Source organism: Felis catus, chromosome E2 (genome assembly GCF_018350175.1).
Source record: "Felis catus isolate Fca126 chromosome E2, F.catus_Fca126_mat1.0, whole genome shotgun sequence".
Taxonomy (NCBI): Eukaryota; Metazoa; Chordata; class Mammalia; order Carnivora; family Felidae; genus Felis; species Felis catus.
The window spans coordinates 61,860,683-61,988,844 of NC_058382.1; the positions used below are offsets into that span (position 1 = coordinate 61,860,683).

The 128,162-nt window shown below is 45.0% G+C and overlaps 1 long non-coding RNA gene across 18 annotated transcripts; it reads right to left on the bottom strand.

Moving 5' to 3' along the window:
* Window positions 1-54,261: 54,261 nt before the first annotated feature.
* On the bottom strand, window positions 54,262-120,207 carry LOC123382239. Of its 18 annotated transcripts, none has more exons than XR_006590306.1 (11): window positions 96,680-97,668; window positions 66,569-66,708; window positions 64,277-64,333; window positions 63,668-63,837; window positions 63,295-63,355; window positions 63,152-63,180; window positions 62,995-63,062; window positions 62,789-62,871; window positions 58,597-60,182; window positions 57,825-57,979; window positions 54,262-56,479 (listed from the first exon to the last, which is right to left on the bottom strand). It is a non-coding gene; the product is annotated as an uncharacterized LOC123382239 (long non-coding RNA). The 18 variants fall into 18 exon arrangements; XR_006590302.1 differs by having other exon boundaries at window positions 58,597-58,703; window positions 59,842-59,962; window positions 60,029-60,182; window positions 62,789-63,180; window positions 96,680-97,641; XR_006590297.1 differs by adding an exon at window positions 119,133-120,207 and having other exon boundaries at window positions 62,789-63,180; window positions 96,680-96,836.
* Window positions 120,208-128,162: the final 7,955 nt, after the last annotated feature.

Sequence of the window (128,162 nt, forward strand, 5' to 3'; positions counted from 1 at the left end):
CCTTGGTCGGTGAGGCCTCAGGTATCCTCTCGGGCAGCTGCAGCCGGTCCTGGGAAACGACATGGTGAGCTTCCAGGTTCCATGCCGAGTGACACAGCACTGCATCTGGACCCCAGGCGCGTGATGTTGTCAGACTTGGTATTGGGATCCCATGGAAACAGCCTTAGCTAGGGTTAGGATTCGGTCCAGGGATGTCGCCAGGGCCGAAGCGACTCCAGTCTCTTGATCTCCCTCGAGGGCTGAAATTAGGGCCCATGTGATGTTCTGTCTGTAGTGGAGGGTTAGGGTTCGAGGCAGGCTTAGGTTTCGGTGGAGGGTCCCGGTTCGGGGTAGGGTTAGGGTTAGGGTTAGGTCCCAGGAGGCTCCAGGCGCTGAACCCACAGCAGGGCAGTGGTCTCCCCGAAGGGGTGAGTTGAGGGCACAAGGGAGGATGCCGCTCAGGGTTAGTCTTTGGCTTCCAAGGCGACACAACTCTATGGGCCCTTGGTCGGGATGCCTTAGGAATCCTCTTGGGCAACTTCAGCCGGGGCTGTGAAACGTCATGTTGAGCTTCCAGGTTCCATGCCGAGTGAGCCTGCACTACTTCTGGATCCCAGGCGCTTGGTGTTGACAGAGTTTGGTATTGGTTCCCCATGGTGAGAGAGCCTTAGCTAGCGTTAGTGTTCAATCCAGGGATGTCTCCACGGCCGATGCGAGTCCAGTCTCATGATCTCCCTCGAGGGCTGAATTGAGGGCCCATGGGGCGGTGCGGCTCAATTGTAGGGTTATGGTTCGAGGCCGGCTTAGGTTTCGGTGGAGGGTTCCGTTTCGGGGTAGGGTTAGGGTTAGGGTTAGGTCCCAGGAGGCTCCAGGAGCTGAATCTACAGCAGTGCAGTGGTCTCCCCAAAGGCTGAGTTGTGGGCACAAGTTAGGAAGCCGGTCAGGGTCTGTCTTTGGCTTCCAAGGCCACTTTACTCTATGGTCCCCTGGTTGGTGTGGCCTATAGAATTTTCTCGGGCAACTACAGCCTGGCCTGGAAATGATATGGTGAGTTTCCAGGTTCCATTCCGAGTGACACTGCACCACTTCTGGACCGCAGGCATGTGGTGTTGTCAGTCTTTGGTTTTGGGTCCCCATGGGGAGAGAGCCTTACCTAAGGTTAGGGTTCAGTCCAGGGATGTCGCCAGCACTGAAGCAAGTCCAGGGTTTGAGGCCAGCTTAGGTTTTAGTGGAGTGTTCCAGTTAGGGGTATGGTTAGGGTTAGGTCCCAGGAGTCTCCAGGTGCCTATCCCACAGCAGTGCAGTTGTGTGCCTGAATGACTGAGTTGAGGGCACAAGGGAGGGTGCCAGTCAGGATCATTCTCTGGCTTCCATGGACACACAACTCTATGGGTCCCTGGTTGGCGAGCCCTCAGGAATTCTCTCTGGCAGCTGCAGCCGGGCCTGGTAAAGGACATGTTGAGTTTGCAGGTTCCATGCCGAGTTATTCTGCACTGCTTGTGGACCCCAGGTGCGTGGTGTTGTCAGACTTTGGTATTGGGTCCCCATGGGCAGAGAGCCTTAGCTGGGGTTAGGATTTGGTCCAAGGATGTTTCCAGGGCCGAAGCGACTCCAGTCTTGTGATCTCCCTTGAGGGCTGATTTCTGGGCCCATGTCACGGGGTGGGGGGGGGTAGCAAATGTAGGGTTAGTGTTCGATATAGGGTTATATTTGGTTTAGGGTTCTGGTTAGGGTTCTGTAGGGTTAGTGTTTGGGTTAATTCCTATGCGGCTCCAGATGCTGAACCCACAGTACGGTAGTTGTCTCCCCGAATGGTGATTTGATTGCAGACGGGAGGGTCTCAGTCAGGACTAGTCTTTGCCTTTCAAGGCCACACAACTCTATGGGCCCCTGGTCGGATAGGCCTCAGGAATCGTTTCGGCACATGTTGCTGGTTGTGTCAAAGGATATGCTGAGGTTCCTGGTTCTATGCCGAGTCATCCTGCACTGCTTCTGGACCCCAGGCGCGTAGTGTTGTCAGACTTTGGTATTAGGTCCCTATGTGGAGAGAGCCTCATTTAGGGTTTGTGTTCAGTCCAGGTACATCACCAGGGCCAAAGTGACACCATTCACATGAGTTCCATGGAGGGCTAAAATGTGGGCACTTGGGCGGTTGTCTGTCTGGTGTAGAGTTAGTGTGAGAGTTTGTATTAGGTTTAGGTTTAGGGTTAAGTTTACAGTTGTTTAGGGGTAAGATTAGTTCCCAAGCATTTCCAAGCCCTTAATGTACAGTAGTGCAGTTGTCTCCCCGAAGGACTGACTGGTGTGCGGAAGGGTCCTGATCAGCATTAGTCTTTGTGTTCCAAGGCCAGACACATATATCTGCACTCAGGATGTAGGCCTCAAGATTCCTCCTGTGCATCAGAAGCCATGCTTTGGAAATGACATGGTGATGTTCCATGTTTCACACAGAATTATCTTGCACCGCTTCTCAACCCAGTGTGTGTGCTCTTGTCATACTGTGGTATTCGGTCCCCATGTGGAGATAGCCTTAGCTCCGTTTGGGTTTTGTGCCAGGGAAATCTCCAGGGCTGAAGTGACACCAGTCCTGTGATCTCCCTCTATCAATGATGTGTGGGCACATGCATGCTGCGAGCCAGGTTTAGGGTGAGTGTTAAAGATGAGGTGAGGTTTAGGTTCACGTATATACTGTGGGTGACTGTTAAGATTAGGGCTTGGGCACAGGAGGCTCGTGGCACTCTACCCCCAGTAGGGCAGTTGTCCCCCCGCAGGGCTGAATAGAGGGGTCTAAGGAAGGTTCCAGTCAGGCTGAGTTTTGGGTCCAGGGTCACTCCTTGGTTAGACCTCAAGAAGTCCCCTGTGGGGCTCCTTCTGGTCTTTGGAAATGACATTGTGATATTCCAGGTTCCATGTTGAGTAATCCTTCTCCGCTTCAGGGGCCCATGTCCGTCATGTCCTCAGACTTAGGAATTGGGTCCCCATTAGGAGAAAGCTTTAGCCAAGGTTAAGTTTTGGTCCAGGGACGTTGCCAGGGCTGGAGCAACACCATTGCCATGATCACCCTGGAAGTCTGAATGAGGACCCATGCGCGGGTGCGGGTCATGTGTAGGGTTAGGTTTGAGTTGGGGTGAGGTTTAGTTTGAATGGTATGTGAGTGTCACAGTTAAGGTTAGGGTTAGGCCCCAGGGAGCTCCAAGCGCTGAAACTCTTGCAGGGTAGTGGTCTTCCCAAAGGATTGAGTGTAGGCCTCATTGGAGCGGGCTGTTCAGGCTTAGTCTTTGTGTGCCAGGGCCAGCTGTGTGTGCCATCTTCAGTTGGGCCTCATCAACCCCCTTGTGCAGCATCATGTGGGCATTGGAAATGTCATGATGATGTTTGATGTTCCATGCCAAGTAAGTCTGCACCTCTTTGGGCCATTTGTTTGTGGTGTTCTCAGAGATAGGAATTGGGTCCCTATCCAGAGAGATCCTTAACTCTCTGGGTTAATGGTCTGTCCAGGGACTTCACCAGTGCCAAGGTGACACCATTCCTGTGTGTCGTATGTGTTGGCTAGGGTTTGGGATTGGGTTTGGTGTTAGGGGTCAGGGTTATGGTTAGGGTTGGTGGTAAGTTAGGGTTATGGTTAGATGGTAGGATTAAGGTTAGGTGTTAGCGTTAGTGTTAGGGTTTGCGTTAGGTTTAGGGATAAGGTGTGATCTAGGTCTAGGACTTTGGTTCGGGTTATGGGTTAGGGGATTGGATTAGGGGTTAGTGTTTGGGTTAGTGTTAGAATTTTATGTTTAGGGTTAGTGTTAGTGTTTGGGGTTATAATTTTAGTGTTAGCAGGTAGAGTTAGAGCATTAGGGTTAGGGTTTTAGGATTAGAGTTTTAGGATTAGGGTAAGAGGGTTAGGGTTAGTAAGGGATATGTTTACTTTTACGGTTCGGTTGGGTTAGGGTTGGGTTTACACGTAGGGATAGGGCCTGGGCTTAGTATTCGGACTATGGTTAGGGTTAGCTGTTAGGTTTAGGTGTTGGGATTTGAGTTAGGGTTAGGGTTAGGGCTACAGCAAGAAGTAGGTCATGTTTGCACTGCCACTTGGAGTGGGAGGATGTTCATGCGTGGACACCGCCCTCCATCCTGGAGGGATTGCATTCATTTTATCGCCCCTGTATTCCTGCACTGCAGGTTGTTTTCACCTCGCTCCTTTCCAGCTTGGGTGTGGAGTGTTTCATGCCATCACCCTGCCCTCTCTCGGTGTGGTAGGATTTCAATTGCTGCCTCATCCATTTTTGGTCCTTGGGGTGCATAGTTTTAATCTTTATGTCATTTATTTCTCCTCTGACTTTAATTATTTTCATCATTCTGCTCTTTGGGGGTTTTGTTTGTTGTCCTCTATCTGGCTTTTATAGTTATAAGGTCATGGAGTTTACTTCAGGGTTTTCTTTTTCTTGAGGCAGACCTGTATTGCTATAAACTTCCCTCTTAGAACCAGTTTTCCTGCTTTACAGAAGTTTGGATTGCTGTGTTTTCCTTTTCTTTTGTTTCCATGTCATTTTGGATTTTGTCTTTGATTTCTTGGTTGAGTCATTGATTGTTTAGTAGCATGTTATTTAACTTCCATGTTTTGTGCCTTTTCCAGATTTTTGTTTCTTGTTGTAGTCTTCTACTTTCATAGCATTATGGTCTGAAAAGACACATGGTATGACGTCGATCAGTTTGATTTTGTTTTGGCTTGTTTTATGAACTAATATTTTATCGAGTGTGGGAATGTTCCATGTGCACTTGAAAAGAATGTGTATTGTGCTGTTTTAGGATGGAATGTCTAAAATATATCGGTTAAGTCCATCTGGTCTACTCTATCATTCAAAGTCACTACTCCCTTGTTGATTTTCTGATGGAATGATGTCTCCATTGATGTCATTGGGGTGTTAAAGTGCCCTACTATGATGGTATGACTATCAATTCTTTAGTTTTGGACTGTTTTGTGTATTTGGATGCTCTCAGGTTGAACTCTTATATGTTACAATTGTTCCATCTTTTTGCTGGATGGTACCTTTTATTAGTATAGTGTCTTCTTTGTCTCTTGTTACCATTTTATTTTTAAATCTATTTTGTTTGATATAGGTATGGCTACTTCAGTTTTCTTTTGATACTTTTGTTCTTTAACTAGTCTTTTGTAGGTAGGAAATATATGGGTCCTATATTGTATTCATTCTATCACCCAGTGCTTTTTATTATGAAGAGAGAGAGCACAGGCATGGTAGGACGGGGTGGGGGGAATGGGAGAAGAGAGAGACAAAGAGAGAAAGAGGGAGAGAGAGAATAAGAATGAGAATGAATCCTCACCAAGTTCCATGCTCAGTGCTGAGCTCAATTGGGGCTCAATCCCATGATCCTGGGATCATAGCCTGAACTGAAATCAAGAGTCAAAATTTCAAGCGATTGAGCCATCCAGTTACCCCTATCTGGCACACAGTACCTTTGATTTGAGCATTTATTTTGTTACCATTCAAAGTAATTGATAGACATGTACTTGTCCTATTACTACTTGATGTTGGTTGTTTCTGAATTTTTCTGATCCTTTCTTCTCTTTCTCTTTTTTTGGTTTGCTGGGTTTCATCACAATTTCACAGTTGAAATTGCTTGTCTTTATACTCTGCATATGTATTAGTGGTGTTTGTTCTGTGGTTATTATGAGGTTTGTACCTAACCACTTCTGCATGTAGAGTCTATATTAAGTTGATAGTTCCTTAAGTTTGAACTGGTTCTTTACTCCTCTCCTCCCCGTGTTGTAGCTATGTAGTGTTCCTATTTCAAAACCTTTCATATCATGAATACCTTGACTGATGTTTTACAGATATACACATTTTTATTGCTTCTGCATTTCGCACTTTAATATGGTCACTTTAGGTGTTTCTTTTCCACTTAAAGAGTCCCCTTTAACATTTCTTGCAGGGGTGGTTTGTTGGTTTTGAGCTCGCTGAGTATTTATTTGGGAACCTCTTGATCTCTCCTCCCATTTAAATGATAGTTTGCTGGATAGACTCTCTTTGGTTGCAGATGTTTTCCATTCAGCACCTTTACCATACCATGCTGGTCACTTACAGTTTCAAAGTTTCTTCTGAAAAACATCCAGTGATAACCTTGTGGGGCTTCCCTTGTAGGTAAATGCTGTGTTTTGTTTTCCTGCTGTGAAAATTTTTCTTTATCAGGATATTTTGGGTTTTAATTACTATATTACTTGGTGTGGATCTGCTTCCGTTGAATATATTGGGGGTTATTTGTGCCTCCTGCTTCTGGACTGTCTCCTTCCCTGCATTAGGGAAGTTTTCATCTATTGTGTCTTCAAATACATTTTCTGATCCTAATTTCTCAGAGTTCTGAAAATGAGAAATAGGACAGAAAAGACCTATTGAAGGTTCTCTGATGATCCACTGGATTTGCATGCGTGGAGGATAGATTTGGGACTCAAATGAACAACCTACCTTTAACTTCAAAGAACTAGAAAAAAACAACAATCTATGTCCAATGTTCTCAAAAGGGAGAAAGTAATCCATACGAGAGTGCAAACCAATGAAACTGAGACCATGAAGTCAATAGAAAATATGAAGAGGACCAACAGGGGTTTTCAGAAGAGTGAAACAAAATTGTCAAGGCTATACATAGGCTATGCTAAGACACAGAGAGTACGCATTTCAAAATAATTAGAAATAAAAGAGAAGACATTATGCCTTCTACCAAAGAACATAAAGGAGACAAAGAGGGGACTATGGCCAAATTAGATGCCAGCAAACCGCCTGCCTAGAAGAAATGGATAGATTCTTAGAAACACACAACCTACCAAGACTGTACCAGGAAGAAATAGAAGGTTTGCACAGACCCATTAAAGGACGACTGTATCAATACAAGAAGATAACCAATGCAAGTAAATTGAATCAGTAATTGAAGTTCTCCCAGGGAAGAAAAGCCCAGGACCAGGTGCATTCACTGGTGAATTTGACCAAATGTTTGTAGAAGAACTAACAGCAGTCGTCTCTCTGATTCAAAAGGAATGAACACCACCAAACTCATTTCATGACACTGGAATTACCCTGGTAGGAAGCCAGAGAAGGATATTACCTGAACAGAAATCTATAGGGCAGTATCCCTGTGATGAATATAGATGAATAATTCCCAATAATGTACAGGCAAACCAAATTCAGCAGCACATTAAAAGGGTCATTGACCGTGATGAAGGATTTTTTTCCCTGCAAAGGAAGGATGTTTCAGAAATGCAAATCAATCAATATGACCCCTCACATAATTGAATGAAAGAAAATCAACCAGAAAGAAGATTCTTAATTATAAATAACAAATGGAGGGTTACTATAAGGGAGGTGGGTAGGGGGATGGGTTAAATGGGTGATGGGCTAAGGAGGGCACTAGTAGTGAGGATCACTGGGTGTTGTATGTAAGTGATGGATGACTACATTCTATACCTGAAGCTAACATTACACTGTATGTTAACCAACTGGAATTTAAATAAAAATTTGAAAAAATAAATACTAAAGAAATACATAAATACATTTAAACTAAACTAAATAAGTACATGTTAAAAAAGAAAAAGAAAACACATGTGATGATGTCAGCAGACACAGAAAAACGTTCTGAGAAAATTTGGTATCCATTTGTGCTAAAAATCTCTTTAAAATTCTGTGTAGAAAGAACATATCTCAACATAAGAAAGGCCGTGTATGTGAAGCCCACAGCTAATATCATACTCAGTAGTGAAATTGTGAAAGATTTTCCTCGAAGATCAGGCACAAGACAAGGATGCCCTAGATATGTGAAGGGGATTGGGTGATCAGGCTTCTGGTTATGCAATGAATGAATCACAGCTAGAAGATATAGCATAGGGAACATAGAGAATGGTACTGGAGTAGTGATGCATGGTGACAGATGATAGCTACACCTGTGTTAGCGTAGCAGAAAGTATACATTTGTCCAATCACTATGTTGTTCATCTGAAACTAATGTAACATAGTGTGTCAGCTATTCCCAAATAACATTTTTGTTTTTAAACAAGGTAAAGGAATGAAATAAAAAGTTTAATGTAAAATAACCTGTTAATATCTAATCAAGAAATGCAGTGAAGTTCCAAACTAGAAAGTCACCATATCAAATTCTGTATCATTCCTATACACTAACCCAATTATCTAACAAGAAGTAAAGAAAACAATCCCATTTACAATAGCATCAAAAACAATAAAAATTATAGGAATAAATTTAGCCAAGGAAATGAAAGATCTCCCTACAGAAAACTGTAAAACCTGTGTGCAGGAATGGAAGAAATTCAATTTGGGTGAAAGAAAGAGGAGAACACACAAGTCAGTGAAAATCCATCCCTTGTCCAACTTTCGGAGGAATTAATATAGATACAATGTCCATATTACTCAAAGCCATCTAGAGATTCAGTGCAATTTCTATCAAGACTCCGATGCAATTTTTATGCAATTAGAAAATCATATCCTAAAATTTATTTGGAACCACAAAAAGACCCCAAATAGCCAACGCAAGAAAGAACAAAACAGGAGGCATCACACTTCTTGATTTCAAGCGTCATTCTAACACAAAGAAATCAATTATGTTACTGGCATAAGCACACACACAAGACAATGGAACAGAAATTGAGAGCCCAAACTAAACCCATGCATCACAGTCACCTAGTATTCGACAAGGGAGTCAATAATACACAGTGGAGAAGAGTAGTCTTTTGAATAACTGGTGCTGGGAAAATTGGATATTCACATGTATAAGAACAAAGTTTGGCACCGTATAATACACCGCTCCCTAGAGAGTGAAAGGAAGAAATAGAGAGAGATGTGGTTAGAGAGAAACAGAGACAAAGAGGAAGTACAAGAAGGAAAGTAGAGACCTGGTCCGGTTATGTGGACAGGGTTAGATGGGCCAGGGGAGAGGGGATGTATGAAGTGGCTCTGAGTGCTGGGGTAGAAAGGGCTTATATCATGGGCATCAGAGTTCCATGGCCCCAAGACTCCAATATCCCTGGGTCCAAGTTCTGCAGAGGCCATTGGAATTGAAAAGATGGGTAGCCCTCATTTCTTCTGGAATTGTGAGGTTCAGCCTCACGTTCTGTCATGGAGAGGGATGTCTTGAGGGAGAGTGTGCTGCTCTTTGGCAGGTAAACTCCATAGCCTGCCCTGTGGGGAGGTGTCCCCGGGCCATCTCCTTCACTGCCCCAGGCTCTGTTGGATTTCCCCCCTCCCCCACCAGCTGGCTTTCCTTAAGTTCTGAACCCAGGCATCAGGCATTTTGTTGCCCCCAGGTCCTGCAGTCTGGACCTGGCAGAGGTGGACTAGTAATATTGATAAAAAAAAATATTTGACAATAAGGTACATATCCTCCCTCTGGGACTAGCGGTGTGCATCCAAATCAAAGGTTGCTATCCTCCTCTCCACAACCAATCTGAGGAATCCAGAAGGTAGGTGGACCCTTTCAAACACCCTAGTCTTCTCTTACATCAAATTCAAAGACATTTTCTTGACCCAGCTTTCTTTTAATTCTGAAGAGATGGCAATTAGTAATTGAAGGCATAATAGTCCTATAGGAAATTGACCTATATGACTGATGGACATTATTCCATCCATCCGTATCCCTAAAGCACACTTCATTGGAAATATTAGCCAAGGATACACACTGTAAATTCACAACAGATGTGTAGCTCCCTGTAAGTTGTATTCTGACCTTGTCACATATGTGTCATCAAAGATATTATTAGTGACTTTTCAGATAAACTTTCAGATAACCTTCAAGAAGGTGATGTTAGAGAATCTGGTATAAATGGAAATTCGCAGATTCTAAATGAGGAATGATTTTTCATTTTTAATGTTTCTTTTTTTGAGAGAACCCAAACTGGGGAGGGGGATAGAGTGGGAGACACCGAATATGAGGCAGGCTCGAGGCTCTGAGCTCTCAGGACGGAGCCTGATGCGGGGCTCAAACTCATGGACTGCCAAATCCTGACTTGACTCAAAGTCGGACGCTTAACCGACTAAGCCACCCAAGCGCCCCAGGAAAGATAGTTTATTGGCAAAGAAGAAGAAATTAAAGATAGTGTAAAGGATGTCTATTTTTAATTGAAATATTGTTCACACATTTGTTGTGTTAGTTTTAGGCATACATTGTAGTCATTCCATATGTCTATACATTATGTTGTACTCAACCACAAGTGTAGCTATCATGTGAAAGCATGCAACAGTATTATTACAGGATTGACTCCATTCCACTGGCTGTCCCTTGTATCCCTAGGACTCATTCACTCCATAGCTGGACGCCGGTATCTCTCTCTCTCTCAATGGTGTCCATTCTTTACCTAACCTAAGTATTTTGGTGGTAAATAAAATTACCTCTTGTTCAGCATGTGTAAATCGGTGGTCTATTTTTCTGTGAATATTGCTTAAAACATTACCAATGATGTCGTTACGTTAATAAATTCGGTTTCATTCTTCACTCACAAGAAAGGAGAAGGAACAGATTTTGTGTTCCAGGCCCTGTCACTAAAACCTTCCCAACGAGGAGGACAGGCTTAGTTGCCCAGAGCACCTTCGGTCTCTCAGCTGAGCAACCAGGGCCTTCAACATTGAAGGAATTCCCATGGTGGCCAGCAGAGAGAGCTCAAGCACCACAGACCCCCGAGGGGCGGGTTCCTCTGCTGGGCAGTGATAGCCAGCAGAGGGCGCACCATCTGCTTTTCTGACCCAGGGCACCTCAGAGCAGGAAGGGCTTCGATTGCTCTCAGAGGACTCAGGCCTCTGCTGGTGCCTCAGTACAGACAGCAGAGCTGCATTTCCAGCAGGTTCTGCCACCCGCCCCACGGGAGACCTTGGGAGCTTAGTAGCAACTTGGCATCTCCTGAGTCGCCAGAGAGAAGCTGCCTTGTTGTACTGAGTGCTGAGGAGGGGGCGCCGGGTGGCGTCCCTGATCAAGCTGGTTGCTGAGCTGCACAGTCCTTTGCATTTTCTGGGCTGTTCCCGTATTTCATTCCACCCCTTCCCAGACAGTGTTTGAACAAGACGTATTTTACTAAAGGACTTGTGGATTGCGGGGTCCCACGACATCACCTCATAGATGCAGTCGATGGTTTGTTCCAGATCCAGGCTTGTTTCCGGGAAGTAACCCTAACAGAAATTCAGAAGCACGGGAGCTGCATTCAATTAGGACGTGGATCCATGAAATGCTCGTCTCACGACCTTCTAGATGAATGAGCTGGGACCCATGTTCCGAGTCCTGCTGGACCCAGAGACCAAGGTAAGGGCACAAACTGTCCCACACATCATACATGCTTTTTAAAAAAATTCATGGTTATTTTTCCAACCTAGTGAAGAGATTGAAAACTACAGAAAACCTGGTAGGTAGGTGTCATTAACCTTTTGTTATCTTTTAATTTAAATTCCAGTGAGTGAAGACACAGTGTAATATTAGTTTCAGGTGTCCTATATAGAGCAACACTTCCACACATCACCCGGTACTCATCCCAGGTGTACTTCTTAATCCCCATCAGCTGTTTCACCCATTCCCTCACCTCGCTGCGGAACTCCTCAGTTTGTTTCCTAGTTAAGAGTCCGTTTGTCTCCTCCCCCCCCCCCCCTTTGTTTTGTTTTCTTGCCATGTGTTAGTGAAATCATTGGGTATTTGTCTTTCTCCGACAGGCTTATTTCACCCAGCATAACATTCTCTCTCTCCATCCGCCTCGTGGCAAATGGCAAGATTTCATGTTTTTACGGCTAAATAATATTACATTCCATAGACCACATCTCAATTTATTCATCAGTTGATGGATGCTTGGATAGTTTCTGTAATTTGGCTGTTGTAGAAAATGCTGCTGTAAACATCATGGTGCATGTATCCCTTTGAAGATTTTGTATTCTTTGTGGAAATACCTTGTAGTGAAATTGCTGGATTGTAAGGTACGTCTATTTCCAGTTTTTTTTTTTTTTTTGACATCTCCATGTGGTTTTCCAGAGTGGCTGCACCAGTTTGCATTCCTACCCACAGTGCAAGAGCGTTATTCTTCCCCACATCCTTGGCAACACCTGCTGTGTCATCCTTCATTGATTTTAGTCATTGTGACAGATGTGATGTGTTACCTCATTGTACTTTTGAATTGTATTTCCCTGAAGATCAGCATTGTTGAGCATTTTTTCATGTGTCTCTTGGCCATGTATATGTCTTCCTTCAGGAAATGTCCATTCGTGTCTTCTGCCCATTTTTAATCAGATTTCTTATTTTTTGGGTGCTGTATAACTGTATATATTTTGGACACTAACTCTTTATCCGATGTCGTTTGCAAATATCATTCTGTTGATGTTTTAGTTTTGTTGATTATTTCCTTGGTGACAGAAGGTTTTAATTTTTATAAAGTCTCATTATTTTTGTTTGTGTTTCCCTTACCTCTAGAGATATATCTACAAAGACATTTGTACAGGCAATGTCAAATAAGATACTACCCGTGTTATCCTCTGGGATTTTTATGGTTTCAGGTTTCACATATAGGTCTTTGTCCATGTTGGATTTATTTTGTGTATGTTGTAAGAAAGTGGTCCGTTGTTTTTGTTTTGCTTTGTAGATTGCTGTCCAGTTTTTCCAAAACCATATGCTGAGGAGCCTTTTTTTAAATTTATGTATTTATTTTTGAGAGAGAGAGAGAGCATGCAGAAGAGGGGCGGAGAGAAATGGAGAGAGAGAATCCCACGCATGCTTTGCACTGCCCTGAGATCATGACCTGAGCTGAATCCACAATCACACGCTTTTGTGACTGGGCCACCCATGTGTCCCAAGACTATCTTTTTTTCCATTGGATGTTCTTTCCTGCTTTGTTGAGAATTAATTGACCATAGAGGTGTGAGTTTATTTCTGGGTTTCCATGCTATTGATCTATGCGTATGAGTTTGTTGTTGTTTTTTTGTCAGTACCATACTGTTCTGATCAGTATAGCTTTGTAATATAACCTAAAGTCTGGAATTGTGATGTCTCCAGCTTTGCTTTTCTTCTTCAAGTTTGTTTTGGCTGTTTGAGGACTTTTGTCATTCCATACAAATTTTGAGATTATTTGTTCTTGTTCTGTGACAAATGTTTTTGTTAGTGTGATAGGGATTTCATTACATGTGTAGATTGTTTTGAGGAGTGTAGACATTTTAACAGTATTTTGTGCTTCCCATCCATGAACATGAAATGTATGTCCATTTCTTTGTGTCCTCTTCCATTTCTTTCATCAGTGTTTCATAGCCTTTAGAGTACAGGTCTTTCACCTCTTTGGTTAGGTGTATTCCTGGTTTCTTGTGGTATTTGTGAGCCTGTCAATGGGATTGATCCCTTACTTTCTCTCTGTGTTAATTCATGATTTGTGTTAGAAATTCAATACATCTATGTTCCTTGATTTCTGTAGATTGTGACCTGTCGAATTCATATATCGATTCTAGCAATTTTTAAGGGAGCCTTTCATGTTTTTTATAGAACCTATCATGTCAGTTCCAAACAGCGAAAGTGCTACTTCTTCCTTGCCGATTTGGATGCCTCTTATTTCTTTTTGTTGTCTGAGTGCTGTGGTTAGGGTTTCCCGTACTATGTGGGATAACAGTGGTGAGAGGGGTCATTCCTATCTTGTCCCTGACCTTGGAAGAAAAACTTTCAATTTTTCCCCATTGAGGATGAGATGAGCTGTGGGTTTTTCCTAGATGACCTTTATTATGTGCAGGTAGGTTGAGTCTCAATGTACTTTGGTGAGGGTTTTTATCATGAATGGATGTGACATTTTATCAAATAGTTTTCCTGCATCTGTTGAAAGCATCATATTGTTCTTATCCTTCTATTACTGTGGTGCATCATGTTGATTGATATGTGAATGTGGAACCACCCTTGCAGGCCAGGAATATATCCCACTTGATTATGGTAAATGATTCTATTAATGTATTGTTGACTTTAACTTGAAGGTATTTTAATGAGAATTTCGGCATACCTAGTCCTCAGGCTATTGCTCTGCAGTTTTATTTAAAAAATTTTTAAACATGTTTTAAATGTTTCTTTCCTTAGAGTACATAAAAGTGAGGGAGGGGCAGAGAGACAGGGAGAGAGAGAATCCTGGCCATGCCCCACCCTGTCATGGCAGGGCCCAACGTGGGACTCGAAACCACGCACCACAAGATAATGTCCTCATCCAAAATTAAGAGTTGGACAGTAAACCGACCGACCCACACAGGCGCCGCTGCAGTTTTCGGTTTTAGTGGAGGCTTCATCTCATTTTGGTATCAGGGTAATGATGGCCTCATACGATGAATTTGTAAGTTTTCCTTCTTTTTTTATTTTTTGTAATAATTCGAGGAGAATATATATTACCTCTTCCTTAAATGGATGGTAGAATTCATCAATGAAGCCATCTGGCCATGAACTCTTGTGTTGGGGAGAGATTTTTTTAAATTACTGATGGGGTATCTTTCTGTTTTCAGATTTTAGATATCTTCCTGTTTCAGTTTTGGTAGTTTGTGTGTTTCTAGGAATTTGTCCATTTTTCTCAGAGTGTCCAATTTGTTGAATATAGTTGTTCATAATATTATCTTCCAATTGTATTTTTGTGGTGTTGACTGTTATTTCTCCTTTCTTATTTGTGATTTTATTTATTTGAGTCCTTTCTGTCTTCTTTGTGAAGAGTCTGCCTAGGAGGTTTTCAAGTTGATTACTGCTTTCAAAGAACCAGCCCCTGGTTTCATTGATTTGGTCTAGTGTCTTTTTGGTTTCTATATTCCTTATTTCTGCCCTAAACTCTATTATTTCCTTCCTTCTGCTGCTCTTTTTCTCATTCCTTTAGGTTTAAGTTAGGATTGTTTGAGATTTTTCTTGTTCTTTAAGGTAGGCTTGTATTGCTATATACTTCCATCATAGACTGCTTTTGCCGCATTCCAAAGGGTTTTACCAGTGTATTTTCATTTTTATTTGTTTCAGTGTATTTTTTCATTGATTTCCTGTTTGACCCATTCATTTCGTAGCATGTTATTTAACCTCCCTTTATTTGTGGCCTTCCCCCCCGCCCTTTTTTTTTGTGGTTGACTTCAAGTTTCCTAGCTTTGTGGTCAGAAAAGATGCTTGGTCTGATCTCTGTCTTTGGGTACCTCTTGAGACCTGATTTGTGACCTAGAATGTGATCAATTCTGGAGAACATCCCATGCATGCTTGAAAAGAATGTGTACTCTGCCATTTTAGTATGGAGTGTTCTGAATGTAGCTGTTAAACCCTTCTGGTCCAGTGTGTCATTCAAAGCCATTGTTTCCTTGTTGACTTTATGTTTATAGGTTCTGTCCATTGATGTGAGTGATGTGTTAAAGTCCTCTACTATCATCATATTATTATAAATGAGTTCGTTTATGGTTGTTCCTAAATGTTTTATATACTTGGTGATCGCATGTTGGATGCATCAAAATTTACAATCATTGGATCTTCTTGTTTGGCTGTTCCCTTTAGTATGAGATCATGTCTGTCTTCATCTCTTGTTATAGTTTTATTTATTTATTTATTTATTTATTTATTTATTTATTTATTTAAATTTAATGGGGCGCCTGGGTGGCTCAGTCGTTTGGGTGGCAGACTTCGGCTCAGGTCATGATCTCGCGGTCCGTGAGTCGAGCCCCGTGTCGGGCTCTGTGTTCACAGCTCAGAGCCTGGAGCCTGTTTCAGATTCTGTGTCTCCCTCTCTCTGACCCTCCCCCGTTCATGCTCTGTCTCTTTCTGTCTCAAAAAATAAATAAACGTTAAATTTAAGTCTTAGTTGACATGCAGTGCATTCTCGGATTTAGGAGTAGAATTCAGTGATTCATCCTTTACATACAACACCCAGTGCTCATCACAACAAGTGCTCTCCTTAATACTCGTCCTCCATCTAGCCCAGTGCTGACCCTTCTCCCTCCATCAACTTTCACTTTTTTTTCTCTAACATTAAGAGACTCATGTGGTTTGTTACCATGCTTCTCTTTTCCTGCCTCCTTCCCTAGTTTTCATGTGTTTTGTTTCTTAACTTCCACATGAGTGAAATCATATATGTGTCTTTCTCTGATTGACATATTGCACGTAGCATAATACATTCGAGCTCCATCCACATCGTTGCAAATGGCAAGATTTCATTCTTCTTGAAGCTGAGTTATATTTCATTGTATATACGTATGTATGTATATATGAACATACACATATGTCCACATGCATATACATATGTATACATACACACACACACACCACAACTTCTTTACACCTTCATCAGTTGATGGATACTTGGGCTTTCTCCATAGTTGGGCTACTGTTGATAACTCTGCTATAAATATTGGGTGCATGCAATGTCACTATTTGGTATTTACCCAAAGGGTACCAAAATAGAGTCTCGGTTTTAAAGTTTATTTTGCCTGATATAAGTATTGTTACTGGCTTTCTTTTGACATTATTGGCATGATAAATATTTCTTCATTCCCTCACTTCAAATCTGCAGGAGACAAGTCCAAATAAGGCTTTGTAGGCAGCATCTAGATAGACATTGTTTTTTGTTTGTTTGTTTTGTCCATTCTGACGCCCTATCCAATGTCTTTTGATTGGAGCATTTAGTCCATTTATATTCAGAGTGATTATTGATAGGTATATATTTAGTCCCATGCTACTAGTTGTTTTGTCATTGTTTCCTGATGTTTTCTTGTCTGTAACATTTTTAGTCTTTCCTTTCCACTCAAGAGCCCATTTAAATATTCTTTTCTTTTGACTGGTGGTACATTTCTTTACTTATTTTTAATATTTCTTCTTTTTAAAATTTAAGCCCAAGTTAGTTACCTTATAGAGGAATACAGTTTCAGCAGTAGAATTTAGTGATCCATCAAGTACAAAATAGACCCAATATTCATCCCAAGGTCCACCCCTAATGCCCATCACCCATTTAGCCCATACCCCTATTCAGTAACCCTCCAGGAACCCTGAGGTTCTTCCCTCTATTTAACAGTCTCTTATCGTTTGACTCCCTCTCTGTGTGTATCTTATTTTTGCTTTCCTTGCACTATGTTCATCAGTTTTATTAAATTCAACAGATGAGAGAAATCATAGGATGTGTGTCGTTCTCTGACATATTTTGCTTAGCTTAAGAAAGTCCGGTTCCATCCCCGTTGTTGCAAATAGCGAGATTTCATTCTTTTTGATCTCCGAGTAATAGTCCATTGTATGAATATACCATATCTTCTTTATCCATTCATCTGTCGGTGGTCATTTGGGCTCTTTGCATAACTTAGCTATTGTTGATAATGCTGCTATAAATATTGGAGTACATGTGTCACTTCGAGTCAGCGTTAGTGTGTCTTTTGGGTAAAAGTACCTAGTAGTGCAATTGCTGGGTCCTAGTGTAGTTCTATTTTTTGTTTTTGTGACGAATCTCCATACTATTGTCCAGAATGGCTACACCACTTTGCATTCGCACCAGCATTGCAAAAGGGTTCCCTTTCCCTGCATCCTTGCCAACATCTGTCGTTTCTGGAGATGTTAATTTTAGCCATTCTGATAGGTGTGAGGGGATATCTCATTGTGGTTTTGATTTGTATTTCAGTGATGACGAGTGAGATTGAGCATCTTTTCATGTGTGACCAATCTGGATGTCATCTTTCTTAAAGTGTCTCTTCATGTCTTTTGCCCATTTCTTCACTGGATTATTTGGTTTCTGGGTGTTGAGTGTGATCAGTTTTTTATAGATTTTGGATACTAACCCTTTATCTGATATGTCACCTGCAAATATCTTCTCCCATTTCATTCAGTTGCCTTTTAGTTTGGCTGATTGTCTCCCCTGCTGTGCAGAAGCTTTTTATCTTGAGGTCCCAATAGTTCATTGTGGTTTTTATTGCCCTTGCTTCTGGAGACATGACAAGCGAGAAGTTGCTGCAGCCAGGATCAAGGAGGTGCATTGCCTGTTATCTCCTCTAGGATTTTGATGGTTCCTGACTTACATTTAGATCATTCATCCATTTTGAGGTGTGTGTGTGTGTGTGTGTGTGTGTGTGTGTGTGTGTGTATGTGTGCCGTTTAAGAACAGTGTCCAGGTTCATCATTCTCACTGTCCAGTATTCCTAGTACCATTTGCTGAAGAGACTCTTATTCCATTGGATATTCTTTCTGTGTTAACAAAGATTACTCACCATATGTTTGAGGGTATATTTCTGGGTTCCATATTCTGTTCCATTGACGTCTGTCTCCATTTCTGTGCCTGTACATACTGTCTTGATGAATGCAGCTTTCTAATACACCACAAATCCAAAATAGTTATGTTTCCACCTTTGTTTTCTTTTTCAACATGATTTTGGCTTTTGGTATCTTTTCTGGATCCTTACACATTTTAGGGTTGTTTGTTCTAGCTCTGTGGAGAAAGCTCGTGTTATTTTGATAGGATTGCATTGAGTGTGTCGACTGCTTTGGTAGTATTGACATCTAAACAATGTTTGTTCTTCTAATACGTGAGCATGGAATGTTTTCCATTTCTTTGGGTTTCTTCAATTTTTCTCATAGACGATTTATGGTTTGTTGCTTACATCCCCATTGGGAGAGAGTCTAAGCTAGGGTTAGGGTTCGGTCCAGGACGTTACCAGGGCCAAAGCAACTCCAGTCTCGTGATGTCCCTAGAGGACTGGAGTAAGGGACCAGGAGACAGCAGGGGTCAAGTGTTTGATTAGGTTTCAAGATCGGGTTAGGATTCGGTTGATGTTTCAGGTTAGGGGTAGAGTTTGGGTTAGGACCCAGGAGACTCCAGGTACTGAACCCACAGCAGGGCAGTGGTCTCCCGAATGGGCTAAGTTGAGGGCACAGGGGAGAGGGCCAGTAAGGTTCAGTCTTTGGCTTCCAAGGCCACGCAACTCTATGGGACCCTGGTCGGGTAGGCCTCAGGAATTCTCTCAGAAAACTGCAGCTGGGCCTGCAAAACGACATTGTGAGGTTCCAGGCACCATGCCGAGTGACACTGCCCCGCTTCTGGAACCCCAGGCGCGTGGTGTTGCCAGACCTTGGGATTGGGTCCCCAAGGGGAGAGAGCCTTAGCTAGGGTTAGTGTTTGGACCAGGGACGTAGCCAGGATCGAAGCGACTCCAGTCTTGAGATCTCTCTCGAGAGGTGAAGTGAGGGCCCATGCGAAGGTGAGGTTAAAATGAAGGGTTAGGGTTGAAGGCAAGCTTAGGATTTGGTGGATGGTCCGGTTAAGGGTAGGGTTGGGGTTAGGTTCCAGGGGGATCCAGGTGCTGAAGCCAGAGCAGTGCAGTGGTCTCCTCGAAGGACTGAGTTCAGGGCACAAGGGAGGGTGCCAGGCAGGATCAGACTGTTCTTCCAAGGCCACACAACTCTAAGAGTGCCTGGTCGGGGAAGCCTCAGGAATCTTCTATGGCAGCTGCAACCGGCATGGGAAATGATATGGTGAGCTTCCAGATTCCATACCGAGTGACCCTTCAACCCTTCTGGACCACAGGCGCGTGGTGTTGACAGACGTTGGGATTGGAACCCCATGGGGAGAGAGCCTTAGCTAGGGTTAGGGTTCGGACCAGGGATGTCACCAGGGCCTAAGCAACACTGATCACATGATCTCTCTCAAAGCCTGAAATGAGGGCCCATGCGACGGGGCAGCCAAGTGGAGGGTTAGGTTTTGAGGACGGCTGCAGTTTCGGTGGAGGGCTACAACACAGGGTATGGTTAGGGTTATGTTTATGTCCCAGGAGGCTCCAGGCACCGAACCCACAGCAAGGCAGTGGTCTCCCCGAAGGGCTAAGTTGAGGGCACAATGGAGGGTGCCGGTCAGGATCAGTCTTTGGCTGCCAAGGCCACACACGTCGATGGGCCCCTGGTCGGGGAGGCCTCAGGAATCCTCTCAGGCAGCTGCAGCTGGGCCTGGTAAACGACATGTTGAGCTTCCAGGTTCCATGCCTTGTGAGCCTGCACCACTTCTGGACTCTAGGCGCGTGGTGTTGTCAGACTTTGGTAGTGCATCCCCATGGGGAAAGAGTCTTAGCTAGGGTTATGGATTGCTCCAGGGATGTCGCCAGGACCTAAGTGACTCTGGTCTCGTGATCTCCCTCGAGCGCTGAAGTGAGGGCCCATGCCACAAGGCGGCTCAAGTGCAGGGTTAGGGTTCAAGGCAGGCTTAGGTTTCGGTGGAGGGTCCCGGTTCTGGGTAGGGTTAGGGTTAGGGTTAGGTCCCAGGAGGTTCCAGGCGCCGAACCCACAGCAGGGCAGTGGTCTCCCCGAAGGGCTGAGTTGAGGGCACAAGGGACGGTGCCGGTCAGCATCAGTCTTTGGCTGCCAAGGCCACACACGTTGATGGGTCCCTGGTTGGGCAGGCCTCAGGAATCCTCTTGGGCAGCTGCAGCCGGGTCTGGGAAATGACATGGTGAGCTTCCAGGTTCCATGCCAAGTGTGCCTGCACCGCTGTGAACCCCAGGCTCGTGGTGTTGTCAGATTTGGTATTGGGTCCCCATGGGGAGAGAGCCTTAGCTAGGGTAAGGGTTCGGTTCAGGGACGTCGCCAGGGCTGAAGCGAATCCAATCTCGTGATTTCCCTCGAGGGCTGAAGTGAGGGCCCATGTGACAGGGAGGCTCAAGTGGAGGGTTAGGTTTCGAGGCCCCCTTAGGTTTTAGTGGAGGGTCCCGTTTTGGGGTAGGGTTAGGTTTAGAGTTAGTTCCCATGAGGCTCCAGGCTACAAACTCTCAGCAGGGCAATGGTTTCTCCAAAGGGCTGATTTGAGGGCAAAAGGGCGGGTGCCAGTCAGGATCAGTCTTTGTCTGCCAAGGCCACACACGTCGATGGGCCCCTGGTCGAGGAGGCCTCAAGAATTCTCTCAGGCAGCAGCAGCCGGCCTGGGAAATGACATGGTGAGCTTCTAGTTTCCATGCCGTGTGAGCCTGTACCGCTTGTGGACCCGAGGCGCGTGGTGTTGTCAGACTTTGGTATTGGCTCCCCATGGGGAAAGTGCCTTAGCTAGGGTTATGGTTCGGTCCAGGGACGTTGCCAGGGCAGAAGCGACTCTGGTCTCACGATCTCCCTTGAGGGCTGAAGTGAGGGCCCATGCGACGTGGCGGCTCAACTGTAGGGTTAGGGTTCGAGGCCGGCTTAGGTTTTGGTGGAGGGTCCTGGTTCGGGGTAGGGTTAGAGTTAGGGTTAGGTCCCAGGAAGCTCCAGGCACGGAACCCACAGCAGAGCAGTGGTTTCCCCAAAGACCTGAGTTGAGGGTACAAGGGAGGGTCCAGTCAGGATCAGTGTTTGACACTCAAGGTCTCACACGTCTATGGGCCCCTGGTCGGGGAGGCCTCAGGAATCCCCCGGGCAGCTGCAGCCGGGCCTGGCAAACGACATGGTGAGCTTCCAGGTTCCATGCCAAGTGAGCCTGCACCGCTTGTGGACCCCAGGCCCGTGGTGTTGTCAGACTTTGGTATTGGGTCTCCATATGGAGAATGCCTTGGCTTGGATTTGGTTTTTGTCCAGGGACGTCGCCAGAGCCAAAGCGACTCTGGTCTCATGATCTCCCTCCAGGGGTGAAATAAGGGTACAGGTGACATGGCGGCTCAAGTGTAGGGTTAGGTTTCGAGGACGGCTTAGGTTTAATTGGAGGGTCCCAGTTTGTCGTATGGTTAGGGTTAGGGGTAAGTCCAAGGAGGCTCCAGGCGCCGAACCCACAGCAGGGCAGTGGTCTCCCTAAAGGGCTAAGTTTAGGGCGAAAGGGAGGGTGCCGGTCAGGATCAGTCTTTGGCTGCCAAGGCCACACACGTTGATGGGCCCCTGGTCCAGGAGGTCAGGAATCTTCTCAGGCCACTGTAGCCGGGCCTGGGAAAGGACATGGTGAGCTTCCAGGTTCCATGCTGAGTGAGCCTGCACCGCTTGTGGACCCCAGTCGTGTTGTGTTGTCAGATTTTGGTATTGGGTCCCCATGGGGAGAGAGCCTTAGCTAGGTTTAGGGTTTGGTCCAGGGACATCACCAGGGCCGAAGCGACTCTGGTCTCGTGATCTCCCTCGAGGGTGGAAGTGAGGGCTCATGCGATGGGGCGGCTTAAGTGTAGGGTTAGGATTCGAGGCCGGCTTAGGTTTCGGTGGAGGGTCCTGGTTTGGGGTAGGGTTAAGGTTAGGGTTTGGTCCCAGGAGGCTCCAGGTGCCGAACCCATGGCAGGGCAGTGGTCTCCCCGAAGGGCTGAGTTGAGGGCACAAGGGAGGTGCCGGTCAGGATCAGTCTTTGGCTGCCAAGGCCACACACGTCAATGGGTCCCTGGTTGGGGAGGCCTCAGGTATCCTCTCGGACAGCTGCAGCTGGGCTTTGGAAATGACATGGTGAGCTTCCACGTTCCATGCCGAGTGAACCTGCACCGCCTGTGGACCCTAGGCCTGTGGTGTTGTCAGAGTTTGGTATAGGGTCCCCATGGTGAGAGTGCCTTAGTTAGGGTTAGGGTTCGGACCAGGGACGTCACCAGGTTCGAAGCGTATCCGTTCTTGTGATCTTCCTCAAGTGGTGAAGTGAGGTCTCATGGGACGGGGCGGCTCAAGTGTACGTTTAGGGTTCGAGGCCGGCTTAGGTTTCGGTGTAGGGTCCCGGTTCTGGGTAGGGTTGTGGGCCCCAGGCACGTGGTGTTGTCAGATTTTGGTATTGGGACACCATGGGTAGAGTGTCTTAGCTAGGGTTAGGGTTCGGTCTAGGGACGTCACCAGGGACGAAGCGACTCCGGTCTCATGATCTCCCCCGAGGGCGGAAGTGAGGGCTCATGCAACAGGTCGGCTCAACTGTAGGGTAGGGTTCGAGGCTGGCTTAGGTTTCAGTGGAGGGTCCCGGTTCGGGTTAAGTTTAGGGTTCCGGTTGAGTCTCAGGAGGCTCCAGGCGCCGAACCCACAGCTGGGCAGTGGTCTCCCTGAAGAGCTTAGTTGAGGGCACAAGGGAGGGTGCCATTCAGGATCTGTCTTTGGCTGCCAAGGCCACACACGACGATGGGCCCCTGGTCGGGCAGGCCTCAGGAATCCTCTCGGGCAGCTGCAGCCAGGCCTGTGAAAAGACATGGTGAGCTTCCAGGTTCCATCCTGAGTGAGCCTGCAAGGCTTGTGGTCCCTAGGCGCGTGGTGTTGTCAGAGTTTTTTATTGGGACCCCTCGGGGATAGAGCCTTAGCTAGGGTTAGGGTTCGGACCAGGGACGTGCCAGGGCCGAAGCAACTCCGGTCTCGTGATCTCCCTCTACGGTGAAGTGAGGGCCCAGGCGACGGTGCTGCTGAAGTGTAAGTTTAGGGTTCGAGGCAGGTTTAGGTTTCGGTGGAGGGTCCTGATCGGTGTAGGGATTAGGGTTAGGGTTAGGTCCCAGGAGGCTCCAGGCGACGAACCCATAGAGGGAAGTGGGCTCCCTGAAGTGCTGAGTTGAGGGCACAAGGGAAGGTGCCGATCAGGATCAGTCTTTGGCTGCCAAGGCCACACACGTCGATGGGCCCTTGGTCGGGGAAGCCTCAGGAATCCTCTCGGGCAGCTGCAGCCAGGCCTGGTAAACGACATGGGGAGCTTCCAGGTTCCATGCTGAGTGAGCCTGCACCGCCTTTGGGCCGCAGGAGTGTGGTGTTGTCAAATTTTGGTATAGGGTCCCCATGGGAAGATTGCCTTAGGTAGCGTTAGGGTTTGGTCCAGGGACATCGCCAGGGACGACACGACTCCGGTCTCGTGATCTCCCTAAAGGGGTGAAGTGAGGGCTCATGCAACGGGGCGGTTCAAGTGTACGTTTAGGGTTCGAGGCTGGCTTAGGTTTCGGTGGAGGGTCCCGGTTTGACATAGGGTTAGGTTAGTGTTAGGTCCCAGGAGGCTTTAGGCGCCAAACCCACAGCAGGGCAGTGATCTCCCTGAAGGACTGATTTGAGGGCACAAGGGAGGGTACCGGTCAGGATTCGTCTTTGGCTGTCAAGGACACACACGTTGATGGGTCCCTGGTCGGGGTGGCCTGAGGAATCCTCTTGCGCAGCTGTAGCCACGCCTAGGAAACGACATGGTGAGCTTCCAGATTCCATGCCGAGTGAGCATGCACTGCTTGTAGACCCCACGTGCGTTGTGTTGTCAGATTTTGGTATTGGGTCCCCATGGGGAGAGTGCCTTAGCTAGGGTTAAGGTTCAGTCCAGGGACATCACCAGGGCCGAAGCGACTTCGGTATCGTGATCTCCCTCCAAGGCGGAAGTGAGGGCTCATGCGATGGGACGGCTCAAGTGTAGGGTTAGGTTTCAAAGTTGGCTTAGTTTTCAGTGGAGGGTCCTGGTTCAGGGTAGGGTTAGGGTTAGGGTTAGGTCTCAGAGGCTCCAGGCTATGACCCCACAGCAGGAGACCCCTCCAAAAGGCTGAGTTGAGGGCACAAGGGAGGGTGCCGGTCAGGATCAGTCTTTGGCTGCCAAGGCCACACACGTTAATGGGTCCCTGGTCGGGGAAGCTGAGGAATCCTCTCAGGCAGCTGCAGCCGGGCCTGGGAAAGGACATGGTGAGCTTCCAGGTTCCATGCCGAGTGAGCCTGCATCGCTTGTGTACCCCAGGCCCGTGGTGTTTTAAGACTTTGGTATTGGGTCCCCATGGGGAGAGAGCCTTAGCTAGGGTTAGGGTTCGGTGCAGGAACGTCGCCAGGGCCGAATGGACTCCAGTCTCGTGATCTTCCTTGAAGGCTGAAGTGAGGAACCATGCGACCAGGTGGTTCAAGTGTATGGTTAGGTTTCGAGGCCGGCTTAGGTTTCGGTGGATGGTCCTGGTTCGATGTAGGGTTAGGGTTAGGGTTAGGTCCCAGGAGGCTCCAGGCACTGAATCCACAGCAGGGCAGTGGTCTCCCCGAAGGGCTGAGTTGAGGGCACAAGGGACGGTGCCGGTCAGGATTAGTCTTTTGCTGCCAAAGCCACACCCGTCGATCGACCCCTGGTCGGGGTGGTCTCAGGAATCGTCTCGGGCAGCTGCAGCCGGACCGGGGAAACAACATGGTGAGCTTCCCCATTCCATGCTGAAGGAGCTGCACTGCTTGTGGACCCCAGGCACGTGGTGTTGTCAGACTTTGGTGTGGGTCCCCTTGGGGAGAGCCTTAGCTAGGGTTAGGGTTCTGTACATGGACGTCGCCAGGGCCGATGTGACTCCGGTCTTGTGATCTCTTTCGAGGGCTGATGGGAGGGCTCATGCGACGGTACGGCTCAAGTGTACGTTTAGCGTTCGAGGCTGGCTTAGGTTTCGGTGGAGGATCGTGTTTCAGGGCACGTTTAAGGTTAGGGTTAGGTCCCAGGAGGCTCCAGGCGATGAACCCACAGCAGGGCAGTGGTCTCCCCGAAGGGCTGAGTTGAGGGCAAAAGGGAGAGTGCCGGTGAGGATCAGTCTTTGGCTGCCAAGGCCACATACGTCGATGTGCCTCTGGTCGGGGAGGCCTCAGGAATCCTCTGGGGCAGCTGTATCCGGGCCTCGAGAATGACATGGTGAGCTTCCAAGGTCTATGCCGACTGAGCCTGCACTGCTTGTGGACCCCAGGTGCCTGGTGTTGTCAGACTTTGGTATTGGGTCCCCATGGGGAGAGAGCCTTAGCTAGGGTTAGGGTTCGGTCCAGGGATGTCGCCAGGGCCGAAGCAACTCTGATCTTGTAATGTCCCTGGTGGCCTGGAGTGAGGGCCCATGCGACGGGGCGGCTCAAGTGGAGGGTTAGCCTTCCAGGCCGGCTTAGGTTTCCGTCAAGCGTTCCGGTTCGGGGTAGGGTTAGGGTTAGGGTTAGGTCCCAGGAGGCTCCAGGCGCTGATCCCACAGCAGGGCAGTGGTCTCCCAGAAGGGCTGAGTTGAGGGCACAAGGGAGGGTGCCGGTCAGGATCAGTCTTTGGCTGGCAAGGCCACACAATTGATGGGACCCTTGTCGGGGAAGCCTCAGAAATCCCCCCGGCAGCTGCAGCTGGCCTTGCCAAAGGACATGGTAAGCTTTCAGGTTCCATGCAGAGTGATCTGCACCGCTCATTGACCTCAGGTGCATGGTGTGTCACACTTTGGAATTGGGTCCCCATGGGGAGATACCCTTAGCTAGGGTTATGGTTCGGTGCATGGACGTCGCCAGGGCCAAAGCCACTCCAGTCCCGCGATCTCCCTCAAGGGGTGAGGTAAGGGCCCATGAGATTTTGCAGCTCAAGTGTAGGGTTAGGGTTCGAGCCCTTCTTATGTTTCAGTTGAGGGTTCTGGTTAGGTGTAGGGTTAGGGTTAGGGTTAGGTCCCAGAAGGCTCCTGTCGCTGGACCCACAGCAGTGCAGTGGTCTCCCCAAAGGGCTGAGTTGAGGGCACCAGGGACGGTGCCGGTCAGCATCATTCTGTGTCTTCCAAGGCCACTCAATTCTATGGGCCCGTGGTAGTGGAGGCCTCAGGAATCCTCTCGGACAGATGTAACCAGGCCTGGGAAACGACAGGGTGAGCTTCCAGGTTCCATGCCGAGTCCCCCTTTTTCGCTTCTGGACCCCAGGCGCGTGGTGTTTTCAGACTTTAGTATTGGGTCCCCATGGGGAGAGAGCCCAAGCTAGGGTTAGGGTTTGGTCCAGAGACGTCGCCAGGGCCGAATGGACTCCAGTCTCGTGATCTCCCTCGAGGGCTAAAGTGTGGGCCCTTGTGACGGTTTGGTCAACTATAGGGGTAGGTTTCGAGGCCAGCTTCGATTTCGGGGGAGGGTTCCAGTTAGTGGTAGGATTAGAGTTAAGGTTAGGTCCCAGGAGGCTCTAGGTGCTGAACCGACAGCAGTGCAGTGGTGTCCCCATTGGGTTGAGTTGAGGGCACAAGGGAGTTTGCCAGTCTGGATCAGTCTTTGACTTCAAAGTCCACACAACCACAAGGGCTCCTGATCTGGGAGGCCTCAGGAATCCACTTGGGCAGCTGCAGCTGGGCCTGGGAAACGACATGGTGGGCTTCCATGTTCCATGTCGAGTGATCCTGCACTACTTCTGGTCCACAGTACCGTAGTATTGTCACTTTGGTTTTGGGTCCCCTTGGTGAGAGAGCCATAGGTAGGATTAGGGGTGGGTCCAGGAACGTCGCCTGGGCTGATGTGACTGCAGTCTCGTGATCTCTCTCTCAAGAGCTGAAGTGAGGGTCTATTGGAAGTTTTGGCTCAAGTGTTAAGGTTAGGTTTGGAGGCCGATTAGGTTTCGGTGGAAGGTTCCTCTTAGGGGTAGGGTTAGTCTTAGGGATATTTCTCTGGAGGCTGCAGGCGCTGAACCCACGGCAGTGCATTGGTCTCCCCGAAGGGCTGAATTGAGGGCACAAGGGAGGGTGCCGGTTAGCAATATCTGGGTCCAAGGCCACACAACTCTATGGGCCCCTGGTCGTGAAGTCCTCAGGAATCCTCTCGGGCAGCTGCAGCCTGGCCTGGGAAATAACATGTTGAGGTTCCAAGTGCATGCCGAGTGAGCCTGCACTGCTTCTGGACCCCAGGGGTGTGGTGTTTTCAGACTTTGTTATTGGGTCCCCATGGGGTGAGAGCCTTAACTAGCATTAGGGTCCTCTCCTCCCCGTGTTGTAGATATGTAGTGTCATATTTCAAAACCTTTCATATCGCGAATACCTTGGCTGATGTTTTATAGATGTACTCATTTTTATTGCTTTTGCGTTTCGCACGTTAATAGTGTCACTTAGGTGTTTCTTTTCCACTTAAAGAGTCCGCTTTAACATTTCTTTTAGGGGTGGTTTGTTGGTTGTGAATTCGCTGAGTATTTATTTGGGAACCTCTTCATCTCTCCTTCCATCTGAATGATAGTGTTGTGGATAGACTCTCTGGCTGCAGATGTTATCCATTCAGCACCTGTACCATACCGTGCTGCTCACTTACGGTTTCAAAGTTTCTTCTGAAAAACATCCAGTGATAACCTTATGGGGCTTCTCTTGTAGGTAATTGTCATCTTTTGGTTTTTCTGCTATTAAATTTTTTTCTTTATCACGAAATTTTGCATTTTAATTCCTTTTTTTATTATTTTATTTTATTTTATTTTATATGAAATTTATTGACAAATTGGTTTCCATACAACACCCAGTGCTCATCCCAAAAGGTGCCCTCTTCAATACCCATCACCCACCCTCTCCTCCCTCCCACCCCCCATCAACCCTCAGTTTGTTTTCAGTTTTTAACAGTCTCTTATGCTTTGGCTCTCTCCCACTCTAACCTCTTTTATTTTTTTCCTTCCCCTCCCCCATGGGTTCCTGTTAAGTTTCTCAGGATCCACATAAGAGTGAGACCATATGGTATCTGTCTTTCTCTGTATGGCTTATTTCACTTAGCATCACACTCTCCAGTTCCATCCACGTTGCTACAAAAGGCCATATTTCATTTTTTCTCATTGCCACGTAGAATTCCATTGTGTATATAAACCACAATTTCTTTATCCATTCATCAGTTGATGGACATTTAGGCTCTTTCCATAATTTGGCTATTGTTGAGAGTGCTGCTATGAACATTGGGGTACAAGTGGCCCTATGCATCAGTACTCCTGTATCCCTTGGATAAATTCCTAGCAGTGCTATTGCTGGGTCATAGGGTAGGTCTATTTTTAATTTTCTGAGGAACCTCCACACTGCTTTCCAGAGCGGCTGCACCAATTTGCATTCCCACCAACAGTGCAAGAGGGTTCCCGTTTCTCCACATCCTCTCCAGCATCTAGAGTCTCCTGATTTGTTCATTTTGGACACTCTGACTGGCGTGAGGTGATACCTGGATGTGGTTTTGATTTGTATTTCCCTGATAAGGAGTGACGCTGAACATCTTTTCATGTGCCTGTTGGCCATCCGGATATCTTCTTTAGAGAAGTGTCTATTCATGTTTTCTGCCCATTTCTTCACTGGGTTATTTGTTTTTCGGGTGTGGAGTTTGGTGAGCTCTTTATAGATTTTGGATACTAGCCCTTTGTCCGATATGTCATTTGCGAATATCTTTTCCCATTCCGTTGGTTGCCTTTTAGTTTTGTTGGTTGTTTCCTTTGCTGTGCAGAAGCTTTTTATCTTCATAAGGTCCCAGTAATTCACTTTTGCTTTTAATTCCCTTGCCTTTGGGGATGTGTCGAGTAAGAGATTGCTACGGCTGAGGTCAGAGAGGTCTTTTCCTGCTTTCTCCTCTAAGGTTTTGATGGTTTCCTGTCTCACATTTAGGTCCTTTATCCATTTGGAGTTTATTTTTGTGAATGGTGTGAGAAAGTGGTCTAGTTTCAACCTTCTGCATGTTGCTGTCCAGTTCTCCCAGCACCATTTGTTAAAGAGGCTGTCTTTTTTCCATTGGATGTTCTTTCCTGCTTTGTCAAAGATGAGTTGGCCATACGTTTGTGGGTCTAGTTCTGGGGTTTCTATTCTATTCCATTGGTCTATGTGTCTGTTTTTGTGCCAATACCATGCTGTCTTGATGATGACAGCTTTGTAGTAGAGGCTAAAATCTGGGATTGTGATGCCTCCTGCTTTGGTCTTCTTCTTCAAAATTGCTTTGGCTATTCGGGGCCTTTTGTGGTTCCATATGAATTTTAGGATTGCTTGTTCTAGTTTTGAGAAGAATGCCGGTGCAATTTTGATTGGGATTGCATTGAATGTGTAGATATCTTTGGGTAGTATTGACATTTTGACAATATTTATTTTTCCAATCCATGATCAGGGAATGTCTTTCCATTTCTTTAAATCTTCTTCCATTTCCTTCATAAGCTTTCTATAGTTTTCAGCATACAGATCCTTTACATCTTTGGTTAGATTTATTCCTAGGTATTTTATGCTTCTTGGTGCAATTGTGAATGGGATCAGTTTCTTTATTTGTCTTTCTGTTGCTTCATTGTTAGTGTATAAGAATGCAACTGATTTCTGTACACTGATTTTGTATCCTGCAACTTTGCTGAATTCCTGTATCAGTTCTAGCAGACTTTTGGTGGAGTCTATCGGATTTTCCATGTATAATATCATGTCATCTGCAAAAAGCGAAAGCTTGACTTCATCTTTGCCAATTTTGATGCCTTTGGTTTCTTTTTGTTGTCTGATTGCTGATGCTAGAACTTCCAGCACTATGTTAAACAGCAGCGGTGAGAGTGGGCATCCTTGTCGTGTTCCTGATCTCAGGGAAAAAGCTCTCAGTTTTTCCCCGTTGAGGATGATGTTAGCTGTGGGCTTTTCATAAATGGATTTTATGATCTTTAAGTATGTTCCTTCTCTCCCGACTTTCTCAAGGGTTTTTATTAAGAAACGGTGCTGGATTTTGTCAAAGGCCTTTTCTGCATCGATTGACAGGATCATATGGTTCTTCTCTTTTTTTTTGTTAATGTGATGTATCACGTTGATTGATTTGCGAATGTTGAACCAGCCCTGCATCCCAGGAATGAATCCCACTTGATCATGGTGAATAATTCTTTTTATATGCCGTTGAATTCGATTTGCTAGTATCTTATTGAGAATTTTTGCATCCATATTCATCAGGGATATTGGCCTGTAGTTCTCTTTTTTTTACTGGGTCTCTGTCTGGTTTAGGAATCAAAGTAATACTGGCTTCATAGAATGAGTCTGGAAGTTTTCCTTCCCTTTCTATTTCTTGGAATAGCTTGAGAAGGATAGGTATTATCTCTGCTTTAAACGTCTGGTAGAACTCCCCTGGGAAGCCATCTGGTCCTGGACTCTTATTTGTTGGGAGATTTTTGATAACCGATTCAATTTCTTCGCTGGTTATGGGTCTGTTCAAGCTTTCTATTTCCTCCTGATTGAGTTTTGGAAGAGTGTGGGTGTTCAGGAATTTGTCCATTTCTTCCAGGTTGTCCAATTTGTTGGCATATAATTTTTCATAGTATTCCCTGATAATTGTTTGTATCTCTGAGGGATTGGTTGTAATAATTCCATTTTCATTCATGATTTTGTCTATTTGGGTCATTTCCCTTTTCTTTTTGAGAAGCCTGGCTAGAGGTTTGTCAATTTTGTTTATTTTTTCAAAAAACCAACTCTTGGTTTCGTTGATCTGCTCTACAGTTTTTTTTAGATTCTATATTGTTTATTTCTGCTCTGATCTTTATTATTTCTCTTCTTCTGCTGGGTTTAGGCTGCCTTTGCTGTTCTGCTTCTAGTTCCTTTTGGTGTGCTGTTAGATTTTCTATTTGGGATTTTTCTTGTTTCTTGAGATAGGCCTGGATTGCAATGTATTTTCCTCTCAGGACTGCCTTCGCTGCGTCCCAAAGCGTTTGGATTGTTGTATTTTCATTTTCGTTTGTTTCCATATATTTTTTAATTTCTTCTCTAATTGCCTGGTTGACCCACTCATTCGTTAGTAGGGTGTTCTTTAACTTCCATGCCTTTGGAGGTTTTCCAGACTTTTTTCTGTGGTTGATTTCAAGCTTCATAGCATTGTGGTCTGAAAGTATGCATGGTATAATTTCAATTCTTGTAAACTATGAAGGGCTGTTTTGTGACCCAGTATATGATCTATTTTGGAGAATGTTCCATGTGCACTCGAGAAGAAAGTATATTCTGTTGCTTTGGGATGCAGAGTTCTAAATATATCTGTCAAGTCCATCTGATCCAATGTCTCATTCAGGGCCCTTGTTTCTTTCTTGACCGTGTGTCTAGATGATCTGTCCATTTCTGTAAGTAGGGTGTTAAAGTCCCCTGCAATTACCACATTCTTATCAATAAGGTTGCTTATGTTTATGAGTAATTGTTTTATATATTTGGGGGCTCCAGTATTCGGCGCATAGACATTTATAATTGTTAGCTCTTCCTGATGGATAGACCTTGTAACTATTATATAATGTCCTTCTTCATCTCTTGTTACAGCCTTTACTTTAAAGTCTAGTTTGTCTGATATAAGTATGGCTACTCCAGCTTTCTTTTGGCTTCCAGTCGCATGATAAATAGTTCTCCATCCCCTCACTCTCAATCTAAAGGTGTCCTCAGGCCTAAAATGAGTCTCTTGTAGACAGCAAATAGATGGGTCTTGTTTTTTTATCCATTCTGATACCCTATGTCTTTTGGTTGGCGCATTTAATCCATTTACATTCAGTGTTATTGTAGAAAGATACGGGTTTAGAGTCATTGTGATGTCTGTATGTTTTATGCTTGTAGTGATGTCTCTGGGACTTTGTCTCACAGGGTCCCCCTTAGGATCTCTTGTAGGGCTGGTTTAGTGGTGACAAATTCCTTCAGTTTTTGTTTGTTTGGGAAGACCTTTATCTCTCCTTCTATTCTAAATGACAGACTTGCTGGATAAAGGATTCTCGGCTGCATATTTTTTCTGTCTAGCACCCTGAAAATCTCGTGCCAATTCTTTCTGGCCTGCCAAGTTTCAAAAGAGAGATCAGTCACGAGTCTTATAGGTCTCCCTTTATATGTGAGGGCACGTTTACCCCTTGCTGCTTTCAGAATTTTCTCTTTATCCTTGTATTTTGCCAGTTTCACTATGATATGTCGTGCAGAAGATCGATTCAAGTTATGTCTGAAGGGAGTTCTCTGTGCCTCTTGGATTTCAATGCCTTTTTCCTTCCCCAGTTCAGGGAAGTTCTCAGCTATTATTTCTTCAAGTACCCCTTCAGCACCTTTCCCTCTCTCTTCCTCCTCTGGGATACCAATTATGCGTATATTATTTCTTTTTAGTGTATCACTTAGTTCTCTAATTTTCCCCTCATACTCCTGGATTTTTTTATCTCTCTTTTTCTCAGCTTCCTCTTTTTCCATAACTTTATCTTCTAGTTCACCTATTCTCTCCTCTGCCTCTTCAAGCTGAGCTGTGGTGGTTTCCATTTTGTTGTGCATTTCGTTCAAAATATTTTTCAGCTCCTCGTGACTGTTCCTTAGTCCCTTGATCTCTGTAGCAAGAGATTCTCTGCTGTCCTGTATACTGTTTTCAAGCCCAGCGATTAATTTTATGACTATTATTCTAAATTCACTTTCTGTTATATTATTTAAATCCTTTTTGATCAGCTCATTAGCTGTTGTTATTTCCTGGAGATTCTTCTGAGGGGAATTCTTCTGCTTGGTCATTTTGGATAGTCCCTGGCGTGGTGAGGACCTGCAGGGCACTTCCCCTGTGCTGTGGTGTATAACTGGAGTTGGTGGGCGGGGCCGCAGTCAGACCTGATGTCTGCCCCCAGCCCACCGCTGGGGCCACAGTCAGACTGGTGTGTGCCTTCTCTTCCCCTCTCCTAGGGGTGGGATTCACTGTGGGGTGGTGTGGCCCGTCTGGGCTACTTGCACACTGCCAGGCTTGTGATGCTGGGGATCTGGCATATTAGCTGGGGTGGGTAGGCAAGGTGCACGGGGGCAGGAGGGGCAGGCTTAGATCGTTACTCCTTAGGTGATCCTCTTCAGGAGGGGCCCTGTGGCAGCGGGAGGGAATCAGATCCGCTGCCGGAGGTTTGGCTCCGCAGAAGCACAGAGTTGGGTGTTTGCGCGGAACGAGCAAGTTCCCTGGCAGGAACTGGTTCTCTTTGGGATTTTGGCTGGGGGATGGACGGGGGAGATGGCGCCGGTGAGCGCCTTTGTTTCCCACCAAACTGAGCTCTGTTGTCAGGGGGCTCAGCAGCTCTCCCTCCCTTTGTCCTCCAGCCTTCCCATTTTCCGAGCAGAGCTTTTAACTTATGACCTCCCAGACGCTAAGTCGCGCTTGTTGTCGGAACACAGTCCGTCAGGCCCCTCCGCTTTTGCAAGCCAGACTCGGGGGCTCTGCTTGGCCGGGGAGCCGCCCCTCCGCCCCGGCTCCCTCCCGCCAGTCCGTGGAGCGCGCCCCGCCTCGCCGCCCTTCCTACCCTCTTCCGTGGGCCTCTCGTCTGCATTTGGCTCCGGCGACTCCATTCTGCTAATCCTTTGGCGGTTTTCTGGGTTATTTAGGCAGGTGTAGGTGGAATCTAAGTGATCAGCAGGACGCGCGGTGAGCCCAGCGTCCTCCTAAGCCGCCATCTTGCCCTCTTCCTGCATATTAATTCCTATATGACTTGATGTGGATCTGCTTCTGTTGAATATTTTGGGGGTTCTTTGTGCCTCCTACTTCTGGATCTGTTTCATTCCCCACATTAAGGACGTTTTCATCTATTGTGTCTTCAAATAAATTTTCTGGTTCCATTTCTCAGAGTTTGGAGAATGAGAAATAGGGCAGAAGAGACCTATTGAAGGTTCTCTGATGAGTCACTGGTTTTGCATGTGTGGAGGGTAGATTTGGGATTCAAATGAACAACCTACCTTTAATTTAAAAGAAGTAGAATAAAACAACAATCTACCAATGTCCAATGTTCTCAAAAGGGAGGAAGTAATGCATATGAGAGTGGAAACCAATGAAACTGAGACCATAAAATCAATAAAAAATATGAAGAAGGTCAACAGTGGGTTTTCTGAAGAGTGAAACAAAAATTTCAAGATTATACATAGACTATGCTAAGACAGAGAGAGGACCCAACTCAAAATAATTATAAATAAAAGGGCAGACATTACACCTGATACCAAAGAAACATAAAGGAGACAAAGAGGCGACCATGGCTAAATTAGATGCCAGCAAACTGCCTACATAGAAGAAATAGATAGGTTCTTAGAAACACACAACCTACCAAGACTGTATCAGGAAGAAATAGAAGGTTTGCACAGACCCATTAAAGGAAGACTGCATCAATACAAAAAGATAACCAAAGTAAGTAAATTGACTCAGTAATCAAAATTCTCTCAGGGAAGAAAAGCCCAGGTCCAGGTAGATTCACTGGTGAATGTGACCAAACGTTTGTAGAAGAAATAACAGCAGTCCTCTCACTGATTCAAAAGGAATGAACACCATAAACTCATTTCATGAGACTGGAATTACCCTGGTAGGAAGCCAGAAAAGGATACTACCTGAACAGAAAACTATAGGCCAGTATTCCCATGATGAATATAGATGAATAATTCCCAGTGATATACAGGCAAACCAAATTAACCATCGCATAAAAAGGATCATTGACCACGATGTAGGGTTTTTCCCTGTAAAGGAAGGATGTTTCAGAAATGAAAATCAATAAATATGACCCCTCACATAATTGAATGAAAGAAAAATCGTCCAAAAACCAGACTCAACTATAAATAGCAAACGGAGGATTACTAGAAGGGAGGTGGGCAGGGGGATGGGTTAAATGGGTGATCGGCTAAGGAGGGCGCTAGTAGTGAGGAACACTGGATGTTGTATGTAAGTGGTGGATGACTACATTGTACTCCTGAAACTAACATTACACTGTATGCTAACCAACTAGAATTTAAATCAAAACATGGAAAAAATACATACTAAAGAAATACATAAATAAATTTAAAGTTAACAAAATAAATACATTTTTTAAATTTTTCTTAATGTTTATTTTTGACAGAGAGAGAGAGAGAGAAAGAGAGAGACAGAGAGAAAGAGAGAGAGAGAGAGAGAGAGAGAGAGAGAGAGAGAGAGAGAGAGAGAGAGCACGATCAGGGGAAGGGTAGTGAGAGTGTGAGACACAGAATCGAAGCAGGCTCCAGGCTCTGAGCTGTCAGCACAGAGCCTGATGTGGGGCTCAAACCCATAGACCGTGAGATCATGACGTGAATCAAGTCGGACGCTCAACCAACTGAGCCACCCAGGCGCCCCATACATTTTAAAAATTAAAAAGAAAACTGCTGTGACTATGTCAATAGATACACAAAAAAAGTTCTGAGAAAATTTGGTATCCATTTGTGCTAAAAAACTCTTTAAAAATTCCCCGTAGAGGGAACATATCTCAACATAAGAAAGGCCATGTATTTGAAGCCCATATCTAACATCATACTCTATAGTGAAATTGTGAAAGATTGTCCTCTAAGATCAGGAACAAGACAAGGATGCCCTAGATATGTGAAGGGGTTGGGTGATGCAGGCTTCTGGTTATGGAATAATAAATTATAGATAGAGGATATAGCATAGGGAACATTGAGAATGGTACTGAAATAGTGATGCATGGTGACAGATTGTAGCTACACCTGTGTTAGCGTATCAGAATGTATACACTTGTCCAATCACTCTGTTGTTCATCTGAAACTAATATAACATACTGTATCAGCTATTCCCAAATAACATGATTTTTTAAAAAGGTAAAAGAATGAAATAAAGTTCAGTGTAAAAGAACTTGTTAATATCTAATCAAGAAATACATTAAAGTTCCAAACTAGAAAGTCACTATATCACATCCTGTAGCTTTCCTATACACTAACCAAATTATCTAAGAAGAAAAGAAAACAATCCATTTACAATAGCATCAAAAACAATAAACTGTATAGGAATAAATTTAGCCAAGGAAGTGAAAGATCTCTCTACAGAAAACTATAACACCCATGTACTGAAACGGAAGAAATTCAATTTGGATGAAAGAAACAGGAGAACACACAAGTCAGTGAAATGCCATCCCACGTCTGTGTTTCAGAGGAATTAATATAGATACAATGTCCATATTACCCAAAGCCATCTAGAGATTCAGTGCAATCTTTATCAAGACTCCAATGCAATTTTTATGCCATTAGAAAAACATATCCTAAAATGTATTTGGAACCACAAAAAGACCCCAAGTAGCCAACGCAAGAAAGAACAAAATGGGAGGCATCACACTTCTCGATTTCTAGCTGCATTCTAATACAAAGAAATCAGTTATGTCACTGGCATAAGCACACACACAAGACAATGGAACGGAAATTGAGAGCCCAAACTAAACCCTTGCATGAAAAGTCAACTAGTATTTGACAAGGGAGTCAAGAATACATAGTGGAGAAGGGTATTCTCTTGAATAACTGGGGCTGAGAAAATTGGATATACACGTGCATAAGAATAAAGCTTAGCACCTTATGTTATACCACTCCAAGAATTAACTTGAAATGGATTAAAGATGTAAATGAATAGTATGGAAACAAAATTCTTCCTCATCGTTTCCGCTCTTACTATGCCAAGACGGAGCTGTTGAGGTGGTGAAGGGCTGGGTGGAGAGTAGTCCTGGACATAGAAGACTGTGTGTGTGTGGAACAGACTTTCTTTAGTAGTCTGGAATTATCCCTCTGATTCTTTAAGACTAGCCACTTCCTTCCCCACATTTGCAGACACAGCTAGTACCATGCTGTCAGCAATGCACTGCTTTGCCTCCTCCAACTCTTAGAAATTCTAGGTGGGACCCAGTGGGAAGGGTGGAGTTTAGAAGCACTGATGCTGCCCTGTTGAAACCAGGTGGAGAGGAAGGAGACAGGTGCCATTTGGCTTCATTGGGGTTCAGGTATGTTAGTGTTGGTGTTGGTGTTGAATTTTTCACCTTTTACCCTAACACATCTCAAAAGTTTAATTCCTGTCCTGCAGGTCCACGTGGTTTTCCAGGATATTTCCTCCTTTCCCAGAAATGCCCTCCATGTCATACCCCGTGGTCTGACATTTATCACCACCCATGGGCTATGGACCACTCCCACCTTCTCCAAACTGGGGTCCTCTGGGACCTCACCTTCCTCCTCCACCATGTGGAAAGGTGATATAACTAGTATGAGTTGACTTATAAAACACGTTGTGTCTTTTACTTGTTATGTGTTTGGAGGAGATGCATTGATGGCACCACAGGGCTTTCAGGTCAGCCTGAGTGAGGACGTTGTAAGGTTCTTCAAGTTTCTCAGGACATGCATGAAATGGGCAGTCATTTCCACGTAGTGAGCTGGGCAACACATGTCTCTGATAGAGAAGGAAAGAGGCCTTATACGTGCTGACAGACATAGCATTCCCTAGGATGTAGCTTGTACAGAGACCATGTGCTGGGCTCTCTGAGGGATGAAACACACCCCTAACATACTTTCTAGCGAGTTGAGACCTGAGCTGTTCACAGCTGCTTGATTAGTTAAAAAACGCCTGAACCAGGGCCCTGTAAACCTTCCTCAAGGGACAGGATCAGATCTCCCTCTTGTCCTCAAGGGTCACCCGAGGCACGTGGAAAACGCTCTGTCCCTGGTAAGGGACCCGAGAGTGTGAATGAGTTGAATATAATGAAACATGTTCAGGATGGTTTGTTTTTCTTCCACACAGTCTATGCAACCTCCATCCGCCTCCATCCTTTATGAGACCTAAGACGTGATGCAGCTCCAATGGGAAATATCAGTTGTGTCTCTACCAAGGATGCAGAAAAAGACAAGGTAAATTCTGTTGCCAGTTTCAGTTGCAATACTTTCTGGAAACTTTTATCTGGCCTTGTCTGTTTTTTGGGTTCTTTTTGTTGTTGTTGTTTTTGGGTTTTTTTTTTTTTTTGGTCTTCTGGTGTCTTTACTGTTTGATTTATGTCCTCACAAGCCTCCTGGCTTCTCCAATGTAACATCATCATGTTAGCTAGTGCCTCTGGACGCCACAAGTGCATAGAGGCTGAGGACCACCTGGCTCTCACTTAGTGTTTGTGGAAATAACTTGAGGAGGATGACACTTCACTGCACCCTCAAGTCTTCTGGAGCGTCTGACTCCTTCCACACCTTCTTTACACGGGATTATCCTGATTATTTTCAATTTTTTCCTTTTTCAGTGTAGGCCATGAATGTGTTCAGAATGTCTGCTATGAGCCTCATGACTGGAATTGATAAAAACTCTTTCCAACATTATATTGTGTGCTTTGTGCAGTGCTGAGGGTTCTTAGAAAAATTTCAGAATTCATTACTGGTCCTTCTGTGTTGGCAAATGTACGATAGAGAATTTCTCCAGTTGTCCCCTAGGTGGAAATACTCTGAATTTTCAGAAGTGGCATGTGTAATAAAAAATGTACGTGGAACTGCAGAGAATCAGTGATTACTTGCAGGGCCAATACCTCACAGAGTTCTCCAGTTGTGTTTATAGGAGTAGGTTCTCTTGTGTCCCGGGAGCAGTTGTAATTGGTACTTTGTCTCATGATACCTTATGGGAGTTTTTCACCTGAAATTGAGACATGTTTGTGTTCATTCTTTTACGTAGAATTTCTACCTCCCTTTTACAAAGGCACAAAATAGCTCTGCAACTCATGTTGTATTTAAAAGCTGAATTACCTGTGAATTAAGATAAACATACTTGAGACCAATGAATATGCACAGGTAATGTGTTTCCCTCAGAAAACTCATATCCAGGCCCCAATGCTGGACTCCAGGAATCCCCATCTCCTCAGAGGTCTTTGTGGCCTTGCACAGAAGATGTGTTTGTAAGGGAGGGAAGCAGAGTGAGGACAGGCATGGGATCACAGGTAGAGCTTTGACCTTGGGGTGGCCCTGGATCTCTGTGTGGTTCTGGTCATTTCTTTCATTCCTTCATGTTCTGTCTGTTCTCAATGTGCAAAGAAAAAGTCTGCAGATCTGGTGGAAGAGGACACCAGAGAGATCCTGGACACAGATGCCTGCCTCTCTGGAATACTTTCCTTTATTAGACTCGCATTACTGCCATCAATCTTCTAGAACAGGACTCCTTGGCTTTCTGCATTTTTAAACATGGACAGTGATGTGTGGTGAAGGTCATTTTTCCTTGTGGCATCTGGTACTTTCAGGATATATGTGGGACCTCATGGAAGGGTGGAGTTTTCTGACACTGATGCTCTGTTCTACTAGAACCCATGAATGAACAAGGGGCCAGGTGCTGACACCCGCTTCATTGTGTTTCAGCTCCTGTGGGCGTTCTGCTTCTGTCTGTCATACCAACACACCTGTCACTTCTGTAGGTCCCTATGGATGCAAGAGGACCTCCTTCTTTCCCAGGTCCACCCTGCACAGATACAATTTATCACTGTTCATGGGCTCTATGGGCTGCCTCCAGCTCCTTGATGGTGGGACAGGACCCACCACCTCCACCTCGACTATTTGTGAGATAAACTGAGCTGTATGAGTTGACATGTTCAGCATGTTCAGTTTCTATGTTGTTGAGTCTTTGAGAGGATGGAGAGATGGCCTCACACGCTTTGTAATGCAAGGGTGCTGCTGGATGAGGACATTGTTAAGATTCCTCAAGTTTCTCAGGACATACATATGTTGGGCTGTGTCATTTCCATTACTGAGATGGGCTGCATATATCCTTTGTGGAGAAGGAAAGAGTCTTTTAATAGAAAAGCAGGCATATCAGTCCTGCAGATGTGCCCAGCACACAGTCCATGTCCCTGGTTCTGTGAGAGATGAGGCAAACCCTTACCATCAGGGGCTTCAACTGTCCTAATGGGGAGAGAGTCACATGCGTTAAATTACATGGAGCTTCTGGTCTACAATAATGGCAGCTCCAGTAATGGGTCCTCAAGTACAAGAGACGGAGACATGAAACTCGTGGAAATGAATTGGAGACTGTGCATGAGAAGGGAGAGCTGAGATGGTACAGAGAGGAGGGTGTTGGACTCAGTGAGATGGAGTTGGAGACCATTTGTGGCAGGGCCCACAACCTGGGCAGGGAGAGTGAGCGCAGGGTGACATCCACACAGAGCTGCTGTATGGGTTCAAGGATAGTTCATGCAGGTATCATCTCTGAAATGTCATTGTGGCCAAAGTGCACCTAGTTCATTATCTAAATAAAGACTGTTGTTTCCCTTGGAGGTTCTCCTGAAGGTTCTGGATCCTAGTGAAAGAATGCCCTGGAGATTTGTAGTTTACCTTGGTTCTTATGGGATGCTTGTCTGCCTAAGTTTGTGTGCCTCTGTGAGACTAAATGTGATGAAAGGTTGTAGATTAGCTGTGTGGCTTCCTTGGCCTTCAGCCTGAATAAGACTCTTAGCAGGGAATTCAGGGTTGACCAGGAAACGCCCCTGCTGGAATCTTGTCACCACACCCCTGAACCTACTTTCATGACGCTGCATGAAGGTGTACATCTCTGAAACTTCCCTCACAATTTCCAGAGGCACTGCCTGTGATCCTGCTGTCTCAGCCCTAATGCCAGCTCTCAGTGGGGCCATCTCAGAGCCTCAGCATTGTAATCTGAGAAGCAGGAACAATGTTGGTCTCTGAGGTCAGTGCGATGAAGAGGTGATTAAGCACATAAGGAATTTGTAAAATGTATGGGATGAGTGTGCATTCACCCTTCTCAGGGTGGAAATGAATGTATCTGCACACAGAAGATCATCAACAGATGTTCATTCAGTTTCATGAAACTAAAGGTATAATGCCTGAGGTTGGGAGATTGGCAATTCCTGTTTCCAAAGATACAACAAAGACCCCTGTGTTTTTTCTATTAAAATTCAGGTCCTACTTTACAAAGAAGGAAAAGATAAGTATGAGAATGTGTATATTCAGGCATCTACATCTAAGATCTGAGGTAGACATACAAATGCAGCCACACAAATATGTGCTCATCCAAGGCCACAGATGTATTGTAGAAGACAAAATGCATAGAGGAGAACAGAAGATCCCTTTGCAATAAGTCAAAATCACTTTGACGTAGAGGACAATCCGTTTGAAATTTGGAGAGGACACTGAACCATTACAAACCAGCTATGGTTATTATATATTTAGAGATGGTGTCCAATCTGCCCCTTGGTCTGAATGCTTTCCCTGCCCACCCTGTCCACTCCACTTTGTCCTTCCTAATGTCCCCTAATACACTTGTCACAGTTGTGTTTCTGTGTCAGCGTCAGCTTCCAGGAAAATCAACACTCATTCCCCATCAAGCGTACACTTTGGGGTTCCTGTATATGCAGTCAGCGAACACATAGTATGTACAGGATTGGTGGAAGAAGACAGATCATTCTTTGGGGTTGTAATGCCTGGAAGGGACCTATAGTTCCATCTGAGGAGTTGGATACATCCTTTAGGGAGATCTGGTGATGGGGAGAACTATCTGTAGATAGATCTATCTGTAGATAGATACTCATGAGTACATGGCGTGCGTGCTAGTTGATGGGGTTCGTGCTGATGAGGACAGGTATCTGTCTCCAGGAAAGGGTCTCTTCCGATGATGAGGAATGGATTCAGGAGACCGGTAAGGAGGCCCTGCATTAACTCAGCTCTTGTGCCCTTGTGCACCTTACCAGCTCCCCCCAATAGCACCAATCTAGGTGGCCTCAAGGGGGCAAATGGCGCAGCTTTTGTGGTGAGTCCCACATGATGTCCCACAAAGCTTCCCCTGTTGCCTTATTGAGGAATCGGGAGGGCAGAGCTCCATGGTCTGAGATAGGTTCCTTGGTCACCACCCAGGAGAGTTGTGGGTAAGCATATGGCTCCTTCTACATCGGCCAAGCCAATCCACTTTGCCCTAGGCACCCCGAAACCTCTGAGCCCCTTTTTCCTCCCAGCTTACGGAAGCAGCCAGCCCTCCAGAAGCTTTTGGGTCATGGATTAGCCACCAAGGGTAAATGTCTGGCTGTCCACATGCTGCCAGCATTGCTCTAGCAAATGTCAACATGAGCAGCTGCTGTACAGGGGATTCTCCTCCATTGTGATCAGGGCCTGGGACAAAACAAGACATGAGAGAGGGAGAGACAGGAGTGCCCTGTGCTCCTGGACAGGGCTGCATGCACAAAGCAGATATCCTGAAGCCTGGGGAGAGGTGGAGAAAGAGACAGGCAGGGAGAGAGACATTGAATTTGTGATAGGGGAATTGGGCAAGTCCTAGAGAGTGAAAGGAAGAAATAGAGAGTGATGTGGTTAGAGATAAAGAGAGACAAAGAAGAAGTACAAGGAGAAAGTAGAGACCTGGTCCAGGAATGTGGATGGGATGAGATGGGCCAGGGGAGAGGGGATGTATGAATTGTCTCTGAGTGCTGGGGCAGAAATGGCAGGTATCATGGGCATCCGTGTTGTGTGACTCCAAGACTCCAACATCCCTGGGGCCAAGCTTTGCAGAGGCTATTGCATTTGAAAAGATGGGTATCCCTCGTTTCTCCTGGAATTGTGGGGGCACAGTTTCATGTTCTGTCATGGGGAGGGATGTCTTGAGGGAGAGTGTGCTGCTCTTTGGCAGGTAAACACTAGAGCCGCCCTGTGGGGAGGGAACCCGGACCCATCTCCCTCACTTCCCCAGGCCCTGTTGGATTTCCCCGCAGCTCCCTACCAGCTGGTCTTCCTCATGTTCTGAACCCAGGCATCAGGCATTGTGTTGCCCCCAGATCCGGCAGTCTGGACCTGGCAGAGTTGAACTGCTGATATTGATAAAAAAGTATTTGACAAGAAGGTCCATATTCTCCCTCTGGAGCTAGTGGTGTGCATCAAGATCGTGGGTTTTTATCCTCCTGTCCACTGCCAAACTGAGGATCCCAGATGGTAGGTGAACCTTTTAAAACACCATAGTCTTGTCTTACATCAAATTCAAAGACATTTTCTTGTCCCAGCTTTCTTTTAATTTTGAAGAGATGGCAATTAGTAATTGAAGGCATAATGAATGGTCCTATAGGAATTTGACCTATATGACTGATGGACATTATTTCATACAACTGTGTCACTAAAGCACATTTCATTGGAAATATTAGCCAAGGATACATACAATAAATTCATAACAGATGTGTAGCTCCCTGTAACTTGCATTCTGACCCTGACACATATGTGTCATCAAAGATATTATTAGTGACTATTCAGATAAGCTCTCTACATCAAGATGGTGATGTTAGAGAATCTAGTATAAATGGAATTTCACAGATTCTAAATTAGGAATGATTGTTTTTAATTTATAATGTTTCTGTTTTTCTTTTTTGGAGAGAGCCTGAGGGAGGGAGGGGGGAGAGAGCAGGAGACACGGAATCTGGGGCAAGCTTCAGGCTCTGAGCTGTCCGGACAGAACCTGACGCAGGGCTCAATCTCATGGACTGCAAGATCATGACCTGAGGGGAAGTCGGATGCTTAACTGACTAAGCCACCCAAGCGCCCCAGGAATGATAGTTCATTGGCAAAAAAAGATAAATTAAAGATAGCGTACAGGATGTCAACTTTTCATTGAAATATTCTTCACACATTTGTTGTATTAGTTTTAGGCATACATTGTAGTCATTCCATATGTCTATAAATTATGTTGTACTTCAGCACAAGTGTAGCTATCCTGTGAAAGCATGCAACAATATTATTACAGGATTGACTCTATTCCATTGGCTGTCTCTTGTATCCCTAGGACTCATTCGTTTCATAGCTGGAAGCAGTTATCTCCCTCTCAAAGGTGTCAATTCTTTATCTAACCTAACTACTCTGGTGGTAAACACAATTACTTGCTCAGCATGTGTAAATTGGCGGTCTATTTTTCTGTGGACATTGCTTAAAACATTACAAATGATGTCATTATGTTAATAAATTCTGTTTCATTCTTCACTCAAAAAAAAAGGAGAAGGAAAAGATTTATTTGTGTCCCAGGCCCTGTCACTAAAACCCTTCCCATTGTGGAGAACAGGCGGAGTTGCCCAGAGCACCTTCAGTCCCTCAGCTGAGCGACCAGGGCCGTCAACATTGCAGGAATTCCCATGGTATCCAGCAGAGAGAGCTCAAGCACCACAGACCTGGACGGGCGGGCTCCTCTGCCTAGGCAGTGATGGCCAGCAGAGGGCGCACCATCGGCTTTTCTGACCCAGGGCACTTCAGAGCAGGAAGGGCTGCTGCTGCTCCCAGAGGACACAGGGCCTCTACAGCTGTCTCAGGACAGAGAGCAGAGCTGTGTTTCCAGAGGGTTCTGCCGCCCGCCCCAGGGGAGACCTTGGGAGCTTAGCAGAAACTTGGCATCTCCTGAGTCGCCAGAGAGAAGCTGCCTTTCCCCCTTTGTGTGTGTATGTGTGTGTGTGTGTGTGTGTGTGTGTGTGTGTGTGTGAGTGTGGTTAACTTCAAGTTTCTTAGCTTTGTGGTCAGAAAAACTGCTTGGTCTGATCTCTGTCTTTGGGTACCTGTTGAGGCCTGCTTTGTGACCTAGAATGTGATCAATTATGGAGAATGCCCCATGTGCACTTGAAAAGAATGTGTACTCTGCCATTTTAGTATGGAGTGTTCTGAATATATCTGTTAAACCCATCTTGTCCAGTGTGTGATTCAAAGCCATTGTTTCCTTGTTGAATTTCTATTTACAGGTTCTGTCCATCGATGTGAGTTATGTGTTAAAGTCCTCTAATATCGTTATATTATTATAAATGAGTTCTTTTATGGTTGTTGTTAAATGTTTTATATACTTGGTGGTTGCATGTTGGGGGCATCAAAATTTATAATCATTGGATCTTCTTGTTTGGTTGTCCCCTCTAGTATGAGATAGTGTTTGTCTTCATCTCTTGTTACAGCTTTATTTATTTTTTATATTTAAGTCTTAGTTGACATACAGTGCATTCTCGGATTCGTGAGTAGAATTCGGTGATTCATCCCTTACATACAACACCCAGTGCTCATCACAAGTGCTCTTCTTAATATAGGTCCCCCATCTAGCCCAGAACTGACCCATCTCCCTCCATGAACCTTCACTTTTTTTCCTCTATCATTAAGAGACACATGTAGTTTGTTACCACTCTTCTCTTTTCCTGCCCCCTTCCCATGTTTTCATCTGTTTTGTTTCTTCAATTCCACATGAGTGAAATCATATATTTGTCTTTCTCTGATTGACATATTTCACTTAGCATAACACATTCTAGATCCATCCACATCGTTGGAAATGGCAGGATTTCATTCGTTTTGAAGCTGAGACATATTAGATTGTATATACATATGTATGTATGTATGAATATATATATACAAACACACACACATGCATATACATGAATACACAGACACACACATACACAGACCCCACAACTTCTTTATACCTTCATCACTTGATGGATACTTGAGCTCTCCATAATTTAGCTACTGTTGATAAAGCTGCTATAAATACTGGGTGCATGCAATTTTACTACTAGGTATTGACCTAAAGGGTACCAAACTACAGTCTCGATTTTAAAGTTTTTTTGCCCGATATAAGTATTGGTACTGGGTTTCTTTTGATATTGTTGGCATGGAAAATGTTTTTTCATTCCCTCCATTTAAATCTGCAGGTGACTTAAGTCCAAATAAGGCTTTGTAGGCAGTACCTAGATAGGCCTTGTTTTGTTTGTTTCTTTTCTTTTCTTTTTTCTTTTCTTTAATTTTCTTTTCTTTTCTTTTCTTTTTTTTGTCCATTCTGACCCCCTATCCAATGTCTTTTGATTGGAGCATTTAGTCGATTTACATTAGAGTAATTATTGATAGGTATATATTTAGTGCCCTAATAGTTGTTTTACCATTGTATCTTGATGTTTTCTCTGATCCTTTCTTATCTGTAACAATTTTGGTCTTTCATTTCCACTAAAAGAGCCCAATTTATATATTCTTTTCTTTTGACTGGTAGTATATTTCTTTACTTATTTTTAATATTTCTTCTTTTTTAAAAGTTAACCCCAAGTTAGTTACCTTATAGTGGAATACAGTTTCAGGATTAGAATTTAGTGATCCGTCAATTACAAAAATATATCCAGTACTCATCCCAAGTGCTGTCTCTAATGCCCATCACCCATTTAGCCTATACCCCTATTCAGTAACCCTCCAGGAACCCTGAGCTTCTTCCCTCTATTTAACGGTGCCTTATCGTTTGACTCCATCTCTGTTTGTATCTTATTTTTGCTTTCCTTTCACTATGTTCTTCAGTGTTATGAATTCTCTCATCTGTGGAATTTAATATGATGTGTGTCTTTCTCTGACATATTTTGCTTATAATAAAGTCCAGTTCACTCCACGTTGTTGAAAATAGCAAGATTTCACTCCTTTTGATCGCCGTGTAATATTCCATTGTATGAATATACATCTTCTTTATCCATTCATCCGTCAATGGCCATTTGGCCTCTTTGCATAATGTAGCTATTGTTGATAATGCTGCTATAAACATTGGAGTGTATGTGCCACTTGGAGTCAGCATTAATGTATCCTTTGTGTAAATACCTAGTAGTGCAATTGCTGGGTCCTAGTGCAGTTCTGTTTTTAGTTTTTGTAGCGAGTCTCCATACTATTTTCCAGAGTGGCTACACCATTTTGCATTCCCACCAGCATTGCAAAACTTTCCCTTTGCATCCTTGCCAACATCTGTCGTTTCCTGAGGTGTTAATTTTAGCCATTCTGATAGGCATGAGGGGATATCTCATTGTGGGTTTGATGTGTATTTCACTTATGAGGAATGAGGGTGAGCATCTTTTCACGTGTGACCAATCTAGATGTCCTGTTTGTTAAAGTGTCTCTTCATGTCTTTTGCCCATTTCTTCTCTGGATTATTTGGTTTTTGGGTGTTGAGTGTGATAAGTTCTTGATAGATTTTGGATACTAACCCTTTATCTGATATGTCACCTGCAAATATCTTCTCCCATTCCATTAAGTTTCCTTTTGGTTTTCCTGATTGTGTCCTCTGCTGTGCAGAAGCTTTTTATCTTGAGGTCCCAATAGTTTATTTTGGTTTTATTGCCCTTGCTTCTGGAGAAATGACAAGCAAGAAGTTGTTGTGGTCAGGATCAAAGAGGTAGGTTGCTTGTTTTCTCCTCTAGGATTTTGATGGTTTCCTGTCTTACATTTAGATCTTTCATCCATTTTGAGGTGTGTGTGTGTGTGTGTGTGTGTGTGTGTGTGTGTGTGTGACAGAGAGAGAGAGAGAGAGAGAGAGAGAGAGAGAGAGAGAGAGAGAGAAGTTTAAGAACATAGTCCAGGTTCATACTCCTCACTGTCCAGTTTTCCCAGTACCATTTGCTGAAGAGACTCTTCTTTTTCCTTTGGATATTCTTTCCTGCTTTGTGAAAGATTATTCAGCCATATGTTTGAGGCTCCATTTCTGGGTTCCCTATTCTGGTCCTTTGATCTATGTGTCTGTTCTTGTGCCCGTACCATACTGTCTTGATGATTGCGGCTTTCTAATGCACCATAAAGTCCAGAGTTGGAATGTCTCCATCTTTGTTTTTCTTTTTCAACATTACTTTGGCTCCTTGGGGTCTTTTCTGATTCCATACAATTTTAGGATTGTTGTCTCTAGCTCTGTGAAAAATGCTGGTGTTATTTTGATAGGAATTACATTGAATTTGTCAATTGCTTTGGGTAGTATTGACATTTTAACAATATTTGTTCTTCTAATCCATGTGCATGGGATTTTTTTTTCATTTCTTTGTGTCTTCTTCAACTTCTTTTATAGACGTTGTATGGTTTGTTCTTTTAATTTTTTTAATGTTTATTTATATTTGAGAGAGTGAGCGAGCAAGTGACAGTGCATGAGTGGGGGGGGGGCAGAGAGAGAGAGGGAGACACAGACTCTGAGGCAGGCTCCAGACTCTGAGCTGTCAGCACAGAGGCCGTCAAGGGACTCAATCCCACAAATGCAGGATCATGCCCAGAACCGAAGACAGCACTTAACCGACTGAGCCACCCAGGAGAACCTCTATTGTTTTAACTGTACTGATCTTTTCCCTCTTTGGTTGGGTTTATCCCTGGGTATTTTATGGTTTTCAGTGCAGTTGTAAATGACATCAATTCCTTGATTTCTCTGTTGATTCATTACTGGTGTATAGAAATGCAATCAACTTCTGCATATTGATTTTATATTCTGATACTTTCCTGAATTCCTGTATCAATCCTAGATGTTTTTTGGTGGAGTCATTCGGATTTTCCACGGAGAGTATCATGTCTGTGAGCAGGGAAAGATTGATTCCTCCTTGCCAACTTGGACACCTTGTATTCTTTTTGATGTCTGATTGCTGAGGCTAAGACTTCCAACAGTATGGTGAATAAAAGTGCTGAGAGTGGATATCCCCATCGTGTTCCTGACCTTAGGGGGAAAGCTCAGTTGTCACCATTGAAGATGATATGAGCTGTGGGACTTTCATATCTGGATATTCTCATGTTGAGGCATGATACTTCTATCCCTCCTTTCATGAGTTTTTTTTTTTTTTCACCACGAAAGGATGCTGCTGCATTTTGTCAAACGTTTATTCTGCATTTATGGAGAGGATCATGTGGTTGTTATCCTTTCTTTTATCAATGTGATGTATCACATCAGTTGATTTGCAGATATTGAATCTATTGTGCATTCCAGGAACAAAATCCACCTCATTGTCCTGAATAATCCTTTTTATGTATTGTTGGATCCGGTTTGCTACTTTTTGTTGAGAATTTTTGCATCCGGGTTCATCAGGGAAATTGGCCTGTAGTTTTCCTTTCTGGTGGGGTCTTTGTCCAGTTTGGACTCAAGGCCATGTTGGCCTCATAGAATGAGTTTGGAAGTGTTCCTTCCATGTCCCTGGCCATGACCTTATCTTGTTCTTTCATTTGGGATGCAATTCCTCTTGGCATTTTGGTTGAGTATTTGCCTTCTCTGTTACCAAAGCTCATTATGTTACCTGCCTCTGAGATGAATGGCTTTATGAAGAGGAGATCATCAAGTGTCCAGGGCCTGGCACATCATGGAGTGTCTGTGGTGTGTGTTGCATGCACTGTTTTATGTTCTGGCTGCACTATCCTTCAAGCCAGTTGTATGAGCAATATATGGTCCTTGGCCAGAATGTGGTGAGACTTATCTAGGTCTGCTCCGATCTGCTTGTTAAATGAGACTTGAAACGATTGCCACTAGAAGTGAAGCATAACTGTCTGGTCAAGAGAGGTGGTCTGGTCGTGGGCTTCCACTGGTGTTCTGGGGAATGGGCCAGGTCCATTGCGACAGAGGCAAGCTTCAATGACCTAGGCCAGTCTCGCCAGAACACAGGAAGTTGGGGTTGGTGTAAGCAGCTTAGGCACCCAGTGTGGGGATTGCCTTGTTTCCAGCATATGGCTCTGTGTGCAGAACAGGGAGGTGTGCAGAACAGGGAAATGGTGCCACGCAGCCCACCTGTCCTAGCTCTTTGTCCCCTCATTGTGAACACTGCTTCTCAGGGATGTTCTCCCCGATCAGTGTATAATCTCTCCAGTGTGTGCACCAGGCGTTGTACAGGTCACTGTTTCAATGCCATCTGACTGCAAGTTGTTGGCTGCCTTCTTTTCAGGAGTAGGCCAGTGCCATCATGGCTGTATCCCAGCCAAGACTCTAACCTTTGAAACTCCACATTCTCGGGTGCCTGGATGGCTTGGTTAAGTGTCTGACTCTTGATCTTGGCTCAGATCATGACCTCTTGGTTGTGGGATTCTCTCTTTCCCTGTTGTCTAGCCCCTCTCTGGCACGTGCTCTCTTTGTCTCTAACTTGAATAAACTTTAAAAAAAAAGTGGCATGGAATACCTTATTTAGGCAAGACTGCCTCTCTGAGGGGAATGGCAGGGATCTATCAGTACTGAGTAGGAAATTATTTGCTGACCGGTGAAAGGTTACATTCCTGCAGGAATGAAATTAGGTTTAGTGACATGTGGCCTTAACATAAGTAACTCCATGATGGGCCTGTGATTTTTCTTAACATTCCAAACCCAAATTTTTACACATACATTTTTTCATTAAATGTATAGCCCTAAATAATATTTTAGCCATCTACTGCCGGCTCAAAGATCGTATCCTGTGAAACTCTGACCATCTCCTAATCATAGTTGAAGATCGACTCTGTGGCTCTAAGATCTTTGTGGCTCTAAGTTACTTTGATCTATGTTACTAAGATCTTTGTGAGTCTAGGTTACTGCTGGGCTTTTGAAGTCTTTGACGCAGGGACCCCCAGCCAGGTTGCTGACCCATCTCTTAGGCACAGAAGCACCCTTTCCACGTCACCCCGCCCTAAAGCGTTGTCTTTCCCTCTGGTACTTCTGGGACTTACCCTTTGGCAAGTCACATATCCTCATGCAAACATGTCAGTGTGGACCAGAGAAAGCTGCTTGCCTGTGACTCCCCTTCATGGTCACATCTTATCCTTCTGAAACCCTTTGAACTCCCTATTGTTCTTCCAGTCTTTGAATATCTGTTTGATTTGGAAATATTTGATTCTCTTATATTCCTGCTAAAAGTATACGTGAAAATATTAAAGCAAGGGTTCTTTACAATAAGTGAGCCAGTCACAATGCTTCATCTGTCCGCGTGTATGTTTTTATTTTTGACAATGTTCAGGCATGATGTGACGTACATCCTATAAAATCTGAAAATCATTCATGATCTAGCATAACCACCTTTATGGAAAGCCATTCAATGACATGCTCGTTCAAGATCAGAAAAACAATTTACATACCACATAATAGAGTGGTATATACATACGTTATTATCTTAAAATATGTAAAGCTAGATGTTTCTATGAAGTGTTTATCATGCATTCAGTTTTCTGTACCATGAATGCTATTATTTAAATTAAACAATAGTAAGAACAAGAATAGGTACATGTACGTCACTAGTAACTAATACTGGAACTAGTTATATACTCTTATGTGTAGAAAAACCATGATTACTAATAATCTATTCTCTCATGATGGGTTTCTAGTTACCAAAAAAAAATTGGGAAGATAATACTGAGTATCCACATACATCAGACTGTTTCCTCACTATTGATGTCATAATGGTTGGTACATGATCACAATCAAGGTATCAAAGAGATATGGTAGTATGAAGTAAAGTTTATATTTGTATTCAGATTGCTTCAGTTTTAACCTCTCCTAGCCCAGACTCATCCCAGCTGCCACATTACAGTCATCCTGTCTCCTTAGGCTCCACTTGGCCATGACAATTTTTAGATTTTTCCATATTTTTCATAAGGTGCAAAGTTTTGAGGGTACGTTGGTACAATGTATTTTGTAGAATGATCCTTGGCTGGGATATGCCTAACGTTTGTTCAAATGCTTAAGCCAGAGTTATTGTGTTTTGGAGCAGAAGATCCAGAGGCATAGTGCCATCCATAATTATCACTTCACATAAAGATTGTTTACTCTGAATATTGCGGGCTTTTTTAGTTCCATACAAATTTTAGGACTGTTGTCGTTCTGTGAAAACTGCTTCGGTAATTTGATGGAAATTCCATTAATTCTGTCAATTGCTTTGGGAAGTATAGACATTTTCACTATATTTGTACTTCTGATCCATGAGTGCGGAATGTCCTTCCATTTCTTTGTGTCATCTTGAATTTCTTTCATCACTGTTTTATACTTTTCTGAGTATAGGTCGCTCACCACTTTGGTTAGATTTATTCATAGATATCTTATTTTTGGCATATGACTGTAGATGGGACTGTTTTCTTAATGTCTCTTTCTACTGCTTCCATATTGTCTACAAATGCAACAGATTTCTGTACAATGACGTTGTATCCTGTGACATTGCTGAATTCATTTATCAGTTCTAAGAGTTATTGGGTGGACTCTTTAGGGTTTTCTATATATAGTGTCATGTAGTCTGCAAATCGTTTTGTTTCGTTTGTCTGCTGGATGTGGCTAGGACTTCCAGTAATTTGTTTACTAAAAGTGGTATGAGTAAACATCCTTGTCTTCTTCCTGACCTTACAGGAAAAGCACTCAGATTTTCCCCATTAAGGTTGATTATAACTGCAGGGTTTTTATAGTTAACCTTTATGACGTTAATGTATGTTTCCTGTAAACCTACTTTAGGGGGTTACATGCATGAACGGATGTTGTACTTTGCAAATGTTCCTTTCTGCATGTATTGAAATGACTGTATGGTTCTTTTCTTTTAACGTTTTTAATTTTGAGAGAGGCAGAGCGTGAGCAGGGGAGGGGCAGAGAGAGAGGGAGACATAGAATTCGAAGGAGGCTCTTGGATCTGAGCTTTCAGCACAGAGTCTGACGCGGGACATGAACTCAGGAATCATGAAGTCATGACCCGAGCTGATGTCAGAGTGTTAAAGGATGAGCCACCCAGATGCCCCGATCATCTGGTTCTTATCCTTTCTCCTGTTGATGTATTGTATCACATTGATTGATTTGCGAATATTGAACCACCTTTGTAGCTTGGGAATAAATCCCACTCAATTGTGGGATATATTTACAGTTGTTATATCTTCTTTTTGGATTGTACCATTTACTGTTATAGACTGTCCTCCTCTGTCTCTTGTTATGTACTTTTTTAAGTGTATTTTTTTTCTGATACAAGTATTGTTACTCCGGCTTTCTTTTGACATTCATTTGTGTGATGTTTCTCGATCCTCACTATCATTCTTGAGGTGTAAAGTGGGTCTCTTGTAGGCATCTGAATCTGTTTTGTTTTTTCATCCATTCTTACTCCCTACCTCTCTAGATTGGAGCATTCACTCCATTTCCCTCAAAATTGATTGATATGTATATACGTATTGCCATTTTATCGCCTGTTTTGTTGTGGTTTCTAATGATTTTCTCTGATCCTTTCTTGCCTTTCTTTCATGTATTGCTTATTTTCTTTAGTGATATATTTTGATTTCCTTATCTCTATTCTTCGCATATGTATGACTGGTTTTAGGATATGGCTGCTGTTAGATGTTTATGTAACCTCTTCTGCATTTAGCAGTTTGTATTAAGTTGATGGTCATTTACCTTTGAACCCATTACTTTCTCCTCCCTAGGTTTTTGGTAGATGTTATTATAGTTCAAATCCATTTCTCTGATTTCTTTAATAGATTTTTTTCCAGAAATGTTCATTTTTTACTTGAATTGTGTCTTCTACCTCTATACTGTCACTGTTGGTCTCTCCTTTCCATTCAAAGAATCCCTCTTAATATTTCTTGCAGGACTGGTTTAGTGGTACAAACTCCTTTAGTTTTTGTTTGGGAAAGTCTGTGTCTCCTTCATCCTGAAAGATAGCCTTGCTGAATAGAGTATTCTTGGCCGCTGATTTTTCCATTCAGCACTTTGAATATGTGATGTCACTCACTTCTGGCTTGCCAAGTTTCTGTTCAGAAATATGTAGCTAGCCTCATGGGTCTTCCCTTGTAAGTTAAGGACTGTTTTGCTGCTTTTACGAGTTTTTCTTTATTCTCACCCTAATTTAAGTTTGTTTACAGTAGGTTTGTGTGTTGGCCTGATTTTGATGGGAGTTCTCTAGTCTCCTGGATGTGGATGTTTGTGTCCCTCCCCCAATTAGGGAAGTTTTCAGCTATTGTTTCCTCAAATAAATTTTCTTCCCCCTTTTCTCTTCCTTCTGGACTCCTACAATACGAATACTATTATCTTTCCTGTAGTTACTGAGTTCCCTTAGTCTCATCTCACGTTGCAGAATTCTGTTCTCTCTCTTTGGTTCAATGTGATTCATTTCCATCACTCAGTCTTCGAGGGCACTAGTTTGTTCGCCTGCTTCTTCCATCCCTCTGTTCATTCCAGCAAGCATGTTTCTCCTTTATTGTGTCCTCAATGTCTACTGTGTTATTTCTTATCTCTATGTCAGGGGTCTCACTCTTCTACTCATTTCACAACTCCAGTGAGTATCCTTATGATAATTCCTTTAAATTCTGTATCAGGTATGTTACTTATATCTCTTTGGCTTAGATCTCTGGCTGTGGCTTTGACTAGGTCTTTCATTGTAGATAAACATCTCTGTGTGTCCATTTTGTCTGTCTCTCTGGCTCTATTTCTCTGTGTTAAGAAAGTCGCTGTGCCTTTTGATCTTGAAATTAACGACAGTATGAAAAAGAGGTCCTGGAGTCCTCAGCAGTGCACGTCTCCATTTATAGGCCCTGGACCTTCAGGAGGATAGCGTATGGGTATTGCTCACTCCCTGCTGTTGTGTCTGGGTTACTTTTCCTTTCAGTGCAGGGGTCTGCACTGATTGCGTGTCTGTTGTGGGCTCTGCTTGCTCTCAGTGGTGTCAGTGGGACCCAGGCAGGCCAGCTGAGTCAAGAATCAGCATGAATACATGTGTCTCCTGTGGCCTAAGCATTGTGTGAAATGCCATGTTTACGTTGCGTCTCTACACAGGCAGGGACGTGGCTATCACTCATCCTTCTGGATCACCCGGTGCTGGGTCGGCTGACCTCCAAAGCACCAGGATGTAAACTCAAGGGAATTCAGCCCCTCTGGGTTTTAATGCCAAATGTTATGGAGGTTAGTCTTCCCTGTGTCAGCTCCCCTGTGTGAGGGCTCACTTTCTCTGCTCCTTCTGCAGGCAGCCAGCCTCCAACTTTCTGACCTTCCTAACCTTCCTGCTGCAGCTTCTACTTAGGTGTGGAGTTTGTTGTGCCAGTCTTGGATCCCTCGCTGGTTCATGGACTTGGATGTGGATGTTATGCAGTTGAAAACATGGGACAGCGTGAGCTCAGGGTCTGCTATTATTAATTTTTTAAGTGTATTATTTTGGATTTTTGAGACATGGGCAGACTCATCTCACCCATGCACTTCAGGATTAGAAAGGAACGTTCCCACATTTGCTTCTAGTATTTTGTGCTTTGAAACTCTCTTTAATGAGGTATAATTTACATCTAACAAAGAGCCTCAAATTAAAGGGTATAATTTGATGAGACTTGTTCTCATGGATACAGCACCATGAAGTCATATGGTTGCTCTCTAAAACTTAATCATGATCCCTTTGTGTCTAGCGCTAATGTTGCTTTTGGAGTAAGGACTTTTTTTTTTTTTTTATGTTTTCAGATATCGGCCAGGTGTCTGAAGAGCTGCACTAGGGTACCTACCTCCTTTTCGGATAGACTGTATTCCCGTAAGTATTGCTGTCAATCTACCTTTGGACTTTATCCTGTGTTGTATCTTTCAGTCTGTTCACTTAATTTTGTTGGAGTACTTTAATGCTGAGGGATGCATAGTTGGATTGATTTTCACTAAATGGTACGAGCTGCAGTTCCAATCATGACAGAAAGCACGTGCTTCCTGTGTTAGGTCCTCAAGAGTAAGGCAGATACCCTGGGCACTTGAGCTGAGTATGTCACTCTGTCTTTTTGCCAGCCCTCTTCCCTTCCCTGGGAGACAAGGGTCTCGTTTTGGTCACACAGAAATGTAGGTGAAGTCAGCAGAGAAGGGTCCCTTCTCTTCTCTTCCATTTGTCTCTCAAACTCCCTGTCACTACCTTCTGCCAGTCCCTTTCCCTGACTCAATCCCCCAGGCCTACTCCTCCACTTTAGCCATGATCAGGGTGTCCTCCAGCTGCTGGCCTCTGTTCTGGCCATCGCTCAGTGAGGAAACTACAGCAGGATTATGTAGTTCATGGGTTTGATCAAGAAATCTCTGCTCCTCAGAGTCCTCCTACAAGTGGTGCTGTCTGTGGAGACCTGGCATTCTGGGCATGGGTCTGACCCTCACTCCTCTACCACAGTCACTGCTGGTCCCTCATCCTTCTCCACCATTAGAACTCAGCCATTTCCTAAGGACAGATACCTATCTGACCCCAAGGCACCATGGAGTCAGGGAATATTTCCAAAATAATTGAGCATAAGCACCCCATCAATCTAGATATAGGTAGTTCCCATCGCCCCGGAAAACTCCCTCAGGCTCCCCTGCACAAAGGGTGATCTTGCTTCTATCCTCTCTCACCACCATTTCTGGCACTTTGTTTCCTGTGTGTACAGGAACCCCACTGTGTGCACTCAATGGGGAGAGAGAGTAGATAGCCCTAGAAGCAGACGCTGACACAGAGACAAAACGATGAAACGTAGATTAGGGGACAGTAGGAAGGACAAAGTGGAGGGGACAGGATGGGCAGGGAAAGCATTCAGGTAGATCTGACACCTTCTGAAAATGTATATGCAAACACGATTGTCTGTCACCGTGCACAGTCCTCTTCAATTTCAAAAGAGTTGTCCTATAAGGCAAAGAGATTTTGGTTTATTTCCCTGTGGTCTTATGTTTTCCTACATGCATTCTGTGTTCTGTAGTTTATCTGTGGCCTCAGATGAACACTGTAGTGTGTGGCTGCATCTGTGAGATTATGTGTAATAGAAAATGATTGTCTTCAGATCTAGGTCTCTGAATGTACACATTCTCATAATTATCTTTTGTTTCATTGTGTGGCAGGGCCCGAATTCTAATAGAAAAACGAGGGACATTGTCTTATTTTTTAAAACAGTGATTCCCACTCCCTGGGCTGAGTTGTTAACAGTCTTAGTTTAATGAACTCCCGTGACCATCTTTTTTGGAGGATCATTGTGTGGAGAGATCTTAATGGAAACTGTGAGAAGTGTGAGGGGACCCTTCCCGGAGATTTTGCAGACGCTTTATGCACTGAATGTCTTCTTTTTCTCTTGTTCTTAGAAACAAATATTACCTCTGTTTTCCCAGATAACACAGCTGTCATAATATTGTGAGAGAAGTTTGAGGAGATGCAAAGCTGTAGTCAGGGTGATGACAGGGGTCCAGCAGTGGTGGCATCTGGCCAGCCCTGAATTGTAGGATGACTCAGCTGATCTAGACCCTGTCTCCACTTTTAGTCTCTTGAGGGATATGAACTTGGGCATACAGTATTTTCATAAGACCAAGTTAAAATCCCCATATCTCCAGGGCTCTTTTCACCCCACAAATATCCAGAACCTTCAGGAAAATCCAGGGAGACGAGAATCTTTATAGGTGATTACCTGCGTGCACTTTGCACTGAGAGCAATCCCACATAGCAGTTCTGTATGGACCTCACACTCCCTGCTCAGGCTGTGGCCGGAAAGACCTCCAACTGCATCTCCCTGACCGCAACACCCTCCCCTCTGCATCTCCTCAAACTCTGCTTAGTGTGCTCAACTTCCCTTCTATTCCTGTATGATTCAAGGCTCCCCTGGTTTTGCCCTGGATCCTCACTGGTGTTTCCATGTTGGTGATCACAAGTAATGAATGTCCCTCTATCACACAGGACACCTGATGCTCTAAAAGTTAGGGGTGCACTTCATTCATTACAGAACCCAACACATTGTGTCTCCAACATACCCACCAGTACTGCTGATACGTCTACTTTTGTGTAAAAACTCCTCTTTCATTTGACAAGAGAAACGTATAGCTCACTGTATTACAGGGACATGCCACTGCCCATTGTATGTATGTCCTGAGAAACTTGAGATATGCTACAGTGTCCTCAGGCAGTTTGTAGTTGGATTGCCAAGACTCACAGCCATCTCTACATCATTGCCACCAAGTCAATCATGAAGAAGATGAATATACTTTACCAGCCACTCAGCCAGTTCAGGTCATCTTAACAAATAGAGTAAGTGGAGGAGGGGATGTGGCCTATAGCCCATGACTGGTGGTGAAGGGTGGTCCGCGGGGCACAGCCTGCAAGGCAATCCTGGGAAAGGACCAGGACTCTTGCATACAAAATAGCCTGCGGAAAAGAAATGAGAGGTATGTTCATAGGACAGAACAGAGCACCAACACCAGCAAAAAGCAGAAACCCAAAGCAGCAGTGCTCATATCCTACTAGCTTCCCCACCACCAGGCTCCAAGAGGGCAACATCAGCGCCAAAATCTCTACCCATACTTTGGGTTCCACTTACAGCCTTGGGGTGGGGAATGGATGTGATTGGGATAAACTAGTGTCCCCACATGTCTGGAAACGTAGAAACGGCAAGGGCCCTTTTCCTAGAAGATTTATAGGCTGAATACTAAATTAACACAGTAGCATATCCCAGATAGGAAAGCAACTTTGTCCAGGATCACACTCCACCCTCCACCCCAGAGGCTGTTTATTGTGTCTGTGGAGAACTACAGAATGAGAAGGAATGACAATGCCAGTGTCCACACATGGAATCCTACCCTCGTGGCTCAGAGCTCTGCCTCTAAGCCCCTGCCTGTGCCCAAACTACTTCTGTCCCGACAATGGGGTCTCCTCCTCTCTGGAAGTGCTATCCATGGACACAGAGACACATGGGGAGATGGGGATCCTGAGGGCCTGCAGAGGACCTGGGAAAGCATGCTCTTAGAGAAACGGGTAACCTATACCTGTTAGTTGGGTTCAGCTAAGTTATTTTACTTCGGAGGTACTTCTCAGCTTAAGTGCAGTACACTTTGCAGGGTAATTGTGTCCTCTGGAAAAATGAGCTGAAATTCTAAAAGACAAAGTTAACACAAATGCACTTTGATGTCTGCTGTAAGTTTCCATGTTTTAGCTGTACCTGTGACACAGGACACGAGAGAACGTGCTCATGTGAACACAAGTGAAGGACACCGTGGGGACTTGCCACACAGGTAATTTTGGATTTTTTTCTCTTCACAACTGAAGTTTCAGTGCATGTTTTCTATCACAAACATGCCACCTCTTATAGTTCAGAGTGTGATTCTGGACAGCATGTTTACCCACATGCTGATGGGTATGAAATTTACATTCTAAAGGACACATACAAAAATGTAAGTTGGAGTGAAGGCAGTTCGCATTTTCAAATTTTAACGATGCCCACAGATTTTTCTGAGCACGTTAAAATCCTCAATAGAAGGAAACAGGAGAGGCAGACACAGCAAGAGCAATGATTCCACAATGAGGAGATCCACAAAGAATGAGGCAAGGTAGGAGACTTCCAAGTGGAATGTGGTGTCATCCTCCTTGATTTATTCCAGGAACACATTAGAAAAGCCCTATGGTCCCTACCTTGAGGCACTCTTAGCTGCTCAAGTTACCACAAACAGATGCCAGCTGGGAAACAGGGAAGCCCGTAGACTCGGCAGTAAAGGTTTTGCATTTGGGGAAAAAAAACCAACAAAAACACCAGACAGACCATACGACACACAAACCAGAGACAATGGCAGGAGAGTGTCCTGTACAGAAAGATGTGGCGGTCCGTAAAGACTTAGAACTGAAAATCGCCACAGCATTTACTTTGTGCTTCTTGGCAGTTTTGGCAGAGTCAGTGTCGATGTCACTCTTGGTTGTGACACCTACTTCTGGACCTGCAAAAAGCCCTAGAAGGGATGGAGGTTTATTCTGACTTGAGTAGACTGTTTGGAGGTCAAAAACAAAACAAAAAACCCTCCCCTCATACTTCCGACAACTTAAACTCTTTGTCCCAGTGTGATCCCAAATTACATGCACAGGGTGTCCCACATGCCTCCGGTGATCCCCAAGAAGAACTTGAAGAACCATCCCTTATAACTTGATGAAGACTCCTAAAAGCCCTGACTCAGATGTATTCATCACTCATCGAACAACTATGGATGGCTGGGGGCACAACTAGATGGACATACGTTACTCACAGATCCCAGCACGTGGACTGTGTACAGGGCATTTCTGCTGAAGCGCTATGTCTGATTTTCTGCATACGGCCCCTTGCATCACAATGGTCTGTGGTACCGCTTCTGCACCTTGGCCCAAGACCTAACAGCAACAAAAATAAGGTGAGTGTGTTTTAAAAGTCAACTCCTAGTGCTCAGATCGTCTTACCAAGTGTTGCAGGTGGAGGGGTTTCGGGTGGCCCCAGGGCTGCCAAGGTTCAGGAGGTGTATGTGCCTAATAGTCCATGGGGGTGGGGCGTCTCCAGGGTAGGGCATGCAGAATCGTCCAGTTAACGGAGGAGGTCCCCAGGATCCAGACTGCCCTGCAGAACAGAAGTGAAGCTACATCCATATTCCAGACAAGAGAACCAATACCAAAAGCAGCTGTAACCCAGAGAAGAGTGTGTCAGCACCTGCCACCTTCTCTGCCACCAGGATCCAAGAGAATAGCATCAGTACCTGAAAACTCTGTCCCTGCCACTGGATACCACCTACAGCTTGGGGTAGTAGATGCAAGAGGTTAACCTACTCCCACCACACATCACTGCCCATGTCTGCGGAAGTAAAATGGCAAGGGTCCTGTCCTAGAGGGTTAACAGAAGTAATTACAGACTAATGAAGTAGCATTCTCCAGACAGGCAGCCATCCATGTCCAGGTTCACCCTGCATCCCTCCTCTACAGCGACTCCAGATGCTCTGCTTTTGCTATATTAAGAACACAAAAAAATGAGTGGGAATACACGGCTCATATTCCGCTCATGGAATCACAGCCACTCCTGGCAAAAGGTTCTGCAGCCGGACCCTCACTGTGCCTCCTCTGCTCTTCTCCCTGAGAAAGGAGTCTTCCCTCTGGAAGTGTTGTCAAAGGCCTCAGAGACCTCTGGGGAGTGGAGGATGCCTGGAATCTTGCAGGGGAAGGAGAGTCTTCTGTGAAGAACAAGTTCCTTGTGGTGAATGTCTACAAAGCTCAGATGTGTTCATCTTAATTCATAGGGAATTCTGACGTTAAGCATACTACAGGACACAGAGTCATTATGTGCAATGGAAAAAAAGAGGGAGAAACTCACATAACAGATTTCATGCAAGTGTTTGGGTATAAAACTGGTATGTATCATGAGACTATATCAGCTCTAACAGTGACGGGACAAAACCAGAAACTGCTCATAGAAACACAATTGAAGGACACAGTGTGCAAATTGTATTTACCTAAGGCATAGCTGGAGGATTCCAGACAAGTCATTTACGGACAGGTGATGAGTGATGATATTGGCTTTCTCTGTGACCACTCTAAATGGCACAGGGCACATAATAGAAAGTTGGAGTCATGATGTCGTTTCTAACAGGTTCATCTCCTAGCCAGAATCAAGAAAGGAAGACACAGCAGCCACACTGTTCCCACAGAGGTGAGGTCTGGAAAGGATCACCCAGGCCGGGAGACATCTGTTTGGAGTGTGCAGTCATCCTCCTCTCATTATTTCCTGAACCTCACGGAAAAACCTTAAGGTACTCAGTCTCTAAGCGCTTTTGGCTTCTAAACTTACCACAGAAAGCTGACAGACTAAAAATTGAGAAGCCTGTGGGCTCCTGGGTTATGAGTGTGCATTTGGAAAAGAAAGAACAGACAGACATAGCACACAACATGCAAAACGAGACAAGGCCGGGAGAGCATACTGTACATAAAGATGAGGGTTTCCCAAAAGAGTTACAGCTGATAATGGTCCCGGCATTTACCTTGCCCTTGTCTGCATTCTTGGTACAGTCAGAGCCGCTGTAACCCACAGAGGTTTCAGCAGTTTCTCGATCTACTAAAGACCCTAGAAGGGACAGAGGTTTATTCTGCTTTAGAGAACAGTGCGGAATGAAAACAATCCCTTAACTCATTCCTCAAATATCTTAAACTTTTCCCTACAGTCAGGTCCCTGACCAGAGGCAGAGGGTATCCCACATGCCTCAGGTGACCCCCAAAGATAAAGGGGAGAACCGTCCCCTCACCTTGATAAAGACCTCACGGTGCCCTAGTTCATGTTGTTTCATAATTAATCACATAACTGTGGACAGGTCAGGCGCAACTAGCAATTTAGAATTCACCAGTAAAACAGTTTTCTCAGTATACATCATGGGAAATCACGATTTCATTACAGATCAGGAATTAGTCTGAGGATGCTTGGATTCAGCATCCGACTCTTAATTTTGGCTCAGGTCACGATCTCACAGCTTGTGAATTCAAGCCCAGCGTTGGGTTCCTCACTGACAGTGTGACGCCTGCTTGGCATTCTGTCTATGCGTCTCTCAAAATAAATAAACTTAACAAAAAAGAATAACATTGAGAACACTGGTTTGGTGTATAGCCTCAATGAGTCCTCAAGAAGGGTGCATTTCTTCAGGCAAATTGTTCAATCTCCCAGCTTATCTACAAGCTGCCTTCCACATGAGAGCAGTTAGTATATAAGGAAAGACTAATTTGACACTATTGAGAAAAGGAAAACTGTCAGAAGTTAGCAGTGAAGCTGCAGAGTTGCACTGATACCATCAGAGGACTAAGCTAAGCTTTATGGAACTTGAATGGAGGGATGTAGGGCTACAGTTCCCAAAACAAACAAAAAGAAAGACTTTTCAAACTAGTGAATAAATGACCTTCTCCTCAAATAAACTAAAGTCTTCACATTGTGTCCGGGTGGGAAGAAAGTTTCCAGGCTCTTCAGACAGGGGGATGCTAGAGGAGGTGGGAGGGTCACCGTCAGAGGAGGGGCATGAGCTCCACCAGTCACAGGGACAAGTGCCTCACTGTCTGCGGCACCAGAGGAGAACACCCTTCTGTCACCCCTTCAGACCACCTGCCGTCCTTAGTGCGTGTGATTCTTTCCAGACCACACAGGAACAGGCTGCACAGCAGAAATTGGACTGCAGCACATCACAACGTGCTCCTTACCTCGCCTTGGAGGGTTCTTGCAGTGATTGGTTTCTGCCTCGTGTATCCCTCAGGCAGCCTCTTTGGTTCCATCCCCGTCCAGTCTTGGATACAGAAAAATAATGGACTTCTATAAGAGTTGCAACACCACGTCGTCTACTAGACAACTAACAGTGCAGGCGTCATCCCTGGAAACACCCATAAAAACGCAAGTCAAATGACCACACCTGTATTTCAAGTAAGCGACCTCCCTGCCCTGCTCCGCCATCTCCCTGTCCCAGATCTGAGTCTTGATCTGGGGGAGAAAAAACACATCCACCTTCAGTCGGAAGGTGGTGCCACACTGTGCACCAAAGAAAGAGGAGGAAACAAGAAAACACTTACCTAGTTGTCCTGAGCATTCTTCTCGTGAACTGCAAGCGGAAAAAGCCAACAAGGAAAAGCCCGTGGTTAGGGATTCCAAGGGCCACTACACTCACCCGCGTGAGGTGCTAAGGGTTCAGTATGTCAGGCAGAACTCAGGTTACCTGGTATCTAAAGGTGAGCTCTGCCTGCTGCAGCTGTTCCCGTGTTTGTTCAATTTGTTGCCTGTGAGTTACAATTGCTCTTGTCAGATAAGGCCCAATATTGGGTATGATTTTAAATAAGCTGCCCACGTTCCCACCAACCTCATATCTGTCCCCTGATACAATTTATTCTTACACATGAAACACTTTGCCCATGATTATCAATGTACAGTAGGATCAAAGCTATTGTCACATCCTTTCCTTACTCATTATCCCATGCCTGTAGGGTTCAGAGTTCATAGAATTCCTTCCCATTTTCAATCTTTCTCTAACTCATCATGTGACAAGTGTCTTTTATCATAAAGATCTATTCTTCTATAACTTATATCCTCACCATGTTTCCCAGGGTTGCAAAGACGAGGGCCATGAAATGGCACTACCACGTTGATGGGTATGATTCATTGTACGACACACTGCTTTCCTACAGATGATGACAATTGACACCACCCCCGAGGAATGTTAGCATGGACAAAGTTTCCACACAGTCTGGTCACTACTTGAGATCTGCAAATGTTTAGAAACTTAATTATTTTATTCTTTCTAAAACTTACCTTTTTTATCTGTTAATACTCTATGCATATGTTGACTTTAAACTTTTCAAAAAGATTAAAAACCAAAAAATGAACAGCGGTTTCATGAGCTCCTGGTAATTACTAGCTGAACTCACTTGTACTTGTTTATTTCTTCTGTAGCTATTTTCTTTTTTTTCCCTAATGTCTATTTATTTTTGAGACAGAGAGAGAGAGAGCACATGCATGAGCGGGGGAGGGACAGAGAGAGATGTAACAGAATCTGAAACAGGCTCCAGGCTCTGGCCTGTCAGCACAGAGCCTGACACGGGGCTCGAACTCCCGGACTGTGAAATTATGACCTGAGCTGAAGTTGGACGCTTAAACGACTGAGCCACCCGGGCGCCCCTTCTGTAGCTACTTTCAAATTTTACCTGCAGCTGCTAGCTGATTCTTCTTTGCCGCCAGTTCACAGTGTCATTTTCAGCTTCCTAAGATGGGAAAGTTACATACACAGTCAGGACCAAGGTCCAGAGGTTCTCCCTTTTTACCTCCCAGCACTCTTGAAGGCCTATGCAAATATCCCTTCCCCCACTTCTCCCATAAATGCACACACTGACAACCCAATCAGAGAAATGAAGTGAACACCCCATTTAAGTTCAAGAAAATTCAACTTCTGTCTGCTGCCACGTCTCTACTATTGGAACTGTCTTTCTAGTTCTCGTTTCCTCTCCTTTATCATAAAGTCATCAAATAACATTGTACTTTGTGCCTTCCCAGAGTTGGTCTTTTGTTTGATATGGCGAAGACTCATTTCATCAGTGAGTGAAAAACCGTATCTGACCAACTGTACCCATTAGGATGAATCAAGGGATCATCACTAGTCTTACACCTCCATGGGGAGCCCTGATTCTCAGTCCAAAAGTTGTACCATGACACAGGCAATCACCTGAAAGACGACCTTCCAGAATATGGTTTCACTAACATTGCAGCTCACTCCCAGACATCGCTAGCGTTCAGGACTGCAACCCCTGCCTCCACCTTGAAAAGGCCAATCTTAGAACAACCTCATCTCCTGACGTACAACCTGATATGAACTGTCACACAGTCTGGGTTTACTTCCAGGAAAGAGATGTCAGGTGGAAAACTCTCAACTTCATGGAGCCAAATCTACTTTAACAAGACTCATTCCATTGATAGTGAAGGCAGCAGAAGGCAATGCTTGGCAAGGCTGGGTTGCTGTGTTGCCCTCAGACCATTTTCTTTGTGGTGTTGACTGAGATGGTTTCAACTTGACACTTGATGTACTCAAGAATCACATGCAAAATTGAAAATCTCTTAGCAAATGACACAAAAGCACTAGACAGAGAAAGGCACATGCATTTCCTTCTGGCCTCTCAGGCAGTCCTTGGGCAAATGCTTGCTGGAGTGGTTGTAATGTAGTGGCTCTGTTGTAAGGGGTTGAAGATAGAGAGGTGGTCAGGGTGCTGTACCCACTCACAGAAAGAGCTTACGAGTTAACAAAAACAAGATGCCAGTGAGACAGAGCAAGCCCTAACCCCAGCTGTGGGAAGGACGAACATAAAGGTGAGTCTCCAGGGAAGAGAAGACTTCCCTTTCCAACACGAGTGAGGGACTCTAAAGTCCCCCATCTCCTCCTGAGAACAAAAGGAAATACTGTACAAAGGAGGAAACATGTGACTGAATGCACCAAGTATCTGACAACCCCACAAAGACACACAAGACCAAGATGGAGAAGAAGGAAGCCCAGGACAAAGCCAGCCTGGCAGTTGGACCCAAACTCCCTAGGACTCATCATTGATGTGGGGTGCATACACTTGAATGGCAAAGAAGCTGAACAACTTTATGGGCACAGACTTAGAAGTAAAGAAGTGTACTTCAGGGGAGGCCAGCAAAGATGAGCCCTAGTGAAGCTGCGGGCTTTGGCCAAGACTCAGAAGAGTTACACTTGAAAAATCAGGGGACAGGAAACGACTTTCTTAGGGATTGGGCCTGCAGTGAGCAATCTCACTGGCAGAATGGATGCAGGGATCCAGTACTGCTGGTACCCCTACCCACTTTCCAGAAAGCAACTTCCATTGTTTCTGCAGCAAGAGAATTCAATTTTTTCCCCACACATTTTTGACCCATGTCTGGTCCTGAACAAAAATGACCTAATTGCTGGGTGACAAAACAGTGTGATGCGATTGAAACCTATAGGACAGTGTAGGTGGATCCAGAGTGGATCCAGGTATTAACGTTATTAATGATGGCACCTTCCCTCTGCCGCCCCCAAAACATGACACAATGTGTGGCAAGCACTTAGGAGAAAGGAAAATGCAGGTTACGTTACAGAAAGCGAGGTAGGAAGGGAAGGTCCAATTCTACTGAATGCATTGGGCAAAAATACTCTGGACCCAGTTCCAAAAGAAATACAATTATCTCTACTGGCTGCCATGTTCTCCCATACAATACGGTCCTTGTGACAGTTCTGACATGAACATCTTACTTTTCTAAATTTTTTTTAACGTTTATTCATTTTTTGATAGAGACAGAGTGCGAGTTGGGTAGGGCCAGAGGAAGATATAGAATCCAAAGCAAGCTCCAGGCTCTGAACTGTCAACACAGAGCCCGACATGGGGCTTGAACTTATGGACCGTGAGATCATAACCTGAGCCGAATTTGGACGTTCAACCGACTGAGCCACCCAAGCGCCCCCATCTTACTTTTTTTGTAGGCACTTTTCTTTGTTCATAGAATTCTTCCAGGTTATGTGCTTTCTCTTTCAGCTGTTTGACTTTTGCTTCCTTTGTGGCTTTCACAGACCTCAATGCATTACACTTGTCTTCCAGGGCGTTTTTATTTTCTGGAAAAAAAAAAAAAGGTGTTTGCTTGATAAACATGCACATGACCTGAGTCTTGATTTTGGTGAGACACAAAAAGCACAAGAACCATGAAGGCATGAAAGTATTCTTTCCCTTACCAATGCAAAGTCATTGCCATCATATGGGGATTTCTCCCCAACAGAAAATATAACTTCTAGTTGACAGTTATTGGACCTCAAGGCTCTTAGCTCTACATCCTCGAATTCAACATTGGCACCTTGTGGTTAAGACAGATATGAGGAAAGACTTTCACGGAAAACTGATCACACAACAATTTGTACCTCACACAGCAAGATCGTGCATTGCAATCAACAAACACTTTAGAGGCATGAATATAACTAGAAGACAAAGATGATGGAAAATAGTTCATGTCTAACAACTCATGGCTTTCTTAGTGATGTATGTATGTATGTATGCCTGTTTATCCCCCATTCACGTTGAAAATTTACTATTCAGCATTCAGAGAGAAAGAGACTATTGCGCACCTGGGTGGCTCAGTCAGTTGAGCATCAGATTCTTGATTTTGTGTCAGGTCACGATTGTAGGATCATGTGATCCAGACCTGTGTTGGGCTCCACACTGAGTGTGAATCCTGCTTAAGATTCTCTCTCTTTCCCTCTCCCCCACTTGCATGCCCCCTCACTAAAATTAAAGAAAATCATAAAGCATAATTTAAACATATTTTTTAAAGGGAAAGGATTATACACTTTGGCTATCACCCTTTCTCTCTCAACTATATTTGGGTATTTTCTACATATCTTGGAGGGCAGAGTTGAATGATGTGATAATTACTGAGTTGTGAAAATAAAAGATAACTCCTAGTCCTTGAAATAGCAAATCTCATCTTGGCTGTCCTAGTAAAATTCCAGCTCATTGGTCAGAAAGAGTTTTGGCTCCCAGAGGCCCGCTGTCTGCTGTGGTAAATGGCAGGCAAATATGCTGTGCTCACTTCACCCAATGAACAAAAACCCTCCAAAGCCAAATTACGGTAAAACTCAGCAGCCAACTCTTAACTACCTCCTGATTCTTCACATTTCTTTCTCTCTCTCTGAGTTTGCAAGGTAGCAAGTGCACTTTGAACGGTGTCACTTAAAATGTCACTAAAGTGGGTGCCTGCGAGGCTCATTCAGTTAAGCATCTGACTTCAGCTCTGGTCGTCATCTCATGGTTTGTGAGTTTGAGCCCTGTGTCGGACTCTGTGCTGACAGCTCAGAGCCTGAGGCCTGCTTTGGATTCTGTGTCTCCCTCTCTCTCTGCCCCTGTCTCTCTCTCTCTCTAAAATAAATAAACAAATAATTTTATGTTTACTTGTACTCAACACATACAAAAATATAGAGATCATACCATGCACAGTTTCAGACCCCAATGCTATGAAACTCTAAATCAACCACAAGAAAAAATTTGGAAAGATAACAAATACTTGTAGACTGAAGAACATCCTATGGAACAATGAATAGTGGAATGCAAGCTGCTGCAGCCACTCTGGAAAACAGTACGGAGGCTCCTCAAAAAGCTAAAAAGAGAACTATCCTACGACACAGCAATTGCAATACAAGGCATTTATCTAAGGGATACAGGTGTGCTGTTTTGAAGGGACACATGCACCCCCATGATTATAGCACCACGATCAACAATAGCCAAAGTATGGAAAAAGCCCAAATGTCCATTGATGGATGAATGGATAAAGATGTGGTGTGTGTGTGTGTGTGTGTGTGTGTGTGTGTGTGTGTGTGATGGAGTATTACTCAGCAATCAAAAAGAATGAAATCTTGCCATTTGTAACTACATGGTTGGAACTAGAGGGTATTCTGCTAAGTGAAATTAGTAGTCAGAGAAAGACAAATATCATATGACTTCACTCATAGGAGGTCTTTGAGACACAAAACAGATGAACATATAATGGAAGGGAAACAAAAATAAAAACAGGGAGGTGTACAAAAGAAGAGCACACATAAATATGGAGAACAAACATGGGGTTACTGGAGGGGTTGTGGGGGGCATGGACTAAATGGGTAAGGGGCACTAAGGAATCTACTCATGAAATAACTGTTGCACTATACGGTAACTAATTTGGATGTAAATTGTAAATAATAAAAACTAAAATTAAAAAAAAAAGAATGAATGGGTGAACCAAGAAGTTAAAGGGAAAATTAAAAAGTACATGGAAGCCAATAAAACTGATAACACCACAGTCCAAAACCTCTGGGATGCAACAAAGGTAGTCATAAGAGGAAGTTTAGCAATCCAGGCCTTCCTAAAGAGGGAAGAAAAGTCTCAGATACACAACATAAGCTTATACCTTAAAGTAATGGAAAAAAGATCATCAAATAAAATCCAAATCCAGCAGAAGACAAGAAATGATAAAGATTACAGCAAAAATCAATGCTTTCAAAACTGAAAACAAAAACAAAAACAAACAACAACCCCCCCACACACACACAAACAGTAGAAGAGATCAATGTAACCAGAAGCTAGTTCTTTGCAATAATTAATAAAATTGATAAACCACCAGCCAGTTGGATCAAAAAGAATAAAGAAAGGACCCAAATAAATAAAATCAAGAATGAAAGAGGAGAGATCACAACCAACACAGGAGAAATACAAACAAGAATAAGAGAATATTATCAGCAATTATATACCAAATAAAATGGACAATCTGGAAGAAATGGACAAATTCCTAGAAATACACAAACTATGAAAACTGAAAGAGGAAGAAATAGAAAATTTGAACAAACCCATAACCATTAAAGAATTGAATTAGTAATCAAAAATCTCCCAAAAAAACAAGAGCCCAGGGCCAGATGGCTCTCCAGGGGAATTCTACCCAACATTTAAGGATGAGTTAACACCTATTCTCTTGAAGCTGTCCCAAAAATAGAAATGGAAGGAAACATCCAAACTCTTCCTATGAGTCGGCATTACCTGGATTCCAAAACTAGACAAAGATCCCACTAAAAAGTAGAAGTATAGACCAATTTTCATGATGAACATGGGTGCAAAAATCTTCCACAAGATATTAGCCAACCAGATCCAATGATACACCTAAACTTTATTCACCATGACCAAGTGGGATTTAACCTGCAATACAAGGCTGGATCGATATCCACAAAATAATCAATGTGATTCATCACATCAATAAAAGAAGGGACAAGAACCACATGATGCACTCAATAGATGCAGAGAAAGCATTTGACAAAATACAGCATCATTTCTTGATAACAGGGTTCCACCAAAAAACTGTTAAATGATCCATGAATTCAGCAAAGTGGCAGGGTATAAAATTAATGCCCAGAAATTAGTTGCATTCTTATACACAAACAAAGAAGCAACAGAAAGAGAAATCACAGAATCCATCCCGTTGACAATTGCACCAAAACCCATAAAATACCTAGGAATAAATCTAACCAAAGAGGTGAAAAATCTATACACTGAAATCTATAGAAAGATTATGAAATAAATTGAAGATGACAAACACACAAAAACGAAAAACATTCCATGCACCTGGACAGGAAGAACAACTATTGTTAAAATGTCAATAGTACCCAAAGCAATCTATATATTCAACTGAATGCCTATAGAAATAACACCAGCATTCTCCACAGAGTTACAAAAAACAATCCTTCAATTTGTATGGAACCAGAAAAGACCCCGAATAGCCAAAGCAATCTTGAAAAAGAAACCCTAAGTAGGAGGTATCACAATCCTGGACTTCCAGCTGTATTACAAAGCTGTAATCATCAAGACAGTACAGTACTGGCACAAGAACAGACACTCAGATCAATGGAACAGAACAGGAACACAGAATTGGACCGACAGATGTATGGCCAACTAATCTTTGACCAAAAGAAAGAAGATCCAATGGAATAAAGACAGTCTCCTCAGCAAGTGTGCTGGGAAAACTGGACAGTGATATGCAGAAGAATGAGCCTGGACCACTTTCTCACACAAAAACACACTCAAAACGGATGTAAGACCTAAATGTAAGATAGGCAGCCATCAAAATCCTCAAGGGGAAAGCAGGCAAAAACCTCTTCATGTTGGCATCCACATCTTCTTACCCAACACATCTCCAGAAGCAAGGAAAACAAAAGCAAAACTGAAGTATTAGGACCTCATCAAAATAAAAAGCTTCTGCACAGAGAAGGAAACAATCAGCAAAACTAAAAGGCAACCAACAGAATGGGAGAAGATATTTGCAAACGACATATGAGATAAAGGATTAGTATTCAAAATCTATAAAGAACATAACAAACTCAAGAACATACCAAAAAAACAAGTAATCCAGTGAAGAAATGGGCAAAGACACGAGCAAACACTCCTCCAAGGAAGACATCCAGATGGCCAACCGACACATGAAAAAATGCTCAAAATCACTCATCAGGAAAATACAAATTAAAACCACAATGAAACACCCCCTCACCCCTGTGAGAATGGCTAACATTAACAACACAGGCAACAACAGATGTTGGCGAGGAAATGGAGAAAGAGGAACTCTTGCACTGCTGGTGCACGGGCTTGCACTGCTGGTGAAGCCACTCTGGAAAACAGTATGTAGGTTCCTCAAAAAATGAAAAAGAAGACTGTTCAACAACCCAGCAGGTGCACTAGTAGGTATTTATGCAAGGGATACAGATATGCTACTTCGAAGGGACACGTGAACCCCAAAGTTTATAGCAGTACTATCAACAATAGCTGAAGTAAGGAAAAAGCCCAAATGTCCATCGATGGATGAATGGATAAAGACGTGGTATATATACATACATACATACATACATACATACATAGTATGAATATGTGTGTGTGCGTGTGTGTGTATACACCTACATACATACACACACCATGGAATATTACTTAGCCATCAAAAAGAACAAAATCTTGCCATTTGAAACTACATGGATGGAGAGCCTCCTGGGACCTAACACTAACCGTAAACATAACCCTAAACATAACCCTCAACCTACCCTATCTAGCACATGAAAAGTAAACCAGATGCACAGCCGCACATGTGCCCTCACTTCAGCCCTCCATGGAATTGACAACATTGGTGTCGTTTCGGCCTTAGCAATTCCCTGTACAGAACTCTTACCCTAGCTAAGTGTCTATCCCCATGGGGACCCAGTTCAAAAGTCTGACAACAGCACGCACACAGGTTCGAGAATCGGTGCAACAATACTCGGCATGGAACATGGAACATCACCATATCTTTTGCAAAGTGTGATTGCAGCTGCACGACAGGATTCCAGAGGACTATTCCAAGGGTGGCCCAAACATCTCTCTGGCCTTGGATCCTATGAAGTGATACTGACCGGCACACTCCTTTATGTACTCTATTCATCCCTTCGGAGAGACAACTGCACTGTTGTGGGTTCAGTGCCTGGAGCCTCCTGGGACCTAAAACTAACCCTAACCGTAACCCTAAACATAACCTTCAACTTACACCTAACCCTATCTGTAATTGAACCCTATACTTGACCCCCACCTTTTCTAGGGCCCTCAACACAGCCCTTGATGGAGATCATGAGACTGGAGTCGCTTCAGCCCTGTCGACTTCCTTGGACTGAACCCTAACCCTACCTAAAGCTTTCTCCCCATGGGGACCCAATTCTAAAATCTGACAACACCACCCACAAGGGTTCGAGAATCGGTGCAAAAATACTCAGCATGGAACGAGGAACATAACCATGTCATTTCAAAAGCACAGCTGCAGTTGCACAAGAGGATTCCTGAGGCCTAACCAAAGGGTGGCCCATACATTTTCCTGGCCGTGGAACCCAAAGACTAATCCTAACAGGCACCCTCCCTTGTATCCTACACTCAGCCCTTCGGGGAGACAATTGTTCTGTTGTGCGTTCAGTGCCTGGAGTTTGCTGGGTTAGGACCTAACCCTAACCCTAATCGTAAACTCCAACCTGCACCTAACCCTATCTCTAACCCAAACACTACACTTGATCCACACACTCGCATGGGCACTCAATTGAGCCCTGCAGCGAGATTACGAGATTGGAGTCTCTTCGGCCATAGCCACACCGCTGGAATGAACTCTAACCCTAGCTATGGCTCTGTATGCGTTGGGACCTAATTCCAATGTCTGACAACAACTCTCACACTGGTTTAAGAATTGGTCCAGAAATAGTTGGCATGGAACTTGGAACATCACCATGTCACTTCCAAAGCACGACTGCAGCTGCAGGGGAGGAATCCTGAGGCCTACCCAAAGGGTGGCCCATACATTTGTTTGGTCTTGGAACCCAAATACGAAGACTGACGGGCACCCTCCGTTGTGTACTACACTCAGCCCTTCAGGTTGACACCTGCTCTGTTTGGGGTCAGTGTCTGGAGTCTCATGGGACCTAAACCTAAACCTAACAGTAACCCTAACCATAAATATCACCCTACACTGAACCCTATCTATCTCATTAAGTCTACACCAGACCCACAGCTGCGCATGTGCCCTGACTTCAGAGCTCCATGGAATTCACAACACTGGAGTTGCTTTGGCCCTGGTGACATTCCTGGACCAAACCCTAAACCTATCTAAGTGTCTCTCCCATGGGTAAACAAGTACAAAATCTGACAATAGCACACATAAGGGTTCGAAACAGGTGTAGAAATACTTGGCATGGAATATATATCATCACCATGTTGTTTCCAAACCATAACCCTAACTGTACCCCTAACAATTACCCTCACCCTACACCTACCCCTATATCTAACCCTACCCTACATTGAACCACACCCTCGCATGTGCCCTCAATTCAGCCCTCAAGGGAGATCACAAAACCAGAGTTGCTTCGGGCCTGGCGACTTCCCTGGACTAAACCCTAACACTAGCTAAGGCTCGGGGACCCAATTCCAAAGTCTGACAACAGTACGCATGCGGGCTCGAGAATCAGTGAAGAAATACTTGGCATGGAACGTGGAACATCACCATGTCATTTCCAAAGCACGACTGCAGCTGCACGAGAGGCTTCCTGAGTCCTACACGAAGGGTGACACATACATTTCTCTGGCCTTGGAAGTCAAAGGCTAATCCTAACCGACACCCTCTCTTGGGTACTCCACTCAGCCCCTCGGGTTAACACCAGTTCTGCTGTGGGATCAGTGTCTGGAGTCTTCTGGGACCTAAACCTAACCCTAATCCTAAACATAATTCTTACCCTACACCTAACCCTATCAACCTTGATAAGCTACACCAGACCCATAGCCACGCACAACCCCCACTTCAGCCCCCCATGGAATTCACAACACTGCTATGGCTTCTGCCATGGTGACTCCCCTGGACCGAAACCTAACCCTAACTGAGGCTCTGTCCCCATGGGGACCCAATTGCAAAGTCTGACAAGAGCACGCACATGAGTTCGAGTAACGGTGCAGAAATACTCGATGTGGAACGTGGAACATCACTATGTCATTTTCTTTTTTTTTTTTTTAATTTTTTTCAACGTTTATTTATTTTTGGGACAGAGAGAGACAGAGCATGAACGGGGGAGGGGCAGAGAGAGAGGGAGACACAGAATCGGAAACAGGCTCCAGGCTCTGAGCCATCAGCCCAGAGCCTGACGCGGGGCTCGAACTCACGGACCGCGAGATCGTGACCTGGTTGAAGTCGGACGCTTAACCAACTGCGCCACCCAGGCGCCCCAACACTATGTCATTTTCAAAGAGGAACTGCAGCTGAACGAGAGGATTCCTGAGGCCTATATGAAGCTTGCCCAATATTTGTTTGGCAATGGAAACCAAACACTAATCCTGACTGACACCTTCCTTTGTGTACTCCACTCAGCCCATCGGGGAGACAACTGCTCTGCGGTGGGATCAGTGCCTAGAGACTCCTGGGACCGAACCCCAGCCCTAACGTAACCCTAAACATAACCCTCACCCTACACCTAACCCTAACATTAACCCAAATCCTACACTTGACCCGAACTGTCGCATAGGCCCTCAATTCAGTCCTCGAGGGAGATCACGAAACTGGAGTCGATTCGCTCCTGCTGACTTCCCTGGACCTAACACAAACCCTAGGTAAGGCTCTCTCCCCGTCGGGACCCAATTCCAAGTCTGACAACAGCATGCACACGGTTTCGAGAATCTGTACTGAAATACTCGACATGGAATGTGGAACATCACTATCTCATTTCAAAAGCGCGACTGCAGCTGCACGAGACGAATCCTGAGACCTACCCGAAGGGTGACCCTTACATTTGTCTGGCCTTGGAACCCAAAGACTAGTCCTGATTGACACCCTCCCTTGGGGACACCACTCACCCCTTCATGGAGATAACACCAGTGTTGTGGGTTCAGTGCCTACAGCCTCCTGAGACTTGACCCTAACCCTAATCATAACCCTAACCATAACCTTCACCCTACCCCTAACCCTATCTAGTACACTAACTCTAAACCAGATTCACAGCCACGCATGTGCCCTCAATTCAGCGCTCCATGGCATTCAAAACACTGGTGTCGCTTCGGGCTTGGCGACTTCCCTATACTGAACCCTGACCCTAGCTAAGTGTCTATCCCCAGGGGGACTCATTTACAAAGTCTGACATCAGCACATACATGAGATCAAGAATCGGTGCATAAATACTAGGCATGAAATGTGGAACATCACCATGTCATATGCAAAGCACGACAGCAGCTGCACGAGAAGAATCCTGAGGCCTACCCAAAGGGTGGGCCATATGTTTGTCTGGCTTTGGTACCCAAAGATTAATGCGAACGAAAACCCTCCCTTCTGTACTGCACTCAGGCCTTCAGGAAGACAACTGCTTTGCTGTAGAGTCACTGCCTTCACTCACCTGGAACTTAACACTAACGGTGAACCGAAACATAACCCTCACCCTAAGCCTAACCGTATCTAGCACACTAACCCTATAGCAGACTCACAGCCACACATCAGCCCTCCATTGAATTCACAACAGTGGTGTTGTTTCAGCCTGGAGACAACCCTGGATGGAACCATACTCTAGCTAAGGCTCTTACCCATGGACACCCAAAACCAAAGTCTGACAACACCACACACCTGGGGTCCAGAAGCAGTGAAGGATCATTCCAGATAGAACCTGGAACTTCAGCATGTCGTTTTTCAGGCCGGGCTACAGCTTTCTGAAATGATTGCTGAGGCCTACACAACCAATGGCCCATACAGTTGTCTGGAAATGGAACGGAAATACTAAAAATGATCGGCATCCTCCCATGTGCCCTCAACTCAGCCCTTCGGGGAGACAACTGCACTGCTGTGGACTCAGAGCCAGGAGCTTCCTGGGACCTAACCCTACCCCTAACCAGAACCCTCAACCGAAACCTAATGCTACACTTGACCCGCACCGTCACATGGGCCCTCACTTCAGCCCTCGAGGGAGATCAAGAGACTTGAGTCACTTTGCATCTGGGGACATCCCTGGACCAAACCCTAACCCTAGCTAGGGCTCTCTCCCCATTGGGACCCACCAAAGTCTCGCAACACCACGTACTTGGGGTCCAGAAGCGATGTAGGATCATTCAGCATAGAAACTGGAACATCACCAAGTCATTTCCAAGGCCTGAGTACAGGTGCACAAGAGAATTCCTGAGTCCTAACTGACGAGAGATCCATAGAATTGTATGGCCTGGGACCCAAAGACTAATCCTGAGCGGCACCCTCCCTTGTGCCCTCAACTCAGCCTTGCAGGGAGACATCTGCACTGCTGTGGGTTCAGCACAGGGAGAATCCTGGGACCTAACCCTAACCCTAACCAGAACCCTCAAGAGAAACCTAGCGGTATCTCGAACCCAAACCCATGACTCACACCATTGCAAGGACCCTCAATTCAGCCCTCGAGGGAGATCACGAGACTGGAGTCGCTTCGGCTCTGGTGTTGTCTCTGGACCGAACCTTATCCCTAGATAAGGCTCTCTCCCCATAAGGACCCAATACCAAAGTGACAACACCACGCGCCTATGGTCCAGAAGCGGTGCAGGATCACTCAGCATAGAATCTGGAACATCACCATGTCATTTCCAAGGCCCGGTGGCAGCTGTTCAAGAGTATTCCTGAGGAATATCCGAACACTGTCCCACGGCGTTGTCTGGCCTTGGAATCCAAAGACTCATCCTGAGGGCACCCTCCCTTGTGCCCTCAATTCAGCCCTTCGGGGAGTCAACTGCATTGCTGTGGCTTCAGCTCCTGGAGCCTGTTGGGACCTAACGCTAACCAGAACGCTCAACCAAAACCTAACCCTATCTCAAAAACTAACCCTACAGTTGAGCCGCACCGTCGCATGGGTCCTCACTTCAGCCCTCGAGGGAGATCACAAGACTGGAGTTGCTTTGGCCCTGGTGATGTCCCTAGACCGACACCTATCACAAGCTAAGATTCTTTCCCAATGGGGACCCCATACCAAAGTCTGGCAACACCAAGCGCCTGGGGTGCAGAAATGGTGCAGGATCACTCAACAAATAATCTGGATCATCACCATGTGGTTTCCAAAACCCAACTGCAGCTATCTGAGAGGAATCCTGACGCCTACCCAACCAGTGGCCCATAGAGATATCTGGCATAAGAACCCAAAGACTAATCCTGACCAGCACCCTCACTTGAGCCCTCAACTCAGCCCGTTGGGTAGACAACCACACTGCTGTAGTTTCAGTGCCTGGAGCCTCTTGGGACCTAACCGTAACCCTAACCCGAACCAGAACCGCCAACCAAAACCTAACCCAGTCTCGAAACCTAACGGTACACTTGACCCGTACCATCACCCAGGCCCTCACTTCAGCCCTCAAGGAAGATCACGAGACGGGAGTTGCTTCAGCTCTGGTGACGTCCCTGGACCAAACCCTAACCCTAGCTAAGGCTCTCTTCCCATGGGACCGAATACCAAAATCTGACAACACCATGCGCCTGGGGTCCAGAAGCGATGCAGGATCACTCCACATAGAACCTGGAACATCACCATGTCGTTTCCAAGGTTGGGTTTCAGGTACTCAAAAGTATTCCTGAGGCCTAACCGACCAGTGGCCCATAGAGTTGTCTGGCCTTGGAACCCAAAGACAAGCCCTGACCGGCACCCTCCCTTGTGCCCTCAACTCAGCCCTTCAGGGAGACAAGTGCACTGCTATGTGTTTAGCGCCTTGAACCTCCTGGGAACAAAATCCGACCCTATTTCTAACCCTCATCAGAAACCTCAACTGAAACCGAACCTAACTCGAACCCAAAGCCTACAATTGCTCCGCATCGTCATATTGGCCCTCACTTCAGACCTCGAGGGAGATGACGAGACTAGTTTCACTTGGAGCTGGAAATGTCACTGGACAGAACCCTAACCTTAGATAAGTCTCTCTCGACATTAGACCCAATAACAACGTATGACAACACCACATGCCTGGGGAACAAAAGCGGTGCAGCATAACTCTGCATAGGACATGTAATATACTATGTTCTTTTGAAGGACCGGTTGAAGATCCAGAGAGATTTCCAGGGGCCTACCCAACTAGTGGCCCATACAATTGTCTAGCCTTGGAACTCAAATACTAATCCTAATCGGCACCATCCATTGTTCCTTCAAATTAGACTTTCGGGGAAACAACTGCACTGCTCTGGTTTCAGTGCCTAGTGTCTCCTGGAACGTAACCCTAAACCATGCCTAAACCTAAACAGAACCCTCAACTGAATCCTAACACTATCTCAACCCTAAACCTACAGTTGAAAAGCACCGTCGCATGGGTCCTCAATTCAGTCCTAGAGGGAGATCACGAAACTAGAGTCGCTTACATCCTGCCGATGTCCCTGTAACAAACCATAACCCTAGTTAAGGCTCTCTACCCATGCGGACCCAATAACAAAGTCTGACAACACCACGCCCTGGGGTCCAGAAGTGGTGCAGGATCACTCGGCTTAGAACTTGGAACATCACCATGTCATTTCAAAAACCTGGCTGCAGCTGCCCGAGAATATTCCTGAGGCCTACCAGACCACTCTCCCATACAGTTGTCTGGATTAGAACCAAAAGACTAATCGTGACAGGCAACCGACCTTGGAACCTCACCTGAGCCCTTAGGGTAGACAACTGCAAAGCTGTGGGTTCAGCCCCTGCAATATCCTAGACCCTAATCCTAACTACTAACCCTAACCTAACCCAAACCCAAACCTTAATCCTAGACCTAAATCCTATCCCTAACCCAAACCATGGCGCTAATATACATTAACACCATCCACAACAATAATACAAACCCTAACCGAAACTCTGAACCCTAAACCCCAAATCCGAATCCAAATCCTAACTGTAACCATAAACTTAAACCCTAGACCTGAACACTAACGACTAACCCTAATCCCCAAATCATAAACACTAAACACTAACCCTAACCAAACACTGACCTGGACCATAACCCTAAAACCTAACCACTAACACGTAACCACAAAAACTTAACCCCTACCCCAAAACCTAAAACCTAAACTCTAAACAATAAAACCTAAATCCTAATCCCTATCCCCTGACCCTGACCCTAACCCTGAAGCTAATGCTGATACTAACACTAACACCTAAGCCCTACCCTAACCCTAAGCTACTCCCCAACCCTATCCCCTAAACCCTAAACCTAACCTTCACCGTAATCCCAACCCTTTAAATCTAACCATCTAATCTAACCCTAACCCTAACCCCGAAACCGCTAACCCTAACCCCTAACCCTAACCCCATGGACAGTCCTTCATCACCAGTCATGGGTATGAACCACCCCCCCATCCTCCACCTCCTCTATTTGGGTAGATAAACTGAAGTGGTTAGGGATTTCTAAAGCATATTCATCTACTTCGTGAAACACTTTGTGGGAAAAATGTAGAGATGGTTGTTAGGGCTTGGCAATTCAACTGCAAAACTGCCTGAGGACTTTGTAACATATCTCAAGTTTCTCAGGACATATGTTCAATGGACTGTATCATTTTCCCGTAATGAGGTCAGCTTTAGGTTTCTCCTGTCAACAAGAAAGAGGATTTTTACACAAAGACAGATGTATCGGGCGTACTGGTGCATATTTTACAGACACAATGTTTTGAGTTCTGTGAAAGATGAGATGCACCCCTAAGTGTAGGTGACTTAGGTGTCCTGTGTGAAATGGGGCACATGCATTATATGACATAGACCTTGTGGTCACCATGTTGAAAGCACCAGTGAAGGAGTGGGGGAAACTTGAATCACACAGGAATAGAAATTTGAGAAATTAGAGGACAGTAAGCAGAGTTTGAGGAAGTGCAGAGGGGAGGGTCCTGGGTTCAGTGAGATGCAGTTGCAGCCCATTCCTGACCACAGCCTGAGCAGGGAGCATGAGTTCCACACGGAGCTACTATGTGGGATCACTCTCAGTGCACAATGCAAGGTTCCTCTCCAAAATGTCATATTTGTCAAAGTGCACCCAGGTGATCATCTAAAAAGGTTGTTGTCTCCCTGCGTTGTCTGAAGGTTCTGGATATTTATGGGTGAAAAAATGCCCTGGATATATAGGAAATTTAACTTGGTCTTAAGGAAATGCTTGTCTGCATAAGTTCATATCCTTCAGTGAGACTAAAAGTGAAGACAGGATCTAGATCATCTGAGTGCCTGCATTGGCCTTTAGCCTGGGTAAACCTACAATTCAGGGATGCCCAGATGCCACCCCTGCTGGACCCCTGACATAACCTGACTACGGCTTTGCATCTATCTCCTTAAACTTCTCTCACAATATCCCGAGGGTTTCCCTGTGTTCCTGCTATCTCAGCCAGAATACCAATTCTCAGTGGGACCTACACAGAGCCTGAGATGGGTTATCTGTGAAAGAGGGGTAATATTTGTTTCTAAGGACATAATGAAAAGAAGACATTGAATACAGAATGCATCTGCACAATGTCTGGGAAATATCCACTCACCCTTCTCACAGTTTCAATTAAGATATCGCCACACAAATGATCATCAAAAAAAGATGGTCACAGAAGTTCATTAAACTAAGACGGTTAACGCCTCTGCCCAGGGATTGGGGATCGCCACTTTAAGGAAGACAATGGCACACTTATTGTATTAAGATTCAGGCCCTGCCAGACAAAGAAAGAAAAAGATAATTACGAGAATGTGTATATCAGAGTTCTACATCTGAGATCTGAAGACAATCATATTCCATTACATATAGACTCGCAGATGCATCCACACTAAAGTGTTCATCTGAGGCCACAGATTAAGTACCGAAGAGGGAATGCATGTAGGAAAACATAAGACCGTAGGGAAATAACCCCAAATCTCACTGCCTTATACGACAGCTATTTTGAAATTTGAAGAGGACTGTGTGAGGTGACAGAGTATGTTGATTATATATATCTTAAAAATGTGTCAGATTTGCCTGCATGCTTTCTCTGCTAACCCTGAGCTCTCCACTTTGTTTTTCTTAGTATCCCTTAATAGTACTTTCACTGTTCTGTCTCTGTTTCAGTGTTTGCTTCTAGGAAGACCTACTCTCACCCCCCATCGAATGTACACAGTGTGGTTCCTATACACACAGGTAACAAACTAGCAGAAGTTGCAGTGATGTAGGATAGTAGCAAGATCGCCTTTTTTGCAGAGGAGCCCGAGAGAGTTTTCTGGGGTGATGGTAACTTCCTATATCTAGATGCATGGGGTGCCTGCGCTCATTTATTTTAGAAATATTCACTGACTCCTGGTGCTTGGGGTCAGATAGACAGGTACCTGACCCTAGCATATGGCTGATTTGTAATGGTGGGTAAGGATCAGGGACCAGCAGTGACTGTGGGAGATGAGTGAGGAGGCCACACATGGAGTCAGATCCTCCCTCAGGATACCATGTCTCCACGGACAGCAACCTTGTGCAGGAGGTCTCTGAGGATCACATATTTCTTGATCAGTTTTGTGAAATGCATAATCCTACTCCAGATTTCTCACTGAGGGATGGACAGGGCAGAGGCCAGCAGCTGGAGGACACCCTGATTATGGCTGGAGTGAAACTGTGGGCCTGGGATATTGAGTCAGAGAAAGGGAAAGGCAGAAGATAGTGGCAAGGATTTTGAGAGATAAAGGGAAGAGGAGAGAAGGCAATGTTTTCTACTGACTTCACCCACATTTCTGTGTGAACAAAAGGAGATTCTTGTCTCGCAGGGAAGGGAAGAGGGCAGGCAAAAGACAGGGTGACCTTCTCAGCTCAAGTGCTCAGGATATCTGCCTTGCTCTTGAATACATATCATAGGAAGCCTGTGCATTCTGTCATAAGTGGAACTGCAGCTCATACCATTTAGTGAAAATTAAAGCGATGATGAAGACCTCATCATCAAAGTATTGCAATGAGAGTATGTGAACATACAGAGAGATGCAATAGAAGCAAAAGTCCAAAGGTAAACCGACTGCAAAACTTATGGGAATATAGACTATTGGAAAAGGAGATACCCCAATGCCAGCTTTCAGACACCTGGGCAATATGTGAAAACGTGGGGGAAAAAAAGTAGTCCTTACTTCAAAAGCAACATTAGCATTAGACACAAAGGGATCATGATGGAAGGTTTAGGGAGAAACCATATGATTTCATGGTGCTGTACCCATGGTCCTGTACCCTCAATCTCATCAAAGTATACCCTTTAACTTGAGGTTTGTTAGATGTAATTATACCCCATTAAAGAGAGTTTCAAAACATAAAATAATAGAAGCAAATGTGGGAAAGTTACTTTCCAATCCTGAAGTACATGTGTGATATGAGTCTGTCTTCTCATGTCTCAAAAATCCAAAATAATAAGACTTTTAAAAAATTAATAATAGCAAAGTAAGAGGACCCTGAGCTCACCCTGTCCCATGTTTTCAACTGCATAACATCCACATCCAAGTCCATGAACCAAAGAGCGATCCAAAGACTGGCAGAACAAACTCCACACCGAAGTAGAGAGAAGCTGCATCAGAAAGGTTAGGAATGTCAGAAAGGTGGAGGCTGTCTGCCTGCAGAAGGGGCAGAAAAAGTGAGCCCCACACCAGGGAGGTCATACAGGGAAGACTAATCTCCATAACATTGGGCATTAGAACTTAGAGGGGCTGAATGCCTTTGTGTTCATATACAGGAGCTTTGGAGGTCAAATGACCCAGCACTGGGAGATCCAGGAGGATTAGTGATAGCCAGATCCCTGTGTGTGTAGAGAGGCAATGTAAACATGGCATGTTGCACAATGCTGAGGGAAGAGGAGACAGATGTATTCATGCTGATTCCGGAGTGTGTTGGAGGACTTCTCCAACAACGAGGGAGCTCACAGGCACCATTATTCTCCCCCAGTCTGCACCTCACCCAGCTGTACATATCCATGCACCCTCATCTGTCTCACTAAGCCACATGTCCCCAGGCACAGACATGCTCTGTGCATATCCTCAAGCCCCTAGCTTCCACCGCTGGTCCACAGCCCCCAGCCAACAAAGAACATAGAGAAATCTGGCATAGGAATTGTAGCCCTGTGAAATTTTGCTAACACTCCTGCCCTGTGCCCAAGTTATCCAGCAGGCATACCACCCCACAGCTGGCCTGCCTGGGTCCCACTAAAACCAATGAGACGAAGCACAGCCCACAACAGCATGCAATCAATGCAGACACCTGCACTAAAAGGAAAAGTAACCCAGACACAACAGCAGGCTGTGAACAGTACCCATACGATAGCCTCCTGAAGGTCCAGGTCCTATAAATGGAGACGTGCACTGTTGAGTTCTCCAGGACCTCTTCTTCATAACGTTATTAGTTTCAAGAGCAGAAGGTACAGCTGACTTTCTTAACACAGATAAACAGAGACAGAGAAAAAGACAAAATGGACACACAGAGATGTTTTTCCACAATGAAAGACCTAGTGAAAGTCACAGCCAGAGATCTAAGCCAAAGAGATGTAGGTAACATACCTGATACAGATTTGAAAGCAATGATCATAAGGATACTCATTAGAGTTGTGAAATGAGTAGAAGAGTGAGACCCCTGACTAGAGATAAGAAATAGTACAGTAGACATTGAGGACACAGTAAAGGAGAGACACGCTTGCTGGAACTAACAAAGGGACGGAAGAAGCAGAGGAGCAAACCAGTGACCTCGAAGACTGAGTAATGGAAATGAATCACATTGAACCAAAGAGAGAGAACAGAATTCTGCAACGTGAGATGAGACTAAGGGAACTCAGTGACTGCAGCAGAGATAACAATATTGATATTGTAGGAGTCACAGAAGAAAGAGAAAAGGGGGCAGAAAATTTATTTGTGGAAACAATAGCTGAAAAATGCCCTAATTGGGGGAGGAAACAAACGTCCACATCCGGGAGGCTAGAGAATTCACATCGAAATGAACAAAATCAGGCCAACATCCAGACATATTGTAAGCAAACTTGCAAATTACAGTGACAATAAAGAAAAACTCTTAAATGCAGCAACACAAAGAGACCTTCACTTAGAAGGGAAGACCCATAAGGCTAGCTACCAGATTTCTGAACAGATACTTGGCAAGCGAGAAGCAAGTGACATCACATATTCAAAGTGCTGAATGGAAAAATTAGCAGCCAAGAATACTCTATCCAACAAGTCTATCATTCAGAATGGAAGTAGACACAGACTTTCCCAAACAAAAACTAAAGGTGTTTGTACCACTAAACCAGTCCTGCAAGAAATATGAAGAGGGACTCTTTGAGTGGAAAGGAGAGACCAAAAGTGACACTATAGAGGTAAAAGACACAAATCAAGTAAAACATGAATATTTTTGTAAAAAATAGTTAAGGAACTCACAGATATGGATTTGAAATATAATAACATCTACCAAAAACCTAGGGAGGAGAAAATAATGGGTTCCAAGGTAAATGACCATCAGCTTAATATAAACTGCTAAATGCAGAAGAGGTTATATACATAACCCAGCAGTAACCATATATCAGAATCCAGTCACAAATATGCTAAGAATAAAGATAAATAAATTAAAATACTTCACTAAAGAAAATAAGCAAAACATGAAAGACAGACAAGAAAGGATCGGAGAAAATCATTAGAAACCACAAGAAAACAGGTAATATAATGGCAATACATACATACATACATACATAGCAATCATTTCTTTGAAGGTAAATGGAATGAACGCTCCAATCTAGAGACATAGGGTGTAAGAACAGATGAAAAAAAAAACTAGAATAGCAATACTTGTATAGAAAAAATACACTTAAAACAAAGTACATAACAAGAGACAGAGGAGGACGTTATATAACAGTCAAGGGTACAGTCCAAAAGGAGATATAACAACTATAAATATATCCCACAATTAAGTGGGATTTATTCCCAAGCTGCAAGGGTGGTTCAGTATTTGCAAATCAATCAATGTGATACAATATAACAACAGGAGAAAGGACAAGAACCATATGATCAGGGCACCTGGGTGCCTCAATCCTTTAGCAGTCCGACATCAGCTCAGGACATGACCCCATGCCTCGTGAGTTCAAGTCCCACATCGGACTCTGTGCTGAAAGCTCAGAGCCAAGAGCCTCCATCGAACTCTGTGTTTCCCACTCTCTTTCTGCCCCTTCCCTGCTCACACTGTCTCTCTCAAAATTAATAAACGTTAAAAGAAAAGAACCATACGGTCATTTCAATACATGAAGAAAAAGCACTTGACATACTACAACATCCATTCATGATTAAAACCCCCCAAAGTAGGTTTACAGGGAACATACATCAATGCAATAAATGTTTTCTATGAAAACCCTGCAGCTATAATCAACCTTAATGGAGAAAATCTGAGAGCTTTTCCTATAAGGTCAGGGAAAACACAAGGATGTTTACTCTTACCACTTTTAATAAACATAGCATTGGAAGTCCAAGGTACAGCCGGCAGATAAACAAAACGAAACGAAACAAAACAACATAAAGTAAATTAAAGTAAAAGAAAAGAAAAGAAAAGAAAAAAAAAGAAAAGAAAAGAAAAGAAAAGAAAAGAAAAGAAAAGAAAAGAAAAGAAAAGAAAAGAAAAAACTAATCCAAATCTGGAAGTAGTGAATCTTTCACACTTTGCAGATTACATGACACTATATATAGAAAACCCTAAAGAGTCCACCCAATAACTGCTAGAAGTGATAAATGAATACAGCAATGTCACCGGATACAAAATCATTGTACAGAAATCTGTTGCATTTCTAGACAATAACGAAGCAGTAGAGAGAGAAATTAAGAAAACAGTCCCAGCTGGTGAGCGACCTATACTCTGAAAATTATAAAACAGTGATGAAAGAAATACAAGATGACACAAAAAAATGGAAGGATATTCCATACTCATGGATCGGAAGTACAAATTTCATGGAAATGTCTATACTTCCCACAGCAACTGACACAACTAATGCCATCGCCATCAAAATAGCAACAACATTTTTCATAGAACTAGAACGGTCCTAAAATTTGTACAGAACCACAAAAGACCCAAATCTTCAGAGTAAACAACCTTTATGTGAAGTGATAATTATGGATGGAACTATGCCTCTGGATCTTCTGCTCCAAAACACAGTAGTCAGCCTAAGCATTTGAACAAACATTAGACATATCCCAACCAAGGATCATTCTACAAAATGCATTCTACAAACGTACCCTCAAAACTTTGCAGATTATGAAAAATAAGGAAAAATCTAAAAATCGCCATGGCCAAGTGAAGCCGAAGGAGACAGGATGACTGTAATGTGCCAGCTGGGATGAGTCTGGGACAGAAGAGGTTAAAACTGAAGCAATCTGAATACAAATACAAAGTTAGTTAATAGTACCATATCTCTTTGGGATATTGATTGTGATCATGTATCAACTTAGAGGACATCAATAGTCAGAAAACACTCTGATGTATGTGGAGACTCAATAATATCTTCCCAATTTTTCTGGTAACTAGAAACCCACCACGATTGAAAAGATTATTAGTAATCATGGTTTTATGTTTTCAACACCTAATATTATATGACTAGTTCTAGTATTAGTTACTAGTGATGGCCATGTACCTATTCTTGTTGTTCTTACTATTGTGTAATTTAAATAATAACATTCATGGTACAGAAAACTCAATGCATGATATACACTTCATAGAAACATCCACTTTACATATTTTAAGGTAATAACATATGTAGACACCACTGTATTATGTGGTATGTAAATTAAGTGTTTTTCGGATCTGGAATGAACATGTCATTAAATGGCTTTCCATAAAGGCGGTTATCCTAGATAATGAATGATACTCAGATTTTACAGGATGTACTTCACATCATGCCTGAACAGTGTCCAAAAAAGAAAACATACGTACACACGGCCAGATGGATCATTGTGACTGGCTCACTTATTGTAAAGAATCCTTGCTTCAATATTTTCACGCATATTTTTTTAGCAGGAATACAAGAGACTGAAATATTTTCAAATCGAAGAGATGTTCAAAGCCTGGAAGAATGATAGGGTGTTCAAGGGGTTTCAGAAGGAAAAGATGTGACCATGAAGTGGCAGTCACAGGCAAGCAGGTTTCTCTCATCCACTTTGACAGGTTTTCATGAGGGGTTGTCCATCACAGCATGTGATCTGCAAAAGGGTAAGACCCAGAAGTACCAGAGGGAAAGACACGCTTTAGGAAGAGGTGACTTGGAAAGGGTGCTTCTGTGCCTAAGTAATGGCTCAGAAACCTGGCTGGGTGTCCCTCGGTCAAGATTTCAGGAGGCCAGCAGTAACCTAGACTCACAAAGATCTTAGTAACATACATCAATATAATTTAGAGTCACAAAAATCTTAGAGCCACAGAGTTGATCTCCATCTATGATTAGGAGATGGTCACAGATTTACAGGATATGATAATTGGGCCAGCAGTAGATGGCTAAAATATTACTTAGGGTTATGTTTTTAATAAAAAAATTGATGTGAAAAAATATGGGTTTGGAATGTAAAGAAAACTCACGGGACCATCATGGAGTTCCTTACGTTAAGGCCTCATGTCACTAACCCTAAATTCATTCCTGTAGGAATGTAACCTTTAACCAGTCAGCAATGAAATTCCTAGTCATTGCTGGAAATTTAACTGATAGACCCCTGCCATTCCCTCAAGGAGGAAATCTCGCCTAAATAAGGTATTCCATGCCACTAAATTTGTTTTAAGTTTATTTATTTTGAGAGAGAGACAGAGAAAGAGAGCACATGCAAGGGAGGGGCAGGAATAGAGGGAGAGAGAGAAGCCCATGACCACGAGGTCATGATCTGAGCCAGGATCAAGACTCGGACACTTAACCAAGCGATCCAGACCCCGAGAATGTGGAGTTTCAAAGGTTAGCAGGCTTGGCTGGGATACAGCCCTGAGGGCACTGGCCTAATCCTTGAGAGAAGGCAGCAAACTACTTACAGGCAGATGGCATGGAAACAGTGACCTGTACACCGCCTGGTGCAAACAGTGGGGCAATTATACACTCATCATGGAGAGCATCCCTGAGAGGCAGTGTTCACAACAAGGGGACAAAGGAGGTAGGACAGAGGAGGTGTATGGGACCATTTTCCTCCTCTTCCCCACAGCATAAACACAGAGCCATCTGCTGGAAACAATGTCATCCCCACACTGGCTGCCTAAGATGCTTACACCAACCCCACATTCCTGTGCTCTGGTGAGACTGGCCTTCTAGGTCAATCAGGCTTGCCTAAGTCCCAATGGAGGTTTCCCCTTCCCCAGAAGACCAGCGGAAGCTCATGACCACACCACCTCTCTTGACCAGACAGTTCTGCAGAGCTTCACTTCGAGTGGCAGTCATTTCAAGTCTCATTTAAGAAGCAGATCGGAGCTTACCTAGATAAAACTCAGCACATTCTGGCCAAGGACCATACATTGTCCATACAACTGGCCTGAAGGATAGTGCAGCCAGAACACAAAACAGTGTACGCAACACACACCACACATACTCCCTGATGTGTCAGGCCCTGGACACTAGATGACCTCCTTTTCATAAAGCCATTCATCTCACAGGCAGCCAACATAATGAGCGTTTGTAACACAGAGAAGGCAAAAACTCAGCCAAAATGCCAAGACAAGAGGAATGCATCCCAAATGAAAGAACAAGATAAGGTCATGGCCAGAGACATGGAAGGAACACTTCCAAACTCATTCTATGAGGCCAGCTTGGCCTTGAGTCCAAACTGGACAAAGATCCCACCAAAAAGGAAACTACAGACCAATTTCCCTGATGAACCTGGATGCAAAAATTCTCAACAAAAAGTAGCGAACCGGATCCAAGAATACATACAAATAATTATTCACCACAATGAATTGGATTTATTCCTGGGATGCACCACCAATTCAATATCTGCAAATCAACTGATGTGATACATCACATTGATAAAAGAAAGGATAACAAACATATGATCCTCTCAATAGATGCAGAAAGAGCATTTGACACAATGCAGCATCCTTTCTTGATGAAAAAAAAAGCACTCAAAAGGAAGGATAGAGAGGTCTTGTCTGAATATCAGTATGTCCAGATACGAAAGTCCCACAACTAATATCATCTTCAATGAGAAAAACTGAGAGCTTTCCCCCTAAGGTCAGGAACACGACTGGGATGTCCACTCTCACCACCGTTATTCCACAAACTGTTGGAACTCCTAACCTCAGCAAGCAGACAACAAAAGGAAATACAAGGCGTCCAAATTGGCAAGGAGGGTCAAACTTTCCCTCTTCGCAGACGTGATACTTTCCAAGGAAATCCAAAAGACTCCATGGAAAAACCGTTAGGACTGATACTGGAATTCAGGAAAGTCTCAGGATATAAAATCAATATACAGAAGTTGACTGCTTTTCTATACACCAATAATGAGACAGCAGAGAGAAATCAAGGATTGATGTACTTTACAACTGCACTGAAAACCATCAAATACCCAGGGGTAAACAAAACCAAAGAGGTAAAAGATCAGTACACTTAAAACAATAGAGGGGCGACTGGGTGGCTCAGTCGGTTAGTGCCGACTTCGGTTCAGGACATGATCCCGCATTTGTGGGTCTGAGTCCCGTGATGGGCACTGTGCTCACAGCTCGGAGCCTGGAGCCTGCTTCAGAGTCTGTGTCTCCCTCTCTTTCTCTTTCTGCCCCTCCCCTGCTCATGTACTCTCTCTTTCTCTCTCTCTCTCTCTCAAAAATGAACAAAGATAAAAAAAATAAAGGAACAAACCATACAACATCTATGAAAGAAATGGAAGAAACACAAAGAAACGGAAAAACCTTCCATGCTCATGGATGAGAAGAACAAATATTATTAAAATGTCAATACTACCCAAAGCAATCGACACATTCAATGCAATCCCTATCAAAATAACACCAGCATTCCTCACAGAACTAGAACAAACAACCCTAAAATTTGTAGGGAGCCAGAAAAGACCCCAAATCGCCAAAGTCATGTTGAAAAAGAAAACAAAGCTGGAGACATTAAAATCTGGACTTTATGGTGTATTAGAAAACCGCAATCATCAAGACAGTATGGCACGGGCACAAAAACGGACACAGACATCAATGGAACAGAATGGGGAACCCATAAATGGACCCTCAAACATATGGCCGAGTAATCTTTGATAACACTGGAAAGAATATCCAATGGAAAAACAAAAGTCTCTTCAGCAAATGGTACTGGGAAAACTGGACAGTGAGAAGATTGGACCTGGACTATGTTCTTAAACCACACACACAGACACACACACACACACACACACACACACACACACACACAAACACACACACACCTCAAAATGGATGAAAGATATAAATGTAAGAAAGGGACCATCAAAATCCTAGAGGAGAAAACAGACAATCTACCTCCTTGATCCTGGCCACAACAACTTCTTGCTTGTCATGTCTCCAAAGCAAGGGCAATAAAAACAAAAATGAACTATTGGGACCTCAAGATAAAAAGCATCTGCACAGAAGAGGACATAGTCAGCAAAACTGAAAGGCCACTGAATGAAATGGGAGAAGATATTTGCAGGTGACATATCAGATAAAGGGTTAGTATCCAAAATCTGTAAAAAATTATCACACTCAACACCCAAAAACCAAATAATCCGGTGAAGAAATGGGCAAAAGACGTGAACAGACACTTTAAGAAAGATGACATCCAGATTGGTCACACATGAAAAGATACTCAATCTCACTTGTCATCACTGAAATACAAATCGAAACCACAATGAGATATCCCCTCACACCTATCAGAATGGCTAAAATTAACATCTCCGAAAAAGACAGATGTTGGCAAGGATGCAGAGAAAGGGAACGCTTTTGAAATGCTGGTGGGAATGCAAAGTGATGTAGACACTCTGGAAATAGTATGGAGATTTGTCAGAAAAACTAAAAATAGAACTACACTAGGCCCCAGCAATTGCACTACTACGTATTTATCCAAAGGATACACTAACGCTTAGTCCAAGTGGAACATGCACTGCATTGTTTATAGCAACATGATCAACAATAACTAAATTATGCAAAGAGCCCAAATGACCATTGACAGATGAATGGATAAAGAAGATGTGGTATATTCATACAATGGAATATTACTCCGCGGTAAAAAAGAATTAAATCTTGCTATTTGAAACAACATGGATGGAACCAGACTTGATTATGCTAAGCAAAATATGTTAGAGAAAGACACACATCATATGATTTCTCTCATCTGTGGAATTTAATACAACTGATGAACGTAGTGAAAGGAAAGCAAAAAAAAAGAAGATAAAAACAGAGAGGAAGTCAAACGATAAGAGACTCTGAAATACAGAGAAGAAACTCAGGGTTCCAGGAAGGTTACTGAATAGGGGTATGGGCTAAATGGGTGATGGGCATTACGGGCGCACTTGGGATGAGTATTGGGTATATTTTGTACTTGATGGATCTCTAAATTCTACTGCTGAAACTGTATTCCACTATAAAGTAACTAACGTGGGCTTAAATTTAAAAAAAGAAATATTAAAAAGAAGTAAAGAAATGTACTACCAGTCAAAAGAAAAGAATATTTCAATCGGGTTCTTTGAGTGGAAATCTAGGACTAAAAGTGTTACAGACAAGAAAGGATCAGAGAAAACATCAAGAAACAATGGCAAAACAACTAGTAGAATGGCACTCAATATATACCTATTAATAATCACTCTAAATGTACATGGACTAAATGCTCCAATCATAAGACATTGGATAGGGAGTCAGAATGGACAAAACAAACAAACAAACAAACAAACAAACAAAAACAACACCTATCTAGATGCTGCCTACAAAGCTTTATTTGGACTTAAGTCACCTTCAGATTTAAAGTGAGAGAATGAAGAAACATTTATTATGCCAATAATGTCAAAAGAAAGCCAGTAGCAATACTTATATCAGGCAAAATAACCTTTAAAACTGAGACTCTATTTTGGCACACTTTGGGTAAATACCTAATAGTGACATTTCATGAAGCCAGTATTTATAGCAGCATTATCAACAGTAGCCAAATTATAGAGAAAGCCCAAGTATCCATCAACTGATGAAGGTATACAGAAGTTGTCGTGTGTGTGTGTATGTATGTATACGCATATATACATATGTACATATGTATACGTTCATATATACAAACATGTGTATATACAAAGAAATATAACTCAACTTCAAGAAGAATGAAATCTTGCCATTTGCAATGATGTGGATGGAGCTAGCATGTATTATGCTAAGTGAAATATGTCAATCAGAGAAAGACAAATATATGATTTCACTCATGTGGAATTGAAGAAACAAAACAGATGAAAACACGGAAAGGGGGCAGGAAACGAGAAGAGTGGTAACAAACTACATGACTCTCTTAATGTTAGAGAAAAAAAAAAACGAAGATTGATGGAGGGAAATAGGTCAGTGCTGGGCTAGATGTGGGATGAGTATTAAGGAGAGCACTTGTTGTGATGAGCACTGGGTATTGTATGTAAGGGATGAATCACCAAATTCTGCTCCCAAATACGAGAATGCACTGTATGTCAACTATGACTTAAATTAAAATAAATAAATAAATAAATAAATAAATAAATAAATAAATAAATAAAGCTATAACAAGAGATGAAGACGGATGCTATCTCATACTAAAGGGGACAATGAAACAAGAATATCCAATGATTGTAAATTTTGATGCACCCAACATGCGATCACCAAGTATATAAAATATTTAACAACAACCATAAAGGAACTCATTTTTTATAATATAATGATAGTAGAGGACTTTAACACATCGCTCACATGAAAGGACAGAAGCTGTAAACAGAAAATCAACAAGGAAACAATGGCTTTGAATGACACACTGGACCAGATGGGTTTAACAGATATATTTAGAACACTCCATACTAAAATGGCAGAGTACATATTCTTTTCAAGCGCACATGGGACATTCTCCAGAATTGATCATATTCTAGGTCACATATCAGAAGAAGAACAGCAGAAGGAAGGAAGTAATAGAGATTCAGACAGAAATAAGGGATAGTCAAACCAAAAAGACACTAGACAAAATCAATGAAACCAGGGGCTGGTTCTTTGAAAACAGAAATCAACATGAAAACTTCTAGGCAGACTTTTCAGTAAGAAGAGAGAAAGGACTCCAATAAATAAAATCACAAATAAGAAAGGAGAAATAACAGTCCACACCACAAAAATACAGTTAGAAGTTAATATTATGAACAACTATATGCAACAAATTGGACACTCTGAGAAAAATGGACAAATTCCTAGAAACACACAAACTACCAAAACTGAAACAGGAAGATACGTATATTCTGAAAACAGAAAGAAATCAAATCAGTAATAAAAAAAAATCTCCCCCCAACACAAGAGTTCTGGGCCAGATGGTTTAACTGATGAATTCTACCACCCATTTAAGAAAGAGGTAATATGTATTCTCTTCAAATTATTACGAAAAATAAAAAAGAAGGACAACTTATAAATTCATCTTATGAGGCCATCATTACCCTGATACCAAAACGAGATGAAGCTTCCACTAAAACCGAAAAATGGCGGGGTGCCTGTGTGGCTCGGGCTGTTTACTGTCCAACTCTTAATTTCGGATTAGGACATTATCTTGCTGTGCGTGGGTTCGAGCCCCATGTTGGACCCTGCCATGACAGTGTGGGCCATGGCCAGGATTCTCTCTCTCCCTGTCTCTCTGCCCCTCCCTCACTTTTATGTACTCTATCTAGGGAAAGAAATAAGCATTTAAAAATATGTTTAAAAAATTTTTAAATAACACTGCAGCCCAATCGCCTGATGGCTATGTATGCCGAAATTCTTATTAAAATACCTTCAAATTAAAGTCAACAATACATTAATAGAATCATTTGCCATAATCAAGTGGGATATATTCCTAGGCTGCAAGGGTGGTTCCACATTCACAGATCAATCAACATGATGCACCACAGTAATAGAAGAAAGGATAAGAACAATACGATGCTTTCAACAGATGCAGAAAAACTATTTGACAAAATGTCACATCCATTCATGATAAAACCCCTCAGCAAAGTACATTGAGACTCAACCTACCTGCACATAATAAAGGTCATCTAGGAAAAACCCACAGCTCATCTCATCCTCAATGGGGAAAAATTGAAAAATTTTCCTCCAAGGTCAGGGACAAAACAGGAATGACCCGTCTCACCACTGTTTTTCCACATAGTATGGCAAACCCTAACCACAGCACTCAGACAACAAAAAGAAATAAGAGGCATCCAAATCGGCAAGGAAGAAGTAGCACTTTCACTATTTGGAACTGACATGATGTGTTCTATAAAAAACATGAAAGGTTCCCTTAAAAATTGCTAGAATTGATATATGAATTCCACAAGTCACAATATACAGAAATCAAGCTACATAGATGTATGGCATTTCTAACACAAATCATGAATTAACACAGAGAGAAAGTAAGGGATCAATCCCATTGACAGGCTCACAAATACCACAAGAAACCAGGAATAAACCTAACCAAAGAATTGAAAGACGTGTACTCTAAAGTCTATGAAACACTGATGAAAGAAATGGAAGAGGACACAAAGAAATGGAATACATTTCATGTTCATGGATGGGAAGCACAAAATACTGTTAAAATGTCTACACTTCTCAAAACAATCTACACATATAATGAAATCCCTATCACACTAACAAAAACATTTGTGACAGAACAAGAACAAATCATCTCAAAATTTGTATGGAATGACAAAAGTCCCCAAACAGCCAAAACAAACTTGAAGAAGAAAAGCAAAGCTGGAGACATCACAATTCCAGACTTCAGGTAATATTACAAAGCTGTACTGATCAGAACAGCATGGTACTGACAAAACAACAACAAAAAAACACAGAGGCATAGATCAATAGAATAGAAACGCAGAAATGAACTCACACCTATATGGTCAATTAATTCTCAACAAAGCAGGAAAGAACATCCAATGGAAAAAAAGATAGTCTTGGGACACAGGGGTGGCTCAGTCAACAAAGCGTGTGATTGTTAATTCAGCTCAAGTTATGATCTCAGGGCAGTGCAGAGCATGCGTGGGATTCTCTGTCTCCATTTCTCTCTGCCCCTCTTCTGCATGCTCTCTCTCAAAAATAAGTAAATAAACTTTAAAAAAGGCTCCTCAATATATGGTTTTGGGAAAACTGGACAGCATCCTGCAAAACAAAACAAAAACAACAATGGACCACTTTCTTACAACATACACAAAAATAAATCCAACATGGACAAAGACCTATATGTGAAACCGGAAACCATAAAAATCCCAGAGGATAACACGGGTAGTATCTTATTTGACATTGCCTGTGCAAATGTCTTTATAGATATATCTCTAGAGGTAAGGGAAACACAAGCAAAAATAATGAGACTTCATAAAAATTAAAACCTTCCGTCACCTAGGAAATAATCAACAAAACTAAAACACCTACAGAATGATATTTGCAAACGACATCAGATAAAGGGTTAGTGCCCAAAATATATACAGTTATACAGCACCCAAACAATGAGAAATCTGATTAAAAATGGGCAGAAGTCACGAATGGACATTTCCCGAAGGAAGACATATACCTGGCCAAGAGACACATGAAAAAATACTCAACAATACAGATCTTCAGGGAAATACAATTCGAAAGTACAATGAGATAACAAAGCACATCTGTCACAATGACGAAAATCAATGAAGGCTGAAACAGCAGGTGTTGCCAAGGAAGTGGGGAAAGAATAACCCTCTTGCACTGTGGGTAAGAACGCAAACTGGTGCAGCCAGTCTGGAAAACATTATGGAGATTTCTCAAAAAAAAAAAAAAAACTGGAAATAGAAGTACCTTACGATCCAGCAATTTCACTACAAGGTATTTCCACAAAGAATACAAAATCTTCAAAGGGATACATGCACCATGATGTTTACACCAGCATTTTCTACAACAGCCAAATTACAGAAACTATCCAAGCATCCATCAACTGATGAATAAATTGAGATGTAGTCTATGGAATGTAATATTATTAGGCCGTAAAAACATGAAATCTTGTCATTTGCCATGAGCTGGATGGAGCGAGAGAATGTTATCCTGGGTGAAATAAGCCTTTCCGACAAAGACAAATGCCCAATGATTTCATTAACACATGGAAATAAAACAAAACAAAGCGGGGGGTGGGCAGTGACAAACAGACTCTAACTGGGAAACAAACTGAGGGCTTCCAGAACAAGGTGGGGAATGGGTGAAACAGCTGCTGGGGATTAATAAGTGCACCTGGGATGAGCACCAGATGACGTGTGGAAGGGTTGCTCTATATTTTACACCTGAAACTAATACTACACTGTATCTTCACTCACTGCAATTTAAATTAAAGATAACGTACGTTAATGACAGGTATCTACCAGGTTTTCTGTAATTTGCAATCACTTAATTAGGTTGGAAAAATAACCATGAAACTTTTTAAAAAGCATGTATGATGTGGGGGACAGTTTGTGCCCTTACCTTGGTCTCTGGTTCTAGCAGGACTCGGAAAGTGGGTCCCAGCTCATTCTTCTAGGAGTTGCCAAGACGAGCATTTCATGTATTCATGTCCTAACGGAATGCAGCTCCTGTTCTTCTGAATTTCTGTCGGGGTTTCTTCCCGGAAACAAGCCTGAATCTGGAACAAACCATCGACTGCATCGATGAGGTGATGTCGTGGGACTCCGCAATCCACAAGACCTTTAGTAAAATATGTCTTGTTCAAATACTGTCCAGGAAGGGGAGGAATGAAACATGGGAACAGCCCAGAAAATGCAAGGGTCTGTGCATCTCAGCAACTAGCTTGCCCAGGGAAGCCACCCAGCGCCCATTCCTCAGCACTCAGTACAATAAGACAAATTCTCTCTGGCGACTCAGGAGATGCCAAGTTGCTACAAAGCTCCCAAGATCTCCCCTGGGGCGGGCGGCACAACCTGCTGGAAATGCAGCTCTGCTCTCTGTACTCAGGCAGCGGCAGAGGCCCTGAGTACTCTGGGAGCAATCAAAGCCCTTCCTGCTCTCAGGTGCCCTGGGTCAGAAAAGCCGATGGTGCGCCTTCTGCTGGCCATCACTGCCTGGGCAGAGGAACCCGCCTCTCCGGGTCTGTGGTGCTCGAGCTCTCTCTGTTGGCCATCATGGGAATTTTTGCAATGTGCAAGGCCCTGGTCGCTCAGCTGAGACACTGAAGGTGCCTGGGCAACTAAACCTGTTGTCCACATTGGGAAAGGTTTTAATGACAGGGCCTGGGATACAAAGAAATCTTTTCCTCCTCCTTTCTTGTGACTGAAGAAAGAAACCGAATTTATTAACGTAATGACATCATTTGTAATGGTTTAATGCCACTGCACCCTCCAGTGAAGCCAGTGTCCGCGGAACTGCACCCTCCCGGGAACCCAGTGCCCAGGGCACTATAGCATCCAGTGAACAAAGTGCCTGCGGCACCGCAGCCTACCATGAACACAGTGCCCACGGCTCTGCAGCCTCCAGTGAAGCCAGTGCCTGCCTTACGGCATTCCCCATTGAACCTTTGGTCCGCAGCACTGCAGCCGCCAGTAAAGCCATTGCCCACAGCATTGCGGCCACAAGTGAAACCCGTGCCCACAGGACTGAAGCCTCCAGTTATCCCAGTGATCCGTGCACTGGAGTCTGCAGGGAACCCAGTACCCACAGCACTGCACCCTGCAGTGAACCCAGTTCCGACTGCACTGCAGGTTCCAAGGATCCCAGTGCCCATGGCACTTCAGCCTCCAGTGAACAAAGTGGCTGGGGCAATGCACCCTCCAGTGAAATCAGTGCCCGTGGCACTGCAGCCTGCAGTGAACCCAGGGCCTCTGGGTCTCTACCCTCCAGTAAAGCCAGTGTCCCTGACACTGCACCCTGCAGTGAACCCAGTGCCCACGGCACTATTCCACCCCGGGGAAAAAGTGCCTGCGACACTGCAGCCTGCTGTGAACCCAGTGCCCGCGGCTCTGCAGCCTCCATTGATGCCAGTGCACGCCGTACTGCACTCTGCAGTGAACCTTGGGTCTGCGGCACTTGAGCCACGAGTAAAGCCAGTGCCCGCGGCATTGCAGCCTCCAGTGAAACACGTGCCAACTGCACTGCAGCCTCCAGTTATCAAAGTGATCCGTGCACTACAGTCTGCATTGAACCCAGTGCCTACAGCACTGCACCCTGCAGTGAACCCAATTCTGACTGCACTGCAGGTTCCAGGGATCCCAGTGCATATGGCACTACAGCCTCCAGTGAACAAAGTGTCCGCGGCACAGCATCCTGCAGTGAACCCAGTGGCACAGCACTGCAGCCTGCAGTGAACCCAGTGCCTGCGTGTCTCTACACTCCAGTGAAGCCAGTGTCCTTGGCACTGCACGCTCCAATGAAGCCAGGGCCCGCGGAACTTTACCTTCCAGTGAACCAAGGATCCCCGCCAATGCAGGCTCCAGTGAAGCTTGTGCCCGCGACACTGCACCCTCCTGTGAACCAAGTGTCTGCGCCACTGCACCTTCCAGTGAACCCAGTGACCGCTGCAGTGGAGCCTCCAGTGAAGCCAGTGCCTGTGGCACTGCAGGCACCACTGAAACCAGTTCGTGCAGCACTGCAGACTGCAGTGAACGCAGTGCCCGCGGCACTGCAGCCTCCAGTGAACCCAGTGCCCAGGGCACTAGACCATCCAGTGAACCATGTGCCCATGTAACTGCAGACTGCTATGAACCCAGTGCTTGCAGCTCTGCAATCTCCATTGAAGCCAGTGCCTGCTGTACTGCACTCTCGAGTGAACACAGGGTCGCGGCACTGCAGCCCCCAGTAAAGCCAGTGCCCGCGGCATTGCAGCCCCCAGTGAAACACGTGCCAACTGCACTGCAGCCTCCAGTTGTCAAAGTGATCCATGCACTGCAGTCTGCAGTGAACCCAGTGCCCACATCACTGCACACTGCAGTGAACCAAGTTCTGACTGCACTGCAGGTTCCAGGGATCCCAGTGCATATGGCACTGCAGCCTCCAGTGAACAAAGTGTCCACGGCACTGCACCCTCCAAAGAACCCAGTGCACACGCCACGGCACCCTGCAGTGAACCCAGTGGCACAGCACTGCAGCCTGCAGTGCACTCAGTGCCTGCGGGTCTCTACACTCCAGTGAAGCCAGTGTCCTTGGCACTGCACGCTCCAGTGAAGCCAGTGCCCACGGAACTGCACCTTCCCGTGAACCAAGGGTCCCCGCCAATGCAGGCTCAATTGAAGCCAGTGCCCGCGGCACTGCACCTTACTGTGAACCAAGTGTCTATGCCACTGCACCTTCCAGTGAACCAAGTTCCCGCTGCACTGGAGCCTCCAGTGAACCCAGTGACCGCTGTAGTGGAGCGTCCAGTGAAGCCAGTGCCCGCAGCACTGCAGGCACCACTGAAAACAGTTCCCGTGGCACTGCAGCCTGCAGTGAACTCAGTTCCCACGGCACTGCAGCCTCCAGTGAACCCAGTGGCCAGGGCACTAGAACATCCTGTGAACAAAGTGCCCGCGCAACTGCAGCCTGCTATGAACCCGGTGCCCGCGGCTCTGCAACCTCTATTGAATCCAGTGCCTGCCGTACTGCACTCTCGAGTGAACCTAGGGTGCACGGCACTGCAGCCCCCAGTAAAGTCAGTGGCACGGCATTGCAGCATCCAGGGAAACCCCTGCCCACTGAACTGGAGCCTCCAGTTATCCCAGTGATCCGTTCACTGCAGTCTGCAGTGAACCCAGTGCCCACAGCACTGCACCCTGCAATGAACCCAGTTCCGAGTGCCCTACAGGTTCCAGGGATCCCAGTGCGCATGGCACTGCAGCCTCCAGTGAGCAAATGCCCACGGCAATGCACCCTCCAGGGAACCCATTGACCGCGACACTGCAGCCTGCAGTGAACCCAGGGCCTGCGGGTCTCTACCCTCCAGTGAAGCCAGTGAGCCGGGCACTGCACCCTCCAGTGAAGCCAGTGCCCACGGCACTACACCATCCCGTGAAAAAAGTGCCTGCGACACTGCAGCCTGCTATGAATCCAGTGCCCGCGGCTCTGCAGACTCCAATGAAGCCAGTGCCCGCCGTACTGCACTCTCCATTGAACCTTGGGTCCTCGGCACTGCAGCCGCCATTAAAGCCAGTGCCGGCGGCATTGTGGCCTCAAGTGAAACCCGTGCCCACAGCACTGCAGCCTCCAGATTTCCCAGTGAACCGTGCAATGACGTCTGCAGTGAACCCAGTGCCCACAGCACTGCACCCTGCAGTGAACCTAGTTCCGACTGCACTGCAGGTTCCAACTATCCCAGTGCCCATGGCACTTCAGCCTCCAGTGAACAAAGTGCCTGGGGCAATGCACCCTCCAGTGAACCCAGTGCCCGCGGCACTGCAGCCTGCAGTGAACCCAGGGCCTGCGGGATTCTACCCTCCAGTGAAGCCAGTGTCCCTGCCACTGCACCCTCCGGTGAACACACTGCCCATGGCACTACACCATCCAGTGAACAAAGTGCCCGCAGCACTGCACCATGCAGCGAACCCAATTCCCGCTTCTATGCAGCCTGCAGTGAACACAGTGCCTGCAGCACTGCAGCCTCCTGTGAACCCAGATCCCACGGCACTGGAGCCTCCAGTAAACACAGTTCCTGCAGCACTGCACCCGCCAGTGAATGCAGTGCATGCCGCACCGTAGCCTACTCGGTACCCAGTGCGCGCGGCACTGAACCATGCAGTGAAACCAGTTGCAGCTTGTATGCAGACTCCAGTGAACACATGGCTCGTAGCACTGCAGCCTCCAGTGAACCCAGATCTGGCGGCAATGCCCACTCAAGGGAACCCAATACCTGTGACACTGCCCCCTCCAGTGAACACAGTGTCCGTGGCACTGCACCCTCCAGTGAAGCCAGTGTCCATGGCTCTGCACCCTCCAGGGAACCCAGGGCCCAGGGCACTACAGCATCCAGTGAACAAAGTGCATGGGTCACTGCAACCTGCTATGAACCCAGTGCCCACGGCTCTGCAGCCTCCAGTGAATCCAGTGCATGCTGTACTGCATTCTTCATTGAACCTTCGGTCCGCAGCACTGCAGCCACCAGTAAAGCCATTGCCCACGGCATTGTGGCCACAAGTGAAACCCGTGCCCACAGCACTGCAGCCTCCAGTTATCCCAGTGATCCGTGCACTGGAGTCTGCAGTGAACCCAGTGCCCACAGCACTGCACCCTGCAGTGAACCCAGTTCTGACTACACTGCAGGTTCCAAGGATCCCAGTGCCCATGGAACTTCAACCTCCAGTGAACAAAGTGCCTGGGGCAATGCACCCTCCAGTGAACCTAGTGCCCGCGGCACTGCAGCCTGCAGGGAACCCAGTGGCACATCACTGCAGCCTGCAGTGCACCCAGTCCTGCGGGTCTCTACAATCGAGTGAAGCCAGTGTCCTTTGCACTGCACACTCCAGTGAAGCCAGGGACCGCGGAACTGCACCTTCTAGTGAACCAAGGGTCCCTGCCAATGCAGGCTCATATGAAGCCTGTGCCCGCGGCACTGCATCCCCCTGTGAACCACGTGTACGTGCCACTGCACCTTCCAGGGAAGCCAGTCCCCGCTGCACTGGAGCCTCCAGTGAAACCAGTACCCGTGGCACTGCAGGCACCACTGAAACCAGTTCCCACAGCACTGCACCCTGCAGTGAACCCAGTACCCGCGGCACTGTAGCCTCCAGTGAACCCAGTGCCCAGGGCACTAGACCATCCAGTGAACAACCTGCCCGCGCAACTGCAGCCTGCTATGAACCCAGTGCCCACTGTACTGCACTCTCGAGTGAACCTAGGGTGTGCGGCACGCAGCCCCCAGTAAAGCCAGTGCCCCCGGGATTGCAGCATCCAGGGAAATCCCTGCCCACTGAACTGGAGCCTCCAGTTATCCCAGTGATCCGTTCACTGCAGTCTACAGTGAACCCAGTACCCACAGCACTGCACCCTGTAGGGAATCCAGTTCCGGCTGCACTGCAGGTTCCAGGGATCCCAGGGCACATGGCACTGCAGCCTCCTTTGAACAAAGTGCCCCTGGCAATGCACCCTCCAATGAACCCATTGACCGGGGCACTGCAGCCTGAAGTGAACCCAGGGCCTGCGGGTCTCTACACTCCAATGAAGCCAGTGAGCCTGGCACTGCACACTCCAGTGAAGCCAGTGCCCATGGCACTACACCATCCTGTGAACAAAGTGCCTGCGACACTGCAGCCTGCTATGAATCCAGTGCCCGTGGCTCTGCAGCCTCCATTGAAGTCAGTGCCAGCCGTAATGCACTCACCATTGAACCTTGGGTCCTAGGCACTGCAGCCGCCATTAAAGCCAGTGTCCGCGGCATTGCGGCCTCAAATGAAATCCGTGCCCACATCACTGCAGCCTCCAGTTTTCCCAGTGAACCGCGCAATGAAGTCTGCAGTGAACCCAGTGCCCTTGGCACTGCACCCTGCAGTGAACCTAGTTCCGACTGCACTGCAGGTTCCAACTATCCCAGTGCCCATGGCACATCAGCGTCCAGTGAACAAACTGCCTAGGGCAATGCACCCTCCAGTGAACCCAGTGCACGCGGCACTGCAGCCTGCAGTGAACCCAGGGCCTCCGGGTCTCTACTCTCCAGTAAAGCCAGTGTCCCTGGCACTGCACCCTCCAGTGAACCCAGTGCCCACGGCACTACACCACCCCGGGAACAAAGTGCCTGCGACACTGAAGCCTGCTATGAACCCAGTGCCCTCGGCTCTGCAGCCTCCATTGATGGCAGTGCACACCGTACTGCATTGTGCAGTGAACCTTGGGTCCGCGACAGTGGAGCCGCAAGTAAACCAGTGCCCGCGCATTGCAACCTCCAGTGAAACACGTGCCAACTGCACTGCAGCCTCCAGTGATCCCAGTGATCCGTGAACTACAGTCTGCAGTGAACCCAGTGCCCACAGCACTGCACACTGCAGTGAACCCAGTTCCTACTGCACTGCAGGTTCCAAGGATCCCAGTGCCCATGGCATTTCAGCCTCCAGTGAACAAAGTGCCTGGGGCAATGCACCCTCCATTGAACCCAGTGCCCACGGCACTGCACCCTCCAGTGAAGCCAGTGTCCGCGGAACTGCACCCTTCAGGGAACCCATTGCCCAGGGCACTAGAGCATCCAGTGAACAAAGTGCCGCAGCACTGCACCATGCAGTGAATCCAGTTCCTGCTTCTATGCAGCCTGCAGTGAACACAGTGCCCGCAGCACTGCAGCCTCCAGGGAAACCCAGAACCCACGGCACTGGAGCCTCCAGTGAACTCACTTCCCGCAGCACTGCACCTGCCAGTGAATGCAGTGCATGCCGCACTGTAGCCTCCTGTGTACCCAGTGCCCGCGGCACTGCACCATGCACTGAAACCAGTTCCAGCATGTATGCAGCCTCCAGTGAACACATTGCCCGTAGCACTGCAGCTTCCAGTGAACCGAGATCAGGCGGCAATGCCCCCTCCAAGGTACCCAATGCCTTCGACACTGCCCCCTCCAGTGAACACAGTGTCCGTGGCACCGCACCCTTCAGTGAAGCCAGTGTCCGCGGAACTGCACCCTCCAGGGAAACCAGTGCCCAGGGCACTACAGCCTCCAATGGACAAAGTGCCTTTGGCACTGCAGCCTCCAGTGAAGAAAGTGTCCGCGGCACTGCACCCTCCAGTGAACCTGGTGCCCGCAGCACGGCACCCTGCCGTGAACCCAGTGGCACAGCACTGCAGCCTGCAGTGCACCCAGTGCCTGCAGGTCTCTACAATCGAGTGAAGCCAGTGTCCTTGGCACTGCACGCTCCAGTGAAGCCAGGGCCCGTGGAACTTCACCTTCCAGTGAACCAAGGGTCCCCGCCAATGCAGGTTCCAGTGAAGCCTGTGCCTGCGACACTGCACCCTCCTGTGAACCAAGTGTCCGTGGCACTGCACCCTCCAGTGAAGCCAGTGTCCGTGGAACTGCACCCTTCAGGGAACCCAGAGCCCAGGGCACTACAGAATCCAGTGAACAAAGTGCTTGCGGCACTGCGGCCTGTTATGAACCCAGTGCGCACGGCTCTGCAGCCTCCAGTGAAGCCAGTCCCTTCCGTACTGCATTCTCCATTGAAGTTTCGGTCCGCAGCACTGCAGGCGCCAGTAAAGCCAGTGCCCACGGCATTACGGCCTCAAGTGAAACCCATGCCCACAGCACTGAAGCCTCCAGTTATCCCAGTGATCCGTGCACTGGAGTCTGCAGTGAACCCAGTGGCCTTGGCACTGCACCCTGCAGTGAACCCAGTTCCGACTGCACTGCAGGTTCCAAGGATCCCAGTGCCCATGGCACTTCAGCCTCCAGTGAACAAAGTGCCTGGGGCAATGCACCCTCCAGTGAACCTAGTGCCCGCGGCACTGCAGCCTGCAGTGAACCCAGGGCCTCCGGGTCTCTACCCTCCAGTAAAGCCAGTGTCCCTGGCACTGACCCTCCAGTGAACCCAGTGCCCATGGCACTACACCACCCCGGGAACAAAGTGCCTGCGACACTGAAGCCTGCTATGAACCCAGTGCCCTCGGCTCTGCAGCCTCCATTGATGCCAGTGCACGCCATACTGCATTGTGCAGTGAACCTTGGGTCCGCGGTACTGGAGCCGCGAGTAAAGCCAGTGCCCACGGCATTGCAGCCTCCAGTGTACACGTGCCAACTGCACTGCAGCCTCCAGTTATCCCAGTGATCATGAACTGCAGTCTGCAGTGTACCCAGTGCCCACAGCACTGCACCCTGCAGTGAACCCAGTTCTGACTGCACTGCAGGTTCCAGGGATCCCAGTGCATATGGCACTGCAGCCTCCAGTGAACAAAGTGCCCGCGGCACTGCACCCTCCAGTGAGCCTGGTGCCCGCGGCACGGCACCCTGCAGTGAACCAAGTGGCACAGCACTGCAGCATGCAGTGCACCCAGTGCCTGCAGGTCTCTACAATCGAGTGAAGCCAGTGTCCTTGGCACTGCACGCTCCAGTGAAGCCAGGGCCCGTGGAACTTCACCTTCCAGTGAACCAAGGGTCCCCGCCAATGCAGGTTCCAGTGAAGCCTGTGCCTGCGACACTGCACCCTCCTGTGAACCAAGTGTCCGTGGCACTGCACCCTCCAGTGAAGCCAGTGTCCGTGGAACTGCACCCTTCAGGGAACCCAGAGCCCAGGGCACTACAGCATCCAGTGAACAAAGTGCTTGCGGCACTGCGGCCTGTTATGAACCCAGTGCGCACGGCTCTGCAGCCTCCAGTGAAGCCAGTCCCTTCCGTACTGCATTCTCCATTGAAGTTTCGGTCCGCAGCACTGCAGGCACCAGTAAAGCCAGTGCCCACGGCATTACGGCCTCAAGTGAAACCCATGCCCACAGCACTGAAGCCTCCAGTTATCCCAGTGATCCGTGCACTGGAGTCTGCAGTGAACCCAGTGCCCTTGGCACTGCACCCTGCAGTGAACCCAGTTCCGACTGCACTGCAGATTCCAAGGATCCCAGTGCCCATGGCACTTCAGCTTCCAGTGAACAAAGTGCCTGGGGCAATGCACCCTCCAGTGAACCTAGTGCCCGCGGCACTGCAGCCTGCAGTGAACCCAGGGCCTCTGGGTCTCTACCCTCCAGTAAAGCCAGTGTCCCTAGCACTGCACCCTCCAGTGAACCCAGTCCCCACGGCACTACACCACCCTGGGAACAAAGTGCCTGCGACACTGCAGCCTGCTATGAACCCTGTGCCCGCGGCTCTGCAGCCTCCATTGATGCCAGTGCACGCCGTACTGCACTCTGTAGTGAATCTTGGGTCCGCAGCACTTGACCTGCGAGTAAAGCCAGTGCCCGCGGCATTGCAGCCTCCAGTGAAACACGTGCCAACTGCACTGCAGCCTCCAGTTATCCCAGTGATCCATGCACTGCAGTCTGCAGTGAACCCAGTGCCCACAGCACTGCACCCTGCAGTGAACCCAATTCTGACTGCACTGCAGGTTCCAGGGATCCCAGTGCATATGGCACTGCAGCCTCCAGTGAACAAAGTATCCGCGGCACTGCACCCTCCAGTGAACCCAGTGCCCGCGGCACGGCACCCTGCAGTGAACCCAGTAGCACAGCACTGCAGCCTGCAGTGCACCCTGTGCCTGCGGGTCTCTACACTCCAGTGAAGCCAGTGTCCTTGGCACTGCACGCTCCAATGAAGCCAGGGCCTGTGGAACTGCACCTTCCAGTGAACCAAGGGTCCCCGCCAATGCAGGCTCCAGTGAAGCCTGTGCCTGCGGCACTGCACCCTCCTGTGAACCAAGTGTCTGTGCCACTGCACCTTCCAGTGAAGCCAGTTCCCGTTGCACTGGAGCCTCCAGTGAACCCAGGCACCACTGCAGTGGATCCTCCAGTGAAGCCAGTGCCCGCGGCACTGCAGCAGCATTGAACCCAGGGCTTGCAGGTCTCTACCCTCCAGTGAAGCCAATGTCCCTGGCACTGCACCCTCCAGTGAAGCCAGTGCCCGTGGCACTGCACCCTCCAGTGAACAAAGTGTCCACGCCACTGCAGCCTCAAGTGAAGCCAGTGCCCATGGCACTGCACACTCTAGTAAAGCCATTATCCACGGCACTGCAGGCACCAGTGAAACCAGTTTCTGCAAACTGCAGCCTGCAGTGAACGCTGTGCATCAGGCACTGCAGCCTCTTGTGAACCCAGTGCCCGCGGCACTGCATCGTCCAGTAAACCCAGTGCCTGGGGCAGTGCAGCCTCCAGTGAACGCACTGCCCAAGGCACTGCAGCCTCCAGTGAACCCACTGCCAGTGTCACTGCAGCCTCCAGTGACCTTACCACCCAAAGCACTGCTGACACCTGTGAACACATTGTCCGAAGCACGGCTGCTTTCAGTGAACCCACTGCCCGAGGCAATGCAGCCACCAGTGAACCCAGTGCCCGTGACACTGCAGCCTCCGGTGAAACCAGTGCCCGCAGAACTGCAGCCTCTAGTAAACCCAGTGCCCACTGCACTGCAGCCTGCAGTGAATGCATTGCCTGCACCACTGGAGCCTCCAGTGAAAAGGCCCGCGTCAGTGCATCCCCCAGTGAACCCAGTGACCACGGCACTGGCGCCTCCAGTGAATACAGTGTCCGCTGCACTGCAGCCTCCAGTGAACCAGGGCTCGCAGCACTGCATCCTCCAGTAAATACAGTACCCGCGGCACTGGATCCTCCAGTGAACACAGCTCCTGAGGCACTGCATCCCCCAGTGAACCCAGTGCCCGCGGAACGGCATCCTGCAGTGAACCTAGTTCCTGCGGCATGGCAACCTCCAGTGAACCCAGTGCCCTAGGCATTGCAGCCTCCGGTGAACCCAGTGCCTGCGGCACTATAGCCTCGAGTGAATCCTGTGCCCTCGGCACTGCAGCCTCCATTGAACCCACTGCTAGAAGCACTGCATCCTCCAGTGAACCCAGTACCCGAGGCAATGCATCCTGAGTGAACCCAGCACGCGGCACTGCACACTCCAGTGGACCCAGTGGCCATGGGACTGCAGCCTCCAGTGATCCCAAGGTCTGCTGACTCTAGCCTCCAGTGAAGCCAGTGTCCCCGGCACTGCACCCTCCAGTGAAGCCAGTGCCCGCAGTACTGCATCCTCCAGTGAACACAGTGCCCGCGCCACTGGAGCCTCCAGTGAACACAGTGCCCACGGAACGGCATACTGCAGTGAACCTGGGTCCTGCGACACGGCAGCCTCCAGTGAACCCAGTGCCCGCGGCACTACATCCTTGAGTGAATCCTGTGCCCTCGGCACTGCAGCCTTCACTGAACCCACTGCCAGAAGCACTGCATCCTCCAGTGAACCCATTTCCCGAGGCAATGCATCCTGAAATGAACCCAGCACGCGGCACTGCACACTCCAGTGAACCCAGTGCCCACAGGCCTGCAGCCTCCATTGAACCATAGGTCTGTTGACTCTTCCCTCCAGTGAAGCCTGTGTCCCCGGCACTGCACCCTCCAGTGAAGCCAGTGCCTGCCGCACTGCACCGTCAAGTGAACCCAGTGCCCGCAGCACTGCACCACGCAGTGAACCCAGTTTCTGCTTCTATGCAGCCTCCAGTGAACACAGTGCCCGCAGCACTGCAACCTCCAATGAACCCAGATCCAGCGGCACTACCCCCTCCAGTGAACCCTGTGCAGGCAGCACTGCAGCTTCCAGTTATGTCAGTCACCAGTGCACTGCAGCCTGCAGTGAACCCAGTGTCCACAACAGTTCAGCCTCCAGTGAACCCAGTGCCCGTGGCACTGCAGCTTCAAGTGAACCCAGTGTCCATGGCACTAAGCCTCCAGTGAAGCCAGTGTCCTATGCCCTGCTTCCTCCAGTGACCCCTGTGCCCACAGCACTGCAGCTTCCAGTGATCTCAGTGACCGGTGCACTGCAGCCTGCAGTGAACCCAGTGCCCACAACTGCACCATGAAGTAAACCCAGTTCCCGCTTCTGTGCAGCTTCCAATGAACCCAGTGCCTGCAGCACTGAACCATGCAGTGAACCCAGTTCCCGCTTCTATGCAGTCTCCAGTGAACCCGGTGATCACAGTACTGCAGCCTCCAGTGAACCCAGTGCACGGCACTGCAGCCTCCAGTGAACCCAGTGCATGCATTACTCCATCCTGCAGTGAACCCAGTGCACAGGGCACTCCAGCCTGTAATGCACCCATTGCCTGCGGCACTGCAGCCTCCAGTCAATGCAGCACCCGTGGCACTGCAGCCTCCAGTGAACCCAGTGCCTGCGGCACTTCAGCCAACAGTGAAGCCAGTGCCCGCTCCACTCCACCCTCCAGTGAACCTAGTGCCCGTGTCAATGCAGCCTGCAGCGAACCCATTGCCCACAAAAATGTAGGATCCTGTGACCTCGTGCCGCGGCACTGCACCCTCCAGTCAAAGCAGTGCCCGCAGCACTGAACCATCCAGTGAACAGAGTGCCCGCGGTAATGCAGCCTCCAGTGAACCCAGTGCACGCGGCACTGCACCCTGCAGTGAACCCAGTGGAGCGGCACTGCAGCCTGCAGTGAACCCAGTGCCTGCGGGTCTCTACTATCCAGTGAAGCCAGTGTCCCTGGCACTGCACCCTCCAGTGAAGCCAGTGCGCATGGCACTGCACCCTCCAGTGAACCAAGTGTCCTTGCCACTGCAGCCTCAAGTGAAACCAGTGCCCATGGCACTGAACACTCTAGTAAAGCCAGTGTCCGCGGCACTGCAGCTTCTAGTGAAGCCAGTTCCTGCAGCATTGGAGCCTCCAGTAAACCCAGTGCCTGCGGCACTGCAGGCACCAGTGAAACCAGTTCTCGCAGCACTGCAGCCTGCAGTGAACCCGGTACACGAGGCACTGCACCCTCCTGTGAACCCAGTGCGCGCTGTACTGCATTGTCCAGTGAACCCAGTGCCTGGGGCAATGCAGCCTCCAGTGAACGCACTGCCCGAGACACTGCAGCCTCCAGTGAACCCACTGCCAGTGTCACTGCAGCCTCCAGTAAACTTACCACCCGAAGCACTGCTGACACCTGTGAACATACTGTCCGAAGCACTGCTGCCTACAGTGAACCCACTGCCTGAGGCAATGCAGCCTCCATGAACCCAGTGCCCGCCATCATGGAGTTACTTACGTTAAGGCCTCTTGTCACTAACCCTAAATTTACTCCTGTAGGAATGTAACCTTTAACCGGTCAGCAATGAAATTCCTAGTCATTGCCGGAAATTTAACTGATAGACCCCTGCCATTCCATCAGGGAGGAATTCTCGCCTAAATAAGGTATTCCATGCACTAAATTTGTTTTAAGTTTATTTATTTTGAGATATATATAGAGAAAGAGAGCACATGCAAGGCAGGGGCAGGTATAGAGGGAGAGAGAGAAGCCCATGACCACGAGGTCATGATCTGAGCCAGGATCAAGACTCAGACACTTAACCAAGCGATCCAGACCCTGAGAATGTGGAGTTTCAAAGGTTAGAAGGCTTGGCTGGGATACAGCCCTGAGGTCACTGGCCTAATCCTTGAGAGAAGGCAGCAAACTACTTACAGGCAGATGGTGTGGAAACAGTGACCTGTACATCGCCTGGTGCACACAGGGGGGTGATTATACACTCTCATGGGGAGCATCCCTGAGAGGCAGTGTTCACAACAAGGGGACAAAGGAGGTAGGACAGAAGAGGTGTGTGGGACCATTTTCCTCCTCTTCCCCACAGCATAAACACAGAGCCATCTGGTGGAAACAATGTCATCCTCACACTGGCTGCCTAAGATGCTTACACCAACCCCACATTCCTGTGCTCTGGTGAGACTGGCCTTCTAGGTCAATCAGGCTTGCCTAAGTCCCAATGGAGGTTTCCCCTTCCCCAGAAGACCAGCGGAAGCTCATGACCACACCACCTCTCTTGACCAGACAGTTCTGCAGAGCTTCACTTCGAGTGGCAGTCATTTCAAGTCTCATTTAAGAAGCAGATCGGAGCTGGCCTAGACAAAACTCAGCACATTCTGGCCAAGGACCATACATTGTCCATGCAACTGGCCTGAAGGACAGTGCAGCCAGAACACAAAACAATGTATGCAACACACACCACAGACACTCCCTGATGTGTCAGGCCCTGGACACTAGATGACCTCCTTTTCATAAAGCCATTCATCTCACAGGCAGCTAACATAATGAGCGTTTGTAACACAGAGAAGGCAAAAACTCAGCCAAAATGCCAAGACAAGAGGAATGCATCCCAAATGAAAGAACAAGATAAGGTCATGGCCAGAGACATGGAAGGAACACTTCCAAACTCATTCTATGAGGCCAGCTTGGCCTTGAGTCCAAACTGGACAAAGATCCCACCAGAAAGGAAAACTACAGACCAATTTCCCTGATGACCCTGGATGCAAAAATTCTCAACAAAAGTAGCAAACCGGATCCAACAATACATACAAATAATTATTCACCAGAATGAATTGGATTTATTCCTGGGATGCACCACGAATTCAATATCTGCAAATCAACTGATGTGATACATTACATTGATAAAAGAAAGGATAACAACCATATGATCCTCTCAATAGATGCAGAAAGAGCATTTGACACAATGCAGCATCCTTTCTTGATGGAAAAAAAAAGCACTCATGAAAGGAAGTATAGAGAGGTCTTGTCTGAATATCAGTATGTCCAGATACGAAAGTCCCACAACTAATATCATCTTCAATGAGGAAAAACTGAGAGCTTTCCCCCTAAGGTCAGGAACACGACTGGGATGTCCACTCTCACCACCATTATTCCACAAACTGTTGGAACTCCTAACATCAGCAAGCAGACAACAAAAGGAAATACAAGGCGTCCAAATTGGCAAGGAGGGTCAAACTTTCCCTCTTCGCAGACGTGATACTTTCCAAGGAAATCCAAAAGACTCCATGGAAAAACCGTTAGGACTGATACTGGAATTCAGGAAAGTCTCAGGATATAAAATCAATATACAGAAGTTGACTGCATTTCTATACACCAATAATGAGTCAGCAGAGAGAAATCAAGGATTGATGTACTTTACAACTGCACTGAAAACCATCAAATACCCAGGGGTAAACATAACCAAACAGGAAAAAGATCAGTACACTTAAAACAATAGAGGGGCGCCTGGGTGGTTCAGTCGGTTAAGTGCCGACTTCGGTTCAGGACATGATCCCGCATTTGTGGGTCTGAGTCCCGTGATGGGCACTGTGCTGACAGCTCAGAGCCTGGAGCCTGCTTCAGAGTCTGTGTCTCCCTCTCTCTCTCTTTCTGCCCCTCCCCTGCTCATGTGCTCTTTCTCTCTCTCAAAAAAAACAAACATTAAAAAAATAAAGGAACAAACCATACAACATCTATGAAAGAAATGGAAGAAACACAAAGAAACCGAAAAACATTCCATGCTCATGGGTGAGAAGAACAAATATTATTAAAATGTCAATACTACCCAAAGCAATCGACACATTCAATGCAATCCCTATCAAAATAACACCAGCCTTCCTCACAGAACTAGAACAACCCTAAAATTTGTAGGGAGCCAGAAAAGACCCCAAATCGCCAAAGTCATGTTGAAAAAGAAAACAAAGCTGGAGACATTAAAATCTGGACTTTATGGTGTATTAGAAAACCGCAATCATCAAGAAAGTATGGTACGGGCACATAAACGGACACAGACATCAATGGAATGGAATAGGGAACCCATAAATGGACGCTCAAACATATGGCCGAGTAATCTTTTTTTTTTAATTTTTTTTTCAACGTTTTTATTTATTTTTGGGACAGAGAGAGACAGAGCATGAACGGGGGAGGGGCAGAGAGAGAGGGAGACACAGAATCAGAAACAGGCTCCAGGCTCCGAGCCATCAGCCCAGAGCCTGACGCGGGGCTCGAACTCACGGACCGTGAGATCGTGACCTGGCTGAAGTCGGATGCTTAACCGACTGCGCCACCCAGGCGCCCCATGGCCGAGTAATCTTTGATAACACTGGAAATAATATCCAATGGAAAAACAAAAGTCTCTTCAGCAAATGGTACTGGGAAAACTAAACAGTGAGAAGATTGGACCTGGACTATGTTCTTAAACCACACACACACACACACACACACACACACACACACACCTCAAAATGGATCAAAGATATAAATGTAAGTAGGGACCATCAAAATCCTAGAGGAGAAAACAGACAATCTACCTCCTTGATCCTGGCCACAACAACTTCTTGCTTGTCATGTCTCCAAAGCAAGGGCAATAAAAACCAAAATGAACTATTGGGACCTCAAGATAAAAAGCATCTGCACAGAAGAGGACATAGTCAGCAAAACTGAAAGGCCACTGAATGAAATGGGAGAAGATATTTGCAGGTGACATATCAGATAAAGGGTTAGTATCCAAAATCTATAAAAAATTATCACACTCAACACCCAAAAACCAAATAATCCAGTGAAGAAATGGGCAAAAGACGTGAAGAGACACTTTAACAAAGATGACATCCAGATTGGTCACACATGAAAAGATGCTCAATCTCACTTGTCATCACTGAAATACAAATCGAAACCACAATGAGATATTCCCTCACACCTCTCAGAATGGCTAAAATTAACATCTCCAAAAAAGACAGATGTTGGCAAGGATGCAGAGAAAGGGAACGCTTTTGAAACGCTGGTGGGCATGCAAAGTGGTGAAGCCACTCTGGAAATAGTATGGAGATTTGTCAGAAAAACTAAAAATAGAACTACACTAGGCCCCAGCAATTGCACTACTACGTATTTATCCAAAGGATACACTAATGCTGAGTCGAAGTGGCGCATGCACTTTATAGCAACATTATCAACAATAGCTAAGTTATGCAAAGAGCGCTACTACGTATTTATCCAAAGGATACACTAATGCTGAGTTGAAGTGGCGCATGCACTTTATAGCAACATTATCAACAATAGCTAAGTTATGCAAAGAGCGCAAATGACCATTGACAGATGAATGGATAAAGAAGATGTGGTATATTCATACAATGGAATATTACTCGGCGGCCAAAAAGAATGAAATCTTGCTATTTGAAACAACATGGATGGAACCAGACTTGATTATGCTAAGCAAAATATGTCAGAGAAAGACACACATCATATTATCTTTTCATCTGTGGAATTTAATACAACTGATGAACGTAGTGAAAGGAAAGCAAAAAAAAAAGAAGATAAAAACAGAGAGGAAGTCAAACGATAAGAGACTCTGAAATACAGAGAAGAAACTCAGGGTTCCAGGAGGGTTACTGAATAGGGGTATAGGCTAAATGGGTGATGGGCATTACGGGCGCACTTGGGATGAGTATTGGGTATATTTTGTACTTGATGGATCACTAAATTCTACTGCTGAAACTGTATTCCACTATAAAGTAACTAACGTAGGCTTAAGTTAAAAAAAAAGAAATATTAAAAAGAAGTAAAGAAATGTACTACCAGTCAAAAGAAAAGAATATTTCAATCGGGCTCTTTGAGTGGAAATCTAGGACTAAAAGTGTTACAGACAAGAATGGATCAGAGAAAACATCAAGAAACAATGGCAAAACAACTAGTAGAACGGCACTCAATATATACCTATTAATAATCACTCTAAATGTACATAGACTAAATGCTCCAATCATAAGACATTGGATAGGGAGTCAGAATGGACAAAACAAACAAACAAACAAAAACAACACCTATCTAGATGCTGCCTACAAAGCTTTATTTGGACTTAAGTCACCTTCAGATTTAAAGTGAGAGAATGAAGAACCATTTATTATGCCAATAATGTCAAAAGAAAGCCAGTAGCAATACTTATATCAGGCAAAATTACCTTTAAAACCGAGACTCTATTTTGGCACACTTTGGGTAAATACCTAATAGTGACATTTCATGAAGCCAGTATTTATAGCAGCATTATCAACAGTAGCCAAACTATAGAGAAAGCCCAAGTATCCATCAACTGATGAAGGTATACAGAAGTTGTGGTGAGTGTGTGTGTGTGTATGTATGTATACGCATATATACATATGTACATATGTGTACGTTCATATATACAAACATGTGTATATACAAAGAAATATAACTCAACTTCAAGAAGAATGAAATCTTGCCATTTGCAATGATGTGGATGGAGCTAGCATGTATTATGCTAAGTGAAATATGTCAATCAGAGAAAGACAAATATATGATTTCACTCATGTGGAATTGAAGAAACAAAACAGATGAAAACATGGGAAGGGGGCAGGAAATGAGAAGAGTGGTAACAAACCACATGAGTCTCTTAATGTTAGAGAAAAAAAACGAAGGTTGATAGAAGGAAATGGGTCAGCGCTGGGCTAGATGTGGGATGAGTATTAAGGAGAGCACTTGTTGTGATGAGCACTGAGTATTGTATGTAAGGGATGAATCACCAAATTCTATTCCCGAATCCGAGAATGCACTGTATGTCAACTATGACATAAATTAAAATAAATAAATAAATGAATAAGTAAATAAATAAATAAATAAAGCTATAACAAGAGATGAAGATGGACGCTATCTCATACTAAAGGGGACAATGAAACAAGAATATCCAATGATTGTAAATTTTGATGCACCCAACATGCTATCACCAAGTATATAAAATATTTAACAACCATAAAAGAACTCATTTTTTATAATATAACGATAGTACAGGACTTTGCACATCACTCACATCAAAGGACGGAAGCTGTAAACAGAAAAATCAACAAGGAAACAATGGCTTTGAATGACACACTGGACCAGATGGGTTTAACAGATATATTTAGAATACTCCATACTAAAATGGCAGAGTACATATTTTTTTCAAGCGCACATGGGACATTCTCCAGAATTGATCATATTCTAGGTCACATATCAGAAGAAGAACAGCAGAAGGAAGGAAGTAATAGAGATTCAGACAGAAATAAGGGATAGTCAAACCAAAAAGACACTAGACAAAATCAATGAAACCAGGGGCTGGTTCTTTGAAAACAGAAATCAACATGAAAACTTCTAGGCAGACTTTTCAGTAAGAAGAGAGAAAGGACTCCAATAAATAAAATCACAAATAAGAAAGGAGAAATAACAGTCCACACCACAAAAATACAGTTAGAAGTTAATATTATGAACAACTATATGCAACAAATTGGACACTCTGAGAAAAATGGACAAATTCCTAGAAACACACAAACTACCAAAACTGAAACAGGAAGATACATATATTCTGAAAACAGAAAGAAATCAAATCAGTAATAAAAAAAAATCTCCCCCCAACACAAGAGTTCTGGGCCAGATGGTTTAACTGATGAATTCTACCACCCATTTAAGAAAGAGGTAATATGTATTCTCTTCAAATTATTACGAAAAATAAAAAAAGAAGGAAAACATAAATTCATCTTATGAGTCCATCATTACCCTGATACCAAAACCAGATAAAGCCTCCACTAAAACCGAAAACTGGCAGGGTGCCTGTGTGGCTCGGGCTGTTTACTGTCCAACTCTTAATTTCAGATTAGGACATTATCTTGCTGTGCGTGGGTTCGAGTCCCATGTTGGACCCTGCCATGACAGTGTGGGCCATGGCCAGGATTCTCTCTTTCCCTATCTCTGAGCCCCTCCCTCACTTTTATGTACTCAAAGGAAAGAAATAAACATTTAAAAATATTAAAAAAATTTTAAATAAAACTGCAGCCCAATAGCCTGATGACTATGTATGCAGAAATTCTTATTAAAATACCTTCAAATTAAAGTCAACAATACATTAATAGAATCATTTACCATAATCAAGTGGAATATATTCCTAGGCTGCAAGGGTGGTTCCACATTCACAGATCAATCAACATGATGCACCACAGTAATAAGACAAAGGATAAGAACCATACGATGCTTTCAACAGATGCAGGAAAACTATTTGACAAAATGTCACATCCATTCATGATAAAACCCCTCAGCAAAGTACATTGAGACTCAACCTACCTGCACATAATAAAGGTCATCTAGGAAAAACCCACAGCTCATCTCATCCTCAATGGGGAAAAATTGAAAAATTTTCCTCCAAGGTCAGGGACAAAACAGGAATGACCCGTCTCACCACTGTTTTTCCACATAGTATGGCAAACCCTAACCACAGCACTCAGACAACAAAAAGAAATAAGAGGCATCCAAATCGGCAAGGAAGAAGTAGCACTTTCACTATTTGGAACTGACATGATGTGTTCTATAAAAAACATGAAAGGTTCCCTTAAAAATTGCTAGAATTGATATATGAATTCCACAAGTCACAATATACAGAAATCAAGCTACATAGATGTATGGCATTTCTAACACAAATCATGAATTAACACAGAGAGAAAGTAAGGGATCAATCCCATTGACAGGCTCACAAATACCACAAGAAACCAGGGATAAACCTAACCAAAGAATTGAAAGACGTGTACTCTAAAGTCTATGAAACACTGATGAAAGAAATGGAAGAGGACACAAAGAAATGGAATACATTTCATGTTCATGGATGGGAAGCACAAAATACTGTTAAAATGTCTACACTTCTCAAAACAATCTACACATATAATGAAATCCTTATCACACTAACAAAAACATTTGTGACAGAACAAGAACAAATCATCTCAAAATTTGTATGGAATGATAAAAGTCCCCAAACAGCCAAAACAAACTTGAAGAAGAAAAGCAAAGCTGGAGACATCACAATTCCAGACTTCAGGTAATATTACAAAGCTTACTGATCAGAACAGTATGGTACTGACAAAACAACAACAAAAAAACACAGAGGCATAGATCAATAGAATAGAAACGCAGAAATGAACTCACACCTATATGGTCAATTAATTCTCAACAAAGCAGGAAAGAACATCCAATGGAAAAAAAGATAGTCTTGGGACACAGGGGTGGCTCAGTCAACAAAGCGTGTGATTGTGATTGTTAATTCAGCTCAAGTTATGATCTCAGGGCAGTGCAGAGCATGCGTGGGATTCTCTGTCTCCATTTCTCTCTGCCCCTCTTCTGCATGCTCTCTCTCAAAAATAAGTAAATAAACTTTAAAAAAAGTCCCCTCAACATATGGTTTTGGAAAAACTGGACAGCATCCTGCAAAACAAAACAAAAACAACAATGGACCACTTTCTTACACCATACACAGAAATAAATCCAACATGGATAAAGACCTATATGTGAAACCGGAAACCATAAAAATCCCAGAGGATAACACGGGTAGTATCTTATTTGACACTGCCTGTGCAAATGTCTTTGTAGATATATCTCTAGAGGTAAGAGAAACACAAGAAAAAATAATGAGACTTCATAAAAATTAAAACCTTCCGTCACCTAGGAAATAATCAACAAAACTAAAACACCTACAGAATGATATTTGCAAACGACATCAGATAAAGGGTTAGTGCCCAAAATATATAGTTATACAGCACCCAAAAAATGAGAAATCTGATTAAAAATGGGCAGAAGTCACGAATGGACATTTCCCGAAGGAAGACATATACCTGGCCAAGAGACACATGAAAAAATACTCAACAATACGGATCTTCAGGGAAATACAATTCGAAAGTACAATGAGATAACAAAGCACATCTGTCACAATGACGAAAATCAATGAAGGATGAAACAGCAGGTGTTGCCAAGGATGTGTGGAAAGAATTACCCTCTTGCACTGTGGGTAAGAATGCAAACTGGTGCAGCCAGTCTGGAAAACATTATGGACATTTCTCAAAAAAAAAAAAAAAACTGGAAATGGAAGTACCTTACGATCCAGCAATTTCACTACGAGGTATTTCCACAAAGAATACAAAATCTTCAAAGGGATACATGCACCATGATGTTTACACCAGCATTTTCTACAACAGCCAAATTACAGAAACTATCCAAGCATCCATCAACTGATGAATAAATTGAGATGTGGTCTATGGAATGTAATATTATTAGGCCGTAAAAACATGAAATCTTGTCATTTGCCATGAGCTGGATGGAGCGAGAGAATGTTATCCTGGGTGAAATAAGCCTTTCAGACAAAGACAAATACCAGATGATTTCACTAACACATGGAAATAAAACAAAACAAACCGGGGGGGGGGGCAGGGAGAAGACAGTGACAAACAGACTCTTAACTATGAAAAGTACTGAGTGCTTCCAGAGCAAGGTGGGGAATGGGTGGAGCAGCTGCTGGGGATTAATAAGTGCACCTGGGATGAGCACCGGATGACGTGTGGAAGGGTTGCTCTATATTTTACACCTGAAACTAATATTACACTGTATCTTCACTCACTGCAATTTAAATTAAAAATAATGTACGTTAATGACAGGTACCTACCAGGTTTTCTGTAATTTGCAATCACTTAATTAGGTTGGAAAAATAACCATGAAACTTTTTAAAAAGCATGTATGATGTGGGGGACAGTTTGTGCCCTTACCTCCGTCAATGGTTCTAGCAGGACTCAGAAAGTGGGTCCCAGCTCATTCTTCTAGGAGTTGCCAAGACGAGCATTTCATGTATTCATGTCCTAACGGAATGCAGCTCCTGTTCTTCTGAATTTCTGTCGGGGTTTCTTCCCGGAAACAAGCCTGAATCTGGAACAAACCATCGACTGCATCGATGAGGTGATGTCGTGGGACTCCGCAATCCACAAGACCTTTAGTAAAATATGTCTTGTTCAAATACTGTCCAGGAAGGGGAGGAATGAAACACGGGAACAGCCCAGAAAATGCAAGGGCCTGTGCATCTCAGCAACCAGCTTGCCCAGGGAAGCCACCCAGCGCCCATTCCTCAGCACTCAGTACAATAAGACAAACTCTCTCTGGCGACTCAGGAGATGCCAAGTGGCTACAAAGCTCCCAAGATCTCCCCTGGGGCAGGCGGCACAACCTGCTGGAAATGCAGCTCTGCTCTCTGTACTCAGGCAGCGGCAGAGGCCCTGAGTACTCTGGGAGCAATCAAAGCCCTTCCTGCTCTCAGGTGCCCTGGGTCAGAAAAGCCGATGGTGCGCCTTCTGCTGGCCATCACTGCCTGGGCAGAGGAACCCGCCTCTCCGGGTCTGTGGTGCTCGAGCTCTCTCTGTTGGCCATCATGGGAATTTTTGCAATGTGCAAGGCCCTGGTCGCTCAGCTGAGACACTGAAGGTGCCTGGGCTACTAAACCTGTTGTCCACATTGGGAAAGGTTTTAATGACAGGGCCTGGGACACAAAGAAATCTTTTCCTTCTCCTTTCTTGTGAGTGAAGAATGAAACCGACTTTATTAACGTAATGACATCATTTGTAATGGTTTAAGCAATGTTCACAGAAAAATAGACCGCCAATTTACACTTGCTGAGCAAGTGGTAATTGTGTTTACCACCAAAATACTTAGGTTAGATAAAGAATGAATACCTTTGAGAGAGATACCGGCAACAGCTATGGAATGAATGAGTCCTAGGGATACAAGGGACAGCCAATGTAATGGAGTCAATCCTGTAATAATACTGTTGCATGCTTTCACAGGATAGCTACACTTGTGCTTAAGTACAATATAATTCATAGACATATGGAATGACCACAATGTATGCCTAAAACTCATACAACAAATGTGTGAACAATATCTCAATTAAAAATAGACATCCTTTACACTATCTTTAATTTCTCCTTCTTTGCCAATAAACTATCATTCCTGGGGTGCTTGGGTGGCTTAGTCGGTTAAGCGTCCGACTTTGACGCAAGTCATGATCTTGCAGTCCATGAGTTTGAGCCCCGCGTCAGGCTCTGTCCTGAGAGCTCAGAGCCTTGAGCCTGCCTCAGATTCGGTATCTCCCACTCTCTCCCCCCTCCCCAGCTCGGGCTCTCTCAAAAAAAGAAAAAAGAAACATTAAAAATGAAAAATAATTCCTAATTTGGAATCTGTGAAATTCCATTTATACCAGATTCTCTAACATCACTATCTTGATGTGGGGAGCTTATCTGAAAAGTCACTAATAATATCTTTGATGACACATATGTGACAAGGTCAGAATGAAACTTACAGGGAGCTATGAATCAGTTGTGAATTTACAGTATGTGTCCTTGGCTAATATTTCCAATGAAATGTGTTGATGGGGGGTGGGAGGGAGGGGAGGGTGGGTGATGGGTATTGAGGAGGGCACATTTTGGTGTGAGTGCTGGATGTTGTATGGAAACCAATTTGACAATAAACTTCATATATTGAAAAAAATAAAATAAAAGGTATTTATTTAGTTTAGTTAAAATTTATGTATGCATTTCTTTAGTATTTATTTTTTCAAGTTTTTATTTAAATTCCAATTGGTTAACATACAGTGTATGTTAACTTCAGGTATAGAATGTAGTCATCCATCACTTACATACAACACCCAGTGATCCTCACTGCTAGCCTCCTCCATAGCCCATCACCCATTTAACCCATGCCCCTGCCCACCTCACTTATAGTAACCCTCCATTTGCTATTTATAGTTAAGAGTCTGGTTTCTGGTTGATTTTTATTTCATTCAATTATGTGAGGGGTCACATTTATTGATTTGCATTTCTGAAACATCCTGCCTTTACAGGGAAAAAACCCTTCATCACGGTCAATGATTCTTTTCATGTGATCCTGAATTTGGTTTGCCTGTATGTTACTGGGAATTTTTCATCTATATTCATCACGGGGATACTGGCCTATAGATTTCTGTTCAGGTAGTATCCTTTCTGGCTTCTTACCAGGGTAATTCCAGTCTCATGAAATGAGTTTGGTGGTGTTCATTCCTTTTGAATCAGTGAGAGGACTGCTGTTAGTTCTTCTAGAAACGTTTGGTTAAATTCACCAGTGAATCCACCTGGTCCTGGGGTTTTCTTCCTTGGCAGAACTTCGATTACTGATTCAATTTACTTACATTGGTTATCTTCTTGTATTGATACAGTCTTCCTTTAATGGGTCTGTGCAAACCTTCTATTTCTTCCTGATTCAATCTTGGTAGGTTGTGTGTTTCTAAGAACCTATCCATTTCTTCTAGGTAGGTAGTTTTCTGTACTCTAATTTGGCCATAGTTGCCACTTTGTCTGCTTTATGTTTCTTTGGTATAAGGCATAATATCTTCTCTTTTATGTATAATTCTTTTGAATTTGGTCCTCTTTATGTCTTAGCATAGTCTATGTATAGCCCTGACAATTTTGTTTCACTCTTCTGAAATCCCACTGTTGGTCTTCTTCATAATTTCTATTGATTTCATGGTCTGTTTCATTGGTTCCCACTCTCATATGGATTAATTTCTCCCTTTTGAGAACATTGGGCATAGATTGTTTTTTTCTTCTAGTTCTTAAGTTAAAGGTAGGTTGTTCATTTGAGTCTAAAATCTATCCTCCACGCATGCAAATCCAGTGACTCATCAGAGAACCTTCAATAGGTCTTTTCTGTCCTATTTCTCATTCTCAGAACTCTGAGAAATAGAATCTGAAAATTTATTTGGAGACACAAAAAATAAAAACTTCCCGAATGTGGGGAAGGAAACAGATCCAGAGCAGGAGGCACAAAGAACCCCCATTATATTCAACAGAAGCAAGCCGTATAGTAATTAAAACCAAAAATGTCGTGATAAAGAAAACTTTTCACAGCAAGAAAACAAAAGTTGACAGTTACCTACAAGGGAAACCTCATAAAGTTATCACTGGATGTATTTCAGAAGAAACTTTGAAACCGTAAGTGAGCAGCACGGTTTGGTAAAGGTGCCGAATGGAAAACATCTGCAGCCAAAGAGAGTCTATCTAGCAAACTATCATTCAGATGGAAGGAAGATCAAGAGTTTCCCAAATAAATACTAAGCGAGTTCACAATCAACAAACCACCCCTGCAAGAAATGTTAAAGGGGACTCTTTAAGTGGGAAAGAAACACCAAAAGTGACAATATCAAAGTGTGAAACGCAAAAGCAATAAAAATGAGTATCTCTGTAAAACATAAGACAAGGTATTCACAATATGAATGGTTTCGAAATAGGAACACTACATAGCTACAACACGGGGAGGAGAGGAGTAAACAACTGGTTCAAACTTAAACAACTATCAACTTAATATAGACTCCTATATGCAGAAGTGGTTAGGTACAAACCTAATAATACCCACAAATGAAACACTACTAATACATATGCAGAGTATAAAGACAAAAAATTTCAACTGTGAAATTGTGAAGAAACCCAGCAAATCAAAAAAAGAGAAAGAGAACAAAGGATCAGAAAAAATCAGAAATAACCAATATCAAGTAATAATAGGACAAGTACATGTCTACAAATTACTTTGAACAGAAACCGAATAAATGCTCAAATCAAAGGCACTGGGTGACAGATAGGGGCAACTGGATGGCTCAATCGCTTGAGATTTCTACTCTTGATTTCGGTTCAGGCTATGATCACAGGATCATGGGATTGAGCCCCAAGTGGGCTCTGCACTGAGCATGGAACTTGGTGAGGATTCATTCTCATTCTCATTCTCTCTCTCCCTCTCTCTCTATCTCTCTCTTCCCTCATTCCCCCCACCCCGCCCTCCCATGCCTGTGCTCTCTCTCTTCATAATAAAAGGCATTGGGTGATAGAATGAGTAAATATATAGGACCCATCTATCTTCTACCTACAAGAGACAAATTATAGAACTAAGGTTTCAAAAGAAATCTGCAGTAGCAGTACCTTTATCAGACAAAATAGATTTAAAAATAAAACTGTAACAAGAGACAAAGGACACTATAATAATAAAAGATACAACGCAACAAAAAGAACAATTGTAAACATATATGTGCTCAACCTAAGAGCACCCAAATACACAAAGCAGATCAAAACTAAAGAATTGATAGTCATCCAATAATAGTAGGGCACTTTAACAACCCAATGACATCAATGGAGAGAGATTTCCATCAGAAAATCAACAAGGAAGTAGAGACTTTGAATGATAGAGGAGACCAGATGGATTTAGCCGATATATTTTAGACATTCCATCCTAAAACAGCACAATACACATTCTTTTCACGTGCACATAGAAAATTCCACAAACTGGATAAAATATTAGGTCATAAAACAAGCCAAAACCAAATCAAACCGATCGACACCATACCATGTGTCTTTTCAGACCACAATGCTATGAAACTAGAAGTCTACAACAAGAAAGAAGATCTGGAAAAGGCACAAAACCATAGAAGTTAAATAACATGCTACTAAACAATCAATGGCTCAGCCAACAAATCAAAGAGAAAATCCAAAAAAAATTGGAAACAAATGAAAATGAAAACACAACAATCCAAACATATGTAAAGCAGGAAAACTGGTTCTAACAGGGAAGTTTATAACAATACAAGTCTGCCACAGAATTAAAAAAAAAAAACAACAAAATAAAACGAGCACTGAAGTAAACTCCAAAACTTTATAAAATAAAAACCAGACAAAAGACAACAAACAAAACTCACAAAGGACAGAATGAAGAAAATAATTAAAATAAAAAAATGATATAGAGATTAAAACAATGCACCTGATGCATCAAAAACGGATGAGCCAGAACGTGAAATCCTATCATACCGAGAGAGGCAGGGTCGCGTTGTGAAATAGTCCAGAGCCAAGCAAGAATGGAGCAAGACAAAAACATACTCCAATGCAGAGAGACAGGGGCGAAAAAAATGAACACACTCCCTCCCAGATGCAGGACGGTGTCCACACATAAACATCTCCCCGTTCCAAGTGGGAGTGCAAACATACTTTACTTCTTGCCCTAGACCTAACCCTAACACTATCTCAAATCCCAACACCTAAACATAACAGTTAACCCTAAACATAACCCTAACACTAAACCCTGTCGCTACCCCTACACCTAAACCCAAATCTAACCCTACCGAACTGAGAAAGTAAACAAACGGTGAACTTACCCTAACCTAGTGCCTAAACCTCTAAACCTAACCCTAAAACCCTAACCCTAATACTCTAACTTTACCCGCTAACCCTAAAACTATAAATCCTAACTAACCCTAACCCTAACCATAAAACTCTAACACTACCCTAACGCTAACCGCTAATCGAATATCCACACCCATAACTCAACCCAAATCCTAGACCTAGACCTCACCTTATCCCTAAACCTAACGCAAACCCTAACACTAATGCTATCAACTTACCCTAACCCCACCATCTAACCATTACCCTACCTCTCAAACCCAAATCATAACCCTAAACCTAAGCCTAACCCAAGCCCAAACCTAATGGCTAAACCTAAGTCTAACTCCAAACCCTAACCCTTAACCATAACACTAAACACTAACCATAACCCTAAACATAACTCTAATGCATAAACCTAACTCTAACCCCTAACACTAACCCCTAACACCAACCCTAACCGTAACCCTAACCCCTAACACCAAACCCAATCCCAAACCCTAACCCAACGCACACGACACACACACAGGAATGGTGTCACATCCACACTGGTGAAGTCCCTGGTCAGAACATTAACCCTAGTTAAGGATGTTTCTAGATGGGGACCCAATTCCTATCTCTGATAACACCACAAACAAATGGCACAAAGCGGTACAGAATTACTCGACATGGAACATCAAACATCATGACATTTCCAATGCCCGCATGGAGCAGCACAAGGGGGCTGATGAGGCCCAATTAAAGATGGTACACACATGAGGCTGGTCCTGGAACACAAAGACTAAGCCTGAACAGCCTGTTCTGATAAGGCCCGCACACAATCCTCTGGGGAGACCACTACACTGCGGAGGTTCAGTGCTTGGAGCTTCCTGGGACCTAAGCCTAACCTTAACTGTGACACTCACATACCGCTCAAACTAAACCTCACCCCAACTCTAAACCTAACCCTACACATGACCCACACCCGCGCATGGACCCTCATTCAGCCCTCAGGGTGATCATGGCACTGGTGTCGCTTTGGCCCTGGCAACATCCATGGAATGAACCTTAACCTTGGCAAAAGCTTTCTCCTAATGGGGACCCAATTCCTAAGTCTGAGGACATGACGGACATAGGGCCCAGAAGCGGAGGAGGATTATGTGGCATGGAACCTGGAACATCATCATGTCGTTTCCAAAGACCAGAAGGAGCTCCACAGGGGACTTCTTGAGGTCTAACCGAGGAGTGGCACTGGAACCCAAAACTCAGCCTGACTGGGACCCTCCTTAGACCCCTCCACTCAGCCTGGTAGGGTGACAATGGCCCTACTGGGGGTATAGTGCCAGGAGCCTCCTGTGACCAAGCCCTAATCTTGACAGTGACCCACAGTATACACGTGAACCTAAACCTCACCTCATCTTTAAACACTCACCCTACACCTGACTCACACCATGCATGTGCCCTCATATCATCAATTCAGGGAGATCACAGGACTGGTGTCACTTCAGCCCTGGAGATTTCCCTGGCCAAAACCCTAACTGTAGCTAAGGCTTTCTGCATATGGAGACCGAATTTCCACAGTCTGACAAGAGCAGGCACAATTGGTTGAGAAACGGTGCAGGACAATTGTGTGTGAAGCGTGGAACATCACCATGTCATTTCCAAAGCAGGGCTTCAGATGCACTGGAGGATTCCTGAGACCTACCGAAGAGTGCGGATATAGGTGTGGGGCCGTGGAAGGCAAAGACTAATGCTGACTGGTACCCTGCCTTCTGCACTCCAGTCAGCCCTTCGTGGAGACAACTGCACTGCTGTAGGTTCAGGGTCTAGAACCTCCTGGGAACTAATCTCAACCATAAACAGAAACATAACGCTAACGCTACACCTAAACCTAACACGAACTCTCACACTAACTCTAAAGCAGACACACACCCGCCCATGTGCCCACATTTCAGCCCTCCATGGAATTCACGAGAATGGTATCGCTTCGGCCCTGGCGATGTCCCTGTACCGAACCCTAACCCTAGCTAAGGCTCTCTCCCATGGAGACCCAATTCCAAAGTCTGATAACAGCACGTACATGGGTTCCAGAATCGGTGCAGAAATACTCAACATAACATGGAACATCACCATGTCATATCCAAAGCCCGACTGCAGCTACAACAGAGGATTTATGAGTACTACATGAAGAGCTTTCCATACACTTGTCTGGACTTTGTACCCAAAGACAAATCCTTACTGGAAACCTCCATTGTGTACTCCACTCAGCCCATCGGGGAGACAGCAGTACTAGGAGATTCCTGAGCCCCACCAGAAGGGTGGCCCATACATTTGACTGGCCATGGAACCCGAAGACTAATCCTGACCGGCACCCTCCCTTGTGTACTCCACTGAAACCTTCGGGGAGACAACTTCTCTGCTGTCAGTTCAGTACCTGGAGCCTCCTGGGACATAACCCTGACACTAAACCTAACCCTAACCCTCACCCTACACCTGACCCTATCTATCACACTAACTCTAAAACAGACCCAGAACCAAGAATGTGCCCTCACGTCACCCTCCATGGATTCACAACACTGGTGTCACTTTGTCCCTGGCAATGTCCCTGGACCGAACCCTAACCCTAGGTAAGGCTTTCTTCCCACGGGGACCCAATTCCAAAGTATGACAACAGCACGCATACGGGTTCAAGAATCGGTGGAGAAATACTCGCCATGGGATGTGTAACATCACAACGTCATTTCCAAAGAGCTATGGCAGCTGCACTACAGGAATTCTTAGGCCTAACCGAAGGGTGGCCCGTATATTTCTCTGGCCTTGGAACCCAAAAACTAATCCTGTCCGGCACCTTCCCTTGTGTACTCCACTCAGACCTTTGGGGAGACATTGCTCTTCTGTGGGGTGTCTAGAGACTCCTGGGACCTAACTCTAAACCTAACCTTAAAGATAACCGTCACCCTACACCTAACCCTATCTGTAACCCTAACCCTACACTTGACCCGCACCGTCACATGGGCCCTCACTTTAGCCCTCAAGGGAGATCACGAGACTGGAGTCGCTTCAGCCATGGCAATGTCCCTGGACCGAACCCTATCCCTAAGTAACCCTAGCTAAGGCTGTCTCCCATGGGGACCCAAAACCAAGTGTGACAACACCACGCACCTGGGGGTCCAGAAGCGGTGCAGGATCACTCGGCATAGAACCTGGAACAACACCATGTCCTTTCAAAGACCTGGCTGCGGCATCCCGAGAGGATTCCAGAGGCCTCACTGACCAGTGGCCCAAAGAGTTGTGTGGTATTGGAAGCCACAAGACTAATCCTGAAACAGCACCCTACCATGTGCCCTCACTCTTATTCCTTTGGGAAGACAACTGCACTGCTGTTGGGTTCAGCGCCTGGAGCATCCTGGGTCCTAAACACTACCCTAAACCTAAGCATAAACCAGAACCACTCAACTGAAACCTAATCCTATCTCAACCACTAACCCTTACTTGAAATCACTGTCGCATGGGCTCTCACTTCATCCCTGGGGGGACATCACGAGACTGGAGTTGCTTCGGACATGGCGACGTCCAGGAACAGAACCTTAACCCTAGCTA